Below are 144,179 nucleotides of genomic sequence, written 5' to 3' on the forward strand. Positions count from 1 at the left end.
CATATGAAAGTATTATAGAGCTCACACTCATGTGGTTAGCAGACTCACCTGGAAATCCAGTGCTCTTCACCGAACGTCATGAACAATGGGCTAACCAGTGGTATATGGTAGTGGGAGCCCTGAAGTGCAATATTATGGTTTTGCATGGCTCACCTGATTGTGAAAATGTCATCATGGCTTTGGAGCTTGATGTTATGGTGGTGAAAATGTCGACTAGATGTTCTCTGCTGTTGTCGTGAAGCTACTGCATCCTTTAAGTTATCATTCATTAGGAGTGGCAATCATAAAATTATAGAAAGGTTACAGCATGGAAGGAGACCATTCGGCCCATCGAATCCATGCCGGCTCTTTGCAAGAGCAATCTAGTTAGTCCCATTCCCCCACCCTATCTCCGTAGCCCTGCAAATTTTTTACTTTCAAGTACTTATCCAGTTCCCTTTTGAAGGCCATGGTTGAATCTGCCTCCACCAACCCCTCAGGCAGTGCATTCCAGATCCTAACCACTCATTGTGTAAAAAGGTTTTCCCTCATGTCACCTTTGGTTCTTTTGCCAATCACCTTAAATCTATGCGGTCTGGTTCTTGATCCTTCCACCAATGGGAACAGTTTCTCTCCACCTACTCTGTCTAGATCCTTCATGATTTTGAATACCTCTATCAAATCTCCTCACAACCATCTCTATTCCAAGAAGAACAACCCCAGCTTCTCCAGTCTATTCACTTAACTGAAGTCTCTCATCCCTGGAATCATTCTAGTAAATCTCTTCTGCACCCTCTCTAAGGCCTTCACACCTTTCCTAAAGTGCAGTGCCCAGATCTGGACACAATACTTCAATTGTGGCTGAACCATTTTTTTATAAAGATTCATCATAACTTCCTTTAGTTTTCTTTCGGATAAGGTCTTGCCCAGTAGGAGGGGGGCCACTGAGGACTGAGGTGAACTGCCAGCACGTTTCTGCAGGTAGCATCATCGCCCCTTTTGGTTGCTGACTTTCTCTGATGAACCCACTTTCACTGAGACTGAATGACTTTCCTTAGTTTAAAAATGTACCCTTTGTTGATGAACATCTTGCTTGAAAATAAGCACAGTTCTCAATGGCTCAGTGAATAGTGCATCATGTGGCCTGGTCATTACTGAGCACAATAGATTCAGATTCAATCCTTGGTCTGTCCTGAGTTTGCTGATCTCAGCTGCAATAGTGGAGACACTAGAAATGGTCTCACTATCTGTCGGCTAGGAAAGGCAGGGTTCCTGCTCCTGATTGCTGTTCATTGATTTCTGTTGGGAATTGGACTTGTGTGGGTATGATGCCAGTCACACACCCCGCCCCCCCAAGATCGAATGACTTGGCAACTCTCTGGGTTCACACACTGAAGAAGTCACTTGGACGAGAAGCGAGATGCCGGCACTCGTTGAACTATAACCCTGCATGTGTCAGCAGCTTCAGGAGAGAGGGAGGGAGATGCGGGGCGGGGACTCTCTATCTTTGCATGGCAATGTATCTTTAACCTGCAAATTGCTGAGCTTAATGTCTCTCTGATGTTAGTAGCTCTGCTGGAAGGATTTGCCTTCTTTGGAGGAGGCTGGAAATCTCTTTAATTTCCAGACTTGCAGTTTGGTGTCAAAGAACGCAAATCCCAGAATTCAGTGTGGCTGCCGCCGCATGCGCAGTGGCCCGCCTGGCTCTCCGCCGTGACAGCCGCAGACGGAAGGTGTGAGTGAGGACTCGCGGGTGGTTGGAGAGAAAGGAGAAGAGGCGCCACGGGAGCGAGCGAGCGCCGTCCGCCGCCGTGTGTGTCCTGCCGTCCTCGGTGAGTCTCCCCATTGATGTGGTGGAGAGGGACTGGGAGGCTGTTGGAGGTTTAATTTTTGTCCCCCCCCCGCCCTCCGTGTTGCCGTGACTGAGTTTGCCTGAGGCTGTGGCCTAGCCCCTGTAGTAACAGCGAGGCGGCGGTTAGCCAGCGCAGGCCAGCGCCTCTGAGGCGCTCGGATCAGGTCTCGCCCAGTCGGAGGGGGAAGCCACTGAGGTGAACTGCCGGCCCGTTCCCGCAGGTAGCATTATCGCCCCTTTGGGTTGCCGACTTTCTCCGACGAGCCCACGTTCACTGAGACTGAATAAATGGACCCCGAGACCGCCACTTGAACCCAAATTCGGTCAGTGGAAGGTGCGCGGGCGCCCGCGCAGTGAACCTGTTTAATATTCCCACTGTAACCTGGAGGAGAATTGCTGTCTCTCATTTTAATACTGTACTGTGAAAGCGTTTGAATGTTTATAGGGGTTGATTTCCGTGATTGACGCCTCACATTGGCAGACTGATGCACATCCTCTGTGTTCATACAATCTGATTAACATGACATAGTTTTCTGGATTATGTTTCTTGAATTAGGGAAGACAATATCAAATACTTGTGTGTTTTTACCGCAGTAGGATAACGTATCACAAGTAATCTCGAACATTACTTTGAAATCGTTTTGCCTAGTTTTCCGTTAAACTAATGTTACCAACACGATCCATAACATTTTAACCATATATAATTTAACAAATGGTTTTAATTTACAGGGACAGTATTTTATGTGTTAGAATTACGACCCATAGCCTAGAAGTTATTTTTGATATTAGTGGAGAAATGCTTAATTTGTTGGAGTGATCGTTTTTGTTCACTTTTAATGCAGGCATCATTTTGTGTATTTTAAATGGGTTAATGCTTTTGCTAAAATAGAGAATAGGGAATAATATGTCTTCGAGATTTGCCTGCCAATATCGCCAACAGTAGTATCCATTTTAAAAATAATGATGGAATTCTGTCATCTGCTTTCCGTCCTTAAAAGTAATTTTAGTTATAATAGTGTACAAAAGGTGGAATGCATTTTTAAAAAAAGTTGAATAAAGGCTCTGGTTACTGATTTGTGAAAGAGATAAATGAGGTATTTTGTGTACACAGTGCTTGAATTTGTTTGTGTTGTGATTTCATAATCTGTGGATTTCACTGTACTGAGTATTGCACTGTCAACCAGTATAATAGTTTTGAAGTTGCTTCAAAAAGAATTAGCATAAGTGGTTGTCATGCCTTGTGTCCATCATGTGCTTGTACATGCCCATTTCTGTTTTTATCTTTTTCCCCCGCCCCCATCTCCCATCTCTTTCTCTCCACCTCTCCTCGCCGCCCGCCCCCCCCCCACCCCCCCGGCCAATGGTTGCTGAAACCACCACTCATCTCCAGATCATTTTTCCAATATTCCTTCCCAGCTTATCCAGAATTCTGCCATCTGCATCCTATTCTACCCAAAGTCTCTCTTTTTCTCATCTCCGTTGGTTCCTTGTTTCTCAGTGTATCAACTTCAGAATCCTTGTCCTTAATTATATGTCCTTCCATGAGCTTCACTGTATCTTATCTATACAATCACTTCAAGATCTATGAACATATAAAAAGGTCAAGAAAAGAACAACATATCCATTAAGTCCACCCAATCTAGTCAGTAGTGCAACCTTGTAGACTGTACCCCTACTCTCCAGCATACTATGTCTAGGGACAGACTAAACAGAAGGAAAAAAACCTGCAACGAATTCAGGCAAATTCTGACTCCCTTCGGCAATCGAGTAAGCTGCAGGAGACTACAGTTGGCCATGAGTCATCACAATAACGAACTCGTATGACTGGAGATGCCATCTTCTGTCAGGATCTTGTTGCCTATTAAAGGAGTACATCCTGCTTACATCCTTCACTCTTCAACCTATGGAGTATTGTGCGCTTCCCTCTTCCGTCTGCTTTATCATTGTTGACGGAGGCTTTCAACTATCTGGAACACTTCCTTGAAACCCATCTGCCTTGCTATCTCTCCCCACGTTCAAATGGCTCCTTCAAATTTGCTTCATCAGTTAGCCTTTGGCCACTTTCCCTAATTTTACTTTTACTCCTGCTTTGGTCTGACACCCAACTGTCAAGTATCAATGTTAAAAGCACTATATAATTGTAAGTTGTTTTGAGACTGGCCCTAAATTGTGTGTGCTTGATTTTCCCAGTACATGCAGATGTTAGATAAGTAGTGGGGGGGTTTCACATGTGCATGTGCTAAACCTGAATATAAATGGGCCAGTTTGATTTATTGTAAAATCCAGTTTATAGGTTGACCTTCATACCTAGGATATGATTTGTGCTCCAGGATGATTGTGATTCTGTATGGTGATGGTGAGACACTTGAACTATATTTTATGGTAGTAAAGGATACACAAGTGCTGAAAACATACCTTAACATTTATGAAAGTTAAGAAATAATACTGAATGTATAGCATCTGAGTACTGTGTGGAATATGCACTATTCTGTTGCCCTTTTTTTGTTGTATCATCACTTTTTTTAGTACATTTTTATAATCTGATGTTACTCCATACTCAGTTCTTGCATATTTCCACTCTTTAAAAAAAACTTTGTTCCTTGCCAATTTTTTCCATCAGTTTTTCTCCTTGCTTCTGAAAATATTAGCTCCTTATTAGTATATTGTTCCACAGTCACAGTGCAGGGTCTTGACTCACCACAGGCTTGGATTTCACCTGATGAAGGAGATAATCTCCGAAAGCTTGTGATTTTAAAATAAATTTGTTGGACTATAACCTGGTGTTGTAAGATTCCTTACATTTGTCCACCCCAGTCCATCACTGGCATCTTCACATCTTGGATTTTCCTGATCTACACGGCTCAGCTACTCATTAAATAAATGTGTTCAGCCATTAAGGGAGCCCACTGTCACTTTTTGCATGTCTTTTACTTCTCACAGTGACCAATATTCATGTGTGAGACTTGTTGGTATCACTGGGCTACTGAAATGTGAGGCATCATTTCTGAACCTGATTCTGTCTTTACCTAACATTGATGCAGGTGCACTTCTAGAAGGGGGTCACTGAATACTGGTTAAGAGCAGCAACCTTGGCTGATCTTGTGACATCCTCCCCCCCCCCCCCCCCTGCCCCCCCACATGACTGAGGTTGTTTGCCCCTCTGATTCTGCCACCATCGCATTTTTGCCTTGCGTGTGCATTTCACTGGCATTGCATGGTTTCACGCAGTCAAAAGAACCCATCAAAGTGAGCAGGCGAACAGCCACACAACTGTAGCAGTGCAGAGCAACTATTTTGGTGGTCTTGCATTTTACCTGTGGCCTGTTAAATATGATCCAGTTCCGTGTGTTTTCAATGCTTGTGTCATGAGCATGCTGATGCACAGGACTGACTTAGCATCAATATCAATGGTAGCTTTTTTCTTTAGCTAGGTAGAGAAAGCAATCAAATTGCTCAATTTCTTTCCAAAGCTACTAACTGCCACAAAAAGAACGAACCAATTCAGTCAAACAATTTACCATTTTGTTTGAGTGGCCATGTTGTTTCCACAGCCAACCAACTATATGCATGTAAAATAAAATTTATTTATAAATATACATGCATAAAAACTTAAATAATTTGCATAAAAATATAATTGTGTGTGTAAAGTTGCCCATATCTTGTTGGCAATGCATGCATATTAGTTTTGCCCTCAAAGCCTTAGACTGTCTGAGGACCCAACCAAGCCACATGTGCTTCTTAGCTCAGCCTGGCCCAGTTGTGTACTGGTGAACCTGCCAACTACTTGGCCCTGCTCGATTAATCCCTCCTGTCTGGCATCCTCGTCTCTCCATTTTTGCAAGCCTACCTCGTATTGTGGTATCTTAGCTCACAAATATTGCCTGAATGTCATTGGAAGATCCCCAATATTTCCAAAAAAAAACTTTGGGATAAATGTTTACTAAATTTTGTGGCCAAGTATCTGAATTGTGGAAGAAGAATTTTGACCATCTCTTAATGGCTTTCAGTTGTATTCAGCCAGTCGATAACAGTTGATAACAACTGTCACTGATAGCAAATAGGAGTGGTTGATAAAAGATTGAATTTAAGCTTTCATTATATTTAGATTTGTCAAGGATGGTCAGTTTGTCAATTAGAGGATATTGTGTTGGTGCATTACTGGGTTACTTCATGAATGCGAAAAAGGCATAATTCAGTGCATTGCCGTCATCATTGAATTATGAAGACTTTCATGACTGAAATTGTTTATCTGTCTACTCAAAGTGGTGAGAATGTGGAACTCAGTGGTTGAGGTGAATAGTATAGATGTATTTAAGGGGAAGCTAAATAAGTGCACAAGGGAGAAAATAATAGAAGGATATCTTGATGGGGTGGGAGAAGGCTCCTGTGGAGCATAAACACCAGTATGCATCAGTTGGGCTGAATAGCCTGTTTGTGTGCTGTAAATTCTATGTAAAATTTTATTTATTCAAATGTGGAAAGGCATATTTAAATGGTGATGGAAACTTCAGAGGTCACACGGATATTTGTAATGTTTCAGTTGACAATTGCGAGCATTAAACGGTAGTATATGCGTTAGGAAATATTTAAGGGAGATAATGGGTGAATATCTACCTGGGCATGAGATCTAATATAAGGGTAAGTGCACAATGATGATTAAATATTCCTGAGTTCCTGAGCTGCTGGGACAATGAAACTAAATCAAGGAAAGCAAACAGTTTATGATTGGAAAGAAAGAAGGAACTTTCATTCAGACAGCACCTTTCACATGCTCAGGGCGTCTCAAAGTGCTTCACAGCTGATGCAATACTTTTGATGTTTAGTAACTTTTGTTACGTAGGTAAATGCGGCAGCGAATGTGTGCACAGCAAGGTCCCACACAGAGGAATGACCAGTTTATCAGTTTTGGTGTCGTTGGTTAAGGAATGACTGTCAGCAGGAGAACTTCCTTATCTTTGAATAGGATGGGATCTTGTACGTTCACCTGAACAGGTAGATGGGGCCTCAGTTTAATGACGCTTCCAAAAAAACAGATAATATAGGATGTAAGGTGAGATGGATATTCTGTAGTTTTGCTTGATGTTTACATCTTCGGATAGGGCAAAACTTTGCAAAACCTTTGCTCAGGAGGTTAGTGGATAGGGTAAAATCCATGATAGAGCAGATTGTACATGGTCTGTAGATGAAACCAGCTTGATGGGTGAATAGACTTCCATTTTTTGTTCTTGTGATGGATATTTTCACTTCCGCACCTTCCTTGTTTTTATTTCTCTTCCCTTTAGTTGGCCTGCAATATGAACAGTCCGTGATTAACCCCAGGGCCTCTGCCAATCTGTTCTGAAACAAACAGCCAGGAAGTGCGTGAGAGTGAGCAGCACAGGTGATCATCCCTCTCCCGCCCACTGATCATGGTAGGAAGCATGCGTTGTGCTTCCCCATTTCTGTAATATTTTTATTTTGCTGCTAGTGTTGGTGTATTTTCATTGTATCTAGATGTTATGAAGTAATTTGCCAACAGCATTTGCATCATTTGGGTTGGTGAGATACCTTCACACTGAAAATTTGATAAATTGATGCAGTGTTTGATTTACCACCCTTAAATGCCAGAGCATCCACTAAATGTAATAATTGCTTTGTGTGTACTTATTATAAGTTGTTAAGTAGATTTTTCTGTTGATGTTCCAATGCCTAGTACAGTGGTAGGCTGCAGTGTTATCTCAATTTCCAGCCACATGGTTTGTTATCTATTTGTCAAGCCATTGGATGATACAAAGCAGATGCTGTTTGCTTTCTTACAGGTAGGATAATAGGAGGGTGAAGCACTTGGTCATTTTCAAGCACTTCCAACAGCTAATTCAAATGACACTGACAGAGGTCTAATCAGAGCTTATTAGCCCACTGCCCTGGCTAGGGTTTGGAGTGGGTTGTGGTGCTTTCAAACAATGTTTTTTAAAAAAGTATATATTTTTAAAAAGTTAATTTTGCAGTGAGTTTTTAAATTGACAACTTTTGTACCTCAGAAGTTGTGTTAACATACTGGTTGGCCAGAGTGCTGGGTTAGAGATCGTACCAGGATTTCTGATGTCAGCCAAGCCTGTGAGGAGAGGTTGATGTTTGTGGTCTTGTTTTCTGCATCTGTACTAGTACTATATCCCATTTTTATTTATTTAAGTAAGAATTGCTAAATGGATTGTTGATCTAATTAACTTAAATAAGAAACAAAGAGCTTGCATTTATGTAGCGCCTTTCACGATCTTAGGACGATCCAAAACGATTCACAGCCAATGTTATAATGCAGGAAAATGTGGCAGCCATTTTACACACAGCAAGGTCTGACAAACAGCAATGCGATAAATGATCAATTAAAATTTTTTTTAAAGTTATGTTGGTTGAGTGCTAAATGTTGGCCAGGACACGGAGAGAACTCCCCTGCTCCTCGAATAGTGCCACGAGATCTTTTACAACCACCTGAGGGGGCAGACGGGGCCTTAGTTTAATGTCTCATCCAAAAGATAGCATCCCTGACAGTACAGCACTCCCTTAGTACTGCACTGAAATGTCAGCCCAGATTATGTTCTCAAGTCTCTGGAGGGGGGGCTTGAACTTGCAATCTTCTGAGTCAGAGGCGGGAGTGTGATTCAAATAGAATGAAAGGAGATAAAACTTAGGCTAGCAAATATTCATGAACTATCAATGAAGTCCTATCAGGGACATTTATAATGCACTCTCATCAGTAAATTGATTATAAAAAATAGATTTCTGTTCTAACATATGTTTGTCAAAAGGAAGGGAAAAATTGGAGGCTGAGTTAACTCATGCTGTTGCTGGGCAGCTTGTGGCAGCTGGTTATAATACACAGTTAACATCGCTTCAGAACATGTCTTTTTGGCTTCTTGGTTGGAGAAAAGTGCATGCTGGGGAGAAAAAGGCACAACCATTGGGTTGCAAGAGGAATGGTTTTAAAACCCTACACACAGTTTTAGAAGAACACTGCAAAAAGTACCTTTTTCGGCAGAGTGTAGCTAACAGCTGCCTTGATAACTTTTTCTGTTTTGACTTGTGGAGTAGACTGAAGGTCAGTAGTTTACAAAAGAAAGACTCAATACAAAACCGTGTTATCTTTATTGTAAGCTATCTAATTATAAAAGCAACTTACTAAAATGCATGTATGATGTGTGATAGTAATTTACAAAAAAAACTATAGTTGACCATCAGTGGTATTTGACACTGCGGATGCACTACACTCATGAATTGAAGTTGTTTGTTACTTCCTTATTTCTGGGTATAGGTGAACTAGGAGAGGAAGCATTCATTTCTTGGGTTAGAAAATAAAAGAACCTCTGTACATCTGAGGAAACTTGTATTGGTATGTGATCCTGAGATTTTATGCAAAAGAAAAATCCACATACAGAGGCTGCTTTGTCCTTTGCATGCCCACGGCTGAGAGGAATGAAGGAAAAAATATTCTGTCGTTTATTTTGTGCTGACTGAATTGCAGTTGTTCATTCAGTAGGTTTTGGCAAAAATAATGCAAGTGAAGCACAAAATATAACAGTGTCATAGTTTTTAACATACAGCAAATATTTTTTGAATCCTTTGAGGAATGTTTGAAGCAATTTTGTTGCAGAAAATATTGCAGGCAATGTTTTCATTTTTAATCTATTCCATTTCTATTGTACTCTAGCATTTTAATTTCACACCTTGGTTTGATCAATTTTGCATGTTGGAAAGCCTACATCCGACAAGAAAGTGGATCCTCTAATAGGAATTAGTTGAACTATTTTTTTTCTAATTTAAGTATTCCTGTCATCCCAGTCTCATTCACAATCAGTTTAAGCTGGAAGTGTAACCCAATCAGGTGATGGACCTGACCCAAGTCAGTTGCTCGGTTCCAAGTTGCAATCTCAGCATTTCTTGTATGTGCCACACAAGCCAACAATGTTTTTTTTAAATGTAGATCATTCGTTAAAACAACTTGCTGCTACAGATGTTTAAATGTCTGCAATAACAGCTTGTTTTTGGATGCATCTGGAAGCTTTATATTTGATATTTATATTGGTAACACAAATGTTATCGTGCAGTGCTACCTGCAAAAGCTGGAGGCGTTGCTGGCACTTATAACATTTAGCATACTTTAAGCTCCCAACACTATTGTAATGAATTGAATTTCTTGTGAAGTCATGTACCTCTTAAACAAAAAAAAAATCTCCCTTTGGTCTTCAGGGCATTGGGCAAATGGGCAACCCGCTCCCAAGCCTTTGCCAAGAGGTGCGCAGGGGTAGCATAATGATGACTCACTGCTTGATTTATTTCTCTTCCAAATAATTTAAGTTCATATTTCTTTAATGCTGTTTCAGATGAATTTCAAAGTGAAATGTATGGTTTCTTCAGTTGCTGAATGTCCTTTTTAACTTTTAATTAAATGTTCAATATCTTGAAATTTTTCTCAGCCCACCATTCTGTTATTGCTGTGTATTGTTTCTGTAAAGGCAGGGTCATAGCTGGTGGGGACTGCAAGTTCTGAGTGGCAAAGATATGCAGAGTACTTGTCGACAGTTACTAATTTTAGGTTAGCTGGAGTGGAGGGGAAATAGGTGCCATTGATGTGTTTTCTCCTGGTTGTTGGTTTGTATCATTGACTATTGGGGGAAAAAAATTGCAGTGGCACCTGATAATCAGTGAAATCAGTTAAATCATAAATTCTGTATTCTGAATGTTCTAAGCCAGTGGATCTAACAGTATATAAAAGATATGCTGCATTTTAAGGATAGTAGCATTACATCATGCAATGCATTATGTATTATTCTGCTGTTAAATTGCAGGTGGGCGTAATCTGGTGTGTTCTTTTAAGGGACAAGATCGAATTGCAGTAAGTTCTTGTGTCGCTTCGTGGTCAAAAGAAACCTGCAGGACATAACTACTTTTCTTGTCTTGTACTTTGTGGCACAGAAATTTGCATTGTGATGCACCTGATGTGTATATCATTTACTAGTTAAGCTCCTGTTGCATTGCACATAAGGAATCAAGACCAAGTGAAGCGGGATTGAAGGGTATGGGATAACAGGATCAGGGTGCGCAGATGTAATTCAGTCCCTATCTTAAAGTCATGAATTCTATCCTTTTTTAAAAAAAAATGTATTTCCATCATAAATTCCTCCGTCTTCATTTAAAATGGAAGCTCCCTTTGTAAACTTGTCACGCTGTAATTCTGTCGTCTTGCCGGTGTAGTGCTTCATGACACATTCATATCAATTTATATTATAAATGTGGACATACAAATTTATAATGGAAATATGAATTTAAAAATATGTGACTTTGAAATGGGAACTCAATTACATTTATATCCCCCGCCCAATTATCCTTCTGCTCTCTAATCTCGCTTCACCTCAACTGCACTTGATCTTAACTCCCTGTGTGCAACATCAGAGAAGATTGACTCGTACACCAAGAAATGGATTATTCAATAATGGCAAGTTTTATTTTGTTTGGTTGATCCACTCTTTCATAAGTTGGGACGGGTGCCCTGAGTCTGTTTTCACTGGGTTGCACCAAGCACGTATTTGAAAACTGTTGCTGTAGATTATACTCTGTTAACCAGAAACTGAGTCCCTTACATCCTATAAAGCAGTGTTGTCCAAAAAGGCTAATGGAATGTTGGCCTTTATCTCAAGGGGGGATAGAATACAAAGGAGTGGAAGTTATGTTACAGTTATATAAAGCTCTGGTTAGATCCCATTTAGAGTACTGTGTTCAGTGTTGGGCACCACACCTCGGGAAGGATATATTGACCTTGGAGGGGGTACAGCGAAAATTCACCAGAATGATACCTGGGCTCAAGTGTGAAATTATGAGGACAAGTTGCATAGACTAGGTTTGTATTCCTTTTGAATATAGAAGATTAAGGGGTGATCTAAGTTAAGTGTGCAAGATTATTAAAAAAGTTGACAGGGTGGATAGTGAGAAACTATTCCTGTTGGTGGAGTCCAAAACAAGGGGGCATAACCTTAAAATTAGAGCTAGGCTGTTCAGGGGTGAGGTCAGGAAGCACTTCTTCACACAATGGGTAGTGGAAATCTGGAACTCGCTCCCCTAAAAAGCTGTTAAGGCTAAATCAATTGAAAATTTCTAAATTGAGATTGATAGATTTTTGTTAGGCAAGGGTGTTAAGTGTTACGGAACCAAGGCGGGTAGATGGAGTTAGGATACAAATTAGCCACGATCTAATTGAATGGCATAACAGGTGCAAGGGGCTGAATGGCCGACTCCTGTTCCTATGTTCCAATAGAAATTGCTGACGAGCGACAGACATGGCTGCGGTGACACGGTTGTAGCCCCATGCACTAATTTTAGTCGAAAACTCCTTATATCCAGATAAATGTACTTAACGTGTATATTTAACAAATATCAATCATCATTCAGTATGAAACTTTGCAGTCTTTCTCTTCACCAAAGTTTGGGATTCTGGCATGAATTTATCAGACATGGTACATCTTAGTGCAGATTCTAGATTTTTGTCCAGTACTTTGAGTTCATCAGAGTGATTGTGTGAGTCAACATTCTCAGCAATGAGACCTGCCAGAGCCGCCCCTGCTCTCCATCCAGAACATGGTTGAATGCTGCTTCCCTTTTGCCATGATGTGCCCTGTTGGACATGTTTATTATTAGTTGGACTTGCTGCCTTCTGGCCTGGAGCATTTTTTCTGATTGGTGAAGCTGACCACAATGACAGTTCCTTTCTTCATACAGTATTGCTGGTGTTTCCATGGTGCTGAAGTCTGGCGTTTTCACCCGTGTTACACACCATTCCAGCAGATAACCAACAAGCTGTAACTCAGGAAATGAAGCACGCACAACAATCAAAAAACACTCGCACATTCTGCTTTTCGTCTTACCATTTTATCAACAAGCGCACAAAAAGGTTAAATTACACATGCATACGCCATGCGAATATGACTTGAGGTCACATGCCCATTGACCGTGTCAGTTACTCATTTTTTATTTACTGATCAAAAGTGCAATTAGGCACATGGCAAGTGGCTAACGTATTGGACAACACTGTTATAAAACAAACTATTCCCATTTCGGCGAGGGAATTTGGTGCTAGCAGTATACCTTGGAAATTTGTTCTGTTTTGTAGGGTAATTATAAAAGTAAAACAAATGTAAAGAAATTTTCAGAAACATCCTTACAGCTCTACAGGATAGTCCTTAGTGTTGATTTGCCAGGGTTAAGATTGAACGAAAAAGCTAGGTATACGTAGAAAAGTGACAGTGTTAAGGAATAGAATTGAAGTGGTGAGGTGGTCATGGCAGACTCTGACTCACTTTTACTTTCTCTTTCTTTCTCACCCACTGGGCTGGATTTTGTTGTAAAAATAACGGTGAGGCTAACAGCAAATTGGACAGTAACTTCCAGCGACCGCGCATGTGCAGTTAAACGTGGAAATCTGGAAGTTGCTGAACCAGATGCCCCCCTCTCCCAAAAGCTGTGTGAAAATGGCATCTCGCCGGCTGGCTCCCCATTCAAATGTATTGAATGGCGTGAATTTCCTGTCCTTACGAGATAGATGCAAACTAAACTCGCTAAAAAAATTCAAGTCCAGTCATTTCAAGGCTAAGTACCCTTTTTAACGGCCTGCTATGTCTTAATTACTCCAAACAACCTCTGTGGCACTGAAAATTAACTTTTACAAGTGTTGAGTTTCATTCCTTACGCTTTTAATTATTGTTGGACGTTTTTTTTTAACAATATTTTTTTACTTTTCCTTTCTGCCTGCTTTAACTGACTCTTAATCCAATATTTCTCACTAGTTTGCTTACTATACCTGATTCGACATTGAATTCACTGTTCTAATTTACACTTCCTGGTTCAGTCTGTGCCGGTTATTAAAACAATGCTTCAGTCAGATTGGTTTAGGAGGTACGCAGCTACTTGCCCTGTTCACACACGTACCAGATGCCCTGTAGAGGGCGCTGCGCTTTTTGGATTTCTAATCAAGAGGAACTTGCCATGCAAAAGCTCATAGTCCATGGGCAAGTGCAAATCTTTCTAACGTACGGCGCACAGCAACATCCGGCCCACTGTCTTATGCTCTCGTTTCCTCTTTCTCTTTCCCTCTCCCTCTCTCTCCTTGTATCTGCATATGTTACTATAACTTAGTACTGAAAAATTGGGCTTTTATATAACTGTACAATCGTGTTTTGAGTGTTCAAAATGCCCTCAAGGATATTTTCTCTGTGATGCTTGTGCCTATCTGAGAAGCTTGAGTCTTGAGTTCATTGGGGTTCCCAGTGCCAACACGTGGCTGAAAAGACTGAGCAAGGCAGCACGCTACAGCTCCCAGCGTACATTTCTGCTTGCAACTCTCAGAATTTTTCGACAATCGACAGCAAGACTGGCCATTCAGCATGCTAGAATTTGCTGATTTCAAACCCTGCATCTTGCTGTCCATCAGTTGAGCAGGGAAACCGTTACTGACACATAATCTAGGTTCACACTTCAGTGAAGAACTGCACTGTCTTTTGGATGAGACGTTAAACTGTGGCCCCATCTGCCCTTTTCAGGTAGACGTAAAAGATTCCGTAGCACGATTCAAAGAAGAGCAGGGAAGTTCTTCCCAGTGCCCTGGTGAATAATGATCCAATAACCAACGTCATTAAAAACAGATGATCTGGTCATTTGTTTCATTGTTGTTTATGGGAAATTGTGTGCAAATTGGCTGCAGCGTTTCCTAGATTACAAAACTTCAAAAGTATTTCTTCGGCTGTAAAGTGCTTTGGAACATCCTGAGGTTGTGAAAGGTGCTATATAAATGCAAGTCATTGAGTAGAAACAGTTAAGGTAATTTTAATTGGCTCATCAAAATGTAAAGCAAGAACTTTGGAATTTTAACTGGAATAACTTAGATAAAAGGTCCATGTAAGTAACAATATCGAAGTAGCCTTTTTAAAGCAAATACAGCTTAATGTGTGCAGTGAAATTTTGTACTTAGAAGTTATATTGCAATATATTTTATTGTTTGAAAGAACTCAAAACAACAGCAGAAAAAGTTGTAACTTTTTGAAAGATTGTCCCATTATTCAGACACTGAATAAATTGTTTATTGAAGAGCCTTTAGTAACATGAAGTACTGTGGCAAAATATTTTGGTTAAGAATCTTGTCTTTCATTTTATATTTGTTGGTTCTCACTATTAAAAACATGCATCGTAAACATATGGGACAGTCAACTGATTTGATACTGAAGATAAAGTCTGTTTCTTGGAAGAAATTATTTTTGCTCAAAATATTTTATTCAAATCTAGTCATGAAGGAAGCATAATGGAAACTACAAGGCAAAGTATTAACATTTATAGCTGCGTTTAAAAACAATTGGCTATAACAGGAAGCTGACATATGTGCTTTAGATTAATATATTGTAAACAATTTTACAACACAAAGTTATAGTCCAACGATTTATTTGAAATTTACAAGCTTTCGGAGGCTTCCTCCTTTCTCAGGTAAATGTTAGGAACTCCTCGAAGCCTACGCATTCATAAATCACAGAACAATACATGGTGATTACAGATAGCCTTTGCAACTGCCCGTTGCCAAGGCAATCAGTGTTCAGACAGAGACGTGAGACGTGATACCTACAGAGCCCCCGAATATACAGTCAACAAAAAAAAACAAACAGAAAAAAAAAGAGAGAGAGAGAGAGAGGCAGAAACATCCGGAAGGCAGAGAAAGCCAGCAAATGACCCGTTATATTAAAAACAGATAGCTTTTGTTCGCTGGTGGGGTTACGTGCAGCGTGACATGAGCCCAAGATCCCGGTTGAGGCCGTCCTCATGGGTGCGGAACTTGGCTATCAATTTCTGCTCGATGATTTTGCGTTGTCGTGTGTCTCGAAGGCCGCCTTGGAGTACGCTTACCCGAAGGTCGGTGGCTGAATGTCCCTGACTGCTGAAGTGTTCCCCGACTGGGAGGGAACCTTCCTGTCTGGCGATTGTTGCGCGGTGTCCGTTCATCCGTTGTCGCAGCGTCTGCATGGTCTCGCCAACGTACCATGCTCTGGGGCATCCTTTCCTGCAACGTATGAGGTAGACAACGTTGGCCGAGTCACAGGAGTATGAACCATGCACCTGGTGGGTCGTGTCCTCTCGTGTGATGGTGGTATCTGTGTCGATGATCTGGCATGTCTTGCAGAGGTTACCGTGGCAGGGTTGTGTGGTGTCGTGGACGCTGTTCTCCTGAAAGCTGGGTAATTTGCTGCGAATGATGGTCTGTTTGAGGTTGGGTGGCTGTTTAAAGGCGAGTAGTGGAGGCGTGGGGATGGCCATAGCGAGGTGTTCGTCGTCATTGATGACATGTTGAAGGCTGCGGAGAACATGGCGTAGTTTCTCCGCTCCGGGGAAGTACTGGAAGACAAAGGGTACTCTGTTGGTTGCGTCCGGAACAGCAGACAGAGGGATCTGTGGTACAGCAACCGAAGAGGAAAGAGTCAAACTGGACTCCTCCGGAGGGTCGCTGCCCTCAGCTTGACATGTATGCCCAAGCTGTCAGGAAATGCGTCAATGCCAGATTCATCAGGCGCACTCAGAAGACAGTCCAGAATGTCACCCGAGCACAACGCAACGCCATCAACGCTCTCAAGACCAACCGCAACATCGTCATCAAACCAGCGGACAAAGGAGGAGCCATCGTCATACAGAACAGAACGGACTATTGCAAAGAAGCATACCGACAACTGGACAACCAGGAACACTACAGAAGGTTACCCGCAGATCCGACCAAAGAACACACCCACCAGCTCAACAAACTGATCAAGACCTTCATTCCAGACCTTCAAAGCATCATACGCACTCTCATCCCACGTACTCCCCGCGTGGGAGACTTCTACTGCCTCCCAAAGATACACAAAGCCAACACACCCGGACGTCCTATCGTATCAGGCAACGGAACCCTGTGTGAGAACCTCTCTGGATACATCGAGGGCATCCTGAAACCCATCGAACAGGGAACCCCCAGCTTCTGTCTCGACACTACAGACTTCCTACAAAAACTCAGTACCCACGGACCAGTTGAACCAGGAACACTTCTCACCACGATGGACGTCTCGGCACTCTACACCAGTATCCCCCACGATGATGGCATCGCTGCAACAGCATCAATACTCAACACCAACAACGGCCAATCTCCAGATGCCATCCTACAACTCATCCGCTTCATCCTGGATCACAATGTCTTCACCTTCGATAACCTGTTCTTTACCCAAACACACGGAACAGCCATGGGGACCAAATTTGCACCCCAATACGCCAACATTTTCATGCACAAGTTCGAGCAGGACTTCTTCACTGCACAGGACCTCCAACCAACGCTATACACCAGATACATCGACGACATTTTCTTTCCATGGACCCACGGCGAAGAATCACTAAAGAGACTACACGATAACATCAACAAGTTCCATCCCACCATCAAGCTCACCATGGACTACTCCTCAGAATCGGTTTCTTTCTTGGACACACGAATCTCCATCAAAGACGGGCACCTCAGCACCTCACTCTACCACAAGCCCACGGACAACCTCACGATGCTCCACTTTTCCAGCTTCCACCCTAACCACGTCAAAGAGGCCATCCCCTATGGACAGGCCCTGCGAATACACAGGGTCTGCTCAGACGAGGAGGAACGCGATGGACACCTACAGACGCTGAAAGACACCTTAGTAAGAACGGGATATGACGCTCGACTCATCGATCGACAGTTCCGACGGGCCACAGCGAAAAATTGCATAGACCTCCTCAGAAGACTAACACGGGATGCAACCCGCAACCAACAGAGTACCCTTCGTCGTCCAGTACTTCCCCGGAGCGGAGAAACTACGCCATGTTCTCCGCAGCCTTCAACATGTCATCAATGACGACGAACACCTCGCTATGGCCATCCCCACACCTCCACTACTCGCCTTTAAACAGCCACCCAACCTCAAACAGACCATCGTTCGCAGCAAATTACCCAGCTTTCAGGAGAACAGCGTCCACGACACCACACAACCCTGCCACGGTAACCTCTGCAAGACATGCCAGATCATCGACACAGATACCACCATCACACGAGAGGACACGACCCACCAGGTGCATGGTTCATACTCCTGTGACTCGGCCAACGTTGTCTACCTCATACGTTGCAGGAAAGGATGCCCCAGAGCATGGTACGTTGGCGAGACCATGCAGACGCTGCGACAACGGATGAACGGACACCGCGCAACAATCGCCAGACAGGAGGGTTCCCTCCCAGTCGGGGAACACTTCAGCAGTCAGGGACATTCAGCCACCGACCTTCGGGTAAGCGTACTCCAAGGCGGCCTTCGAGACACACGACAACGCAAAATCGTCGAGCAGAAATTGATTGCCAAGTTCCGCACCCATGAGGACGGCCTCAACCGGGATCTTGGGTTCATGTCACGCTGCACGTAACCCAACCAGCGAACAAAAGCTATCTGTTTTTAATATAACGGGTCATTTGCTGGCTTTCTCTGCCTTCCGGATGTTTCTGCCTCTCTCTTTTTCTGTTTTTTTTGTTGACTGTATATTCGGGGGCTCTGTCGGTATCACGTCTCTGTCTGAACACTGTGATTGCCTTGGCAACGGGCAGTTGCAAAGCCTATCTGTAATCACCATGTATTGTTCTGTGATTTATAAATGCGTAGGCTTCGAGGAATTCCTGACATTTACCTGAGGAAGGAGGAAGCCTCCGAAAGCTAGTGGAATTTCAAATAAATTTGTTGGACTATAACTTGGTGTTGTAAAATTGTTTACAATTGTCAACCCCAGTCCATCACCGGCATCTCCACATCATTAGATTAATATAGGTCAGATAAATATACATTTTCATTTTGTCCATGACTTTTTGCCAATTTGATAGTGTATCTGGCAATGATGGACTGGCCTGGATGAAACTATCTCTGTGGCCTAAATAAAGTAATTGTTTTCAGCACTTCTGTGCTTAATTATGTGAGAGAAAGATGGATGTGCTTGCAACAGTGTAACCTCTGATTTCCTGTGAACAATGTCATAGGAAATCTGCTAGTGTTTAACTGATTACAGACTATTTAACAAGTTTTTTTTTTACACAAGGAAATACCTTTCTCGATAGTTAACATTCGCGCATGTATTTATGAAGCCATTGTATATTTTCATTACATAATGTTTGTGGAAAGAGTACATTGATATAATCAAATATCTTGGTATGTTCACATACATTATGGGTTTAAAAGTTGAAGTAATTTGTTTGTTCTTGATCATTTGGTTCTGGAAATAACGGGTTCCTGTCTGCTGGCAGACATGTTGATTGGGGCCACTGTTCTTCCTTTTCGATTGGTGGATCACTTTATAGGGGAGTTTGGGTCTTGCCTAGTTCTGAATAAAAACACTCTTGAAGGCCATATAATTCGTCATGTCATGAGATTGCATATTACTTTTCTCATTGAGAAGATATAAGCAAAGCACTTAGTCAGACACATATTACAAGGCAATGACGGTTTGAGTGGTAAGATTGTATTAAATTAAATTTCAAAAGGGTGTTCAAACTATAAGTGTACCGTGACAAGCCTGTAATATCTAATTATTTTACTGTCTGATAAAGGGGAAGAAACTCTCTCTTTACATTGTACTAAATTAACTCATTTGTGGCTGAACATAATTTTTTCAGAAATAGTTTAATTTTGTGCAAAAAAAATGTCATAAACATGTGAAAATTGTGTTACCATAAACTGGTAAGCAAGGCTGGAGGACATGAATTTAAAGCTGGACAAAGCGTGACTGAAACTGGGGAGCAACTTTTTATCCCTGGAGTGGTATTCATACAGAATAGAATCTCATCAAAAATAAGCAATGTTGTGTTCAACAACTTAACCAAATATTTAGCCAGCTTCATTTAATTAAGAATGGAATCTAAGATTATGGGGAATAAGGACATTGAGGGACAACCTCTATGAAACATTGTGGTTTCAGTCCCATTGTGAGTGGAATGCAATTGATTAGACTTGAATAAATTGCTAAGTTTGATATCCTAAAGTTTCTGTATCATTATCTTTTTTGGGCTGGAGGAGAAACTTATGAGTATCTTCGAAGTTTTGTCATTGGTTGTTCACCGCCATTAGATGATTGTAGGGTCCATGATGGTGTAAACTTGACATCTTGAGAAGAGGGGACTTGTTAGGCCAAATGTTCTGATAGTGCATAATATTATACAGTACACTAATAGGGCACTTCCTCAAAAAAAATACTTTCAAGTTGGTCATTTTAGTTGTGCTTTAATAAGCTTCTGGCTTATGATTTTTCTGTCCATTTTATTGTGCTGATTAACCGTTTATGATGGTGATAAAAACAATAAAGGAACTTATTTATGTAGTGCCTTTTACTACCTCAGGATATCTCCAAGCACTCACAGCCAATTAAGTACTTTTGAAGTGTAGTCATTTGTCATGTAGGGAAACACTGCAGCCAGTTTGTGCACAGCAAGGTCCTGCAGACAACAGAGAGATAAATGACCAGATAATCTGTTTTAGCGATGTTGGTTAAGGGACAAATATTGGCCAGGACACCAGGAGGATTCCTCTGCTCTTCCATGTATAGTGCCATTGGATTTTTTACGTCCACCTAAGAAAGCAGATGGGGCCCAGATTTAATGTCTTATCTGAAAGATGGCACCTCTGACAGTGCTGCACTCCCCCAGTAACACACTTTAGTTTCAGCCTAGAATTTGTGCTCAAGTCTCTAGAATGGGACTTGAACCCACAACTGACTCACTCAGTGGCTAGAATTCTGCCACTGAACCAAGGCTGACATCTAGTAGCAGTCTAAGAGTTAACAGTATGATTATTGTGAGTTTCATATATTCTTTCTTTGGACAGAGAGTCATTTTGATGCAATAGAAAGTAGTATTATTGCACATTATATACTAATTGGATTATCCTTGTCAGCTTTTGGGATAAGCTGTTGATCCAAGACTAACCTTTACAAACTATTCATTATTGTTCACTGTATAACTGTAAACTGGGGGGCAATCAGTTGCTTGTAGTGTAAAAGCTACAATCTCTGTTTTGTTATATTTACCTGAGGAAGGAGAAAATCTCCGAAAGCTTGTGAATTTAAAATAAAATTGCTGGACTATAACTTGGTGTTGTAAAATTGTTTACAATTGTCAACCCCAGTCCATCACCGGCATCTCCACATCATGTTTTGTTATAGACATGGATTAATTTATTCTTTTAAAAAAAAAGCACTAATTTTTGACCTGCCGATTAGTTTATGCTTTGTGACATTGTACTCACAGTGCAATAATATTGTACACAACAGTTTGATAGCTGTTAAAATTGTCTAGCTCCTGTAAGCAAATGTGCAAATTGAGGTTATAAAAACCTTTTTAGAATGTACAGAGCAGCGAATAGGTGTGCAGTGCTTTATGGAAATAACATCATAATGCTCAGTTCCAATCTCCTGGAGGATGAATATTGACATAAATGAAATAGCAAGTGTGTCTGATGTGTAACATTTCATCCTGAAGAAAACTCAGGGCATATAGGTAAAAGGTAGATTGCCGTAATGTACATGTCCACTTAAAGTCATATTGACTTCCTGGCTAATGCATTAATTGTTTTGTCATGTTTGTTTACACTTGTTATTGCTCCCTCTTTTAGTAAATTAGTAAATTATGCTACTTCTGAGTGGTTGTAGATGTAGAAATAGTTATTCAGAGCATTTTCCCAGACAGAAGAAACAACCTACTTTGCTCAAGAGATTGCATTATTTTTGATTACAGATCAAATTGCAAAGATCCCAGTATTCAGAGGTTGGATCAGATTTGTTCGCTATAAACCTCTGCACAAAACTAACTGTGGAAGGTTGCTAACAAGTGAGTTTTTTAAAACAGTACTATTTTTAGTGTTTTAGGGACAACTTAAAAGTGGGGAGTAATCTTATTTATTTAACTTCCTCTCATGAAAGCACCAGCTTATGCTTGGATACAGTTTGGGTGATGAATAACCTCCTGTAGGTGGTCATGTGTGAGCCTTGGAGGTGATTATAGTCATGTTACTTGATCATTCGGGGCATCACAACTGGCGTTTATCCTCACTCGTCATACACAAGTGCAGAAATCAGCGAATAAAAATCATTTATTTTCTCTCTCCAAGCCTGGGGTGTTGAGTCCAATGTAATGTCCCTACTCCCACTCTGCTGAGACCTGCATGGTTCAGGGTTCAAAATTGGGACCTCATTGGTTTGTGAAAGTGGAGGTTTTATTGATTGTTTCCTCTACCATTTTCTCCCTGTTGCCTGAACATTAGTTACCCATCCCTAGACTGCAGCCAGTGCCCTATTAGATGCCAGAGATCATTCTGGTATGATTCTTTCCTCCTTGCTGGGAAATGCTGCAACCTCAACTCAGCAATCTCGTGCTTGATATGGCTCAAGTTGGAAATTCAATTGAAGAGGAGTTAAACTTGTGCTTGTCTGCTCTGTAGCATCATACTGCTTAGCAAAAGAATTTAATCACAAAAATGCAAGTTTAATCCCTATGTGCTTCGTTAGCTGACAACGGATATAGGGGTGTTGGAGTTGCCCTTAGTGTCGGTAGCAAGAGAGATGAAACATTAGCTCATGTTCCCATTCCTGGTCGTATCCATTGATGACGAGAAAGTTCATGGTTGTAGTTGTCAGGTGAACGGTCAGGCTGTAATGAAATCCCATGCATTTTTTTGGCTGTTGGTAAGAATGCCCACTTGAGCAAATGACGAAACAAAATTGCACCTCAGCATGAAGCATCTTCAGGTGAAAATTGACGGAGGAATCTAACTTCAAATTTGCTTTCACATAGTGGCACTTAACTACTCAGCGAATGTATAGCAGCTTTTATCCTTCTGTTTAAAATAGAAAGGGGAAATGTGAATACAGCCATATTTCTTACTGAATGTTGCCCGCTGACAGGTAAAATGTAAGCAGCTTTCTTCTCTTGCCAGCTTACATTTTGAATATTTGAGATTACAATGAGCTGCATAAAATCCAGCTTGATTTCCATGAAAACTATATTGTACACAGTTCAACTTTGAGGATTGGATATGAGTTATTTTGTGACTAAGATCAAAAGGACTGAGTAAAATTGATTTTGATTTGAGGTTTGTCCCATAGTCACGACCCTACTTCCTGTTGTGTCATAGTACTCTTCAGTTGCATAGACTTTCTACAGGACATGTTCTGCTTATATAGCAAAACTAGGAAATAGTCAGCATTCTGTTCTGCTAATGAGTTTCATATCATCCTGAAAGCTTATTGGTGGTGAAAGAAGACATGGAATTGCTCGCTATTCAGTGATGTGTGGGAACTGATGCAGAAGCAAAATATTCTCTGAACAACTCTGAGCCTGCAAGGAGGGATAACCTAATTGAAAACTCAAAGTCAATCAATATTCTTGAGTTATTAACATTGAACAAGTTCATATTTTGGTTTTATTAATTCTGTGGGAATTGTTTTGCTGTTACCAAGGTGAGAGACATTAATGCCAGGAATGAATTGCATTAGGATTTTGGGCATGCATTGTTGACATCAAGTACTCCCGGGCCAGATATAATATGCCTTGATGCAGAGTTAATCTTCAGCTACTCTTCTCTAATAATATATATAAATCTCAACCTCAGAAGAGCACTCCTATTATGCAGCAATGTAACATTTCCATATCCCACTCACAGTAGAGATTCATTACTTCAGTGCCAATTGTGTCCAGTGATAAGTCGTTTTATCCTGTAGGCCAGTGCTGATGAGCATCTGGGTAGAGGCTGCCTGAATTTGCTTGACTTGCATCCTTCAAGCAGAGGGAGGAAGGAAGGAAGGAAGAAAGAATGTTTCTACCCATGGTTTGGGTTGGATTCAGACAGATCCCAAAAATGGTAGGACTGTACTCTAATCCACTGTACCATCCAGTCTCCTTGAATATTTTATGTCCAGTTTATTTTTGTATAAATGGCTGCTCCCCCACTTTCCTGGTTTCTGAGAATTTGATGCAACTGCATTATATGACAGTTTAACTCAAGTCTCCCTTGGTTATACCCTTTTGAAAATAGGTACACTTGGAATTATCTGTTTTCTGTTAAGTCTTTAAAACTGACACCACTGCAATAACATCCTTTCTAAAAGGAATTGGATAAATATTTGAAGGGGAAAAAATTGCACGGCTATGGGGGAATGGAAGTAACTGGATTGCTCTTACAAAGAGCTGGCATGGGCCGAATGGCTGCCTCCTGTGCTTGTAACCATTCTACGATTCGAAGAACAAAATGTGGGTTTGTACCGAACTTAACAAGTGACTTCCTCTCTTAATCTTCTGGTTCTTTTCAAAAATAGGCCGTCAGGGACCAGTCAGTGTATTCAGCCGTGTGTCTGTAAACAGTTTCTGAACATGAATTAATTTGTGGTTGACATCAAAAGGTTGGTTTTGTATGTGCAGGATTTTTTTCATGAGTGACCATATTTTGCTAATGGCTATCTGCACTAGGTGGACTTTAATCTGATCATGATCTGTAATTGCGATTTACATTTGCAATTGTGGAACTGAGATAAAAATAGAACGATTATTCTGCATCTAATTTTGGACAAGATTATTTGGTTGTAATTACTGTTTCTGCAGTGCTGTAACTTTCAGTGTTATTTAAAAATACAAATGGGGAAGGGGGAGAGGACTCCACTCCTTTACTTAGTAGTGCTGATGACATGCTGCTGACAAAGAACCTAGTCAAAATCTAGTTCTACTTTGTTTACATTTATATAGCCTTTTGTACATCTCTGGACTTGGTATATCAAATTATTATTTTTCAGACTCTTGTCAGATTTTTTTTGTGCCCAAAGCCTGCTGTCAAAAGCAAACCCTTGCTTGCGATAACTGTGAGTGACCTTCTGCCCATTGTTTCCGTTAGTGTTGTGTGCTTGGGGTGAAAAATAAATCCTTTATACTGCTGATAAGTTAACTGCAAATAATATCAAAAGCGTGGTACTCTCTTGCTTTGTCCACCTGATGAACAAATAATGTTATGGAAGACTAAATATCTTCCGCTACAAAGGACAAATCAAGTTTATTAAGAAATGAAAATAGCAGCAGCAAATTGCAAACAGCAGCAGAAATATAAAGCACAATGCTTTAATTAACTTACAAAATCTGTTCCTCATAACTTGCACAATTGTGAGAAGAAACCTATACATCAAATCAAACATTCACACTGTTTCCACTTACTCCAAGTTGTCAACTGTCTGGCAAAGCAGCTATTCACTCAAGAAGCCTTGATATGGGATTCCAGTCATACCTCCTCATTGCTTTGAAGACTGAAATGGGATAAACAAAGCGACCAATCAAAGTCGAGCTCAAAAGCAAGGGTCAGCCTGACAAGATTTCATGGTATAAGTTTTATATCTGTGAGACAGAGCAACTCTTGGACTGAGGTTAGATTTTCCCCCTCCCCAGTGGTGTGGCAGTACCAAATGATTAAGTCCATCTCCTCATCGCCAGGTCTTCAATATTATCTATATCTGTCATCCATGTGGATTTGGCTGTTATTGTTCTTTACGCAGTCCAACTGGACTGGGGTAAATCATTTCATTCTCTATTATCTTTCTTCCCCCCCCCCCCCCCCCCCAGATTGACAGTAACACATGAGACAAATAGTTTGCTTCAGGGGCATCCACAGATGGCCTGTTACTAGCAAGCAATAAACAAATTGAAACAAAAGCCAAAGACTGCGGATGCTGGCAATCTGAAATAAAAACAGAAAATGTTGGAAACACTCAGCAGGTCAGGCAGCATCTGTGAAGAGAGAAACAGAGTTAACTTAACCCCTGATTGGTGTATTAAATTTGAAGATTGCTAAAATGTGCTAATGCTTACTGCCAATGCAAAATGAAAATCTAAAACTGCTATTTGGTGGTTTAACAATTAAATACATTTCCTTCTAAGGAAATGTTAGTTTCTGGCACTGATACTGCTGATAAACCAAAGTTGGAGAAGTTGTTCACCAGTGTAACTTTAATTGCCATTACCTTAATCTATGCATGTTGCAGTATACTAAGTAAGGAAACTAAGTGTGACCCTTATAAGCAGCACTCGGAACTCAGTCAGTGGAGCCAAATTTTTATAAAGTCAGTTTGATGACTAGTTAGAAGTACGTGGGTCTACCCAGATGAAGCGTACAGATGAAGTTAGCCTCTCTGTGTTCTGTAATTTCATGTTAGTTTGTTTTCACTAATATCAGAGCTTTTCTTTGAGCATTATTTGAACCCAAGATACTACATGTAATACTATTGGCACATTTACAAAGACAATACATTAATGGTTGGTTGTGCGAAGTCCAGATAGACTGCACATATAGTTTGCTGACATTATTGTTAAAAACCTTAAAAAGTGGATTATTTTCAAGTCGAAAATTTGTGCGAGGAATTGATTGCCTCGTGTTATTTTTAAATGTTAAAAGATGCCTGAAATCTTTGATTTTAATATTTTTCTTTGAGACAAAGTTTGGGCACTGTTGATGTTGAATATCACAATGTTTTAATTGACTTTGTATCTTTAATTATTAGCCTAGATTTTCTGATTGGAGTTCTTTTAAACTGGTGTTTACCCTGTTATTTTAAACTGGTTAATGCCAATCGCAATTGATTCTCAAAGCCTTTGGCAACAGAAAAAAACTTGAAGTTTGAGATCTACTTTTTCTTTTGGTTTTCTTTCTTACATGTTTTCCCTTCACACTTCATCAGTTTATTTCACATTACGAAAGTGCATTCCAAAATCTTTGTATTCATTAGCCAATGCAAATGCAATTTATAAGCCTGAGTAGGATTTTTGTACTTCACAATGAGGAAACACTGTCAGATTTTCTGGAATAAACAAAATTTTATTCATAAGTAAGAGCTGCTGAAAGAATAAATGACTTCAGAAATACCAAGTGGGATGAATGTAAGCACAGTGTGAGTCTTATGTCCCTTAGTGTTCACTGCTACTGTAACAAGATTTTCCAGTTTAAATCACCGCAGAATAGTTTCCTTTTATGCTCATTATCTTTAAATGTATTAAAATTCACAACCAAGTAAATTGTTGATTTATGTGTTAGGGGCTTGTTTTTTGTGGTGTTTTCCTTCATGAACATTCTGCTAGAAAGTTCTACCTGTATTGATGATGCACAGTGATAGCTGAAAAAATGCCACTCCTGAAAAGATTATCAGTGAAGGACAGCAAGTCCAGTGGTTTAATCGTTGTCCTGTGCTGTGTGATTCTGGTAAACAACTGGTACATAACTAGCAATGATCTACGATGCGTGTCTCAGACTCTTCTCAGGCATTAGGGAACTCTCCACAAAAATGACTGGTGGAGTTTGCATTTTATTATCTATGGATGAATTATTTATGGAATGGATGAAGGAAGTTGGAGGGGAATATCTTAAAATGTTAGTTTTGTTTTTGATGGGGGAGGCAAAGGAAGAAGGGATTTATGCAGTTGCTGAGTTTTGTACTCTGTGTGCTCAAAGCTTTTACCAAATTTTACACTAATTTGGAGTTATGAGTACTTTTTTAAAAAAAGTTGTGTGTATAGAAATAATCCTTCTGGCAGCAAAACATGAACCACCTTTTAGGCCAATTCAAGATGGAAATTTTTTTTTGTAAGTCGTCAGACACAAGGGTTGTAAAGTTGTTTTCCTGATATTGATGTACATTTGTAGTTGTGGATTTAATAAAATTCTGTTTAATGTCCCATTTACAATGAGTATGCTGTTCATCTTGAGGGCTTCATGTTAACATTATTATCATCTGTTCAACCAGGGGTTGGGTGCATTGCTTTCACAGTAATGTAAATTGAAATCCTAAAACCCTGACATCCTTTCTTTCCATTGGTACTACATTAGTTTCTTGAGCTGAGTGTTGTGCTCTGCCCAGCCCAGTCCCACTGCAATCCAACTCATCCTTGGTTCGTGTTCAGATGAGCACAATCGTCTAGAAACAACTCTTCACCCAATGCACTGTCAGTCATGTAAACAAAAGAAACAAGTGAATCAAGGTTGGTGGCTCCAGTGAACTGTTATAAATGGGGCTTCAAAAAGTACCTTTTTATAGTTGAGAGTAATAAAAGAGGAATTGGAATAATTAGCTGCTTTTTTCTTAACTTGCTTGTTAATTCAAGTTGGAACCACAGATTCCTATTTCATCAGAGAATTTTGTTCGCTATATCATAAAAGCTTTGCCTGGATTTGCATACGGAAGATAGTGAAAAGAATAATTATACCAGCAACAGTAAAACTTTTGAATTTTTGGTAATGGCAGCACTATATTAATTGAGTTGCTGTTGGACCTTTTTTTCAAGTTTTAGTTTTGAGTAGGGGTAATATAAAAGGATTTTTTTTTTTAAAGAGAAAACTGAGGCCCCAAATGACCTGAATAATCATGACTTTTCTTCAATCTTTGGCTTTTTCTTTCTCTGCAGTTCATCCATTCTTGCTCCAAACTTAGTTAAATCAGTTCAATTTTGGAGCTTAAATTGATTTCAGTGTTTATAAATAGACATGGCCAGTCTGGTTGTTGAGAGCAGATGGAATTGGAGGCACCCTATTGACTTGGATAGGGAATTGGTAGGAAACAGAGTAGGGATGATGGGTATGTACTCAAATTGGCAGGATGTGACTCTTGGTGTTCCCCAGGGATCTGTACTGGGGCTGCAGCTTTTCACTATGTTTATAAATGACTTTGATGAAGGAATAGAGAGCCCGATATCTAAGTTTGCTGATGACACGAAGTTAGGCGGCACAGTGAATAGCGTAGATGGGAGCAGAAAAATGCAAAGGGACATTGATAGATTAAGTGAGTGGGCAAAACTGTGGCAGATGAAGTTCAATGTGGGAAAGTGTGATGCCATCCACTTTGAACCTAAGAAAGATAGATCAGTGTATTTTTCAAATGGTGCGCAGCCAGGAACTGTGGATAAGCAGATAGATTTAGGGGTCCAAGTACAGAAATCACTAATACATTGTGGACAGGCAAAAAAATTATTGAAAAGGCTAATGGAATGTTGGCCTTTATCTCAAGAGGCTAGAATACAAAGGGGTGGAAGTTATGTTACAGCTGTACAGAGCTCTGGTTAGACCCCATCTGGAGTACTGTATTCAGTTCTGGGCACCACACCTCAGTAAGGATATATTGGCCTTGGAGGGGGTGCAGCGCAAATTCACCAGAATGATACCTGGGCTAAAAGGATTAAATTACGAGGACAGGTTGCACAGACTAGGTTTGTATTCCTTGAGTAGAGAAGATTAACGGGTGATCTAAATGAGGTGTTTAAGAAGATTCAAGAAGTTGGTAAGGTAGATAGATAGAAACTATTTCCTCTGGTGGGGGAGTCAACAAGGGGGCAATAATGTTAAAATTAGAGCTGGGTTGTTCAGGGGTGATGCAGAAAGCACTTCTTCACGCAAAAGATAGTGGAAATCTGGAACTCCCCTAAAAAGCTGTTATGGCTAGGTCAATTGAAAATTTCTAAATTGAGCTTGATAGATTTTTGTTAGGCAAGGGGATTAAGGGTTACGGAACCAAGGCAGGTAGACAGAGCTAAGATTCAGATCCGCTGTGATCTAGTTGAATGGCAGAACAGGCTCGAGGGGCTGAATGGCCTACTCCTGCTCATATGTTCCAGATGATATACTGTGATGTCATAGTTCCACAATTGATGTGATACCCTCATATATTGTCACGTCTGTGTGAAAGCCAGTCTTGCAGACCTGCTGTAAATTTTTGTTCAGTGTTTCTTGAAGTTGTGTATTGTATTGTTTCATATTAGTTTGAAAACAATCCCCATTAGTTGGCAATAGGCATATAAGGCTGGCTGTCATCCCAAGGTGTGATTTGATCATGAAGATGTCATCCCTTTGGCCTTTGAGTTATGATATTATTCTGTTGCATCATCTTTGGTGAGCAGCCTTATGACTCTTAACCCTGAACCATGATTCAATTCATTTTTGACATGAATCTGACATTTTAAAATTTTTATGCTGTGGTCCTTTTTTAAATGTCTAATGTACTGTGTTTTTATATTTTCCCTTCTTGCTCAGTGTCTTCAGTACTGTGTAGAAATTCTTCCAGAACAATCAGATTCAGTTCATTGAATTTTCAGCTTTGAACAAGATGTTTTTTATTCATTCATGGGATGTGGATGTTACTGGCAAGGCCAGCATTTATTGCCCATCCCTGATTGCCCTTGAGGTGGTGGTGAGCCGCTTTCTTGAAGCACTGCAGTCAGTGTGGTGAAGGTTCTCCCACAGTGCTGTTGGGTAGGGAGTTCCAGGATTTTGACCCAGCGACGATGATGGAATGGTGATATATTTCCAAGTCAGGATGGTGTATGACTTGAAGGGGAATGTGCAGGTGGTTGTGTTCCCATGCGCATGCTGCCCTTGTCCTTCTAGGTGGTACATGTTGCAGGTTTGGGAGGAGCCTTGGCGAGTTGCTGCAGTGCATCTTGTAGATGGTACATAATGCAGCCACGGTGCGCTGGTGGTGGAGGGAGTGAATGTTTAGGGTGGTGGATGGGGTGCCAATCAAGCGGGCTGCTTTGTCCTGGATGGTGTCTAGCTTCTTGAGTGTTGTTGGAGCTGCACTCATTCAGGCAAGTGGAGAGTATTCCATCACACTACTAACTTGTTCCTTGTAGACGGTGGAAAGGCTTTGGGGAGTCAGGAGGTGAGTCACTCGCCGCAGAATACCCAGCCTCTGACCTGCTTTTGAAGCCACAGTATTTATCCAGCTAAGTTTCTGGTCCATGGTGACCCCCAGGATGTTGATGGGGGATTCGATGATGGTAATGCCGTTGAATGTCATGGGGAGGTGGTTAGACTCTCTCTTGTTGGAGATGGTCATTGCCTGGCACTTGTCTGGCGCGAATGTTACTTGCCATTTATCAGCCCAAGCCTGTATGTTGTTCAGGTCTTGCTGCATGTGGGCACGGACTGCTTCATTATTTGAGGGGTTGCGAATGGAACTGAATAATGTGCAATCTGCAGCGAACATCCCCACTTCTGACCTTATGATGGAGGGACGGTCATCGATGAAGCGGCTGAAGATGGTTGGGCCGAGGACTTTGCCCTGAGGAACTCCTGCAGCAGTGTCCTGGGGCTGAGATGATTGGCAACAACCACTACCATCTTTCTTTGAGCGAGGTATGACTCCGGCCACTGGAGTTTTCCTCCTGATTCCCATTGACTTCAATTTTACTTGGACTCCTTGATGCCACACTAGATCAAATGCTGCCTTGATGTCAGAGGCAGTCACTCTCACCTCACCTCTGGACTTAAGCTCTTTTGTCCATGTTTGGACCAAGGCTGTAATGAGGTCTGGAGCCAAATGGTGCTGGCAGAACCCAAACTGAGCATCGGTGAGTAAGTGCCGCTTGATAGCACTGTCGACGACACCTTCCATCACTTTGCTGATGATTGAGAGTAGACCGATGGGATGGTAATTGGCCGGATTGGATTTGTCCTGCTTTTTGTGGACATGACATACCTGGGCAGTTTTCCACTTTGTTGGATAGATGCCAGTGTTGTATCTGTACTGGAACAGCTTGGCTAGAGGCGTGGCTAGTTCTGGAGCACAAGTCTTCAGCACTACAGCTGGGATGTTTTTGGGGCCCATTGCCGTTGCTGTGTGCAGTGCACTCAGCCGTTTCTTGATATCACGTGGAGTGAATCAAATTGGCTGAAGACTGTCTTCTGTGATAGTGGGGATCTTGGGATCTTGAGATGGATCACCCACTCTGCACCTCTGGCTGAAGATGGTTGCAAACCAGGTTCAGCTGCATGATTAATTTTGTTTAATTCTGTTTCTTCCCACTGAGCTTGATGTTGTACAAGATCTCAAAGAAGGAACTTCAAGGACCTGGCAGCAGTAATTGCATTGAAAGTTCTAAGATAAAGAAGGGTAACATTGTAATAGGTATCATAATAAGTAGAAGTACAGGGGCAAGGTTGTATGAGAAATTATTATTCTGTAAGAAGTTTAGCCCTTTCATTATGTTGTGTGCAAACTGAAATGGTTAATGCTTGGATAGGTACAAATTCCACTTTTATTTTTGCATTCTGAGAATGCGACCGGGGCCCATTCCACTTTCAATTTGTAATGAAGTATGTCAGGTTATATTATCAAATTAATTCAACTTCTGTATTTGCAGAAAGCTCTAGAACAATAGGTAATTGTATCTAGATGACTCATCTTCCGACATCACTTACCCTATTTTTATGACTATAGGCTGCAGCGTTTGAAGTTTTTGTCTTTCAGAGCAGCTGATATGAGTTTCTTTTTCTGCTTTTGGAAACCTTCAAGATGATTTGGAGATCCTCCATAACATTTTGTTTGGAACATTTGAAAGTTGATATGCATTTTTGACGTCAATGTGCCATTGCTGATTAGTTCGAGGCACGCCTATTTTTTTGGCACTTATCAGTGCAGGCCCTGTGCATGCAAACATCAGAGGTACAATGCTGAGGGTTGCTGTGCTTTGCTGTGACTGGGTAGTTTGGCTTCCATCCTAAAAAGTTCATATTGCCTTTTCTTTCTCGTTTGAGTCAGCGACACCTTAATCCTTAATGGGCAAGTTATGTGCACTTTAATACTTTAGGTTGAACTCCAGGAACTATTTTGAATAAAGAGCTGGGAATAATCTATCTGGGAATTTTGTGTTGGATGCACCATCCTACCATTACATGCCACAAGGCAGTAGAAGTGCAGCATATTGTGCTGGTAAACAATTGTATGCTTAAGAAATAATGTGGAAAATATGTTGCTTGCAATGAAAAATCCATGTATTCCTGGATAATTTTAAGATATTTCAAAACATAACTTGTTGATTTAAGAATCTCGCTGTGGTATAAAAATATTTTTTTACCAAAATTTTGTGTGAAGAAGCAAATCATTACAAATAAAGAATTATAAATTGAAACAGGAAAATGGCCAAACATGTGGCAGTTAACGGTGAAGGTATAAACAATTTATAACATGTATTACAGTAGTTTTAACTGTCTTTGCAGTTTTTGGTGGTTCTCCATTATGATTTATTGAATTTTATTAATAGCAGATGAGGATTTTTAACATTCGAATCATGTGTATGGTTTTCACTGTAGCATTTCATAACAAATATTTCATAACTGTAAAGCAAGTTAGAGTGACAATTCTGTATTTGTTTAATGCTATCCTGTGTCATCATGCTTATTAATTAGGAAGGAACATTTTATTAGTTAGCTTTTTAATTTTTTTTGATCAAGTTCACTATGTCCCAGAGTTGTCAGATGTGAGTTTATGCCCATGATAGTTCCTATAGTAAGGTTCCGATCTTAAGTTTGTTACCATACACAGATGCTTTCCTAAAGGGAGGGGAAAGTCTGAAGACAATCAGCCTGGGATGCTCTTATGCATCTGTGACCCCCTAGTTATGGAGTGACATTGGCATAAGTGTGAGAGCAAGTCTGTACCTTGTGCTCTTGGCCTTGGAAGTTATATTTTATGGGGAGGCTCAGGTGGACAATTCCAAATTGCTAAAAAAAAATTCTTGGGTTATAAAAATAATTTTGGAGCAGTCAGGAGCATTAATTGAATGCATATTATGGAGTTGTAAAATGTTTATGGCAAGTTATAGCTGCTTGGTTTGTACCCATCCAGCTGGGACTTAATCTTACTTCCTTTGTTTCTTCAGTAGGAAAACTCTCCTGTGCCATTTGAAGATGGTGAAGCCTGATCTTCACACGTTGGCCCATCACCTCAAGCAAGAACGTCTTTATGTGAACTCTGAAAAGCAGTTGCTTCAGAGGCTAAATGCAGATGTGCTGAAAACTGCTGAAAAACTGTGTTGCTCAGCATGGATTGCAAAACAGCAGCGAATTAACTTGGACCGTCTTATACTAACAAGGTAAGCTCAATGCATGGTTTGTGGATTTAAAACTATAGATAAACGCAAGACTGCGTAATAAAAATACAAGGCCAAATCTTAGTTCAGCAAATTACCTGAGTGCTGTTTGGTGCTGGGCTATGGGTAACCAGAATATTTTTTTGTTAAATGACTGCAGCACCAATAGAGAAGTATTTGACATGGCTTGTGGGTTCTTGCGTCTGTCTTGTGCTGTGAATTTCATGCTGCTTCCCTGTTTCATGATTAGTTCTGTCATTGCATTTATCTGTTCAATGCCAGTTACTTGATGCATGTCGATATTTGCTTATGAGCAATCATATTGTTTTGGGTTGTGTTTGTACGATCCACAATCCACAATGTTTGCATTTAAAAATGCTTTTATAAGTTCCCCAGTGACAATATCGAAGGAAGCCTTCCCCCCCCCCCCCCAACTATGTGGAAAAAATGGGCGCAAGGTTCCCTAAGGAGATAGTGGAAACAGATAGAATCGATTCATTCAAATGCAAATTAGATTTCTTTCAGAAAATAATATTTTGGGATACAGTATGAGTAATTTGAGACGACATATGGTAAGTGTAGCATGCTTGGGAGAAATGAGAGACTTTGGACCTGTGGTTCCCAGAGCTTTCCACTTACTGGGGTTTTCATCTCTTCCTGCCTGGGTCTGTTGTCGACTAATTGAGAGAGATTGATTGCTATGATTCGTCAACAACACCAGTATCATTGTATCATGTGACTTTCAGAATGGTAGACGGTGAACTAGATGGACCATGGTCTTCTTATGCCTAGCAATTCCAGTGTTCCTGTTAAACCGCTTCCCAGTTCAGAAGTAGATTCCTTAGCAACTCTATTGAACAGGAATAATTATGATATGAATAATTGCTTCTTCCAGCTGGTAATTAACTTTTGACCACAACAACTAGTGCCAGGCCAATTAAAGAAGAAAACTTAGAGTTTGACAAAAAGTGGTGCCATGGAAACACATAAGGGACCAAATGCATGAACACGCATTAATGCATGTTGGCATTAATAAACCTTTTAAGTGGTGATAATTCTTGCAAATCTTGTTGATCTGAGTTCAGCCAAAATTTGGATTTTTGTCCCTCATATTGAATTTTTGTCCAGGTCCAGATGAACTCGAATCCATTTTTACTTTACAGCTTTTTCTTTAATATTCACTCTTGGGACGGTAGGCGTCGCTGGCAAGGCAAGTATTTATTGCCCATCCTTAGTTGCCCTGCAGTTCGTGTGTTGAAGGTGCTTCCACGTTGCTGTAGGAAGTTCCAGGATTATGACCCAGTGACAATGAAGCAACAGTGATGCATGTTCAAATTTTGTGCAGCCAGTAGATATGTGAACATTTCTCATGCTTCCAGTTAGAATATTTTGGTGCTGGCCTATGGGTAACCAGAATGTTTTCTTGTTAAATGACTGCAGCACCAATAGAGAAGTATTTGACATGGCTTATGTGTTCTTGTGTCCGTCTTGTGCTGCGAATTACATGCTGCTACCCTGTTTCACGATTAGTTTTGTCATTGCTTTTATTTACACCACACAAAATTGTAGGAGGGAGGGGACAGTGGCAAGATTGTGGACAGAATGTAATTGGCACTTGCACTCGACTCTGCAACTTCAAAATGGCCCGATATTGTCATTTACATGTGCAGCACAGAATATCCATCGATGTCCAAATGGTAATGTTGCCACATATCTTTTCTGGGTATTGATAGCATTAATACATGGAAGTAGAGGCTGTTCTAAGCAGGCAGTGAGATTGATGCTGAATTCATGAGGTGGATTGGCCTGCATGCATAAGCAGACTGTGATGGGGCTAAGAGATTGCAATGAACAGGGCATGTGTACTATATGGCTGAAAATAATGCAGTGTGGTAGAATGGAACTCTGTTGGGGGAAAATATTCTGGAAGGCCAAAACTGAGGTTTTAGAAATATGTACTGAAATACCCAAGTGGAAGCATGACAATGATCAGACAGATGAAGAAGCTGACAGAGGAGAGAGCATAGAATCGTAGAAAAGTTACAGCAGGGAAGGAGGACATTCAGCCCATCGAGTGCATATGGGCTCTATGCAAGTGCAATCCAGCTAGTCCTGGCTTATTCAATTTTTTTCCTTTCAAGTTGTTATCCAGTTCCCTTTTGAAAACCATGATTGAATCTGCCTCAACTACCCCCCTGGCAGTGCATTCCAGATCCTAACCACTCGCTGCATAAAAACATTTTTCCTCATGTCTCCTTTGGTTCTTTTGTCAATCACCTTCAATCTATGTCCTCTGATTCTTGACCCTTATGTCAATGGGAACAGTTTCTCTCTATCTACTCTGTCTAGACCCTTCATGATTTTGAATACCGCTATCAAATCTGCTCTCAACCTTCTCTGTTCCAAGGACAACAATCCCAGCTTTTCCAGTCTATCCATGTAACTGAAGTGCTTCATCCCTGGAATCGTTCTAGTAAATCTCTTCTGCACCCTCTCCAAGGCCTTCGCATCTTTCCTAAAGTGTGGTCCCCAGAACTGGACACAATGCTCCACTTGTGGCCGAACCAGTGATTTTATAAAGGTTCATCATGACTTCCTTGCTTTTGTACTCTTATGCCTCTGTTTATAAAACCCAGGATCCCGTATGCTCTTTTCAACCGCTTTCTCAACCTGCCCTGCCACAGTCAGTGATTTGTGTACGTATACCTCCATATTACTGTTCCTGTACCCCTTTAACAATTGTGCCCGTCAGTTTATATTGCCTCTCCTCATTCTTCCTACCGAAATGTATCACCTCGCATTTTTCTGCGTTAAATTTCATCTGCCACGTGTCTACCCATGCCACCAGCCTGTTTATATTCTCTTGAAGTCTATCATTATCCTCCTCACTGTTCATTACACTTGCAAGTTTTGTGTCATCTGCAAATTTAGAAATTGTGCCCTGCACACCGAAGTCCAAGTCATTAATACATATCAAGAAAAGCAGTGGTCCCAGTACCAACCCCTGGGGAACACCCCTCCAGTCTGAAAAACAACCGTTGACCACAACACTCTGTTGTTACTTAGCCAATTCTGTATCCATGCTGCTACTGCCACTTTTATTCCATGGGCTTCAATCTTGATGACAAGCCTATTATGTGGCACTTTATCAAATGCCTTTTGAAAGTCCATATACACCACATCAACTGTATTGTCCTCATCTACCCTCTTTACATGCCAATAGAAGACTTTTGGATTCCCTTTTATGTTGGCTGCCAGTGTATTCTTATATTCTCTCTCTGTCCTTCTTATTTCCTTTTCCACTTCCCCAATGAACTTTCTACAGTCAACCTTGTTGTGCCCCCTTTTCCTGCTTCATCTTACTCTCTATCTCTTTTGTCATCCGTGGAGCTCTGGCTTTTGTTGGCCTACCTTTCTCCCTCGTGGGAATGTAGCTGGACTGTACCCGAACCATCTCCTCCTTAAAGGCCGTCCATTGTTCAATTACAGTTCTGCTTGCCAATCTTTGATTCCAATTTACCTGGGCCAGATCCGTTTTCATCCCACTCAAATTGGCCCTCCTCCAATTGGAAATGTGGTCCACTACCGTGATGTACTAATATACTGTGTTACGTTATGAAATGGTTCACACATGGAATTCCACAGAGTGGACTATGATCCATTTCTTTCGTGCTCACTTGCTCCCTTGCCCCCTCTCCCTCCTGCTCCCTACCCGCCTCCTACTCCCTCGCTCCCTCCTCCTGGCCTCGGTCCCAGCCCTCATCCCATTTATATTGGGAACTTTTAGATGACAAATAAGGGCATAGGTGGACAGTATAGTTGTAAATTATCATTGGTAAAATAATGCAACAAAATGCACCAAGTCATGATATAGTTTACAGTTGGTAACAAAGACATTGGGCTCGATTTTCGCACCCCCGAGTGGGTGCATTCGTGGTCGGGGGGCTCCGAAAATTGGGGATTCCCGGGGCGGGTCTGGAGCCCGGCTCCAACCCGCCCACTTCCGGGTTCCCCAGTGACACGCTTAGATGCGTGTGCAGCCCCCGCAATTAAAGCCGGAGAGATGCCACTTCAAGTAATTAACTAGGTACTTCAGGTCGTTTACCGACCTGATTGACCTGATATTTTAGGAGGGGTGGGATTTTCAAGTCAACTGGGACTGTTTCCCCTACTGGGGGTAACAGTCCCAGTTGAAATGGACGTGTTGTAGCCATCAGCCTGTGGCAGCTGCAAAGGTCCATTTGACAGGTGGTGGGGGGAGACCCTCACTCATTGCAGGAGGCCACTCTGTCACTTTGGACAAAGTTTGGCCTCCACCACTCTCCTCCTAACAATAAAATTCACCAACTTCACACGTGCCCCGGTCTCCAGACACATTTACCTACCTTGCAGACCCCCTCAAATGTACATCTTCCAGATGGCGTCCGCCGTAGCTGCAGTCATGACCTCCTCGGAGGACGAACAGCATCGCCGTCCACCTCTAACATGTGGAACTCCACAACACAGTGCTGTGACACGTTCACCTGCACAATGTACTCACTTCGGCTGACCTACTTAGGTCATTGAAGCGCCTCCTGCACTGTATGCAGGTGTGGGATATGTTGGTGTTGGTGGTGCTGGTGACCTCCTCTGCCACCTCGAGCCACGCCTTCTTGGTGGCAGAGGCAGACCACTTCCTCCCGTCCGCCAGGGAGAAGATGTCTGTCCTCCCCCTCCTCCTCACCCCATCCAATAAGACCTGAAGTGAGGCATCATTAAACCTGGGGGCAGCCTTCCCCTGGGCTGCTCCATGCTGTAATTTTGCCTATTTTCTGCCGCATCAGTCAGTGGAGGACTGCCACTTTAAATAGGGCTCCTCCAGCTGACAGCCTATGCTGCGCATGCGCAGTCCGCCTGCTGTGCAGCTTTCCAGCACGAAACCCGGAAGCAAAGGTAAGTACCTTCAATAAAGTTGCGATCGTGTGTGGAGCACCCCGATTTCACTGGCCGTGTCACCCCGCGTCCAGTCGACCCGCCCCGGTGCCGACCCGCCGCTCTCCTAATATCGGGCCCATTGTAGCTCATTGTTGGGGATGGATCTGTTCTAAAACGATACTGTTTAACTTTTTTTGCATATGAAATAACGGTCAGACTCTTGCTTCAGTCCCCACTCCCCATCCCTTCGGGTATTTGTTTTGAAGCGGTGGTCATCCTTTTTTTTTTAAAGACGTACTTAAGTCAGAAACTAGAAACTTAAATAAAGCCAATTACGTAGGTCTGAGGTGCGAGTTGGCTATGGTAGATTGGGAAATTAGATTGAAGGGTTTGATTGTTGATAAACAATGGCAAACATTTACAGAAATATTTCAATATTCTCAACAGACACGCATTCCATTGAGAAATAAAAACTCCATGGGAAAAGTGATCCATCTGTGGCTAACTAAAGAAGTTATGGATAGTGTTAGATTAAAAGAAGAGGCCTACAATGTTGCCAAGAAGAGTTGTAAGCCTGAAGAATTGGAGAGTTTTCGAAACCAGCAAAGGACAACCAAAAAATTGATGATAAGGGAGAAAATAGAATATGAAAGTAAACCAGCAAGAAATATAAAAATGGATTCTAAGGGAATTTTGGAGGGTAGCAAATGTAACCCGCTATACAAGAAAGGAGGGAAATTGCTGGAAACCATTATTAACAGGGCATTATGTGGTAACAGGACACTAATGACATCATAATATGATTAGGCAGAGTCAACATGGTTTTATGAAAGGGAAATAGTGTTTGACAAATTGATTCGTTTTTTGAGGATGTAACTAGCAGTGTAGATAAAGGGGAACCAGTGGATGTAGTATATTTGGATTTTCAAAAGGCATTTGATAAGATGCCACATAAAAGGTTGTTACACAAGACAGTGCTCATGGACTTGGGGGTAACATATTAGCATGGATAGTAGTTTGGTTAACAGACAGAAAACAGAGAGTAGGGATAAACATGTCATTTTCAGGTTGGCAGGCTGTAACTAGTGGGGTGCCGCAAGGATCGGTGCTTGGGCCTTGGATATTTACAATCTATATTAATGACTTAGATACAGGGACCGAGTGTAATGTATCCAAGTTTTCTAACAATACAAAGCTTGTTGGGAAAGTAAGCTGAGGAGGACACAGAGTCTGCAAAGGGATATAGATAGGTTAAGTCAGTGGGCAAGAAGGTGGCAGATGGAGTATTGTGTGGGGAAATGTGAGGTTATTCACTTTGGTAGGAAGAATAGAAAAACAGAATATTTTTTAGAAGGTGAGAAACTATTAAATGTTGGTGTTCAGAGAGACTTGGGTGTCCTCATACAAGAAACACAAAAAGTTAGCATCCAGGTACAGCAAGCAATTAGGAAGGCAAATGGCATGTTGGCCTTTATTGCAAGGGGTTTGGAATACAAGAGTAAGGAAGTCTTCCTACAATTGTACAGGGCTTTGGTGAGATCTTACCTAGAGTACTGCATCCAGTTTTGGTCTCCTTATCTAAGGAAGGATATACTTGTCTTGGAGGCTGCGCAACGAAGGTTCACTATATTAATTCCTGGGATGAGAGGGTTGTCCTAATGAGAGGCTGAGTAGAATGGACCGATACTCTCTGGAGTTTAGAATAATGAGAGATGATCTCATTGAAACGTATAAGATTCTGAGGGGGCCTGACAAGGTGGATGCAGAGAGATTGTTTCCCCTGGCTGGAGAGTCTAGAACTAGGGGGCACAGTCAGGATAAGAGGTTGGCCATTTAAGACTGAGGTGAGGAGGAATTTCTTCTTTGAGGGTTGTGAATCTTTGGAATTCTCTACCCCAGGGGGTTGTGGATGCTGAGTCGTTGGGTATATTCAAGGTTGAGAGAGAGAGATTTTTGGACTCTAGGGGAATCAAGGGATATGGGGATCGGGCAAGAAAATGGAGTTGAGGTCAATGATTAGCCATGGCAGAGCAGGCTCGAGGGGCCGTATGACCTCCTCCTCCTGCTCCTATTTCTTCTGTTCACATTTTAGATCCTCCTGCGTTATTACTGATTTCTGCGCTGTTCGCTAAATGCATTTTTTTTGGTTTCCCTCTTTTGAAGGCATTCACTTCTCCGTGAGGTACATTTCCATTGGTGACCTTCCTTACCTACCCAAATTGGCCGTTATTCATGTGTGAATCTTTGTGGTTCCCAAAAGACTATTTGGTGTAAGGACATCACACTGAAGCCTGATGCTGACCTCATCTGGTGCCCAAATAAGCATGCACTTCCTATGTGGGTCACTAGAGAGCAATTAGGAGCGGGAACCTTGGCTGTGTTTTCCTGTTTCCTTTGCTCGAGGCCTGTCATTTGGAGCATTTCTATTGGTATATTATATTGAAAGAAATAGGTGAGGTAATTGCAGATACATGAGTCATAATTTTCCAAAGTTTTCTAGTTTCTGCCTTCAGATTGGAAAATTGCAAATGCCACTCCATTATTTAAGGAGGGAGGGAGAAACCGGGTCACTGCAGACCTGTCAGTTTAACATCAGTTATGGGGAAGTTACTGGAATCTGTCATCAGAATCAGAGTGACTGAGTGAGTAAACCCCCAGTGGTGGAAAGCTTTGGGAACCATAGGTTCAAAGTCATCAAATCCTCCCAATCATGCTACACTTACCATATGTCATGCCTCAAATTACTCACATACTGTATCTCAAAATATTGAACCTGGATCATCCCTTTATGGGGGCCGAGCTATGCATTACCTGAACCCGTTGACTTATCAGAGGAGCAAAGATAATGCTACAATTTTTTTTAACAGTTAACTGGAATGTACTGAAACAAGAAGAGCTGATTTATTTTGTGTTTTTCACCTGTCTATTCTTGTAACCTCTGCTGTTGTCTACTTTTCATGGCACAGACTGAGAACTTGAGTGACAGCAAACAACCCTGTTTCTTACTAATCTAATCTGCCAAATTGTTATGCACCAAGTTAGGTCTCTACAGAATCTGTCTGCATTTCAGGGTAACTGGCTTCTGTTGTTCTGAAATGAAGAAATAGATTTGACCAAGTTCCAAGACATTTTTAATTTTCTTTCAGTTATATGAATTGCTTATCCATCTGTTAACAGCACAATTGTAGCAAAAGAAGCCACTGTTTGGGATAGTTGGTTAATTTTGACATTTTGTTGTTAGTTGGATGCTGGTTATCAGAGTTGGAAATCTAGAAGTTTTGAGTGCAATTCTGCAGGGATTTAACACTGTTCGAGTGTTAAAGTATAAGAAACTTTGTTCAAAGAGCAATGGGATCCACATGGAAATGGCAGTTGTCCACTTTGTGCTCTCCAAATCAGGTGACCAAGAAGAGAAGTGCTACTGAGAGATTGATTACCAAGCGTAATATCCCATTTGCCTTGAGGAAAGTTATTTGCGATGTGTAATGGCAAAGTACGGCATTATGCAAAAAGTACCTTTTAGACACTCCCCTGGCTTTGTGGATAAATGTGTTGCTTGATGGGGTACAGAAGCATACAGACCAGATTTGTTGCATGGTCTGCACTGCATTAGCTGATCTCAGCTGTGGTGGTGGAGTGGCCACTACAGTTGTCGGCACCCTGGGACGAGGGAGGGGAGAATTCAGCCCTCAGAATGCTTAATTAGGAAAGCTACCAGAAAACTGCTGGAACAATATCCCAAGATGAATTGCAACTTTCATGAGTGGAGAGAAGATAGTTGGAAGGGAACATACCTTTTGATATTTGTGACCTACTTGGAGAAAAATCAGATACCATCAAATATTTTGGTTGAAACTGCTATTACCCATGTTCCGAAACAATAATTTTTTCCCCTCTTTTTGTGTTTCAGTGTTGAAGCATCTCCAGCAGAATGTTGCAAACATGCCAAGATCTTGGAGAACACACAGTTTGTGGATGGATACAAGCAGCTGGGATTCCAAGAGACATTGTATGGTGAATTTTTAAATCGGCTCAGAGAAAACCCCAGACTCGTTGCTTCATGTTTGGTTGCTGGGGAAAAGCTTAATCATGATAACACCCACAGTGTCATCCTTACAGTATTTACTGCCCTCTATGGTAACTGCATTATGCAGGAAGATGAGAGCTATCTTCTGCAGGTGTTGCGTTACCTCATTGAGTTTGAACTGAAAGAGAGCGATAACCCTAGGCGGCTGCTTCGAAAAGGTGCGTGTACTTTCAGCATTTTGTTCAAACTTTTTTCAGAGGGGCTGTACTCTGCAAAGCTCTTTCTGACAGCAACTTTACACGAACCGATTATGTTGCTGCTTGTTGAAGATGAGGATCACTTGGAAACTGACCCAAACAAGCTTATTGAAAGATTTACACCGGCACAGCAGGAAAAACTTTTTGGGGAGAAGGGCACAGAGCAGTTCAGACGGAAGGTGCAGGAGATGGTAGAGAGCAATGAAGCAAAGCTAGTGGCTTTGGTGAACAAATTTATTGGATATCTGAAACAGAATACTTACTGCTTTCCACATAGCTTACGTTGGATTGTATCACAAATGTATAAAACCTTGTCTTGCGTGGAAGTGTTGGATATTGGGGAAGTGAAGGCCATGTGCACAGATCTGTTGCTTGCCTACTTTATTTGCCCAGCAATTGTGAATCCAGAGCAGTACGGGATAATTTCTGATGCTCCAATCAATGAAGTGGCAAGATTTAACTTGATGCAGGTAAGATTACTTTCTGCTTTATAAATTAATTGCTGAGGTTTCTTCAGTTGCTCTTTAATGTTCATCTTTCACGTTCTTAGTGATTAAATTGGGATTCACTAATTATCTAAAATTTGATACTGACATTACCAATACAGCATCAGGGAAGTGCATTCTGGATAAATCATTACCTGAGATCCTGGTGGAAAAATTCAGCTTTTTGTTACAAATTCCAAGGGATGTTGGCTGGTGTTTTCCCCAAGAATTTCTCACTAGTTTAATTAAAATATGGTGTTACATTAAATGTCACCAAGCCATAAAGGGATAGCACATGCACTTGGAGTCAATTCATCTATTTATATATCTCTCCTTTTCCCCCAGCTCTGTGAGCAGGTGTGTATTAAATTGGTTGCTCGCCTGATGCAGTACTTTCTTGAGGGAAACTTAATGCATTCCAGAAAAAAATCCTGTGTACTTGGTTGCACCATGTATAATTCTTAAAAATCGTGCGTACGTGCGTACTTTCGGTCACGATTTTTTGTCAAGCATTCATGTCAATATTTAACATTGTAATTGCTTATGTAAACATTTAGAAAGGAAATCTTTTGTGTGAGGTTACCCTAATGATCTAGTTGTGAGCTTTTGGCCAGCAGGTGGTGCTGTGGAGTGAATTCTGAAGTCTCCCAATTCCGTTGCAATTTTGTATATCAAAAAACTTTTATATTTATTTGGCTGGGCAATCCTATGGACAATTTGTAACTATTGAATTAAATTTAGAAAAGAAAACAGGGATATTAACATTGGTTAATACAGGTTTAATATTGAGCGCAGTGCTACACTTTTGAAAGCTGTAAATCCCAAACTGCAGCGTGCAGTTCAGCAGCTTTTTAATTTAACAGATAAACAAAAAAAATGTTTTGAAGCAGATTGCCATAGCTTCCAGTGGCAAGTTTTAACTTCTGAATGAGTTCTGATCGGTGCTTTCAATCTGGTGTTCTGGCTGCTTTGGTATAAAATTTATACATCAATGATAGGATCAGACATAAGTTGCATCCCTGCGGTTTATAGATTATTAGTAGATTGTATGAGGATGCATTCTATTCCATTTGTTTTACAACAGTTACTCTAATGATTGCTAAACTTGTAATCACATCTCTGTAGATAGACAGATGGGTAGTTATTTAGATTCCTAACGGGGACCAACACAGGTTTCCCCATTACCTGTACCTGGCTATTCCCACAAAACATAACTAAAATACACCCCGGCGGTAGAGATTGGCTTGATTTCATTCAAGAGTGTAACACTGGTGTTTCTGTCACTCTGTCTTTTTGCATGATGGGTATTCTCTTACCTGTTCCCATGGATGAGTGGGTTTATTCAGGTTACCTCTATTCTTGGTTTAAGTAATGAAGAAACTGAAAATAGATTGGATCATACCTACTGATGTGAATCAAAAGCATGCTAACTGGCTATATCCCTTATCCAGCTCGCCTGAGCTTCTGCCAGTGCCACTTCTGGCTTAGCCTAAATCTTGTGTTGCTCAAAGCACTCTGTTTTATATGGTTTAGACAAGCTGTAAGAATTATTCTTAAGGCATCCTCTTGGCTTCACTTACCACCCCCCCACCCCCTACTCCCCATCTTGCTTGCTCAGTAGATAAATGTACCATGTGAGCTAAACAACTGAAAAACATCCCCATTTCATTTTGGGCTAAAATAGCTGATCACAGTGGGGTGCTACGATTGGCCATGGCACCTGCAAACTGAGGAAGGGGAAAATCATTGGTTCCGCACGTGGTTTCTTACCCCAGCACCATATAAAACCCCAGCACCTGTGCCACTATGGCAATTTGTTTTGCCCAGCTAAAAATTCTTTTTGTGTTCCTTGTGTTGGGCTTCTCACTGCCAGAAATTTTGGAATTAAATTTTCAGTTTCCAGAATAAGTTACATTAGGTGGACATTAGAATCTTAAATATTCTGTCAATGAATCAGTTCCATCTGCGCTTGTTGGTTTTCTTTTCCAGGCTTTCAACAGGATAAGGTGCTGACACCTGATGGTGCCTGGCAACAAACCTTCAGAAAATATCATGTAACACTGTCCCCTCCAGATCAAGCATATAAATGAAAGGAAAGCTAAAATCTTCAGTTCAGTCACCCATTCTTCGCTCCCTATAACAAGCATATAGAAAGTATAAACAAAAACAACCAATCATCAGCATCTGTGACACGAAAGCACAAATGGGAAGTTTACAGTCAATGCTAACTGACTCAGAAAGGAACAGTGTCTTCATTTAAAAGAAAAACTGCAAATGCTGGGAATCTGAAACAAAATCAAAAAATGCTGGTCAGTTAGTCCTTGTCGAGGAAAGACAAGTTAATGTTTTAGGGAGAACCCTTCTTGAGAACTGAGAAATGAAAAATAAATGAGCATTTCGCAGAATATATGGGGAAGGTGGGAACAGAAACCCCATTACAGAGAGGAAGTTGATAGGTTGAATGACCAGCAAATAGATTAAAAGGAAATTCTTCGATATAAAAGATCATCTCAGTGAGCCAATGACTTTTCAAAAAAAAATCCGAGAAGAATATGCAAATAGCTAAGACATGAGGCCCACCCAAGGAAAAAGTGATAAATTGGAAGGAAAAACACTAAGCCAGCAAGTCCAGTCTAAAATGAAATCTGAAATATTGGAGAAACACAATGGATACATCAATCCTGCAAGGAGCAAAAAAAACAAGTCAGCACCCATGTCCCAGATGCTCCCTCCCTTCCCAACCCCGGCTAAAGCTGACCAGATTTACACCCAGAATGTCAACACTCTCCCCTCCCCCGGATACCGATAAGCGCATCCCCAATTACCAGCACCACTTGCTGTAAAGAAAATAGGGGATGAAACACCATCACAGTTGCCCTTCATTGTTGGCTAAACAAATCTGCCAAAGGCTTTCAACACCGTAAAGGCTTTCATGCAAAGCACCGTAGCCCAGTCTCGCACCTGACGCTCCGAATAATGGCGCAAATACTTGTCACCTAAACAAGATACGTGGGCGTCCCAAATTTTCGTCGTTCACAAAGGAGTTCTTAAGGAGTGGCTGCATCATGTTTTTCATCTTATTTAAGCTTTAAGCCGAACAAATCCAAGCACGGCGAATCGGCAGCCCATTTTACACTCCACTCGATTTTCTTTTCCATTGAAGTCAACAGGATTGTAAATTGGGCTGCCGGTTCGCTATTGTCCTTTGACGTTACCGCCCAAGGTGGATTTTCTGCCCAATGACCATCAGGCTCTGACTATAATCCAGGAATCAGGTTAATCAAAAATTAATCTATGAAAGAAGAACATAGTAAATTTCACCGAGATTACAAAATTCACTCAAGCTTTAGTTTTGAGGATTCAAGTATGACGAAAGAACAGATTTCTTCTAAAACTTTTGAAAGTATTAAGCTTGTGTTTAAAGCATCCCTGCAAGTATGTGGTTGAACAATGGCTTTATTTTTCTGTCAAGTATAGTTCAGAATACTCATTGTTGCTCCAAAGAGCTGTATCATTATCAGCTAAACTGATGGCACTAACATGCTTAAATAACTGAAGCCTGATGTACAACAAACTAATCAGTCTCTGCTTAGTTTCCACTGTACTCTTAATTGTATTCAAATTTAAATGTTGCCACTTAGAGTATTGGCACTTATAGGCCATTGGAAAATTAAGTCAATAAATTTGTCATGTGATTTCGGACTCCTCAAGTTGACTTGCTCCGATTACAGTCACAACCAGTGACTGATTTGCAAACATTTGTAGTTCAAACCAGTGCTTAATTTCTAAAATGCTCTTTCCACTTACAAAGACACATCTATAATTGAATTATTTTCATTTTGCAGTTCAAATGGACATAATATAAAAATTTGACATACCCATCGGTATGTTTTACGGAAATTCTAGTGATGTGTTGGTATAATGCATTCATTTTTATGGTTGATTATAGATGTTGCGGAATTTCTTAAATTTTCTTGAACTCTTCCTTTACGAAAAACAGTGGTACGTGGGTTTCAGATTGAGATCGCAAAAAAACGTTCTCTTTGTTTGCATCTTCATAACCTGGTGGACAGCAAGGATTTAAAATTATGCATGTCTAGGTTCTGTAGCAACAGCTTTTGGATCTTGATTGGCTAATAAATTTTGGCATATTCAGGTTGTACACAATTCTGTCCATTGATGATGCTATAATTTATTTTCAACCTCCTATTTGTTTCTTTGTACCATGCTCCTTCCCCAGCTCGCCTAAACTTGTCCCAGTGCCACTTCTGATAAGCTGATGAAGTTGATGAGAATGACTTGAGAAAAAATCGTGTTGAGTTCTTGCCACAAGCCCATGCATGGCACAGTGTGTTTAAACACTGTTGCACTGTGCCATCATAGAACTAATCAAACTTCCCTTAGCTATGTTGTACAGTTCCAATCACTGGGACAACCAAGAATTGTAATTAATACTCTGTTGCTGTACAATACCATCCAGTGGGTTGAACGTAACATGACAATTGATGGGCTTCAAAGTAGAATTTTCTGCTGGTGAAAAGGAGTTTAAAAAGTTGAAAACGGCAAATGAAAAGTACAAATGAATAAGAGAGAAGTCATCACCATTTCCAGTAGTCACAAAGGACCCAACATTTTTCTCCATTCATACACATTTAAGATTGGAGTATGCTGTGCAATTTTCCAGCACTGTCCTGCAGGAAGGATGTTGAGGCACTGGAGAGGACAGAGTACAGATTCTCTAGGATGCTGCCTGATCGACTTGACAATTTAGAATTGTTTTGTTGAATCAGGGGAGATTATGGGGTGATTTGACAGAGGTGTTTTAAAATTGTGAAGGGATGGGGCAAGAGATAAGAACAGCCTTTTTCTAGTGATTGAAGGATCTGGAATAAGGCGACATTGATGTAAGATAAATGTAAGTGATTGAGGATGCAGAGCAGGAGAAACTTTTTTATACAGAGGGTTGTGAGGTTGTGCAATACATTACCGGAGTTGGTGATTGAAGCAGAGACCATGAAATATTCAAGAATAGGTTAGATAGGTGGTTGAGGAATGACAGATAGAGATACAGGAACAGGGTGAGCACAAGGGATTAGGACAACTGTTAATGCGGTGAATAAACACTTGCAAAGACAGGCTGGGCCGAATAGCCTGTTTCAATGTTGTAATTTCTATGTAATTCTTTGTTGTGAAATTGTGATGTTTGTTTAACATTGAATATAGATATAATGTAGTTAGGTAAAGACAGTTTTCTGTGTTTGAAAGGTACAAATGTTCTAACGTTTTGAAATTTGTTTTTTAGGTTGGCCAACTCTTGCAGCAGTTGGCAATGACGGGCAGTGAGGATGCAGATCCACGACTGAAGAATAGTCTCTGCAAATTTGACAAAGTACGGCAATCAGTACTCTAGAGATTCAATAGTTAAAAGTTGCAAGAATGACAAGGGAGTTTAACCTATATTGTGAAGACATTGTACTCTGACTTTCTTTAGTGTGCTGATCAGGGACGTTGAGCTTAGTGGTATGTTTAGGTTTCTAAAATTATTGCTTTGTGTGTATTTTCAGCATTTTCTATAAGGTATGTACATTGAGTTAATCTGATTGAAGGAAAGAAAAGGAATCCTTGTAAATTCTGATTTTACAAGATTGGGTTTTGTGTAATTGAATCCTGTTAACTGAGTTAGTTGATGTTCATGAGAGGAGTTGCTAAAAATGTGTGTCTTTGAGCTAGGAAGGGCAAGAATCATTTCAGGTTCGTATCCTTGGTGATAATTCCCCCACCTGAAAAATATACATGTGGATTTTGAGTGAGGACAGCTGTGATGCCCTTCTTGGTTAAATAGACTCCAATACTCGTTGTCCAGGTAGATATGATAGTTGATCATTTTGGCACCTGTTGGAACCACATGCCAGCCTACCTCATCATCATACTTAAGGTGTTTGAGAAATGAACCATGAGCTGGAAAAATAATATTGGGGGGGGCCAAGAAATGAAAAAGTAGATCTTAGCAGCTATTAGGGAGTGGGGTGGTGTGTGGAAACAAAGCAGTAATACTTCAAAACAATGATGCACTTAAGAAAAGTGATGAAGCTAAGGCAGAAATGGCGTACAAGAGTGACGAAGAAAGAAGGGGTTTGCAATTGAAGAATTTTAACAGCAGACTGAGGGAGAGAGAAAATTGCCTCACCATTTCAAGCCTCTGCTCGGCCACCATATTTGGTTGTCACTATAACCTTAAATTGACTTTTCTGACTGTGCTTATCAAATCTTTTGGTTGTCAGTCAGATATATTGTGTTTGTTGTAGGAGGGTTACTGCTTCTATTTCTAACTAACAACCCAGATCAATAAGAAATACCTTTTATCGGGTTTTCATATTCAAAATCTTAAAATGGGTACAAGAATCACATTGAGGCCCTCATTTCCTCAGTTAGAATTTGTTGAGTGCACTTGGGCATCTACAGCTATTCCTGTGCAGCTCTTTTCCAGGTCACAGGGATTGTGTGTAATCATTGAGTTCCACACTCCACTTCACTTGTCATAAGCTTTTACCAGCAAAGCAAAGAAAGGGTTGATCCTACACTACACTGTAACAATTAGCGGGGTATTGTCACATCCAGTTCCTTGTTCTGTTCCCAAGGCAAACTCTTTCTGCTGCTGATCTCTTCCACCAATAAAATTAAGATAAAAATGTCAACAATTAACTTATGTGAAGTCTGACTTTGAGACTTATTTGAGCCTCAACCCTTAAATGTTATTAACCTGAAAAACCCATTATGGAAACATGTTGCCTGAACTTGAATGTTTTTTACTTATCCATTTGCAAGTTAATAGTATGTTGTGCATTAGAACACTGTAGTTTAGACCTTGCTATTTTACCTCTCTGGCCTGGGTTCAAATCCAGCCAAGACTGATAGGATAGTAGTCTCTTCTGTCTGTTGGCTGTCTGGGTGCTATGTGAAATGACTTGGCTCAGATTAAATCTAGTTCTTAGTGGGTGTGAACTTGCAGCACAAAACTGCCCGTAGTTAATTACTAATTGGCAGCCATCCTGTTAAGGAGGCAGGGGAAATTGGAGGGAACAAGCTTTCTGGAGCAGCATAGGTCGAATCCTGGAAATAAGTTGCATGGGAGACTATATCCAGGATGTTGTAGACATATTGAATGAGGTGCATTGAAAAACTATACACAAAGTAACGGGGGGTAAACTTCCCTTCCTATCACAAAATAAGTACTGTCCCCACCACTTCAAACATCCACTTTTAAAACTGGCAACCTCCTATATCGGCCAAAAAGCGATAACCAACATCCATTTGCATTAATGTCAATTTCAAATTTGCTGTTTATACTGCCTTAAGTGCTCCATTTATTTCAGGCAGAAACATCTATGCATACTCAAGTTTGCACCTCATTAAGGTGCACTGAATGCAAGAACAAAGATAAGTAAATAACAAATCAAAAGCAAAATACTGCGGATGCTGGAGATCTGAAATAAACACAGAAAATGCTGGAGAAGCTCAGCAAGTCAGGTAGCACCTGTGGAGAAAGAAACAGAGTTAATGTTTCAGGTCAAAGGACTTCAGATAAATAAATAACGCCTTGTTGAGGTGCACTGAATGTAACAAGAGCCTTATTGAGGCAGACTTAATTTTAATATTTTATATTTTCAGATGAGAATTCTTCACCAAAACTTAACGGGATGTGCAAGAGATTTCCCCCATTAAGAACTGACCAAAGCAATGAGAGAATTATTTTACTTTTCCAGTGAATTTGTACATACAGTCCATCAGCTGTAATAAATGGCCCAGATCTGAAAGCTATCCAGTAACATCACTTATTGAGCCACTTCTCACTTTCAAATCCGGCATTTAAGTGAAGTAACAGGTCCTACAGGAGTCCAGTCCGAAACACAGGAACAGCCTACAATTTGAGACATTTAACAGGACTGAACCCCATGTAAGACTCATTTAAACTGAACCCTGCATTGCAGCAAACACTTAGGAAGGCAAGCAATAGAAAGCTTAAAAGGCAACAATCTACAAACCAACCCAGCCCTCTGGCAATCTTTAAAGCCGGAAAACTACAAATTCTGCTCAGCAGCCACTCTACTATTCATTTTACCACGTTATACAGCCCATCAAGTATAGTGGGCAAATTGCGTTCACAGGAACGTGCCCGCTATAAGCGGTGGGGACTGGACTTAAGTGGAGAATGTGATTTGATTTCAGATAGACTTCTTCCTTTTGATCGACAAGAATGCAATATATTCTGTCTAATTAATTTTTGCAGAGTTGTGTTGCAGCTTTCTTGGATGTTATTATTGGAGGTCGTACTGTGGAAACTCCTCCCATGTCATCTGTGAACTTGCTGGAAGGGCTCAACAGGACTGTGGTCTACATGACCCACAACCAGCTTTTAAACTTGGTGAGCACATGTGTTTTGTTCAGTATTAATTTTTTGGCTAACATTTTTGCAGGTGAGTAGTATCTCATTTATTTAAGAATGTAACAATAAGCAAGATTTCATGATAAAAAATCTGGTGGTATATAGACTCGTATTCCTTTACAAGCACATAGATTTTGTTGCATTGATTGGGAAACTCACTTTTTGATTCCATGGTTATGCTCAGTTCAACTTGTGAATTGATTCCTTGGATGGCCTACTGAGTATGTAACTTAAAGGCATCCTATTGAATTAATATTTTGAGATTTTTTACCCATCACAGATCTGTCTCAAATTTGGCAATCTTGAATTATATCTTACTATTTTGATGTCGTCCATATCGCTCAAGAAATGCACCTTCGTGGGACTCTTGTTCAAGTTACGTTAGAAGTAGTTGATTTTGTTCATGCTTTTCCCTTCCACAGAAAAGGAGGTATTGTTCTGTGTACATTTTCCCCCTTTTCTGTGATCTCTGTGCTTTTCCCCCTCCCTTTCATTCCCGGCCTGATTTGCCTCTTAGTCAAGAGCGCAGCTGAATACCCTGTTTCTTGATTTCCAGCAGTCCCCCTTGTAACTGATCACTAGGAGGTGCTGGTGATTTACCCTTGCACGTCTCTCCCCATTGATTTTCACCTCCTGCTGAAGAGACATTGTCGCCCGTGTTGAGAGGCTCCTCGCTGGACCAAGCTCAGGTCCAATTCTGAGCAGAAGGGCACACACCTGCATCCATTTCTGCGCTCTACCTGAGGAGTTTACTTTGGCCACTGTGCTCACTATTCTCCAGCACCGCCCCCCCCCCCCCCCCCATTTCACGCATAATTGAAAAAAGGTTGCTCAAGCACTGATGTAAATTTTCACTGCATCGCAGAACCATACTTCAAAGCCTCATTTTCAATAGAAAAAGCTTCAGCACAATGCTGCACCAAATGGGTTTGTTTACACCCCTGCATTTTATTCTCCTGCACCTGTTTCTCCTATCTGCAAGAAATTGAATGCAGAACCACGCCTTGTATAAACGGGCAGATGAAAACTTAATCTGGCTATCCTGGCTATAACGAACAATCTCCACAGGTGACACACTACATTAAGCCGTTTGATAGCCGATGAAATTCAAAGAGTGATAACAGCAGGTGACCCTGCCTACTGACACCACATTGGAGATGGCACCACACATGAAGTTCCATCACCAGCCTCTGACTGCTGACAAATATTTTTAAATTTAGAACTTTAAAGGAGATACAGCAAGCCATCTGAATTATTTTGAATATTTACAATTCAAAAAAATGAGTTGCTGTCATTGTATTGAGTACACATTAGCTGTGGTATGCTAGCAGGGCAAGGGCACACATGCAGATGTCTGTGAAATTGGGAGTATTTATTGCACATTTTGTATTGCTGCAAAGCAAATTACTGCAGCACTGTTGTCGGGTATACAGTACAACTGGAACATTAAGTTTTGTGAAAAGTATATATATTTTTCATCAGTTTAGATCACATCCTGGCATCTCTCAAATGCTCACATTTCTTTTTGGGAAGATAGACTGCATGAATTTTATAATGAAGCATTTACACAGTCCAAATGGGATTTGATTTAGATTTGAAATTTAATAATGGCATTAAAACATGTAAATGTCATGCAGTGAATTGTCCAGTCATAAATATTATCAAGAGGATGCTTGAATACTTATTGATCTGTCCAAGTTGTCCTTGCCAGCAATATTTTGAAGTGTAAAAAGGGGCAGTTGAGTTACCAGTAACTGTACAGATATCATCCTTTTTAAAACAATTTTAGAATTATGGAGCAATTCTGGTGTATATAATTCACCATGAGCACAGGTTATTATCTGGAGCCGTTTGGAGTAGTGCCAAGTAACAGCCAGGCACTCTCCTGAAGGCGGGTATAACAAGGGTGTGACAACTGATGTTGCTTGTACATTTATCCTGTTGCCTTATTACAGATTGGCAGGAGCTGGGAACAGGTTACTGTCTTTCATCCTTGATCCCAGTCTGAAGCGAATGTGTGGCACAAGGAACCTTAAACAAAAAGAAAGTTGGCCACGGGGTCGAAAGGAAAGAAAAAAAAATCTTGCCCGCAAACTTGTAATCTTTTCTTTGTCATCAACCAATATTGAAGCTTGCTTCATTTTGGAGAAACTGAACAGGTTTGCAGTTGATGTAATAGAAATTTTTTATTGACTAAAATTAAACTTTACACATTTAATTTGTGTGTAGGTTACTTTCACACGACATGTAATGCCAGGGGAGCTGCTAAGAGAAGAGGACAGGATGGCTCTGGAGAACCTTATCATTAATGTTCCCCATCAAAGAACAGGGAAGAGCAATAGCCTTGAGCTGACTCCCTCCAGCACACCCCAGCTGTCTCCTGCAACTACTCCAGCCAACAAAAAAAATCGACTGCAAATAGGTAGGAGACACAGCTGTTTTACTTAACCCTATGAGGTGTGCAGCAGTAATTCTGCAAAACCAGAATTTTAAAAATTGCTTTGATATGAATTAAGAAATGCTCTGATTATTTATTGAAATTTGCTGTGCTCTGCATTATTGTTTCCCTGTTGGGATTTTACAGAATATTTATTTTCTGCAGATATGATCAGAAGTGTTCATTATGAAAGTACAAAGAACATTAGGTTTTTCATGTGTTCAAGAGACTAAAGCTTCCATGCTCGATATTTTTTTAAATTCTGTGACTAGGACGTAAATAAAACATTTCAACTGCATGTTGATGTGATTTTTGTGTCAATCTCTAGAAACACAGGTCTTGTATGGTTTTTGTATTTGGTACTCTGCTTCTGGTTCTTGACCTGTCAATGCCACATGTACTTGAAACTCCCACTTCTGGTTATGTCTTTGCAATTGAAAGGGAACTGTATGATTCCCTTGGTACAGCGCTGGTGTATACTACAGTCAATTTTTGCTTGCTAGATCCTTCTTGTGGATAACACATACACAAGTGTACGTTCTCACTCATGCTCCTTAAGGTTGGTGATTTATCTGTAAGGCTGGAGAACCGTTTCACCTGGGCTAAGAAGTGTGCGTCGTATTTCCACCATTGAAAAATACATCGCCGTTGCTTCTTGATGTATATGAATCAGATCTGTATTTGACTACCCTAAGGAACTTGGGGCAGGCAAATTAATGCACTTTCACTGGAACATAGCTTTCATTTTATAATGCAGGTTTTTGCAGGCTCCCAGCCATATTAACAGTGATTTATTATACTGAAAGCATTTTTAATATACCCTCCCCCCACCTTCAAGGGGGCTCAGGTAAGTTTCTTTGCCTATCCTGCCCACAGGGACATTTCTAATTATGGAGCCCCATGCCTTTTGGTGTACATATTTATAAGCCATGTTTCTTTGTCATTTGTGTTTTTTAACAACTGCCTTTTGTTGACAAGTTTCTGCCCTCCTTTTGACAGCTCTCACTGGTGCTGGGGTATGGTTCCAGGAGCGCTGTCCAGTACCTCACCCAAGTGACTATCATGTGTCAGTCTAGGTAGTGAGTGTTGGCAGGCTATTCCTTTGTGGGGGCATCACTGCTGAGCCTGATATAAAAAATAATTCATTCTCTGGATGTGGGCATTGCTGGCTAGGCCGGCATTCATTGCCCTGATTGTAGCCACTTCAGAGGGCAGTCAAGAGTCAACCACATTTGAGTGGGACTGGTGTCACGTACAAGCCAGTCTGGGTAAGGACAGCAGGTTTACTTTCCTAAAGGACATTTCTAATTTGGGTTTTTATGACAATCCATCCGATAACTTCATGGTCACTTTTTTACTGATTTTCATTAGAGTCGTAGAATGCTACAGCACAGGAGGAGGCCATTTGACCTATCGTGCCAATGCCAGCTCTTGGGTAGAGCTGTCCTATTAACCCCACTCCCGTGCTCTTTCCCCATAGCCCTGTAATTTTTTTCCTTCAAGTATTTATCCAGTTCCCTTTTGTAAGTTACTATTGAATCTGCTTCCACTACTTTTGCTTTCTGTCCCTTAGCCAATTTTGTAACTACACTGCCATTGCCTCTTTAATCCCATGGGCTTTAATTTTGCTAACGAATTTTAATGAATTCAAATTCTCAAACAGAATGATGTTTCTTTGACTTGGCAAACAGCCTGAATGAATAATTTGATCTTGTGTTTTTGGGAATATTAGTCCAGGCCTTTGGATTGCTGGTCCAGTAACATCGCTACCATCCAAGTACTTTCCAGCAAGAGTCATTGGATACTTATCAGGAGTAGCAACTCAATCTGATTTTCTCCTTCCACCTCATCTAGGGATATGAAGGTCAATTATAGCGTCCTACTGCTGATCTCGGCTAATTCAGCACAAATCAGAAATAAGGCCTATTTTTGCTTGCTTGATGAATATGAATGATTGGAAGTCGAAAATCTTTATATAAAAAAAAATAAAAAACGTTCTATCTATATTAAGGCTTAGCAATTAAGTTAGCTGAAACTAAATATTTTTGTTGAGCGAATACTTGTCTGTCTGGGCTCACAATCCATTTTACCTTGTTCACAGTCCAAGCTCCACAATGTCCCATTTGTGCAACGTAATTCCGGGCTTATGTTCCTGCATCAAATTAAAACGAGGCACCCACTCTTAAATTACCTTTTCTGTGTGCACATGAAAATACAAATATAAATTTCTGATCAGTTGAAAGTTAATGGTTTGATTTATATAGCTCCTTTACTGCTCATGGTGCACAGGAAACTGAATTCAATATTAAGAAAAAATGGTTTTCTATTGTATGCTTCATTCAAATGTTCAAAATATCCACTCCAAGGCATAAGTACAAGCAAAATGTTTCTTATCAATCTTGACTGTAATTCTGCTGAGTGTGTTCAGGCAAAATATTACCACGTTAGAAGTAAAACGTGTCCAATCCTCCATTTTATTTTTCTGGAGACAGTCTTATTATGCATTCTGAGTTGTTGGCTGATTCCATCATTCACAAATGGCAGCTGGTTTTCCAATATTTCCTGCATGATCAGTGCATGTTTATAACTAGTGTGCACTCTGCTATGTTTGGCAACTGCAACCATACCATTTTTAATATGAAGAAAAAAAACTTGGATTTGTCTTTGATTTGGCAAACAGCCTTGGCACTAATTATCTACTCTTTTGACTTGGGAGCCCCCACAGTCTTAGTAATCTCACAGATCGATGGAAGTTCAATGTGATGTTGCAGCTGAGCCTTCAAAGGCTGAAAAAATATTCTGATAGGAAACGTTCAGAGTTTTATGTATGTTGCAAAAATGACCGTAGTATTAATATTTGTAGTTTTTGGATTCTGTTTGGATGAAAAACTAAAGCTTATGCATAATTTGATAATGGGAAGACATTTTTGTTGTGAGTTTTGGTTGAGGTGATTAACATGCATTTGGTTTCCCTTCATTTAATGCTGCCAACACCCAGGACAACAATTCGCAGCCATTACCGCCTGGGATACCTCCGCTACAAATCTGACTGCTCACATTCCCCTTGTAACTCCATTTGGTGGGTAACACTTTTTTTGTGCCAGAAAGGTTCCAGAAATGCTAGATTTATGCCAAGGTACCTGGGGCAATTTAATACCATGTTGGAATTGTTAAAATGCATGTTCAGTTTCTTTATTCTGGTTTCTTTTCAAATGTGATTGCTGCTGCATAGAAAACACACCTGCTGTTTTCTGAATGCAACAGAAAAAAATGGAACACAGTTTACATTTTTTGGCAAACTGTGTTGGCCTGTTTCATCAATCATAATCCAGTTAGATGATGAAATATATTTAAATTGTCAGATCAAGATGTTAATTCTTGACATTTATTTGGTTAACTTTTCAAATTCTGCTAAGCAGCTTTTGAAGAAACTTCATCATGCTTGACTCAGCCTGTGAAATGACATTCAATATTTCACATGCTGCACTTAAATTGTAAAAAAATAACATTACTGGAACGAGGGTTATTTAAGCATAGTGCAGTAAAACATAGTTCTTGGATCACTGAGATAAGGATTCAAATTGTCTCAGACTTTGGATGATTCCCTTCTCACATTAGTTAAAAGGAGCTCTAAGAAAATCCACTTCAGCAGCCTCAAGTCCTCAACTGCGATTCAGCAGCAGAAACTTGCCCCCAGATCTAGCAGCTCAAAACTGGGCATGCATGACCTGCTGTGGGCAATCAGCAGCAGAATTTGTAACTTCATAGTCTGGTATATCCCTCACTTCTCCATTACCATCAAGCCAGATGACTAACCCTGGTTCAATGATGAGTGCAGATAGCAGCACTCGGTGTATCTGAAAGTGAGATGCCAATCTGGTGAAGTTACAAAACAGGACTACACGCATGCAAAACAGTAAGAACAGCATGCTACCGATCAAGCGAAGCAGAGGAGGGAGGCTCCATGAACATCTTATACTCAATGATGGCAGAGACTAACACAGGGCGCAAAAGGCGAGGCTGAAGCATTTACAATCATCTTCAGCCAGAAATGTTGAGTGGATGATCCTTGGCCTCCTGAGGTCCCCACCATCACAGATGCCAGTCTAAGCCAGTTTGATTCACTCACCATATGACATCAAGAATCAGCCGAGTGCACTGGGCACAGCTAAAGCTACGGCTCCCAACAACATCCCGGCTGTAGTGCTGAAGACCTATGCTCCAGAACTAGCTGTGCCTCTAGCCAAGCTGTTCCAGTATAGCTCCGATACTGGCATCTACCCGACAATGTGGAGAATTGCTCAGATATGCCCTGACGACAAAAAGCAGGACAAATCCAACCCTGCCTATTACTGCCCCTTCAGCCTACTCCCAGTCAGCAAAGTGGTTGACGGGATTGATGAGTGATATAAAGCAGCACTTACCAATAACCTGCTCACCAATGCTCAGTTTTGGTTCCGCAAGGACCACTCGGCTCCGGACCACATTATAACCTTGGTCCAAACATACGCACAAGCTGAATTCCAGCGTTTGAGTGAAAGTTACTGCACTTGACGTCAAGGCAGCATTCGACTGAGTATGACACCAAGGAGCCCTAGTAAAACTGAAATCCATGGGCATCAGGGAGAAAACTCTAGTGGCTGGTCATAGGGCACAAAGGAAAATGTTTGTGGTTGTTGGAAGCCAATCATCTCAAGCCATGACGTTGCTGCAGGAGTTCCTCAGGGCAGCATCTTCGACACAACTATCTTCAGCTGCTTCATCGATGATCTTCCCTGCATTGTAAGGTTAGAAATGGAGCTGTTTGATTGCACAGCATTCAGCTCCATTTGTAATTCCTCAGATATTGGAGCAGTCCATGCCCGCATACAGCAAGAACTGGACCATATCCAGGCTTGGACTGATGAGTGGCAAGTAACATTGGTGCCACACATGAGAGGCAATGACCATCTCCAGCGAGAGAACCTAACCACAGCATTACCATTGCTGAATCCCCCACCATCAATATCCTGGAAGATATTCTGGATTGACCAGAAACTCAACTGGTCCACCAGCGGCCATGGCCGTGGCTATTGGAGCAGGTCCAGAGGCTGAATATTCTGTGGCGAATGGCTCACCTCCTGACTCCCCAAAGCCTTTCCATCACCGACAAGGAATGTGATGAAATATTAACAACTTGCCTGGACAGGTGCAGCTACAACACCAACATCATCCAGGACAAAGCAGTCGGTTTGATTGGCACTTCACCGACTAGCCTAAACATTCACCCCCTGCATCACCAGCATATTGTGGTGGCAGTGTGTACTATCTACAGGTTGCACTGCAGCAACTCGCCAAGGATTCTTTGGCAGCACCTCCCAAACCTATGACCTCTACCACCCAGAAGGACAAGATCAGCAGGTGCATGACAACAACACCATTCCAAGGTCCCCCTCATTCTGACTTGGGTATATATGGTCATTCTTTCATAGTCGCTGGGTCAAAATCCTGGAACTCCCCACCTAACAGCATTGTGGGAGCATCTTCCCCACACTGGCTGTGGTTCAAGAAGGCAACCCACCCTCACCTTCTCGAGGGCAACGAGGGATGGCCAGGAAATGCTGTCCTTGCCAGCGATGCCCATATCCCAAGAATGAATAATAGCACATGCAGATGACACAAAATTTCTAAGTGTGGTGAACAGTGAAGAGGATAGTGATAGACTTCAAGAGGATATGGACAGGCTGGTGGCATGGGCGGACATGTAACAGATGAAATTTAATACAGAAAAATGTGAGGTGATACATTTCGGTAGGATGAATGAGGAGAGGCAAATAAACTAAAGGGGTACAGAAAGAGAAATCTAGGGGTATATGAACACAAATCGTCGAAGGTGGCAGGGCAGGTTGAGAAAGAGGTTAAAAAAGCATGTGGGATCCTGGGCTTTATAAATAGAGGCATAGAGTACAAAAGCAAGGAAGTCATGATGAACCTTTTATAAAACTGGTTCGAGCACAACTGGAGTGTTGTGTCCAGTTCTGAGCACTGCACTTTAGGAAAGATGTGAAGGCCTTAGAGAAGGTGCAGAAGAGATTTACTAGAATGATTCCAGGGATGAGGGACTTCAGTTACGTGGATAGACTGGAGAAGCTGAGGTTGTTCTCCTTGGAACAGAGAAGGTTGAGAGGAGATTTGATAGAGGTATTCAAAATCATGAAGGGTCTAGACAGAGTAGATAGAGAGAAACTGTTCCCATTGGCAGAAGGTTCGAGAACCATAGGACATAGATTTAAGGTGATTGGCAAAAGAACCAAAGGTGATATGAGCAAGTGGTTAGGATCTGGAATGCACTGCCAGAGTGGGTGATGGAGGCAGATTCAATTGTGGCTTTCAAAAGGGAACTGGATAAGTGTTTGAAAGGAAAAAAAATTTGCAGGGCTACGGGGATAGGGCGGGGGAGTGGGACTAGCTGTATTGCTCTTCTTTCGAGCCGGCACGGACTTGATGGGCCGAATGGTCTCCTTCCGTGCTGTAACATTTTGATGATGCTAAGTAAAGTGTACCATTTTTGTGAAGAAGTGTTTGGCAAGTTTTATTTGAGGGAGAAGAGTTGTGTAAATTTTGTCATATTAATTGCATGTGACAACATGATGTATTTGAACGCAGTTTATATCATTCCATTGTATACCAGACAGTGCGCCTTTATATATATCTGGTCAGATTTTACTCTGAGCGGCGAACAAATTGCACCCGCTGCTCATTAGACTTGGACTTGCCCATAGACTTTTCATGGGCTTTTGCGCTACAGGTTCCGCTTATCGGGCCCTCAATCCAGCGCAGCGCCCTCTGCCGGGCATCTGTGAGCTGTGTGAACGGGGCAAGGTGCTGTCTATCCCTTTAACCAATCAGATTGAAGCATGTTAATAAGCAACACAGACACTGAAACAGCAAGTGTAAGTTAGAATAGTAAATTCAATGTAAAATTTGTTGTAGAAAGCAAAATAAAGAGAGGGTAAGAAGTATTGAATTAAAAGACAGCGATAAGAGACAAAGAAAAAGTAAAAATAGTCAATTTTTTTAAATGTCCAACAACAATTAAAATGTGAAGGAATGAGACTCCACATTTGTGAAAATACATTTTCAGTGCCAGAGGGGTTGTTCGGCAGTCATTATGACTTACCACACCGTTAAAATTTTAGACTAAAATAACTGGACGTACCTTTTTCTGGCGCGATTAATTCGTTTCCAGCCGGTCAGGAGAGGATCTTAGTGTCGTTGCAGTCATTTCGAAGGGGAGCCAACCGGCGACATCACCTTCCCGCGAAGCTTCTGGACAAGCAGGGCATCTGGTTGAGGATCGTCTCGATTTCTCTGTTTAACTGCGCATGTGCGGTCATCAGAAGTTCCTCTACCGTTCACACTCATATAATGGTGAGCGTTGTTAGGCTCACTGTTATTTTTAGAACAAATTCTGGGCCAATAAATCTTGTTTCTGCATTTAACCTCTGTCCATATAAACCAAGAGATTGGTTTGACCGAAATGTGTTCGGGAGCAAAGACCAAAAATCATCACATTGACTTCATTTTCACAGTTAATAAATAAGAGAATAAAGAAATAATAAAGAAGTATTGTAGCTGAGGCAAACGGGTGGTGATCAAAAGGAAGATGGCATTACCAGAACTTGTAGATTTAGCTAAATTTATTAGATATGGCTTGCCAATGACTGGACTGTAATCTGTCTTGTTTTTGTGTTGTAATTTCTTCATAACTTAATCCAGCGACAGGTGTGCTTGACAAACATTTCTCATGCACAAGACCTCAATTGTTGCTGTTCAATTTTGTGTGGAAATGTTTTGAATTTAGTGTTAAGCTATTTCATCAACTTAGTAGTGTGGTTCAAATGTTTTCATTGTGCTTCGCTGCCTGTAAGCCGACTCATAAGTCAAGACAAAACATGTGGGAATATTTACTAAAAGATCAAAATAAATGTTGGAAATAATCTAATAGGCTTGTTTTTAATCCTTTGCCCTACTTTGTATACCAAAAATCTATTCACTTCAGTAGATCTTTCTCCTCAAGTAAGAACAAAATAATTTGGGCAAATTGTATGTGTATGCTAAGTTCAGTTTTGGAAATAAGTTTCTGTAAAATGTAGGCCAAGATTGAAAATATTAAGTATGCAGAGTATTTCCCAGGGGTTTCATTTTATTTCTTTTTCCAGAATTTAATTTTTTCAAAGGATGCTTATTCCGAATGGAAAATGTCTTCATTTGTAAACAAATGCACAAAATAAATATTATTGGTATGTATTTTCACGTTACTTATGATTGTGATGAAAAAGACGCAGGTTTCTTGGTTTGCCTCCTTCCTAATACAATTTTTGTTGTTTTGGTCTCATCCTTTCTCACAAAGATGATGCCTCTTTTAAATTGAATAGATTTTTTTTTTTAAGTAGTTCTTCTGATGTGGCTGATGCCTAGTTTATTGCCCATCCCTAGTTGTTCTGAGAGGTGGTGGTGGGCCTTCTCCTTGAACCACTACAGTCCTTGTCCTGATAGCACTCCATCCACTACTTTTGTGGTATTATAATATGTATAGACACCTTATCTGTCTGTGATGTGTCCAGTTGGGTGATAGTTATTGATTTGTGTGCATATACAGGTTGTGTGTAATGTTGAGACATTTCATTGGAGTTTAGTTCAATTAAATTAGTCCGCATTGTAGGAAGTCGAGACACAAACTGATTTCTTTCTAATGTAATATTTTTCAGCTGGAAGGAACAGAAGCCGGACAAATGAAGTAAAGGATCAACACTTGGAACATGAAAGTGCAACACAGGAGCCCTTGCAGGAGGTCCAACCTGAAGAAGTATTGGTCATTTCACTGGGCATTCCTTCACAGATGACACCAGGCATGATGTCAGAAAATGAGGTACAATCCTAAATGATGCATATCTATTTATATAGCTTTGTGTTCCAAGAACCCCAAGTATTATTGGGGTTAGGGCATGAAATTGATGGAGCTTGACCAGTTACTCTGAAATAAACCAGGAACTGTCTTTCATACTTCAAAAGCATTAACAATTGTGGAAATGCTCCACCTGCCCAGCTAATCATTTGAATAGAAATAGGTGATTTGATTGATTTATAAGCATTAATGAGGGAAGACTCATTTAACGACGAACTAGTTACTTCTCAAAATCCCTCCAAAAGGATGAGTTCTGATTCTTGGAGTATATTTAGAACCTATTCTCTGTCTTGTCCTCCTGTCTTCAATTCCCTTGCTAAACCCCCCATGTTGTTAATTCTCTTCCTGCCTTCAAAAACGTCCTCAAAACCTTTGTTTTCTACCGTGTTTTTAGTTTAATGTTTTACCACCGCTGCTTTCTGTTTCTCCTCTGTCAAGTGTCTTGGGATGTCTTCTATGTTGAAGGCACTATCCAGATGCAAGTTGCTGGAGAGAATGTTTCTATAGCAAGCAATGTGGATCATCTCATCCCTTTCACACAAATGCTCTTTGACAGAATTGCAGTGCTAAAAATTATGAAAGTGGTGACTGAAGTGTCCTTCATGAATAAATTTTAATTGAACTTGATTATATTTTTAATTTGCCTCTGATTACTTAATGTTTGAAAGGGAAACTTTATCCTTGTGTTTATCATATGGATTAGCATCCTGATATCTTGGAAAGTTGGATGCAAAATTGTGGTGGTGGAAAGTTCTGAGAAATACTTCAAAGGCTTCTGAAGTTTAAAGAAATAGACTTTTAATGAATTCTTCATTCTGAGGTGGCTTGGCTACAGATACTTTATTTGGCACAGAAATTGTTGCAAGAATCATTATTGATAAAAGCAGGAAAATAATCATGTTTTGTAATATTTTGAGTATTAATTGATTTCTGATCTCTAATTGACATTTTGATGCAAGTCAGCTTGTTGAATTGCTGTGTGTGGGGGTAACTTACCTGCCAACCTTTTGAGGACTCAAAAAGTGATGTTGAATTTTGAATGTACCTCCTGAGACTGTAGTTACTAAATGAAGAATGTGGTGGGGTGTAGCTGAAATATGGATAGATCACATGGGTGCAGAAGGGTAATTCACATGTTAGTAACTTGTGAGCGGCACAAACCTCGCATGTGCTGTACCGGACTGGATAAATGACATCTATGGTACCTTGAAATAAAAACAGAAAATGCTGGATAAGTTCAGCAAGTCAGGCAGCATCTGTAGAGAAAGAAACAGAGTTAACGTTTCAGGTGGAAGACCTTTCATCAGAACTGGAAGATGTTAAGAGAGTTAAAGTTTTTGAGTAAGTACAGAGCTAGGGAAAGCGGGGTGGGGAGGAAAGTACAAAAGGGAAGGTCTGTGATAGGGTAGAGGGCACGAGTGATTACATGACAAAGGAATGATGGTGCAAGGCAAGGAGGGTGGTAATGGGACAGGTTAAGAAACAAAAGATTGATCAGGAGTAGCTGGAAATGGCAGCAGCAGAACCATTACCAGCACTAGCTGACCGCTTTTGATTTTGTGTTTAATTCACTGCCAATTCTCTTCCAGGAATGCCCACCTTGAAGTTCTGCTCTTCTCTCTGACGGGATTTCAATTTGTCTCTATTACCTTGTTCACCTTCATTGCTTTCTGTTCCCCTTCTCGTGTTTGATCAGGTTTCTTCTTCTCCACCGTTTTCTGTTTTCCAGCATCCGCAGTATTTTGCTTTTGATTCTATAATATCATGGTTCAAGCTTCAAGAAATATGCAAATGATAGAACTTGGATCCTTCCTTGTTCGAGATTATTTGTTTTCTTTTCTGATGGGTTGTCACTGTCTGCTTTTAGAAGAGAAAATTGCAGAATAACTCCAGGATTGCTGCTCATATGTGCTAACAGCTCGCTGATTGGGGAAATAGTGGATGACTGGTGGGTGGCTAGTTGCTTGTCTACCTTATCAGCTAATATTGGGAACTTGGAGAGCAGGGAACTGGAAGAAAAAAGGAATTTGTACCCTCAAAGTAGACTACTACCAATATAGATTCGTACCACCAAGGTTTTTAGTTTTTAAAATATCTAGTTATACTCAGAGTTTATGTATGATTTGTATTACACAGCCAAAATTATTTTGAAAGATATTCACAAAATTATAAAGTTTTAAGAATGTGAAAGTAACTGTTTTGTTAACAAAAAATCCCAGTGAATTCACAGAACATGATTAAAAACAAATCATACATTTGTGATCAAGACGAGACAGAACTGCTTCATTTAATCCTAAAGTTACAGATGTGTAATACTCTGTTCTGCACCCATTATCCCTTTGCTTAAGGCACAAAAACATTTTTGTTCTACTGGGCGAGGGGGTGGAGGGTTGTCTGGTATTCTGTTGCATCAAAGTACAACCTGTTACAACAGTCAGAATTTTTGCTCAATTTTCTCAACATATTTAATTTTTAAAAGTTATACTGTGATGCTGTACGTTAATTTGCAATAAAATTGAACTTCTAATTTGTGTTGCGTGCGTGTCCCAAGAGATCCAGAGGACAGTGACTTTCTGTTAACCACAGTTAGTTGTATAATGTCTTTTACCCACAACTGTAGCGCTGTGTTCTCAGCCCCAACAAACGCTGTCATTGTAGTTCCACATTCAGCGTTTCCCTTCTGTCTTTCACTATAGAATCGAAGCATGTTTCTTGGTTTTATCCACCAAAAAAGGAAACCACAGTGGCAAATGTGCATTAATTTGTGCCAGAGAAAATTGCTAAATGTTTATCTCCTCGTGGAGGGAGCGCAAAAAAGATGTTTACACCACCTAGTGGCCATTTTATTAACATCCTTTTGAAGTGTTGTTGAATTTGCTGGATTTTCAACGAAGAAGGTACCCAGAAGATTCATGGAGGGAGAAGAGAAAATATTTTGGGCTGAAAAATTCTCCCAGGCTATCTAATTTTGTGTTTTGAATTATTTCAGTAGCATACCTGCGATTTCATGAAATGTTAATTTTCATTTTCTGATCTTATGGATAAAGTGACTTGTATTGCATAGGTAACAGCAGCAAAAAGATTCATTTAGTAAAATAGTAAATCTGTTGTGACCAGGTTTAGCATTTCATTCAATTATTTTTCTTGAATTGACTTTCAGTTCACATTGGTAGAATTTTACCAATGAAGATAGAACTTGTATTTATATAGAGTCTTTCACATCCTCTGGACGTTACAAAGCGTTTCACAGCCAATGAAGTACTTTTGAAGTGTAGGCATTGTTGTAACGTAGGCAAACGTGGTAGCTAATTTGCACTCAGGTCCCACAAAGAGCAATGAGATAAATGACCAGATAATCATTTTAGTGATGTTGGTCAGGGCACTGAAAGAACTCCTCTGTTCCTCTTCAGAAAGTGCCATGGGACCTTTTACATGCATTGGAGAGTGCAGATGGGCCTCATTTTAACATCTCAGCTGAAAGGAGGTACCTCTGACAGGCTCCCTCTCTCCTGCACTGAGGTGTCAGCCTTGATTATGTGCTGACTGGAGTGGGGCTTGAACCCACGACCTTCTGACTCGAGCGAGCGTGCTACCACAGAGCCACGGCAGTTTGTGATCTTTGGAGTGAATGAAGTACAATGTGGTTCTGAGGTGGTTGAGGAATTTTAATGAGGGTTAATTGCACATCAGATACAACCTTATCCTTATGACACTGAAAGCACACTGTTGGCAAAATTGTGTATGTTAAGGAATGTCATTGTTGGAAAGGGGAAGACTTTCCTTTTTGGGTATGCAGTGGTTGGCATCATCGTTCCAGATGTAGAATTAAGTTTCCTCTGAGTTGCCTCAGCAATGTACCTTAACCCCCAGCCTGACAGCATCTACTAATGGACTATTATAACTTTATTGTATCTGAGTTGGAATGGTTGATTAATGCAGAAGTTTGAGCAGTTTTGTGGTATGAACCCACACTCCCTGTGAAATAGGTGGAGAGTGACCCAACTCAATTCATGTAGGGTCCTAACAATAGGCATCAAGAGATTTGCATCCCAATGGTTGCCTCTATGTTTTGTCTTGGAGATGAAAATACCAGTGAGCAGACCTCAATGCTCATTGGAAGGATCTGTTTTACCTGGCCAAAGAGCAATGTGGAACTAGCTGTATAACTCCGGTCATCCAACTCTGTTGCTCTAATTGGATGGGATTCCCAAACCAGTAGTATAGTTTTACCCGACAACTGTACTGAAGTGATTTAGGTTAATATAATTATGTGAACAGTGCCATTGATGTTAAATTCATGGTTGACAGTCTACTGAAAATTTGAAGTTACGCTTTGTGCTTTAAAAGAATTAAATTATGCAGTAAACAACATTGAATTAAGAGTGTATTGCCAAATAGATTGGTACCATCAAGTAACAGGTTATTTAAATGTATCTTGACTACTTTCTTTACTTTGATCAGGTGTTGAGCATGCAGCTTGCTGAGAGTGGGCAGGGAGAAGTGCCTGTAGAGGATGGAAAACTGCACGGCAAACCAGATAAAACTCTGCGTTTTTCCCTCTGCAGTGATAATCTGGAGGGAATATCAGAAGGTGAGGCTTTTCTTCTGATGGGCGAGCACTAAGTACCAATCGTCCATTACCCCACACCTCACTGACCTACATTGGTTCCCAGTGTCCTAATGCTTCACATTTAAAATCCTTGTCCTCATCTTTTAAACCCTCCATTGTCTCACCCCAACTTATCTCTACAACCTCCTCCAGTCCTATGTTCTTAGGTCCACCAAACTTTTTGTTCCTCTGAATGCGGCCTCTTTTGTTTGTCCGCTCCCTTTGCTCCACCATTGGTGGCACAGCTTACTGTCATCTGGTTCTTAGTTTCTGGAATTTCCTCCTAAAACCCTTTCACCTTTCCACCCCTCCCCTACTTTAAATAATCTCCTCAAAACTCATCTCTTCGACCAAGCTTTTGGTCACCCCTCCAAATCTCCCCTTTGCTGGCTTAGTGTGTATTTTGTGTATGCCTATCTGTGGAGTGCCTTGGGATTTTTTTTATATTAAAGGCACTAGATAAATGGATGATGTTATGTAACCAAAACAGTTTGATAGCTCTGTGGCTGAATTATGTTAAAATGGTTTTGAGTAATGTTTCATAGTGCACCAAAATTAACATTTAGAAGAAACTGAAAATAGTTTGAGAATAGAGACCAATATCATAAAATGTTAAACCTGGAACCATATTGTGGATTTACTGTGAGCATTTAGCGGCAAAAAAATCTTTGGTACTTTGAACCCTTGCGCTTTAATACTGATGCCAACCCTTTATAGCTCGACCACATTATCTAAAAAATAAACCAAGAACTAGGAATATAGGAACAGGAGTTGGCCATTCAGCCCCTCGAGCCTGCTCTGCCATTTGATAAGATCATGTCTGATCTGTGATCTAGCTCCATATACCTGCTTTGGTCCATACTTTTCCCTTGATTCCATGGGCTTCTAACTTAGCTAACAGTCTCTTATGTGGGACCTTATCAAATGCCTTCTGAAAGTCCATATAAATAACATCCATTGACATTCCCCTGTCCACTACTTTAGTCACCTCTTCAAAAAATTCAGTCAGGTTTGTCAGGCACGACCGACCTTTCACGCATCCATGCTGGCTCTCTCTGATTAACTGAAAATTCTCGAGGTGTTCAGTCACCCTATCCTTAATTATAGACTCCAGCATTTTCCCCACAAATGTTAGGCTAACTGGTCTATAATTCCCTGGTTTCCCTCTCTCTCCTTTCTTAAAAAGCAGAGTGACATGTGCAATTTTCCAATCTAGAGGGACAGTTCCTGAATCTAGAGAACTTTGAAAGATTATAGTTAGGGCATCCGCAATGTGCTCACCTATTTCCTTTAAAACCCTGGGATGGAAACCATCTGGTCCTCGGGATTTGTCACTGTTTCGTTCTATTATTTTCTTCATTACTGTTGTTTTACTTATGTTAATTTTATTGAGTCCCTGTCCCCGATTCAGTATAAGTTTTCTTGGGATTTCCGGCATGCTGTCCTCTTTTTGTACTGTAAATACTGACGCAAAGTAATTATTCAACATGTCCGCCATTTCCCCATTATCAATGACAATATCCCCACTTTCAGTTTTTAAGGGGCCAACTCTGCTCCTGACCACTCTCTTTTTCCTAATATAACTATAAAAGTTCTTCGTATTGGTTTTGATATCCCTTGCAAGTTTCTTTTCATACTCTCTTTTTGTAGCTCTTACTATCTGTTTTGTGACCCTTTGTTGATCTTTGTATCTTTCCCATTCGCCAGGATCTGTGCCATTTTTTGCCTTTTTGTATGCCCGTTCCTTATATCTTATACTGTCCCTTACCTCTTCACTTGTCCATGGCTGTTTTTTTTTGGCAAGTAGAGTTCTTGCCCCTCTGGTATAAACCGATTCTGTATCATGTTAAATGTTTCTTTAAACATTTCCCACTGATCATCAGTCGTTTTACCCATTAACAGATTTGCCCAGTTTGCTGTGGACAGTCTCTGTCTCATCCCATTGAAGTCGGCCTTACCCAAGTCTAGAATCTTAGCAGCTGATTCATTTTTTTCCCTTTCAAACACTACCTTGAACTTGATCATGTTATGATCGCTATTGGATAGATGTTCACGCACAGTCAAGCTGTTAACTAAATCTGGTTCATTACTCATCACTAAATCTAGTATGGCTTGCCCCCTTGTTGCCTCTAGGACATATTGCTGTAGAAAACTATCCCGGACACACTCAAGAAATGAACTACCTTTCTGACCGATTGGGAAAAGCAGACTAGCAACTATGTGAAGGTTCAAGTCCCCCATTAAGACCACTATGCCTTTGTTACACACTTGTCTCATCTCTGCCTTTATATAATCTAGCACTTCAGAGCTGCTGCCAGGGGTCCTGTACGCAACTCCCACTATAGTCTTAGATCCTTTCCTATTTCTCAATTCAACCCATTAGGTCTCTGTTGGCTGCTTACCCCTCGTTATATCCTCCTTTATCACTGAAGTGATTTCATCTCTAATCATTAAGGCTACTCCTCCCCCTCTTCCATTTTCCCTGTCTCTCCTGTGGACCTTATAACCTGGTATATTTAGTTCCCAATCCTGACCATCCTGCAGCCATGTCTCCGTAATAGCTATCATGTCATACCCTCCAGTTTGAATTTGAACCTGTAGTTCATTTAATTTATTCCTTACACTCCGTGCATTTGTATATAGAACTCTTAGTTTGGCTACACACCCTAGCCTCACCTTCAGCTTCGATGCTGGGTTAATCGCTTTACACATCTAGTTTTCACTTTATCTGTAGTGCCTAAAGTACACTTTCTTTCTTCTGCTCTACGCTTTTCTTTTTCACTTATTCTTGAACAACTATTTGTACTATTTGTATTGTAAATTTCCCCTGGGTCCTCCCCTCTCTTGCTACTCTCAACGTTACTCCCTTCTGACTCCCTGCTCAGGTTCCCATCCCCCTGCCAATCCAGTTTAAACCCTCCCCAACAGCAGTAGCAAACCTCCCTGCGAGGATTTTAGTCCCGGATCTGTTGAGCTGCAACCCGTCCGGCTTGTACAGGTCCCACCTTCCTCAGAATCTGTCCCAATTCCTCAGGAATCTAAATCCCTCCCTCCTGCACCAACCCTCCAACCATGCATTCATCTGATCTATTCTCCTATTCCTATACTCACGAGCATGTGGCACTGGGAGTAATCCTGAGATTACTATCCTTGAGGTCCTGCTTTTCAACTTATTTCCTAACTCCTTATATTCTGCTTGCAGGACCTCATCCTTCTTTTTATCTATGTCGTTGGTACCGATATGTACCACGACCTCTGGCTGTTCACCCTCTCCCTTCAGAATGTCCTGCAGCTGCCCAGTGACATCCATGACCCTGGCACCAGGGAGGCAACATACCATCCTGGAATCACGTTTGCGGCTGCAGAAACACCTGTCTGCTCCCCGAACTATAGAATCCCCTATCACGATTGCTCTCTCGACCTTTCTCCTCCCCCCACCCGCCCCTCCCGTACAGCTGAGCCACCCATGGTGCTTTGGACTTGGCTCTGGCTGTACTCCCGAGAGGAGCCCTCTCCCTCACCAGCACCCAAAACTTGAATACTGGTTGGAGAGTGAGATGCCCTCAGGGGACTCCTGCACTACCTGCCTGGTTGTCCTTGTCTGGCTGGCGGTCACCCAGTCCCTCTCTGCCTGCACTCTCTTAATTTGCGGGGTGACCACATCCTGAGAAGCCTTTTAACCTGACCTTAAAAGAGTGCTTAAGGATACTGCGTATTGAGCTATTGGTGACCTTTTGGGTGCTAACTCCAAAAACTCCACTTCATTACTGCGAGCTGTATATTGTTGGGGTTGAACAAGTTTGCTGCAGTAGCCACTGTTCAATCTGTTCAATAACTCCATTGAGGAATGGAGTAGTTCTGTTATTTAACTGTTGAATTAATCTAGTTGCTGAATTGTGATTCTTTGGTGAAAGGGATTTTTTTTTTAAAATCAACAAACTGTACAAATGTGAATAGCAAAATGGGTTTCATGGGGTACCAGGACTTAAAATCAGCCCATTTAAGATTTTTCTGCCTGTTTGTTTGTTTAAATTCTATTTACTATTTGAATTAAATGAACTGGCAATTTATACTTCAAAAAGGACCTTCAAACCGCTCAAACTCTGTATCCTCACTGGACCTGGAAGGGGAGTCAGTCTCTGAACTAGGAGCAGGACCTTCTGGGAGTAATGGTGTTGAAGCTTTACAGCTGTTGGAACATGAACAAGGTAAGCAAAACAGAATGGCAGTAATGTTGTTTGAAGGCTCAATAAGTAGAACAGTTTTTTAAGGGCCTTTATAGACCAAGCCATTGACTGAATGAATTCACTGCATTTAGATTCCCCTTGTACCTTGCACTGTATTCTAGTAAGAATAGTTGGAAGCAACCCTGGTGATCAACCTCTGCTAATGCTTTCTTTCAACCCCACCCTCTCGCTTTATTTTTTAAGTTGTACAAGAATTCACACTTTCTTGGGTCATAGTGAAATATAGACTAACAGAGTACATGCTGATTTGTAGGCCACACAGTACTTTTAATTGAGCTTGATGGGTTTTGTGGGGGTGTGCTCGATTTTTTTCAGAAAGACTGCATCTCTATGCTCTTGAGGAAGGTTGGAATTTCTTTCACTCCTATTTGGGTGGTGAGCACCTTGATGTTCAGAAATATTCTGGTTTCAGTGACATTGGAAGAAAAATTAGGTGGTTGTGTTTGGAACAGTAAAGGGGGGGGGTGCGTGGTAGGGAGGGAGGAGAGTCGCCTTGGGGAGGTCTGTTGTTCTGCAGCTTGGTACCTAGGGCAGATCATAAATATGTGGCAGGAATGGAGCCCTTGGCTGAGGTGGCTGGAATTGAATGGTGTAATTCCTGAACTGCCCTGCCACCTTCAGTCTATTAGGCTGTTTTTTCAGTGGTAAGTAAATATTTATACTTAAGATAGTGTGAGTGAGTTATTTCCTCCCCAACCTCCTCTGGTCCATGCCCACAGGGTGGGGATAAATCCCTTTCTGTTTGCCAGCTACAGATCTGGGGCTACATTTGTATTAGCTTCCTCTGTTATACCAATGGTTTTTGGCTAGAAGACCAAGGCATACGTGGTCTGTAAGGTTGCTGTGGGATGAAGGTCCACCAGCTGTCACCCTCTCGTGGATTGTTAGCTTCAGTTGTCAAACACCAGTTGCAGCTAACTTATACTGTATTATTACCTGGGCATGGTGAAATGCAAGGGGCAATGATGTGTTTCAAAACAACGTTAAGGTAATTGAAAAGGTGATGGACTAAGGACATTTGTAAAGCGGAATTATAGTTCTTTTGTCATGTGCAGCAGAGGTTCCCAATGGTCTGTCCTGATGGCTGTCAGCTTGGATGTTCAGGAACCTGGTTAGGGTGATGTGGTTGTTTGAAGCTCAGTCTTGTTGTTTTCTTGAGGTATTGTTGGCTGAGGTTGTGTTGCTGTGTTAGTGATGCTGTGATGTTTTTGATGAGTTTGCTCAGAAGTGGGTTATTGGCCTTGGATGAGAAACTGAGCTTGACTGGGTCTTCTCGAAGGTTGATGTTGCAATGTCATTGAGATTGGAGGTTATCTTCTTGGTGTTGTGGTGCTGCTGTCCTTATCCTGGTGGAAAGACCTGGCAGCTTTGGAGGTATTACAGGTTAGTGAGTGTTCCTCACCAGGATGTTTAGCTTGACAGGGAACTGTATCCTAAAATTGCTACCCTAGCTCTGGAAAATTGTTTTCATGTTGTCGACGGCCTTACACCTTCATAGTAGTTCTGGGAAAAAAATGTGCGACTGAGTCGTTGCAGTTCCTCCTTGGCTTTGGCACGGTACGGTCCATGATGGTTCTTTTGTATTGGAAAGTATGATTGTGCTACTGGGGCATTTTGGTCAAGTAGAAACAAGGATGAGTGTCCTTTGTTCTCAATCCGTCCTGCTGTCAAGATCCAGGGAGCTTGTGTCAGGTGTTCTCGATAAAAGGGATGTTTTATTTTCCAGGCGTTTGGGGTGTCAAAGTGAGCATATTATTGTGATGTCCTCAGTTGTCGAGGCCATCTGCATTTTATGCCACTCCTGGTCTCTGGGCTGGAGGTAGGATGCTTGGCTTCTTCGTTCCACTAAGCTTCTGTCATCTGCAGTGAGACAAGCCTCTTGTTCATCCAAGGAATATTCAATTAAGTGTTTGCAGTGTGAAGTTCGCAGAGCTCCGTATGTATTGTGCCGATGACACTCGTGGTATTGCAGAGTTTGTTAATCTCAACTTTTAGATACACATGGTCCGCCAAGTCCTGCTTAGGTTCTGTTCTAAGTCTGGTTGTTTAGTTGTGGTTTATGGTAGGGTTGGAACGTGCTGTTCTTGACACTGGGAATTTGTCAACATATGCGTTGAAGGGCGTGGGGTTCTGTACCTGGCGATACAGAGCAAGACTAAGTGGCGCAAGGCTCCATTGCAGGTGGTGCAGTGGAGGAGGGTGAGTTTTGGGTCCAAATTGCTGTTTTGGGGCAGAGGTCCCTGCTTTCTTGCATTACTATTTAAGGCCATGACACAGACTTAATGTACCTGGGTAGTAGATGGCTGGTTCAAACAAGAACTTTGAATTTAAACGGGAACCTCACAGAGCTCATTGCTCACACTGTTGCCTTGGTCATGCTGCAATTCAGGTGATTACTTAGCAATGCCTTGATTTCTTTCTATTTAGAAGTATTAAGCATCCACACTGCATCTGCCTTGATGTGGGCAGAATTGTGAAGGTCATATTGGGAATCACAGGTGTGATTCTTCAGCAAACAATTCCATATTAGCAGGTTGGTGTACCGACATATTGTTCCACTGCAAAAAAAAAACAGCATACAACAGCTGGGTGGCTGCAATGCTATATGATTGATCTTTTTGCAAGGAGATCTTTATGCCTACTGGTCTATTAACTAGGGAAGGTGTAATCCATTTTACTGTGGTTTAGTCCAGAGTGCAGAGGCAGGGGACAGGCTTGAGAGGGTCTTCATAATTGTGGTAAGGGTAATGTCGATGAACTCTGCTTTAGAGTTCTGATAGTCTTACAGGATGTTAAGTGAGAAATAGTCCATTCCTGGACATCGTCCTTCATTACTTCTGTATATTGCTAAGTATCACATTGTTTTATTAAATGGTTTTCTTGTGTCTGTAAAACATAATTAAAACCTAGTGGGTTCTTTCCTACCAGCACCCCCAAGTAAATTAGATATGTGCTGAGTGGAAAACTTTTTGTTGCTAAGTCCTTTCTGGGCTGTCAAACAGCAACGGTATGCAGTAACAAGAAAATCTGATTTGGTGGAATTCAGACCCGCTCCCCTGTGTAGTTTCTTACTTTCCCAGTGTGCATTGAACTCATCACGACTAACCGCAAGCCCATGTGACATTCGGATGAAAGGTTTAGTTTCTTCTTTTGTCGAGATGTAATTCAGTGAGAGACTGATCTTACCTGACCGCCTACATCTGTGCCCCACTAACTCTTAGACGAAAAGTTGGAACTGAATTTTCTGTTTTTTAAAGTCACACTATTCAGGACTGCACGTGCAGTTTTTTGGGCCCAGTTCACCTGCTACAGTTGTAACCTCCTGCCCTCATCCTCTGTTCCTGCATCAATGGATCATGATTGTGCTGTTGCAGCCATTAAAGCATCTTGATAACTACCAGCATCCAACAATGTAGAATACTAGTCTTTCACAGACTAAGATAAGCCGGAAAATAGTTGATTGAAAAATACTGTATTTTCATCCATGAAACTAAAATTTAGTCTTAATTTCTTGTTATCACTGCAACTTAAAAAAAAAACTAAAATGCAGGACTAAAGTAACAGATATGTGTAGAAACTAGGGGAAGTCCTGCTATCAACTTTTAATTTCCAAATTGCAGTATCCTCAGTGGATGGAGATTTGCTGCTTAAATTTAATTTGTTTTTAGGGAAAATGATTTCTGTAATTAAAACTGACATCCACAAGGTGGGAAACACTTAATGCTGGTATTCTTAAAGCACTTGGTCAAGCACAGAAACAGTGCATCAATAGAAATGTGGGCTGGAGGAATGAAAGTGGCTTTTATCGACTGAGAATGCTGCCACTTGTTGCAGAATGTTTGGATATTGTCAAGAAGATATTTTTGTGGAAAAGACTTTTTTCAAAATTAGCAAATGTGCGATAATGAGCATGCCATATCTTGCATTGTATAAAGCAACATAATTACACTAATATTCTCATGGCCTTTATAAGCTTACCTCCAACCCAAATGTCTGTTGGTACTCTGTTCCTACACTTGGCAAAATGTTCTGAGAATACCACAGTTACAGGTTTTCTATCGTGTAAACAACAGTATTAATGACAGAAATCATTTTTCTAAAAAAATTAAGATATATTTTTAACTGAACGTCATGTAATTATGGAGGATTCATGCCACTACTTCTTATTCCATTTTAGCCACAACGCAAGACAATCTGGATGACAAACTACGTAAATTTGAAATTAGAGACATGATGGGGCTGACGGATGACAGGGACATTTCAGAAACTGTGAGTGAGACCTGGAGCACTGATGTCTTAGGAAGTGATTTTGATCCAAACATTGATGAAGACAGACTACAAGATATTGCAGGTAAATAATTAGCAGTTGATGGTGAACTTGTTAGTATTTCAGCATTTCTAGTAACATTTTGTGATGGGATTCTATTCTATGACCTAATTGGTCATAATGACATCGCTAAGGTAGGTACATGCAAAACCTTGTGAACACAAAATATTTTAACATGTTAATTGATGTGTTTTCAATTTGCTATCGAAAAACACAACACTGAATTACATTAATTAACTCTGTTAACTTAATAAAGAGGCGTGGTAAATTTTCCAGTCTAATGTATGATAAATATTAAGTGATTAACAGAAACAATTGTTCTGCCCGCCAAAATGTGTGCCTATGGTGCAAGCAATCATATTAAATAGGGGTGGCCTTGGAAAGATTCTTTTGGTTTGTTCATTTCTGATTGATTTTCAAATTGCTCAAATATCAGAATTGTCACATTTTGCCAGTTGTGCATTTGATAGAGTTTTGTTAAATGACTTATCACATCGAAAGGTTGTGATGTGGCAAAACAAATCTGGTAATCAACTGGACTGTGGTCGACTTGAAGTACCCAACTTGTAATTAAAAACACAGTATGTCCTGACATAGCCAAAATAAAATTATTTACACCACCTTTCAAGTAATTGTTGAATTTGTTGAAGTTGGTGTATTCTATCATCACAAGAGTCAGATGGCTCTCATTTGTGTAAAATTGGAAGGGGAGTGTAGAGAGATATCAGTTAGATGAAACTCATGTACTTGCATAGGAAACTTATAAGCTGTGATATCCTTGGTTCAATGGTAGCACTCTCTCTTCTAAGTCAGAAGGTTGTGGGTTCAAGTCCCACGCCAGAGAGTTGAGCATATAATCTAGACTGACAGTGCAGCACTGAGGGAGGTGCTGTCTTTCGGATGAGACATTAAACCATCTGCCCTCTCAGGAGGACATAAAAGATCCCATGGCAATATTTGTAGAAGAGCAGGGGAGTTCTCCCTGGTGTCCTGGCCAATATCATTAAAAGAAACAGATTATCTCGTCATTATCTCATTGCTGTTTATGGGATCTTGCTGTGAGTAAATTGGCTACTGCATTTCCCTACATTACACTTCAAAAGTACTTCATTGGCTGTAAAGTACTTTGGGCATTATATATATTTATGCAAGTTCTTTCTTTATGCTCTAATTCCCCTCTACCCCCACGCACCAAATTGAAGTCCCCCTTTTGACCCAACTACCAGCAGATTGCAGGAAAGTAGCCTTGGGTGATGCATCAGTTGACTTTGGTTTATTTTTCTCCATCTGGCAAAATGCATGCCGACCTGCCACCCGGCAACACTCCATGTGGAGAATCATCGGTGCAAGCACTTGTCTTCCCACTTGTGGCACACTGTATTGAAGAACTGATGTGCTATGCAACTGTGCCATTACAGTACTTCAAAATGAAGGAAAGCTATGCGTAACGCATTCTAAATCGTAAACTTCAGTATTATTTCTAATACAGTCTTCATTGAAAACTTTTCATTGCTGCTCATGAGCAGTGTAACTTTTTTAAAAACGTCATATTAAAATACAACTGTCATTTGCTGAATCCCAACAGTGTGATTGACCTTGGTTCTTTCTCATTTGCATCCAGCATTTTTCATGCTTTTAGGTTGTGTTTTGGGATGCTTATATCATTAACTGAATTTGCAGCAATTTCCTTATGTGTTTCTCTAAGGGATAGCATTATGAGATGCACATTAAATCTCCATTAATACCTCATTATCCCAGTGATAAGATTACCATGATAATGAGGCATAAATTCTAATTGTTTCAGATCTTGTTGTGCCTCTCATTTAATCATATACCTGTATTTGTCTTCAGTAAGCTTTAAATTGGGAGTGATTCTGGTGAACTGAAAATAATGCTCAAGATGCTGAAAGCAGATCTTTTATTGAAAATCTATGAGTAAATAGTGTTGCAAAAACAGGCAACTGCTTCTTTCTGGGATTCAGGACCATGGATACAAGTATGGAATCTGCACCAGATCAGATTTAGCATATTGAAATACTTATTTTATCTTCAAAATAGAATAGTCTTAAATTACAATGTCTCTGATTTGTCACACTGTTTGTCCAACATCCAGTACTGGATGAGCAGAAATTTCCTCCAACTAAATATTGGTAAAACCAAAGCCATTGTCTTTGGTCCCCGCCACAAACTCCATCCCTCTCCCTGGCCACTGTCTGATGCAGAACCTGACCTTTCACAAACTTGGCATCCTATTTGACCCTGAGATGAGCTTCCGACCACACGACAGCCCTATCACCAAGTCCGCCAACTTCATCTCTGCAATGTCGCTCGTCCCTGCCACTGCCTCAGCGCATCTGCTGCTGAAACCCTCCTCCATGCCTTCGGTTACCTCTAGTCTTGACTATTCCAATGCTCTCCTGGCCGACCTCACATCTTCCACCTTCCATAAACTTGAGCTCTTCCAAAATTCTGCTGCCTGTATCCTAACTCGCACGAAGTCCCGTTCACCCATCACCCGTGTGCTCGCTGAGCCACATTGGCTCCTGGTCCAGGAACGCCTCGATTTTAAAATTGTCATCCTTGTTTTCAAATCCCTCAATGGCTTCACCCCTCCCTATCTCTGACCTCCTCCAGCTCGACTACACTCCAAGATCTCTGTGCTCCTTCAATTCTGGCCCCATGTGCATCCCCTTTTTTAACTGCTCCACCATTGGCGGCCATGTCTTCAGCTGCCTGGGCCCTAAGCTCTGGAATTCCTTCCCTAAACCTCTCTGCCTCTCTCCTTTTTAAGATCCTCCTTAAAACCTACCTCTGAACAAGCTTTTGGTCACCTGTCCTAATAGCTCCTTATGCGGCTTGGTGTCAAATTTTGTTCCTGTGAAGCATCTTGGGATGTTTTATTATGTTAAAGGTGCTATATAAATGCAGGTTGTTGTCGAAGAACCCAAGAATTTAAGCAAGAGACAGGGCTAAATCAGCGAGCATCCTCTGTAGATTGGGTCATGTTGCAGATCCAACCAGACAACCGAATGTCCCTCCTGCATCCCTTTATTTCCAGCTCATATAAAAACCGGTTTATTTTCTTTTTGAATATTTCAGTTCCGTATTCAGAACACTCATTTCATAATTTGACAACTGTTGTATTTATATGATCCTCTGGAAATCGAAGTGCTTTGTGTTTCTAACAGTCAATTTTCAAAGGATAATATATTTTCCAGTATGGAAAAACTGTTTATATTATTAAACTCACTGAACTTAATTATATTTTAAAATAAGTTACAACTGCATTTTGTAATTGTCTCAGTGCAGTCCACAATCAAAGGGGTTTTGTACCAGTACAGAAATTGTTGCCAATAGTAAAATAGCATGCATACAAATTGTGACCATGTTTTACTTGTGTACAAAGTGGTTTTGCCCAGTTATGTTTCTGTAACTTCAGTTTTTTTCCCAGTGTTTATTTGTCTTGGTATGCACATATACAGGGTATCACATACAAGAGCAGGTATGCTGTTCACTATCAGTGAGGATTGAGAGAATTTTGGGTGGAATGAGAACAGAATTAAAATTGTCCTGGATCACTTGTACTCAGGTAGCCTAATTGTGGCAGTCATGTCGAGGGAATTATTTAAGTCATCTTTAACCTGTGGTTTCCTTTTTCTTTTTAAAAAAAAATACTGTCCTTGTTCTGTGTTTTAAGAAGAATATCAGCCATCTTATCTGTTCCCTCCATGTTTTAAAATATTTCTTATGTCTTTGTTAATATTTTTTTCAAACTTTAAGCTTCCCAGATTTGTCCTACCTCAGTGGTGGACAACAAATGGCTACCCTCCTCTTCTTCAATGAGCCTTTGCTGTAAAACTAAAATGATCCCAGATTGCAGGACATCCCATTTAACTCAATTGTAATATATTGGGTATGATGCAGCAGTTATCCTTTGTACAAAATCCAGTGTTTTTAACTTAATATTGATAAAGGTACTTTAGATGCTTATTCCAGGTTACACTACCGATGTCTGATGGTCCAAATGGATTAAAAATACAGTAGTATGCACAGAACAGGACAAAATATGACTTGCTTCAGATTTCTGAATTGGGTGTTAGGATTGCAATATATTGATGAACGCTAATGCCGTTGACTTGTAAAATACCTAGAAGTGGCTAATGCAAAAAAAAAAAGTGCTTTATGTATGGATTTCAATGCTGCTATTTTCAGGGGACTTCAGAAATCTTATAAAACTGCTGTTGAAGAAAAGAAATGACAAACCATTTCAATAAGCTTTTCATGTTCGGCAAGATTGTCAAACCCACCCTCAGCACAATATCTGATATGTAAAAATGCTGTTGAGTGGTATGCTAGCTAAGAAAAATGTAAATTTTTCTATGTACTAGGTGCAGCAGCAGAGAATATGCTGGGTAGTTTGCTAGGTTTACCAGGTTCAAGTTCAGTGCTACTTGATCCTTGCACAGGGTCAACAATCTCTGAGACAACGAGCGAGGCCTGGAGTGTGGAAGTTCTGCCAAGTGACTCGGGTGAGTCTGTCTTTATAATTTTTTACATATATTTTTCAAGCATCCCATTATTAGAAGTATGGACAAAACATATGTAAAAAAAAATGTAAATCTTCCTGTGGCTATTAATGCACTCTTAATATATTTCCAATTACAATGAAGACATGAAAATGAATATTAATGGTTTGACATGAGATTTTGACTTTCAGCTTTGGGCGTCTGATTATTTAACTTTATTTATGAATTTTACTGCCCATCTTAGTTGGCTGAAATACTTGAGTATTGTAATCATAATTGTATTTTGTATTGTGGAGATGAACCTTTTTCATCTTACTTGGATTGAGTTTTATGCTGAAACTGCCTGAAATAAAGGTGCACTGCACATGTTGCTGAGAGAATGTGAAAGCAATTTAGCAGTCCAACAGAACTTTGTACTGATTAGTTGTAAAGTTCTAAAACTGGTATGTATATAAGGTGGCTGTATGCTTTAAAGTAAAATTGGCTTTAGTACACTGCAGTGGGAAAGAAACAAAATCAGGCACATTTACAACCACAAATGCTCATGCCCAAAATGTGTCGAATCAGATGTTTGTGCCTCTTTTATCCAGGTGTGTATAGGTTAAAAGGGGAAAACAGTGAATTTACAGAAACATAACAGCAATATGTCAAGTTCAATATTGTGGGTCTGATTACAGTTATGAAAATAAGTATCTGAGCCTAAACAAGCTGCCCATCCTAGTTGGTTGAAATATTTGAGTATTGTAACCAGAATTGTACTTCGTATTTTGAAGAATAACCTTGGCTAGAGAAGAAAATAAATATTTGAGGCACTGCACTGAGTAATGTTGTGGGTGCCACTACAGCATTTGGAGCCAGTTATTTGTAGCTAGACGGTGTCCCCTGACATTTGCTGTAGGTATTGGTACTATTGCACAATAGTTGGGTTAACAGAAGCAAATGAAAAGGAATTTCTATCAGATAACCCAGTAGATCACTGAACTCTAAATCCAAGGTCACAAGTTTTGGTCCCACGATCAATTTGCCTCGTCGGACAAGTTTTATCATTTTGTCCAGGGCTTGGGGGGATGGTGAGGACATGAAGAAAATTAAATTATTATTTCTTCTAAATCACTGACTTGTAGACTATTGAAAAGCATTATGATAAAAGACATCATAGTTAATATAAAAATATTACTTATTATTTTTCAGAAGCCACAGATTTGAAGCAGGAGGAGCGATTGCAGGAGTTGGAGAGTTGCTCTGGACTTGGTAGCACATCTGATGATACAGATGTGAGAGAAGTGAGCTCACGGCCCAGTACACCCGGACTCAGTATTGTATCAGGTACAGGATAGTGGAACATTGTGATTAATTAATATACAAATAAATATTAGGCAGAAGCTTAAAACGGTCCCTCCTAAAAATTGTGGCAGTTTTTAAATGTAAGGTGACATTTTCTTCATGAAGTCCAATCACAATACTTACATTTCAGAATTAATGCCTTTTAGGCTTTTTACACTATTTAACAGGCATCAGTGCAACTTCAGAAGACATACCCAACAAGGTTGAGGATCTACGGTCAGAATGCAGCTCCGATTTTGGGGGTAAAGATTCTGTTACAAGCCCTGATGTGGAGGAAATTGTGCAAGGTAAATAAAGGTGTTTTAAATATGAAGCCAATGCGTAAATATTTGGAACAATAGAAATTAGTGATGTGGGGGATAGATAATAAAGAACTTTCTTCCACAGCTGACAGTTTCTAATGCATTCAGATTTTGAACAGTTAAGCATCTTCAAATGTATTCTTGTTCCTTGTTGAATCTCCTACATACTTATGGGAAATTCTGTTTGGTTAGGGGTGCGAGATTTGTGTCACTTGGAGTTAAGTTATGCATTTACTAATTCTAAGCACAAGAACTGGCATTTCAGGTGTTGTGCAAGCTTCAGTTACGAGCATTTGAATTGTATGCGCACACATGCTGCATCACACTCCAAATGCAAATTTATATATTGCACAATACCAAAACCAGAATGTCCATGGCTTCTTATTTGACTTGCCCACAAACAAAGCCATGGTTACAATCTGCAGCTTGATCTGTAACTGACGTAAGCATTCACTATGCTTCAGAATGTGCAACTCAAGCAGCCCGTGTAAGTTTTATAGTTTGGTGAACCTAACTTATATTACTACTTTTTCTTTCCACTGTTGATTTATAGGCGCACATCAGATGACCTCTCCACCTTCCCAGACAGACTCATTGCTTGCAATGTTTGATCCACTGTCTTCTGAGGGTAGGTTTAAATTTCTTGCAGTGCATCTTGTAGTGGTGCATGTCTAATAGCAGTAACTTCTTTCGATTGAGAAAAAAGGTTTCCCTGCAACTCACTTAACAAGATGCACCTATTTATAAATTACAACTTGTTTTATTGTGATATTTTTCTTCACTTTTTTTCTCTTCATCCTCTCTTCTGCCCCCCCCCCCACCAAAACAAAGAAATATCAAATATTAACCAGCAAAGCCACTAAAGTAAATAGGAAAAGATAGAAAATAAAATACAAAAAAATCTGTGCTTTGGGACAGGGAAGCCGTAATTTATTATGTTGTGCTTCTGTTTTAAGTTTTTCTCCCGTTCTTTAGATTTCCTTGTACCATTTCCCCAATTGATAAGTGGGTAGGCCTTTCCCAATGCTTCTCTTTACTTGACAGCTGAAGGTGCAGTAGAGAAGCCCTGAGTGGATTTTTTTACTCATTTATTTTTCTTCCTCGTGGGAATCTCTTGGCTTCTGCTTGGTGCCTTTCCTAATGACATAGCAGAGATTGAGAACATGTGATGTGGGGAAGCAGAGCTCCCCCGGGTGCTGCTATTCCATGGCACGTCGGTGCAGAGTTTGACTATAAATTATAGAGATAGAAAGTTAACATTTATCATCCAAGTTGAATAATATTACAGTATTATTAGAGTAACAGGCACAGAATAAAGATGGACTTATTTTGTTCTATGCATAGGAATGCGGAGGACTGCAAAAGACTATTCTGATCCTTCTGGCCAGGCCCAAGGAGCGGACAATATCATATGCCATTCTCTCTCTCACTCTTTCTCCAAACTATCTGTCTGGCTCCCTCTTGAATTTACCAAAATAACCTGCCTACATTGCCTCCCTGGGCAGTCCATTCTATACTTTAACTGCCCTCTCTTAAAGTAATTAATTCTAAACCGTCTGTTCACTTATCTTCTGTGCTCCCTTGTAGAGTTTGTGACTGACATAAATTCATTATCATAGTTCATTTTGTCTACACTATCAATTTTGAACATACTCAATTTCTGCAGCCTCCTTGTGGCTGAGGTGCCTAAACTCGGGTATCAAATTAGTCATCCTTTGCCATACCTTCTCCAAAGTCAGAATTTCCCTACTATGGTACGGCAACCAGAAATGTGCACTGTACTTCCCTGGATCTTAGGTTCTACCTCTGTCAAGAGATCCAAAATCTTAATTTGCTTTCTTCACTGCCACCACACAGTATGATGGTTTCAGCGATTTATTTACTGGTACCCCCAGAATTTTCTGTATGGGAAATCCACTGCAAATATCATACTTCTGGGAACCCTAACCTCCAAAAAAAGTGTGTCAGGAAAACAGCATCAATGCAAAGGGAAAACAGCTCTAATATTGCACAAATAACACAACAGCTTGTAAGTCAAGAAGTACAGGAATCTGATAACAGATTCCAGAGGTGAGGTGACAGTGACTGCCCTTGACATCAAGGCAGCATTTGACCGAGTGTGACACCAAGGAGCCCTAGTAAAATTGAAGTCAATGGGAATCGGGGAAAACTCTCCAGTGGCTGGAGTCATACCTAGCACAAAGGAAGATGGTAGTGGTTGTTGGAGGCCAATCATTTCAGCTCCAGGGCATTGCTGCAGGGGTTCCTCAGGGCAGTGTCCTCGGCCCAACCATCTTCAGCTGCTTCATCAATCACCTTCCCTCCATCATAAGGTCAGAAACGGGGATGTTCGCTGATGATTGCACAGTGTTCAGTTCCATTCGCAACCCCTCAAATAATGAAGCAGTCCGAGCCCGCGTGCAGCAAGACCTGGACAACATCCAGGCTTGGGCTGATGAGTGGCAAGTAACATTTGTGCCAGGCAATGACCATCTCCAACAAGAGAGAGAGAGAGAGAGTCTAACCACCTCCCCATGACATTCAACGGCGTTACCATCGCCAAACCCCCCACCATCAACATCCTGGGGGTCACCATTGACCAGAAACTTAACTGGACCAACTGTATAAATACTGTGCCCACAAGAGCAGGTCAGAGACTGGGTATTCTGCGGCGAGTGACTCACCTCCTGACTCCCCAAAGCCTTTCCACCATCTTCAAGGCACAAGTCAGGAGTGTGATGGAATACTCTCCACTTGCCTGGATGAGTGCAGCTCCAACAACACTCAAGAAGCTCGACACCATCCAGGACAAAGCAGCCCGCTTGATTGACACCCCATCCACCACCCTAAACATTCACTCCCTCCACCACCGGCGCACTGTGGCTGCAGTGTGCACCATCCACAGGATGCACTGCAGCAACTCGCCAAGGCTTCTTCGACAGCACCTCCCAAACCCGTGACCTCTACCACCTAGAAGGACAAGTGCAGCAGGCACATGGGAACAACACCACCTGCACGTTCCCCTCCAAGTCACACACCATCCTGACTTGGAAATATATCGTCGTTCCTTCATCGTCGCTGGGTCAAAATCCTGGAACTCCCTTCTTAACAGCACTGTGGGAGAACCTTCACCACACGGACTGCAGCGGTTCAAGAAGGCGGCTCACCACCACCTTCTCAAGGGCAATTAGGGATGGGCAATAAATGCTGGCCTCGCCAGTGACGCCCACATCCCATGAACGAATAAAAAAAAAAAGATGAATACAAGTCGAGAGACTTTGGGGACGCCCTTGGATCTCTGCTTGGCTCCAAAAATCTTAAGGTCAACATAACTGCTCCTTAGCTATACTTCCATGCTTATTTCTTTTTCCAAAGCTCACTGTGCATTAATCCACATAAAATGCCATCTTCTATTTTCCAATCCATCCAAATCAGCCTGTATCATGTCTGCTTGGTTTCTATTTGGAAATCCCTCCTGTTCTGTTTCATATCAACAAACGTAGAAATATTTACTGATCCCACTTCCAAATCAAATGATGTACATTGTAAATGGTGTTTATTTTTATTATCCTCAAATAATAATGAAAAGTTGGCAACTGTATATTTGTTGAACAGGATAAAGAGATGATTGCTATGGTCATGATCGGACAACCAATTAAGTATATGATTCCAGACACTTCACTGAAGAACTGCAGACTATAAAGTTTCATTTCTAATATGCTACCAAGCATAGCTTCAAATAATTGGCTCTAACTTTATAGCTGGTAGTACAATCACTCAAAAAAAAATAGTGGTGAACTCCACTTGTCGTGGATGCGGTTTGTCTGGGCAAAATTTGGTAAACAGAACAAACTACATCTGCCCAAACCAAATATGTTAACAGATGTGTGTTTCTTCTATTTGTTCAGGCAAACTGTACATCCCAGACTCCAAGTTTAGAATTTAAAATGTTTCTCTCTGCTCCCCAGCAAGGGATTTCAACATTTTTTGCGTTATGATTTCATGCATGGTGGACCTGATTTGTCTGATTTTGCTGGCTATCTGGACAAATGAAGTCTGCACGGATAGGTCTAAATGACCAACACATACAGAAATGAAGGTGAATCTCCTATATGCCATGATTCATGTGATTTTTTTTTATTCCCAAAATTCACAGCTTCAACCATACCATCAATAGTCAGGCCTAAAGTGCACTATGCAAGACCATCACACCCACCTCCAGATCCTCCAATATTCGAAGGTGCTTTAGGGGGCACTGATGCCCGATTGCCAGCGTTTGGGTCCCATTTGTGTTGCCAAACTGAAGCTGAGCTGCTCAAACAGAGGCACTCTTTTCCAGAAAGGCTAGTACGCAGCAGAAGCTCTGATATTGTTTCTTCATCTCGCCGACCAATGAGTGACCCTGGATGGAATGTACCAGGCAGCAGGCGGACAGCGAATGAGGAGCTATTTGGAGCTGGAGCAGCGACTGTAGGAACCTGTGGGCCAACTTCATCTCCAAGCAAAGACTCCCTAGTAAGGTCTAGTCTCAATGTACAAGTATTTCCTGGTATTTCAAACAAATCTTTTCCTAATTGGGGATATTTTCAATTGATGTCTTTTTTATATGCGTAGTCTTGAATATTTGGTCTTTACAAGATGGGAAAGAAATTCATTGCATGTGAAGACAGTTTATAAATGGAAGTCTGTCTTAGTGGCCTTATGTTACTCATATGTTCAAGTTTTATTGGAAGAAGCTCATGCAATATAGTAAACGCCCAAAAGTGCTAGTAAAATGTTTTCGGGTGTCAGTGGGTTTATGGAATAAAACTAGCCATCCCACTTAAGAGCAAGACTAATTTCATATTTAAATGCAATTGTTTACGCTTGAAAATAATTGCTTGATCCTAAGAGGAACTAATTGCAATACAGACGAAAATTAAGTGAACTGCGACTTTACTAATGTGCAATATACAATGGGACGGAGAGGCATGTATTACATGAGGCCTTGTGATGTTAAATCCACATATTTGCATTTGGGAACGTACAGGACGAGAAGAGAGAATTGCAGTCTATCTGGCTGGTTCCAAATTTAAACAATCCTTCACAATGCTTTATTTCTCACACCTCAATCATTTTCTCTGCCAAACATCTCTCAAGTTCCCTCTTGCGTCTCTTTTGTCCAGGGGGAGGATAGAAAAGACAGTGATGATGAGAAATCAGATCGCAGCAAATCTTGGTGGAAGAAACGATTTGTGTCTGCTATTCCTAAAGGTCAGTCTTGGGATTGTGATCATTTTGCAACACAGGACATGAAATAACTGATCGAATGGCTTTATTATTTGATAAGTAAAAGATCTCTGATCCAATTGAGAATTCAACAGCACCTTGAAACAATTAGTATCTTTTTTCTAGCTTAACTACATCTATATAACTTTCTTGTGCATTTGCCTGTGGCAGCTCAGTGCATTTTGATTTGATTCACTCTTACCTGTGAAAATGAAAAGGCTGCTTGTTTGCATTCCTTGTTTTACTGCTTGTCAACTACTTTGGCACGTTAGAAATCAACAGCCTGGGAATTTCTCTAGAATGTTGGATGAAACTGATCAGATTTTAGTTTCTGTGACTTTCCTTATTCCTGCCCCAACGTCAGTACTGCCCCATCCCCACTCTATTCCAGCCCCGCCTTGGTTGCTAGGGTCCAGATAACAAAAATCAACACTTAGTACGTTCTGCAGTTTTGTTTCCTTCCAAAAAAATTAGTTATCCTTAGCATTAGTTACAAATCATTTTCATCCAAAACTTAAAATCTTCAGTTTTTAAAAAAAAAATTGCAGACTGACCACTTATGAAAAATGAGAAAGTGTTTACTAAAATAACTGTAGTGTCGTGTATATCCAGTTGATTATCATCAGCTAACTGCAGGCAGAAATGCAGCTTAATATCTTCAGTGTAACTAGTATAATAGTGTGAAAAGATGTTATCGAACACTAAAACCTTCATTGCTGTCAGTTACACTTCACCACAAGGTTTTGGTTAAAGCCATGATTTTCTTCATCCTGCATGTGATGAAGTTACTTTGTTTTTTGTAATACGGTATATTTTCTCTTTAGCTCCCATTTCCTTCAGGAAGAAAGATAAACAAGAAAAAGACAAAGAAGATGGTGCACAGGAAAGGTTTCAGGCCATGCAAGGTTGGCTGATCCTACCTTACATAATGAATGGTGAATGAGGTCTACAAAAATGAATAACACCTGCATGAAACATAAAAATCTTTTTTTTAAAAATTAAATAAATAAATTAATTAACTGCAGACTATCAGATTTTTTATTGTTTTTCTTAAAAAAAAAGTATTTACTTCAAATGCATGGAAATCACACTAACCATGTAGTACAAATATACGGTCTATCTGTGATTCAAAAGTGCCTTGATTTTGCACTGTAGTCGCTGAACCTAATGCTAACATGCACCTTCAGTCTGGAAGGTTAATTCTTGTAGGACCACCACATTGATCACAAATGTGCCATTGCTCATTACCCAGTGTATAGTTTTAATGCCAAGGATCTAATTACAAGACTAGTTGTAGATGTCTAGCCTGTCTCTCTGCTCCTTCAGTGATTTTGAGCGCTTTTGTAGCCTGCCTTTCTGCTGCTCTGCTTTTCTTCTTCTCTCTTCACCTCCCTTCACTATAATCTTAACCTTTCCTAGTTCCCTGCTGCACTGATTATCACTTCATTTCCTTTCAGGTGAGGCTTCATTGGGTGCAATAATCAAATGGTTGCTTTGCATGTTTTTTATTTTATTATAAACACACTTCAGGTCATACAAAAAAAATGAATTAAATTTAACATTTTACTTTTTCTGACAGAAGGTTTTGTTCAAAGTTTAAAGCAGTAATTAAATGAGTAATACCTTTTCTCTCCCGTTGTACCAAAAAAAGAGGGTGAAAAGCCAGTGAGGCCAGCTGAAAATGTGAGAATTGAAAATGATCAGGACAAAGGAAGGGAAAAGTCTGAGGGAGTTATCAGATTCATTATTAATAGGTGTTCTATTGAGGGAAGTTGAAGTCCTCAATGACAAAAAAAAAAAATCACATGTCTATAACGATCCTTTCAGTAGTAGAAGATTTTAACAGTATGAAAGATTGAACTTCATATGGAAATTTTTGCCTGACAATTACAATACAGCATGATAACCCAAACGATTCGAGAAACACTCAGGTTTGGTTAAGTGAATGCTTTGGGTACTGATCATTTAATTTCTTTATTTGTATTAAGTGATATATGATCACTGATGCACAGGAGAATTAAATAATTATACAGGTAGGCATACTGGGATGTCTAGCCATTAACCAGTCGATTCAGATAATTGATGTTTGGATTTCAAATCTGCCACCGTTGAAAAAGTAGTGGCAAGACTCCCTGATGATTCATTTGGTAAGTTGATCACACGGATTAGTACTAAGCCATATAGACCATGAACATGTCATGTCGAATCCCTTATTTACACAAAACTAATCTCAGCTGGATGATTGAGGGAATGCTATAATTTGCCTCAGTGTCCACGAGCTAAGGAAAGAAGGGGAAAAAAATTACCAAGATTTGTGCTCTTGATCATTCTCCAGTGACCCTTACAGGAAATTACATGTGTTTGAGATTGTCAAGTGAGTACAGGAATAACCTTGATTCTGGTGCAATAATCAAATGGTTGTATTGATTGTTTTTAATTTTGTTCAGAAGACCGCCAATATTTAATAGAGGCTCACGTTAAGAGTAGTCACTTGGGTCATGTAATCCATGAACTTCAGAAGACTGCGGAGAAAACATGGGAAAATACATAAATTGGGATGCACTCGTGGTCATGGCGGTAGATACATTGGCCCGGAAATTGTGATGAGCGGCGAACAAACGCCCGCCGCTCATATGTAACTAACTCACCCACAAACTTTTTGCAGGCTTCTGGGTGCCAACTGGCTTCAGTGAAGACCTGCAAGAAGTCTAGCGCTCTTTCCTGGGAGATGTGAGAGTGGGGAAAAGAGCGCTCTCCCTTCAACCAATCAGCTTGAAACATCCTTCTCAAGCCATGCAGACTAAGAACCAGGAAGTGGCAGATAAATTAATAAATTCACTATAAAATCAGTTAGAGAAAGCTAAATAAAAAGAGGGTAGGATTAAAAGACGGAGATAAAAGACAAGGAATAAGTTTTTTTTAAAATGTATAATTAATTTTATTTTAACAATTAATATCGGGAGGAATGAGACTCCATATTTTTTAAAGTTAATTTTCAGTGCGAGAGGTTGTTTGGCAGTTGTTAATAATTACCACGCCGTTAAAAATTGGTTTGAACCTAAAAAACCCAGTGTTTCTTTTTTATGGTGAGATTAGCTTATTTCCACCGGTCCATTCATTCAGCTGGCAAGATCTCTTTAACACGAAGCTTTCAAACGAGTGGGGCAAATGGTAGAGCGATTTCTACGTTTGGCTGTGCATGTGCGCTCTCCGGAACTTGCTCTTCCGTGTACCTTGAAATAACGGTGAGCACTGATAACCTCGCTGTTATTTCATGAGCAATTTACAGGCCAACCTCTATATTTGTTTAGTCTACAGTTTCCATTCTTCCAAACAGAAGCTCATTTACTTTGTCTCTTTAAATGTAATTGGTCACAAGTAGAAGGCAAATATGGGCCCAGAATTTGCTGTCAAAATAATGGCGAGGCTAATGGCGCTCACCGTTATTTATGCTCAAATCGCACAGCAACTTCAGGCGAGAGCAGATGCACGGTTCAGCAAGAAAATCCGAAAGTTGCTGTCCGAGATGCGCCATTTCCCCGTTGGCTCCATGAAAACGGCATCTCGTTGTCTGATTCACCATTCAAATGTATTGAACAGCGTGAAGTTCCTGTACTTGCATGGTAGATACGAACTAAACTCGCCACAGAAGGTATGGGCTTGTTCGTTTTAGTCTAAGTATCCTTTTTAATGGCGTGATAGCTGTGAATGACTGCCAGTCAACCTCTCTGGCACTGAAAATTAACTATTACAAGTGTGAAGTCTCATTCCTTCAGGTTTTAATTGTTGGAGTTTTTTTTAATAAGTTTTAATTACTTTTTTTTAAACTTTGTCTTTTTTTTCTCTCTCAATCCAATCTATCTTCCCCTTATTATTTCTCTTTCTGTATCTGATTTGACATTGAACTCACCATTCTATTTTACAGTTCCTTGTTCAGTCTCTGCACTGTTGATTTAAAAGTCCTTCAATCTGATTGGTTTAGGAGATAAACAGTTGCTTGCCCTGTTCACACAGATCCCAGATGCCCTGTAGAGGGCACTGCTTCATTTCGCACTTCCAGCAACTTGCAGTGTAAACTATCATGGAGATTAACTGGCTACAGCAAATTCTGGGCCATTATAAAATCCACTCAAGTTGACAATCCATTGGCCACACAATTTTATTCATAGTCAGTATTATTGTCTTATCAGAAGTTGTGTTGCATAATTTCTTTTAAGTAGAAGATTTGCCAAAATATTACTGCTATTTTTAATGCGTTCATGTGTAGTAAGTAGTGAGTAATCGACATCATACACAAGGTGACTCATTTGTAATGGTTGATCTGAACACTCAAATGTTCTGTTAATGGAAGTGAATACAATGAGTAATTCAAGAAACAGATTGAGTTTCATTTTTATTCACTCGCAGAGGAATAAAAGTCATGGGGAGAATACGTCTTAAATTCAAAGTACTTCAGCAATAAAGAGAAAAATAATATACTTACCATAATTTGGTTTAATTTTTTTCCCAAAAATATTAATTTTATTAACTGCATGGAGATTGTCAAGTTGGGTCTCGCTTCCTGCTAGGCTTTCTGTGATGTCTGTTATGAGGAACATGCTAGACCAGGTCCATTGGAAACAATGGGGACAGTGAATTCTGACTGTGAATACACATCATCTGGGGTAGCAGGGTCCCAAAAAAACCTCAGTATCTGCATTCCAAGCTACCTGAGTGGCTTCCCAAGGTCCTGAATGGCTCCCGGGCTGGTTGGAAGTTGTCCCCCCTGTAATCACTGGGGCCTCTCTGAAGTGCAGTAAGATACTTCCTCTTGGTGATGTCACAGAGTGGCTCAGCAGAAAGGAAGACCAGACTCTAGGATCTGCATGCATGTAATAAAACTGGTGTGTCTTAAAGCTAAATCAGACCAAATTTTGATATCTGGTAATGTCTCATATTAATTGCAATAGTGATTAAATTGAACACCTGCTGACCAGCTTGTGCAAATTCATTTGCTGAGTAATGTCAACGAGTAACATTTCACTTGTAATTCCTATTCTAGGTCACAAGGCACAAGGGGCTTGACTGGCTGCATTTAGGTGTAATTTTAAAAATGTCAGGTCCTAAGTACAGTTAGCCATATAGTAGTTAAGGACTTCTGCTGAATCTAGGAGAGAAAATCTTAGTAAAAATCAACTGTCTCTTGCACCCTCTGCTAACCAACTTCAATACCAGTATAAGCAGAAGAAAGTGAGTCATTATCTGATGATTGAAGAAGCGAAATTCCATTTTCATTTTATGGATTCTGGAATCTGTGCCAATGGTTTGGGGATTTCATTCTGTAATTTTATAAGTTTATTGTCGGTCCATTGGTTTTTGATAACTAGTCTTTTTCTGGGAATCAATCTAATTTCCTTTTGAAAACTACAAATCAGTGGCCTTGGTCATTCATCACCTTCTGCACACAGATCGGTGTAGAGAACTGGGGTAAGAATAGAAATTGGGGAACTGAGGGATAAGACTGTAAGAGAGTTGAACATCACTTCAGTTTGAAACCTATGTCATTTAATAAAGAATCAGACCATCTGACCTTGTGGCAGAAAATACTTGGAATCAATTTTAATTTTCATTGAAATTAGCACAAATTATGTGGAAGGATCAAGTGTAGCAATACCACTTTATAAGCAGGTTTTGCGTCGGTCATTACAGGATTTTAAATGATAGAGGTATCTTGCTCAATATTAAAGGAGATGAAAAAGAAACCAACTGTGAAAGAAAAAGTGCAGCTAAAAATGAAACTGTAGAGTTGGGATTTCAACTTTGTGAAAGTGATTAGAAACATTGGTCAGATTCATTGTAATCCTTGCAATAACTATCAGTCATGAATTTTCTTTTAGTGGTCGGGGTACATCTTATGTATTTTATGTTTTTTATTTTCTCCTCTCCCATATACTCCTGAAGGTTTGACTCCTTACTGGAGTGCAATTATGTTCGTTCCCTTCTGGCACCGTGTCCATCATTTACATATGAGCCGAGTGTTGCAGTGATGACAGCTCTTGTTCACGTGCATTTTCAATAGGGGCCATTAGACAGCACTTGAGTGGAAACCGTGTTCGTATTTTTCCCCTCTCTAAAACTAGGAGCACTGAAGCTAAAGTCTTACACGCCTCTCCACTGTCATTTGGTTCCCGTGCCAAATTTCATTTTACTTTGTCAAGCTGCATCAAGTTAGTAAAATTAATAATACTTTCCCAATTCAAATATATGGTCTAATTTCAAGAGTGGTACTGCAGACATTTGAAGAAAACTAATCTTTTTTTTAAAAAAGGGTACATTTTACTAGTTCATTGATAAAGCAAATCTGTTGCCTAATGTTCTGAACAGAAACTAAACTAGCATTGCAGTTTTCACCACATGAGCAGTGACATTTTGCCTTGTATTCTTACCTTCTAACTTTTTGAATGGGTGTCCCAATAACAATGACCCATTGGGGCATATTCGAAGTGCTGGAGTTAGACCATATTGCACAACTCAGTACGCCCATGCCGGATCATTTTTAATACAGGCATTTCGTGTTTTCAAAGTATTTCTACAAAATAGTAGCCTTTGGTTAAAATGTGGTATTTACTACTGAAAGTCTGTCTTAGGTTTTAACTAAACCTATAACGATTTGTAACTTCTGTCCGGGCCTTCTGTTTTTTTTTCTTAACTTGAACTAGCCGCTGAGATGATTTACAGAACAGCAGCCAAGAGTTGAAGTTGTTAACTAATCATAGAATGTTTTCTTGTTTCATGAAGTATCAACCAATCTTAGGAGGAAAGGCTTTCCTCTTTTGGCTTCTGTGTAAAGTTCATCGAGCTGATCAGTTGAGACTAAATTGAATGATAGAATTTACAGCACAAGGTCACTATTCGGCCCATTGTGCCGATGTAGCTCTTCATCTGGAAGGTCCAACTAATCCCATTCCCCTTATCACTTTATTTTCTTCCTTTCTCGATTCTTACCCAGTTGCCTTTTTAAATTATGTCTTTGCCTCAATAGCTATTTGTGATAAAGTATTCATGTTATAACTGTGTGAAAACATTTCTTCCAACTGCAACCTCTTCTTGTATTGACAATCATGATTTGATGCTCCCTTGTTATTAATTCACCAACCAGTGTAAACTATCTTTCATGATCCTCCTAAAATAATTTTGAAGACTCCTGATTAAATTCCCTCCCTAACTTTTTATGTTTCAGTGACAAAGCCCCAATTTTTCAAGCCATGATATTTAATAAATTCTCATTCCTAGTATAATTCCAGTGAATCTTTGCTGTACCCATTCCAATATTGTTCCTATAACAGAATACCCAGAAATGCACACTACTCCAACTATGGTCTAATCAATGACTTTCACAAATTTAAGAATAGCTCTTTGCTTTTACATTCAACCCAATGTGGAATATCTAGGAATCCATTTGCCTTTTTATGGCCTTTTCTGTCAGCCCTCCCACTGTTTGAAAATCTACATTTCTGCAACCCTAGATCTCACTGCCCTCCTGTTTGTCAAGTCTTAACATTTAGGGTACATTTCTTTTCACAGTTCTCCCCTGCCCCAGACTGTTGTGCTACAGATTTCTCTACATCTGTCACCTATCTGCCCAGTCCACTCACCTTTCTGATGGCTTCCTGCATTCTCGTGCATCCTTCCTTACAGTTTGCCATGCCCCCTAATTTGGTATCATCAAAAGCTTTAAACTTCTAACGTGGGAAGGTGAAAGCAGAGCAGCCCATCGGCTAAGGATAATTAAGGAAGGTAGATTAAGGATTTGTGAAGGATGTCCTTGGTTACAAGAGATGCAAGGGACATGGTGGTTGAGCTGCAAATAGGCATCTATTGCATCATTGACATCTTTGGTGTAACTGAAACTTGGCTTAAGGAAGTTCAATGGAAAATACAGGGTTTCATGTATTTTAGGAAGGATAGAGAAAATGAGAAGGAATGGGGTGCCAATATTTGTCAGGGAAAGATGTCTGTAATTGAGAAAGAGGGTGTTCAAAATTGTACCGATTCTCTGTTTAAATTTAGACGGCAAAAAAGGAAAAAGGTTAGTGATGGGATTATGCTTTCGGCCACCAAACAATCCAGAGGATGCAGGTGTACTGTAGTGGGAAACCATAAAATAGATGAGTGCTAGGTCTTCAATTGTGATTGAGGGATTTCAGTCTTCCCAGCATTGATGGGGATTGGTGAAAGGGAACAGTCAGTTTGTGAGCAAGAATTTCTTCAACATTGTGTGGGACTGGTCTTTAAAACAGCATGTAAGTGAACCTATAAGGGAGAATGCAATTTTGAATTTAGTATTAACTAATGAGGAGGTGATAGTAAGCCAAATGGCAGCATCTGGGACCTAGCGACTATAATGTTGTTTTCACCCGACAAGTGAGGACTCAACTTAAAAGGAAGCTTGCTCATAAGTTTTTGACTAGCTAATTTTAAGGGAATGCATGAAAATAGGATGAAATATTTAGAGGAAATTATGTGGAAGAAAAATGGGAAAATAAAAGGGATTTTTGTTTTTTTAAGATGCAAAAGCAGTTTATCCCAGTTCCACCAGTGTGGATAACTCAAAGTTGAGGAATGCATTAGGGAAAAGGAGAAGCTTTCAAAAGTTCAAAATGTTGAGGTAAGTGACAGGATAGGGAGATCTATATAGACAGGCTGAGAAATGCAAAGAAATTGATGAGAAAAACTGAGAGAACAGGACCATATATAGCTGCAAATGTGAAGAGGAAACAGAAAAGCCTTCAAATATGTCAGAGGCAAGCAAAGAGTACAGTGAGGTGTTGGGTCACTGAGAAATAACAATGGTAGTGACTAAGGACAGTAGCTAAAATATTAAACCAGTAATTCCCATTAGTGGCCAGGAATGAAATGAGAAATTCTAAAATGGTGAATGGAGACTATAATCCTTTAAAATCACATGGGAGGATGTATTGGGAATAATGCAGAAGCACAAGGTAGATATGGCCTCAGGCTATGATGACTTTCATCCCTGGGGTCTTAAGGAGTTGACCAATATTCACTGGGCTCGAGTCACATCCCAGAGCAAATGTGAGTCCTATTTTTAAAAAGCGGCTGAAGGACTAACAGACAAATTATAGACCTGCAAGCCTTACCTCAATTGTGCAGAAATAAGTTTAATGTGGAATAGGGTTAAGGGTTAGCTTGCGCGACAGATTTTAATTGGTTTAAGAAGTGGTTGGTCATGCTTCACATAATTTATTGATTTCTTTGAGGAATTACACATCTAGTAGATAGGGGTGAGAAATCGGATGTTGCATACCTGGATTTCAGGCAGGTGTTTCAACTGAATCACGTAATCGACTACTGCTTTTTCAGGCTCATGGGATAGACAGCAGTGAGTTGTGGTTCATAGGGAGGTATTTGGCTGGAAAGCAGTTGTTGGTGGGGTGTTGGGACCACTATTCATTATTTTCATAAATGACTTGCACAATGGAATCATGTCCAATGTGTCTGAATTTGCCAATCTGAACAATGGCAAGTCATGATTATCAATGTACACAAATCGAAAAAAATCATGGTGTGAAGTTCTAAGATTCGGCCGAGGAAAAAGTGGTGTGGTTTATATACGACGTGAAATGTGCTTGCAGTATCGCAACAGGAAAAAGATCTTGGAGTGCGGATGGAATTGGTGGACAGATTGTCAGCATAGGTTCTTGGGAAAGGTAACAGAATGTTGGGATGTATAGTTAGTTTATTTTGAGGGAATTCTAAAGTTATATCTCGTCTTGGTGAGATCACACCTGGCATATTGTATGCAGTTTTTGTTCACCTATTTTAAAAATGTATTAAGTTATTGGAGAGAGTGCGGGGGAGGCTACTAGCTTTATCCAGAACCGAGGAGAGGTTGGCCATAAGGTAACTGGTCTTGGAGAAGACTGAGAAGCGATCTGATAGAAGTATTTAAGATCACATGGGATTTAATTTATTAATCATTTAATCTACCTATCTGTCTAAATCTTACCTGCATCCATTTTTGTCTGATTATACTTCTGTGAAGCGCCTTGCAATGTTTTTCTACATTAACGGCTCTGTATAAATGCAAGTTGTTGTTTATTGTTTACACAGTGTACATAATAGTGGTTTCTCACAAGTCTGATGATCAGTTGGTGTGTCTCGAACTTGTCAGAAGTAGGTGTTAATATGAAAGCTAGTTTATTTATATTTTTACGGTATTTTTTGATGCAAAATAAGTTCTATACATTCTAAATTGGTAGTTCGAAGGAAAAGGATTTGTTGGAAATCTGTTAAGTTTAAGTGCCAGGCATCAAGTCGTCTTTTTTCCTGGTTCCTATCTTTTTTCCAATTATTTCCACCTGGGGGTCATTTGTCATCAGGTATCCTCCTGTTACAGCAGCATGAATGATGCACAGGAATAGTGAGACTCAGCACCTCACTCTTCTTGTCTCTCTTTTCTCCTTTTTCTCTGTTCTATGCCCTCCCCTGCCCCCGGCAACTTCCCAACATCAGTGGAATGGCTCAACTTCATGCCTTATCCATTGGCCCAGCTGAGAACTGATAACTTGCTCTACTAAGGTAGATTAGTTTGTATTTCTTTCTGATTAGCACTAAAGTACTTGTAGTGTTTGAATGTTAAAATAATTGAAGAAACTTGATTTATCTGGGCTTTGTGTTTTATGTAATTTAATGCCTCCGTGAACATAAATCTTGAATTGAATATTGACACTCCTGAGGTGCTTATTTCACCCACACATCACAATGACTTGTTTTCCTTCCTGACTCCTATTATTCCCACTTCCCTCAAGCCACTTTATCCATGCATATGTTATTCTGTCTTCCTTGATCATGGTTGGTCCGCATTTAGTGTTTGTTGCATTAATTTGAGATCACCTTTGTCATACATACCTTGGAGTGGGCAAGATAAAATTGGAGGTTGCTGGATCTAGATCTGATGTCCAGTGATGTCTTGGTGACTGGATCTTTTTAATATAATTGTGGAAAGCTATACTGGTTTAAGGAGTGAACAAAGTCGTTTGGCAATAAGATGAAAATTGTAAAGAATGGAGATCACAAAGGAAGGAATATGACTGGAAAATATAAATTCAAATGCCGAAACTTGATTTGGTTGCAGATTTACCTCTTTTCAACTGGATACAAAAACTATACTAATATAGTGGAACCTCAATCCTCCTCTATAAAAGAAGTCCCTGGGTGGATAATGGAAATTAGCAGATCATTGAGATTCTGCAGAAGCACTCTCCTCCCCTCGCTGCTCTTATGTGGGATTTGCTGATTTGTCAGCTCTCAGCTTCTGCATGCATCCATTGGAACTCCAGCTGCTGGACCAGAGAGAGCCAATAACTTTCCCTCAACATCAACTACAGGCTCACAGCTGCAGTGATGCCAAAGCACTCCTGCAGTAATCCTGTTGGCTGCTGCCCCAGGGGTCAGTGCCGTGGAACTGCCCACTTCCAAATCACGACAGAGCCTACAGGTTTAGGTGTGCTGCTGTATTGATAAGTGGAGCACATGTTAAGTACAATGTCAGCTTATTACTATACCAGATGATGTTATCTTAAACATGCGCTTTGCTTACCTGTTTCATGGGGCAACAAAGAGCCAGTAAACAAGCTGTTCTGATGCTCGCTGATCTTGCCATTAAGGGCAGAACAACAGAGCTGAGTCGAGAAATAAACTAGTGTTAGGTAGACTCCTGATCTCTCATTACCCACAAAATCGTTGTGGATGATGGGAGCCTGGATAATTGAGTTGGTGTAAAGGATTCGAGAATTATAAATCTGAAAATAAAAGGTTATAGTTTTTACTTAAATCTAGAAATATGTTATGAAAATTTGAAGAAAATTGTAAATAACCTTGTCTTCCCCCCCCCCCCCCCCCCAACTTTTCAGGGAAAGTAGAAGTTTTGAGTACAAGGCATGAAATAGTTAAACAACCAAGTGCCATTTATTTTATCGCAGTTGAAGCTAGATGCTGGTTGCTGGTAACTTTAGTGCAACCCCCAAGTACATTGATACCATTGGAGTAACCAGGAGTAAAAAGTTGAGATTTTCATGAACTACTGACCGTTACTAAAATACAATTCAAAGTGTTTTTAAAAACAAACATGTAATCTATTTATTGAAAGCTTGTGCAGTTAATGATGAAGGGAATTTGGAAGATTAACAAAAATGGAACTCAGCAGAAAAAAACATACAAATTAAAAGTGCAGATATTTGCTTAAGTTAAAAAGAAAGGTACTAAATGAGTTCAGTTTATTTTTCTCAACCAAGCAATTATAGTTAGATGAAATTGAATGCTGTAGGGCAGAAAATTAGTCCTTGGACTTGAATGTTCTCTTATGTTTTAAAAGTACGGTTGAATGCAGAAGTTAAAGCTGTTAAGGATATCCTAGACAAAATCTGATTGCTATTAAACAACAAGTTATTCATTTAGTGGTATCTGGGTAAGATGCAGCAGTTTTCCTCTCCAGTTACTGTGAAAATGATTATTGCACTTTTAATAAAAACTTGAAGAAGTTAAGATTCAACCATTTAAAATCAGTGTTTCCTTATAATGCACGTTGTATGGTTCCCAGGGGCGCTCTTAACGTGTTCAAGCTAAACAGCCCATGTGAGCATGTTTCCCCACATTCACTTTTTACAAACCAAATCACTTTATGAATCAATACATTGGAAATGACTCAATTGAAGGCTGAATTTCTGTATCAATTCACAGAATTCCAACCAGTCTTTTGATGGTGATTGAGGACACTTGGAATGACGAATGGCTTGTATTCCATTGAGTTTAGAAGGTTGAGGGGTGATCTAATTGAGGTGTTTAAAATGATAACAGGATTCGATAGGGTGGATACAGAGAAACAATTTCCTCTGGTGTGGGAATCCAGAACAATGGGGCACAAACTTAAAATTGAATATGGTAGTGTAATGGTTCTGTTGCTGGATTGGTAATCCAGAGGTCTGGACCAATAATCCAGAGGACACTAGTTCAAATCCCATCATGGCAGTGTAGAAATTTGAATTGACTTTTTTTTTTAAATCTGGAAATTAAAGCCGGCATCTGTAAAGTGACCATGAAGCTGTCTGATTGTCTTTAAAAACCATATTGGTTCATTAATGTCCTTTTTAGGGAAGAAAACCTGCCGTCCTTACCCATTCTGGCCTATATTTGACTCCAGTCCCACATCAACGTGGTTGTCTCTTAACTGCCCTTTTGAAGTGGCCTAGCTAACCAGTCAGTTGTATCAAACTGCTACCAACAGTTCAAGAAGACGACCCACCACGACCGTCTCAGGGCAACTCGGGATGGGCAATAAATGCTGGTCTTGCCAGCAACGCTTACACCCAAGACTGGAAAAAAATCTAGAGCTCGGTCATTCAGAAGTGAAATCAGAAAGCACTTTTTCACACAAAGGGTTGTGGAAATCTGGAACTTTCTCCCTTAGAAGGCTATAGAAGCTGGATCAATTCAAAGTTTCAAGACTGAGATCAATAGATTTTTGTTAGGCAAAGGGTATCAAGGGATCAACGACAGGTAAATGGAGTTCAGGTACAGGTTAGACATGATTTGATTGAATGGTGTAACTAGCCTGAAGGGCTGAATGGCCTTCTCCTGTTCCTAGATTATATTGAATGTTTATGTAAAATTTTGTGTCTGTATAAAAGCTTTGTGTCTGTCATGCTTCCATAGGTCTGAAGGGTGTGAAACATTGTGTGTGGCTCAAATTTTGCATTCACTGAAAAGCAACCAATCACAACCATTTTTTTAAGCCCTATCCTTAAAAACAAATACCAGCTCTTTTAGATTTCCATTCACCTGAGAAGCATCCAAAGAATGAGCACAAAAGTAGCCAATCAAATCCCTGGCAAAAAAAATTCCACATGCTTAGAGTGGTCATATTGATTCCTCATTAACTCCACCAATAACTTTAACAATTCTGAAACAAAACAAATCACAAACCTTACCCATCTCATTTTCCAGTATCTGCAACCACTTTTCATCTTGCACGGGCCTCACCTCTTTCATGGGCTCTTGCTTGCTTTCTGCTCTATTCCTGGAGCTTTGATGCTTGAGCTGCGCTTTGGGTTAGTGTTTTCTGTGTTTCCGAATATGCGTGACCTGGGAACTTAGTGCGCTCTCATTGTGCTTTTGTTGCTCACTGTTGCGCATGTGTGATGGGCATGTTTTCATGGTTTCTGTGCATGCAAAATCATGTTTTCTAGCCTTGGCCTGGATTACCTGTGAGCAAAGCCACAGGTGATCTCCCAGTATGCTGTTTAAATTTGTGTAAGGATGTGAACGATCCCAACAGTTAATCCATAAAATCTAACCAGTCAATAACTAATCTACTAGCATTTTTCATGAATAGCTCTTACCGACAAGTGGCCAGAGTTTTCAGGCTTTGATTAACTGGCCTTTTGGTACAGCCATTACCAATATCTGATCAATGAAGAAATTTAATGATTACTCTGCAGGACCGTTAGACACATATTCTGACCACAATGGAGATATGATTGTTTTGTACTTCGATTGAAATTTGCTCATAATAAAAAGAGCCCAATTCAGGAGTTAAAAAGTAAAAATAATCAATTCAATAGTTTCTTTAATACAAAGTACGTTCAACGTGGAGCCATTAAAAACCTCTAGTACTGATTTTATTTAATAGCACTTCAACATACATTAAGCACTTTTAAGAAGCAATATAATAAATTTTTAGAACTCATAGCAGATTTAAAGAACAAAATGGTAAATTGCTCTTTTTTTTTAAAAAGAATAGCCAGACTTGTTTGTTTCACACTGTTTCTGTGTGTTGCCAGATGAGCCAATTCCCAGGTTGAATGCACAAGCTCAGGCTGCCGAGGATATCCTGGATAAATATAGAAGTGCTATTAAACGAGCAAGCCCCAGTGAAGCTGTTGTCAATGATGAGGTTACAGGTAAGTCATGTTAGTGTTCAGTTTGGTCTAGAAAAGGTAAATTGACCTAATATACCGCTGCTGAAGTGAAAGTTCACATTCTTTGCCTGTATGAGGATGAGAAATGTTGAAGTAGCCTCTGATGCATGGTGTATATATAAAAGTTGAACCATCTGAGCTGTATCAAAGGGTTATAGTAAAAATGAACTGTTTGTAGTGTGACTGGGGAGAGGCCAGGCATTCCCACAGATGTGTCGGAAACCTCAAAGGGACGGCAGGCACTGAACTGCACTTGAGCACCTCCTAGCGGCTAACTTCTGTGTGGTATTGGCAGAGGCCTCAGAACAGGCGACTGCTGCTGTCTTGGAATAGCCTGGAGACGGAAGAAGAATGAGAGAATGGCATCTTCAGGAAAAAAAACAGAAGTTACTGGATTAGCACTACTGTACCTATGCAATCTCTCTCATAGTATAACCACAATTAAACTATGTTTTATTTTGTATTTTATCAAGAATTTAAACGTTTATATAATGTGTTGGAAAGTGGCAGTACTGTTAAGGCAACATGGCTGCACTTTAAAGAATAAAAAATTAAAGTTACCAACTCCCCCTCTGGTTCAGCTGGTTAAGACAGTGAGTAACTGAATCATACTGACCAGTAAGGTCTCAAGTTGTAGCCATGATCTATGCTGTTAGCTGATCTTGGCTGGTGCGACAGTAGAGGTGTACAATTGGTTTTAGTGCCACAGGGTGAGGGAGGAGATAAAAATCGGTCTTAGTTACTGCTGTTGATAGCTATCCCCTGCCAAAAGCGTGCTTGTGTCGACACTGGATGAGTACAGGATTGAGCTCTGTTGTGATGTCCTTACTGTGACCTAACATTCCAGCATTCACATTCACTGTCCAGGCTCTTACATCATGAATAGCTATCAGAGGGTGATTGGCACCTTGGAATATTGCCATAGTGAGTCGTCAGATGCTTTCGGGAGAAGAGGAAGGGAGAAAATTGAATACGGGGGGAGGGGAGAAAACTAGAGATGTTTGAAGTGTGATTTAAGCCACTCCTTTCCCCTTTCATCCTATCACTGTTAAGGTCAATTGTACTTTTGAGAATGATGATGCAAGTTATTAACTCTCTTTGCTGCCTGTAAATGGTCATTAGGAGCACCAATACACAAGCCTAAATGTTTTTGTTAAACCATCGCGTACCATATTGTGAAGAGTTTTATTTGCAGTTCTGTTGTGTCCCCCACCTTCCATCTGTATTTGTTGGGTAAACTTCAAAGCTTAGTCAGTTCTGTTTTACTTTCACAAAAGTGAGTGTTTCCAAGTATAATGCGGGATGTTTGTTTCTGTACAGAGGCTATTGGAGATGATAGTGTGCATGATTCGCCACGTGATGAAGCTCTTCAAAACCTTTCAGCTGATGATCTCCCAGATTCTGCTAGTCAAACTGCCCAGACTCAAGACTCCACATTCTCCTTTAGGTAACATCCTTTTTTGCCTGCAGTTGCTGTTAGTAGCAATAAGGTTGTTTGGATAATGAGTCAGTTTTCAGTTCTGTATGAACTTGCAGACTGCCACCATCCTTTTGCTGCCCCTTCCTGCAGTGAAGGGGTCGAGCCACCCTTTTTCCAGGCCTCTTATCTGACATCTGTCAAAAGGTGCACAACAGGAGCCCAACAACGTTACTTCCTTGGGCTGCTTCTTGGCATTTCACTATAGCAGTACAGTTAGGATCAGGAACTTGATGGAGTAAGCAACTGCAATGTGCTATGTCACTTTTCAGCCTATTTTATCAGATGCATGTCTCCCACTTTTAGATATGAAGATTTAAATTTGGCCACTTTTTATTGTTAGCACCATGCTTACTGGAATAAATAGCCAGATAACATTGGAGGAGTTTCCAGAGTTTTACGATAAGTGTATTGTTTCAATTATCTGTTTTTTCTTTTTCTAGCTTAGCAATACTCTCAAACTTGTATCTTATTCTTCTAATTAGAGATGCAAAGAAGAAATTGCGAATGGCTCTCTGCTCTGCTGATTCAATTGCATTCCCCCTAGTGAGCCATTCTGCAACAAGAAATGGCCCTCCCGGAGGACCAGATCAAGGAGAATCTGAAGGTAAAGACCATTTATAGTTTGAGGTAATTTGTGGCTATTGGCTTTTAAACCTAAATAATCTCTCATTGGCAGCACATATAGACTTGCTGAATTTAATAGTTTCCATTTAAGGATAACTAATCAATAACATGGAGTCGTTTTCTGTTTTATCTTGAGACCACAAAAGTACTTCCAGGCTCAGCTATTATGATACAAATGTTTGCTTGCATAGTTTCTCCTTTCGTTAATTTGGGCAGGGATCCTCAGCCAGAACTTCACACAAGCAATCCTTGTTCCACCAGTATGTCATTGCTGTTCATTCTGTTCTTATCCCTGTGGTCTCTGAATTGCTCAAGATTGACATCTGATTCTCAGGTTGCTCAGCTGTTTTGTGATTTAACAAGGATTCTTCCATGATTGACATGTAGAAACAATCATTCCTACAAGACTAATTCTTGGTTGTCTCCTTATGTTTTTTTAGACAATGAGATTGTCTGCTTTCTCAAAGTTCAGCTGGCCGAAGCCATCAATTTGCAGGATAAGAACCTGATGGCACAGATTCAGGAAACCATGCGCTGTGTTGGCAGGTTTGACAGTAGGATCTGCCACAAGTTACTAGCTGCCATTGCTGAGGACTATAGGTAGAACATTTTCACTGTTGTTTGGATAGTAGGTACTGTAAGCGTTAACATTTGGCATGGATGGGACTTAAACTGAGGTTCTGTCTGTCTGTTCACATGAATTTAAAAGATGCCATCGCACTTTCTTAAAGAGCAAGGAGTTGTCCCAGTATCCTCGACAACATTTATCCCTCAACCAACAACGCTAAAAGAGATCGACTGATCATTACTTCTGTCATGTTAAAGGATTTATTGACCATTTTTCCCTAGAAAGGATTTGGAAAGTTACTTTTAAATGTGTTTTAAAGCATAGTGTGTTCATACACGTTTTATTTTAAAGAGGGCTTTGAAGTTGTTTCCCCATAGACTATAAGCAATGTGATTTATTAGCTTGTCTTGGTAATCAATAAACACCTCACACCCTTTATATTGGGAAGTCTCTGGCCCCAGATCCTTGCAGCTGCAATTATCAGCTTGCTGCAGCTCACATTTGTTGTCTGTTACGGGTTATAGTGCAATTTGTCATTGAATTGATGCTGTTTTTAATTGGCAGAATTTTCATGAGAGTTAAATGTACAGTCATTCTGTTCTCTTTACTTAAGAAAACGAGCTCCATATATTGCTTACTTGACACGGTGTCGCCAGGGACTCCAGACTACACAAGCCCACCTTGAAAGACTCCTGCAAAGAGTGCTGAGAGACAAAGAAGTTGCCAACAGATATTTCACCACTGTCTGCGTGAGACTATTGCTTGAAAGCAGGGAAACACATATTTTGGAATTTATTAAAGGTAATATGAATTCCTTTCAATTGACCACCAACATTAGCCTATTTTTTAAAAATTAACTGTTGTTGATGTATGTGCTTCAAATCTGTTTCTTGAATTAATGTGGTTGCAACTCCATGAAATCCAACCTTCGTACAGATTTTAGTTCCCCTAGTGGCTGTGTGTGTTTATCCAGTAAGTAGCTGAGCCATACAAACCCTAAGGCCCCAGTTACTGTACCGAGTTAGCTGATCTCAAGTCAGGGCAGAGATGGGGTTCTACAATTGACCTCAGTGCCCCTCGGTTGTGCAGGGGAAAATTGGGTAAGGTTCACTTCCTAATGACCTTTGCTGGGCATGAATGGAAATCGGATGAGGGTTTGTATTGGTGGTTAAATAGCCTGCTGACATTGACTCAAGACTCACACGTGAATATTAGCCACTATGGGCGAGTACCGGAGGATGACTGATGCCCATGGCATCATACCCCAGTAAGAAGCCAGGAGAGGTGAGGATAATAAAAATAAGGAAGTGTTTAATCATGATGCTCCAGCCATCAGGGTGCGTGGGGCAGGCTTGATGGAGCAGCTAGTCTTTTCCTGCCCGTCAATTTCATATGTTAGCAATCCACGGAATCTACATTTCAGTATAATTTAGAAATGTTTTATTTGTTTCATTCATTTAGTTCATTTTTGTACTGCACTGAATCACAAACCCACTTAAAGAAGGAATTGATGAACAGTAATATACAAAATATCTTGAGACGTTTTGCTGCTCAAGTAAAAGATTGAGATAATTTATTGCTCCTGCTTTTAAGATACAAATGTGTTCGCCTTCCAATTGAAAGCTGATGTGTGTTAGGATTGGGTTTGGGTTAGTTTGTTTTAAGACATGAAACTGTTCAAGTATGTACTAAAATAGGTCTGCAGTCTAGTCACAAGTTACTGACTGTCTTCGGAGCTGAATGAAGGGGTGCATTTATTCAATTGTGCGACAGTTGAGGGCTCTATAATTGGCCTCTGTGTTCCTGGGCTAGGGAGGAGAAAGCTTAGCCAAGGTTCCTGCTCTTGATTGCTATCCATTGACCACTGCTGGAGAGTTTGTTAGCAGTGGGTGAAAACAGAATCTGGCTAGACTGCGATGCTCTCCATGGAAAATAGCCTGCCAAAACTCACTGTTTTGACTCGCACGTGAGTGAGGCAAGGTGCCTGTGAAATGAAATCCCAGCAAAAATTAGCACCTTCAGAGGAGATGGGATGAAAATTGAGAGAGAAACTAGCTCGGCATGAATTCTTTAATAAAAAGAAAAAAAATTATAAATCGATTTGTACATTGGTTGATTTAGCCTCACTATCCCTGTTTGTGTAGACTTTCAGAATCTCACCGCAGCAGATGACAAAACTGCCTTAGTAGAAGAATTCCTGCAGTCGTTGTATGGAGCTATGGCACAAGATGTTATCTGGCAGAATGCCAGTGAAGAACAGCTCCAGGATGCACAGATGGCAATCGAGCGTAGTGTTATGAACCGCATTTTCAAACTCGCCTTCTATCCCAATCAGGATGGTGACATTTTACGTGACCAGTAAGTAACAATAGATAATTGTGCACAATTTTGAAAGTAAGAGCGCATAAAACAAGTTGTTTAATTGTGGCACCTTTTAAGAAGATGTTACTGAACCCAACCCAAATGTGTCTGGTAATCATGCAGTGCTTCTTGTTTGTTTTTCTTCTGTGGCTCGGACAACAATGAAACTGCTCAACAGAGAAAGAAAATAGCCTTTTTGATTGATGTTAAAAGACTATTCTTTTTAGTGATTCAGAACCAAAGTGTGTGTTTTGTGTGCTGACCTCTGCTCTTTATTCATAACCAGTGTAATTATGAGGCCCTGCAGTTTTGTTGGTATCTAGCTTATTTTTTGACTAAAGCCTGAAAAGATAGTGCTTATCTGTGTGTAGCTGATATCAACTATACTCTTGTTAAAACAAAAAGTAAAATACTGCAGATACTGGGAATTTACTTTTATTAATACGAATGAAATTCAGTGGAGTGATTGTAGTAAAAAGAAGTATTAAGTGTTGCCACTTAAAAAAAAATCTTTCAAACTCTAGTGGAGTCGAGATACCATAGAGTGGAGAGCGACTCAGAGTTCAAAAGCTCTGTGTGTAATGACCTGGTTTGTGCATTGGTTTATGCAATGATTCACTTCACTGGGATCCATGTAGCTTAGGCGTTTCCGAAGAGAGATATGAGGTTGAGTCAAACTACACAGTTGCCAGATCAAAAATTGAAAGAAACCTGAGATAGTTGCATTGCAGACAGAAGAAAATAATGTTACAAATGTCTTTGCTGTATGTTACAAAGACACTAAACAATTTTCACATTATTATTCATCTACATGAATATGACTGCACTTCAAAGCAATTCATTGTATGTGAAGTGCTTTGAGATGTGATGAAGTGCTATATAAATGCAAGTTCCTTCTTTACCTTTGCTGTTTTGTACTTGACAGTTAAGGAGCTGAGCTAATCTGGATTTAGTATACTCTTAATATCTACAGTTTCTATGTTTTTATAACATATTTGAGTTCGGAATGTCTTAAACTAAGTAAGTAACAAACTTTCTCCTGTGATCTTTATAATATATGCTGATTTTGTCTCCTCTGACTTTTACTAACATTAGGAGTGAGAGAAGCTATCATACTGTGACTTAGTATTATTGAAAATAAATGGCAGGCTCCTGTGATTCATTGTATGATAAATGCTGCGATGGCAAATCTAATTTATTTCTGAGATATAGACAATCCTATATATATATATATATATATATCAGTTGGTAATCTGTAATATAGGTTTTGCAGATTAGGGTGAAAGCAAATGACTACATTTTGTGTTTTCCACACACCTACACAGTTCTAGCCCTAAGCTCTGGAATTCCAGCTCCAAACCTCTCCACCTCCCTCACTTCCTTTAGGACCCTCTTTAAAACCCACCTTTTTGACAACTTTTAATAGCCCCTCCTAATATCTCCTCCTTTGCTTCAGTGTTTTTTTTCTCAGATTATGCTTCTGAGAAGTGCCTTGAGATGCTTTTTATGTTGAAGGCACCATATAAATGCACGTTGTTGTTTCAATAACTTAAGTTTCATTTTAGCTGTTCTATCCTAACTTTGTCACGTGTAATTTTTTTTCCAGGCTTTTCCACGAGCACATTCAGCGTCTGTGTAAAGTTGTCAGTGCAAATCACCGGGCACTTCAAATCCCAGAGGTAACAACATAAGTAAATTTAGTATTGTTACTTAACAAAATGTTATGTAAAAAGAAAGTGATAAAGTGCATTAGACAAAGTGTGCAAAAGAGTTTTGAGAATATAACTCTTAAATGTTGATGGGACACTGTGCTTTAATTCCAAGTCTCATTCGCAGATGCCAAGTCAGTTGACACATCTGAATGCATTGTGTAACTAATGATTTCACACTGGTAGAGTCAAAATAGAACCTGAAAATGCAGCCTGGTGGAATGGAGCATTTGTGCTTGACTCAAAATGCACCTCAAAATGATAAAATGTGGTTGCCCACACAATAGTTCCTAATCTGATTTGGTATGGACCAAGGCTATCAGTCCTTGTGTCTCCTGTGCATCTATGAGCAGTTGACATAAGAGCTGCAGAAGTCTGTGCATATTGGAGTAGTGTGTGGAGCAGGAGAATGATGGGGGAATCGACAATTCTAGGAATGACCATGATTCCTCTGGCTGTCCTGTTTATTGGCTAGGTTTGTTAATGGAGCACAAGGGTCAATCCTAATGAACTTTGGCAAAATCAGTGTGACTTTTTTTAATTCAACGGTGAAAGATTTAAAATGGAGTCCAAATAATGATTCTATTTTTAGGTTGTAACTGATTATTGATTCTTTTACTTCGTTTTCAAAAAAAAATTCTCTCTATTTGTGGCCTCTTCCAGCCAAAAGGATGGAATACCTGTGGCCGTGAATGTTTGCCGTCAATCCTTCTCCATGAAAAGCCATTGGAGGCGCATTTGTAGTCAAGTGAGCAGTTAGCTCTTTCCTTCTATGGAGAGGTTTTTCTCTGAGACTGAAACCCTCTCTTTCTTTTCCCCCCCCACCTCCCTTTTTTTCTACTTGTTCAGCTCACTATTTTCAGCTGAGCAGACAGATGCCCTGCTCTCAAATCTCCAACTATTGCATCAGTTTAATTCTGATGCCAGCACTAGAAAGTGAGTGTGTGGTCCAGGATGAGTGTGATTTGAATCTTGGTCCCTGCTTGTTTCTGTTCCCTGTTCCCTTCTCCCTTCCCATGACTGGCACTAAAAATTTAACGTGGAGCACCATGGAGCCACACCGTAGCAGTTTCATTGTACTATGTGATGTTTGAGCCAAGTGGACTCAGTGGATGGGTAGTCCTGGAAGTCCCAACTGGTTGGCAGTTGAGTACTCTGGTACCACCTGGTCTACCATTTTCTTTTCCTTTATGGCCTTTCAGTCATTTTTATCTCACTGATTTTCTCTGCTTTCTTGCTCACCCTAAGGTGTTCAATCTTTGGTGGAGTACAGTTCCACATACAATTTAATAAATATAAGTATCTCTTGAGAATGGACAAATAAAAGCAGGTGACGGTCTAGGACAGAACAGTGTGGATTTTTCTTCCCTCTCCTTCCCTTGGAATCCTCCCCTCAAATAATGTTATCACTGCTGCTGTCCCACCTCAAAGCCAGCAGAATGCGATAGTCATTATGTGCTACTACCTAAATTCAATGAGAAGTGATGTTCTTCTGCAGAGGGGGACTAGTCCTGGCAGACCTTTCTGCATCCAAAATGGAGTGTAGCACTCAGTGCTCCAGTTCACAAAGAACTAGTGAAGATGGTCTGATGTTTTGACATTCTTTTGTGCAAACCTTTGAAGCCCAGCACTCTGGAGCTGCTAATGTGGGGCAGACACTCTTAAATTTTCTCTGCATTACACAAATATGTTTCTGTTACTAGGTCACAGTAGTTTTACTCCTTTTTATTAATATTGCCTGCTTCTCAGATTGTCTATATAACTAGAAATTAATCTTTGTTAATTACTAAAAAGAAAATAGGATTTGTGATGTGAATATGGTATTGTGTATGTGATACTTTTTTGTGTCTTTATTTCAGGTGTATTTGAAAGAAGCTCCATGGCCGTCTGCACAGTCAGAGGTTCGCACAATCAATGCATACAAGACCCCAAGAGATAAGGTTCAGTGTATCCTGCGAATGTGCTCCACCATAATGAATCTGTTAAGCCTGGCCAATGAGGACTCAGTCCCTGGGGCAGATGACTTTGTTCCTGTTCTTGTGTTTGTCCTTATCAAGGTGAGCCATCAGATGAATATCAATTTTGTACAGCAATGCATTTATAATACAGCCAATCCAAAATGCCACTGGTATTTTCATCTCAGAACATAAGCAGAGGGATGCAACCTTCTGTAACTTACTGAAAATTGCTCTAGCCATGAAAACCAAATTGCTTTATAATTTACCATTTTTGTATTTAAAATTATTTTCAGATAGTGGAAGCAGATTTTAGTGTTTTATTTAGATTGTCCTTTGATCTGCTGGTGGTTTATGTTTGTTGTTAACCATAGGCAGCAGTCCTGTTAAATTTTGTCCTGAAAAGTCTAGCCTTGTAATTACTGGAATGGCAAATATGTGAAAACCTTGACCATTTTGACCACCTTTCTTTGTGCAAAACATAGCTGCTCTATCCAATGCAAATTTATATTGGATATGAATATCACCTGCTGTCAGTAAGGTTATTGTTTTAATGTATTTTTGAGAAAGATTCAGTGTCATTAATTCCTGTGGGTTTCTGTAGCACTAATGACAGCTTCTGAAGGCTAATTGGCACTGCTAGACAATGCAACATGCCTGATAGAGATGATGTACCTCAGGTGACATAAAACACCTTTAATTTAATTCACACATTTTGAATGCTTCTCGCATACCAAGATTTTTATATATTTTTTTTTCCCATGAACAATAAATTAAGACATCACTTTTGAAAGAAAAGTAATATATTGTGTGTGACTCTTCTCTTTCTCTCTCCTGATTTTGTATGCTTTTAATTCATCTCTTCTTTTATACCTTTAGGCTAACCCACCCTGCCTGCTGTCCACTGTTCAGTACATCAATAATTTCTATGCCAGCCGGCTCAGTGGAGAGGAATCCTATTGGTGGATGCAGTTCACAGCAGCAGTTGAATTCATTAAAACCATAGATGATCGCAAGTGATGCAGAACACCACCTGCATGACAGACTGTTAGGAAAAGTGAAAAGATTTATGCCAACTGTTTGTGGGAGGGGATCTGAAGACTGAATCTTCTCCTCTTGTATAATAGATGTACATAGAGTGTAGAGGCATTTAAAAAAAAGAACAACTAGATTCAGTGGGTCTTTACTAAAATTAACAATCAAATTTACTAACAGGTCTTTATATTTCTGTCATATAAAGTCAACAGGTTAGCAATGCAAAAAGGGACCACACTTTTTCAGGTATTTCAAAATTTGCCAGTGTACTGTAGGAAAATGATACATCTCCCTTACGTTAACCTGATCTGCATGCATTTTGAGCTGGGGCCTCAAATAAGTGCAGTAATTTTTTTTTTGGAAAAGGATAAGCAGCAGCCCATTGTAGCTAATGTCTTTTTCACATGGAAGTAATTCTTGTTTGACTGTTGAGTGCCCAGGCTGAACCTGGAGGGGAAACCTGTTTACGTACATTTGACCAAACAATCATGCTTTCCCTGAAAGTAACTTACTGACGATGTACTACATGTCAGAGCCCGAGGTAAAGAATCCACAGCTACAGTTCATCATTTTTATCTGAAAAAGTCACCTTCTCGCGTTGCTTCAATAAATTTTTGGCCCTGCTATTAAATTATTATTTCCAAAGTTTGGACTTTTCTTAGGCCAGGGTATTGTACCTGATGTTGCAGCCTTATTGGCGTATGTTTGAATTAAGTGTTAGCATTTAACCTGTTAGTAAAGCGGCATAGGACTGTATTCGTTTTTGTTGCTGGGGTTATCTTTAGAAACTTAATCCATATAATGATGCTTTTCTGGAGGTGCTTTTACTAGGATATCTGTTTCACTTGGATTGAGGAAGAGCAGAGTCTGTGTGGTGTTTCTCAAATTTCCAGTTCTTAAACTGGTTCCCTTATCGTGTAGCAGATTCCTAGACCCATAAAAAAAGTGGATCTGTGACTCTGCCCTCAGAATAAGGGAGCCAGTTTTAGTAGGCAAATGCAGAGAATTGGTGCACGGATACTGCTGTCCCATGATCCAAACTAAACTAGCGCTATGGTAAAAGCAACTTAACTATGAAATGTTGGACTCCCAATCAGACAGCTGCAGTTGAACTTCAACCTCGACTGCCATTCGAACTTCTCTACCCTCATCAAGATTTTTTCCCTGTGCAATCGGATGGGGTGCGAGGACCACTCGTGCCCCACACAAGCAGACCTCTCCAACTCCCGGACCACAGTTACACTGATCTCCGTGAAGAAGTTTGCAAACATGACTGTCTTGCCTAAGAGGAAGTGAGATGTGAGGGAGATGAAAATGGGAGAGGAGGAGCAGGGAAGATTAATCCCGATCACTTCAATACCTTACAATAGCGGAGACTTCCAGTTGACAGCAGTGCCTTTGTCAACAGTGAGAGCTAAAAATTTAACGGCCAACATGAATGGACAGCCATACATGACTCACTTTTACAACACCTTTACGAACCATTTTTAATAAATATAATCAAAAGGCTTTGGGACTTTGCTTTTCAAAGAACAATTTCCAGTTCAAAGTTCAAAACTGCAGTGGGTCAGATGTCAATTGCTAGGATATATAAATGACAGAAGATAAGAGGATTTAAATTATTATATTTTAGGCTACTCTATGTATGGCTCATGAAAAGGTAGGATTAAATAATGGCAGCTCCGATAAGTTAAGTTTCATTATAAGACTGATTTGCTGTTTTTTTTTCTTTATTATAAAAAAAAGGGAGCATTACTCTGGAAAGTTGGAAGAACGGTAATTGTAATATAAATTCCCCTGACTGTTCATATATTTTTTAGAAAATAAACAAAGTAACTTGAGAGAAGATGGTCTCCATTGTGCTGATCCAAAACCAGCTGAATGTAAGACTGCCATCAAATTGGGTCTCTAGGCCCACAGTGACCTCCTTGGATTGCTTATCTGAGTCTGTCTTTCGCCGGCTGTTTTAGACTGTGCATCCTTCCTGATCTTGGATACTGGCCAGATCCTGAGATAGAGTCCCAGTACTTTTCTAATGGTACTGTTGCATTTTGGGCTTGGCACCAAGGATCAGGAATGATGCTAATTTCTGCTGACCAAAGTGGCAGCTCACCAGGTGGACCTGTTGGATACATCATCTGAGTAGCAATTCTCTGGGAGACTTGGGTGAGGCTGCTTTTTAACTGAGAATATCTCCTCCCAAGGAAGGAAGATTTTAAAAAAGTATGTACTTTCCCTCCAACCCCAAAGAGTAACACACTCCCATAACCATTGTTGCAATTCTTATACTGGAAATTTTTGGATTCCACAATGTTTCATCAAGTTAATCATCTGAATTGACAAAAAACTTTGCAAAATGTATAAAAATGTTCTAACTGTATGTATAATTGATGTGGGAATAGTTATTATTTTAGTGTGTCAGCCTGGAGTAAAGGACCTTATTCTGCCATACTGCAAAGCGCCGTCCTGATTATTCAGCATTATAGTCTCGGAGAAATGGATCTCTCTTCATATCAACACAACCAGGATTCATTTAACAAAATCTAAGTTCCTGAAAGCTCTTTAAAACCTATCTGCAATAAAAAGAAATGTCACGTAATGAATCTTAACATGCATCTGCACACTTCAGTATTGCAGTTGACGTGTCTGAAGATTTGATGGAAAATATGGTCTACAGTGATAAAGCCATATACCTAGGTGATAAAAAAAAATAAAACAAAATCTATCTACCTGATCACAGCCATGAGATTTTTTTCAAATTTGTTTCCACTTACAAAAAATAACCTTTATCCAACCCAATAGGTAGGTGATCACTGTTCACAATGAGTTTTATACAATTACCAAAAATAAGTTCAACCTAAACTTTATTTTTGTTTGGTGTAATTAAGTTTGAGTTTTACAGTAGTAATGAAGTGTCTAGCTATTATGTACTAGGTAACACTATTAGAAGGACACATGATCACATTACATATTATCTCTGAATACTGCTAATCTTGGGTTATTCACTTGGGAATCTGAATTCCATATACTGTTGCATTATTCACAGCCTGATGGTGTTAGAAAACTGGAAAAAGTAATATCTTTATACTTTTGGCTGTGGGGTATTAATGCAGTTAGCATTATATATGTAGCTGTGAGGTTATCAGATTTGATAACCTGAACAAAATTGCTGCAGAAGTGCTTTACAGATGAACAAATTGGAGCACTGAGATTCAGAAGGGAAAAATCTTTCAAAACAAGAAGATCCTCTTGGCCTAGTCATTGTTATTTGTAAGGCCTCAGTGTTTCCCCATTGTCATAGACCAGTGCCTTGCAGCTCCAGAACCACTGCATCATTGGGGTACACTGCCGAATAGTACACAGATCGTGAATTGTAGTGCAAGCATCTTTGTGGGGGTGGAGGGAATGTGCAGCTGGAAGTGTGCTTATCTCTGCTAAAGATTAATTGTCTTTCTCTGATTATTTGCTGAACCAACAATCTGTTTGTGTTTTGTAGTTGCACTTTTGAATAATTTTTAGTATAATGAGATTTATTAATGTTTGTATGAGAAATATGGTTTTAAGGTTTCCTTACCAGAAAGAGTAAACTTTGATTTAGAGCAAAAAAAAATTCTAAATATACACTTTGAAGTTTCGGGACTGGGGTTTATTTATTTTACAATTAGTAATCTAGTGAAAATTGAATTGTCAACTATTTATTTTTAATATGCTTTCTCTACAAACATTCATTCAAAGTTGCCTTTTTTGTTTTTAAGTTTTGGGTTTTAGTCTGATATGTTGAAGCCTTCAGTGTTTTTTTTTTCCTTTGCAGCTTGTATTTGAGTCATTGATTGTATTCCTAGAGACTTTGCTTTGCAATGTATGGAAGCTGACACTTACATATAACTTAAATTATTTGAACAAGCAAACAGAACTGTTGCAACCACTTTAATCACAATTTTTTTTTGTATACTGACATGCACATTGACCCAGAAAGCACATTAGTAAGGACCAAACAGCAGCAGCATACACCATCGTATCAGTGATATCCTGAAACAGCAGGGATGAACAACTAATGCTTTAGTGCAGCTAGGAACATGGATGGGACTGTTATACTTGAGAAGTTAACCTAAGCTAACTTAATACTGCGTTCTGTTTGTTAACTGCATCACCTGTATTACTGCCTCTCTTTGAAACTGTTAGAGCCTTTACAAACTTAAGTTAATGAGCTTGCACAATCTTGCACACAGGAAAAATGTATACTGTCTTCAATGAGATTAATGTAATATATCATTCTATAATGCTAATTAAAGGGAGCGGTTTATCCCATTGTGTGTGTCTGCTGGTGAATTTGGTTCTTCTTACCATATTGAAGAATTGATTTTAATGTTAATTCTCTTTGCATGCAATATGGGTGGACTTCAAATTGTACAGCACAATAACATCACAGGTATGTATGTACTGTACAGTGTTTAAATTGATTCAAATTGATATACATTGGCTTTAACTGCAAATGGAACTAGATTTAAGTGAATTATTTAAGATTAAACTTCAGGTTGTGTGCAAACCTGCAAGCTGTGTAAGAACTTCAACAGACATTGTTTCAACTGTATTGTACATTCAAACTTAACAGCAACAGTAGGAGCAGTAATGCAGTGGTGCTCAATCTAAATCAGTGGAACAAATCCAGTTTACCGATAGTGTTGAACAAAAGGAAGAGAATCGAGTAAACAGTCAACTGTACTGACACGGTGTGTCAAAGGATTGCTGTTTTCATGTTTATACCAACATTCCCCACGCACTGAGTTCCTTATTTCAGCCAGACTGAGGAGGTGCTAAATGGAGGCAAGGTATTTCCCTGGAGAAAGGGCAGAAAAAAGCTGAATGAATGACAACTCGATGCTGTTTGTGTGTTCCACTTTGCAGCTGTCTCAAGGTCAGAAAAGATAGAGAACGGCAATTAGATGGTCTGCTTTTCCTTTCGTTCAGTATGTGATATTGGGATACTTTCAGGCAAATTGGTTGGGCTTGTTACTACTTATGTATAGTCATGTGCAATTTTCATCAATTCTGGATTTGCACTCTTTGAGCAAGAAATATATTTAGAGTACAATAGCACTGTACACTAAAATAAATGTCTATCCCATTGCCAACACAACAGTTTTTTGTCTGCTCAACGATTCCTAATCAGCTTTTCCAATGTCTTCAAATACTGCCGCGTTGTTACTCCTTGTTCTGTACCATAACTAAAAGTCACTCTGTGATGCTTCGTGGTTCCAGTGATGCTTAGAGGTTCCAGCGATGCTTAGGACTGGTGATGCCCATGTTCCTAGTTTATCCACCATTGTGTATGAGTCTCTTTATTTCTTCAGGTTCCTCAGAGCATTCCCAAATTGAGGGCAGGCATGTGGCTTTCTCGTTGACACTTCTACCCTCTTCTAAGGGGGTTGGTTCTTTACTAGGGTACAATTCCATGGAAGTGCTCTCGTGCCTTACTCAAGTGACTATTTTCATGTAGAGTGGGGACTGTGGCTCTTTTTCTCCTCTACTGATACACATAGGCCAATTGTAGTAGCTCTAGTGCCCCCCTTGGTACAGCCAGCTTGCTCCAGGGATCAAACCGGAGATCTTCCTGCTCTGTAAGGCTTAACCAGCTGAGCAAATTGGGGAAGCTGGCTATGACCCTTTTGAGGTATGCACTTAGGATTCACTTTAGGTTTTTTTCCTCCCTCCTGATAAAGCAGCTGGTTTTGCCCACTTCCCACTTGCTAATTCAAAGATTGGTAGAGATCAGGAGCTGAACGTATGAGTTTACACAATGCCCCGTCCTATCACTCTTTCACGGAGTCACTTTGAGCACCTATGAGCAACTCTTAAAATAACTCTGGATTCCTAAGCAAAATACACAGCATTTCAGATCATAAATAATCCAACTGGAACCAACAGGACTCCTTGTTGACCCAGAGGTCATAGTTATATTGCACGTCTGTGTAGCAGCTACCTAATGAGGCCATCATTTGGACAAGATATTTCCATCTAGTTTAAATGAAATACTTATTCTAATTGCATTCAAGCAGTCACAAAATTTTCCATTTAAATACTGTTTTTAACTTCTTAAAAAATTTTCTGAAATTTTGCTTTGCTTGACTGTTCGCAACATAGGACTATCACCACAAGGTGGCAGGCTTGGCTTGCTTACAGTCTTTATTCTCTGGTATCACAGTCACTTTGAGTTCACTTTATTAACCAACTCTTGAAATTCCTGGGTTGATATTTTTACGAGAAAAAAATTCTGCACCGAGTTGGTGACATTCCAAGCAGCTTCCTGCTTTGCTGAGTACATTGAGCTTGCTGCAGACCAAGATTAAAAATAATTTTTGCAACCCGCTGTGCATTTTGTTATAAAGGCTGCAAAGAGATTGATGGGCCTCCTGGAGGTTTGGGGATATGTTTGAAGTAATTTTGTGAATGGTACAGGGTTAAACTAACCTCAAATAATGTAAGCATTAAGATGGGTATAGAGGGATATGGGCCAAGTGTAGGCAATTGGGACTAGCTTAGTGGTATAAACTGGGCGACATGGACATGTTGGGCCGAAGGGCCTGTTTCCATGTTGTCAACTTCTATGATTCTAAGCAGTCGTGTGATACACAGAGGTCGGATGCAGGTTTCATTGATTTTTTTTCCCTCACTGATAGCTTTTGATCCCAGCAATGCTGTCTGGTAAGGAAAAACTAGACAAAAGGACCCCTATCTACTCATGCACCTCAACAACTCTCATTTACATAGCACCTTTAATGTTGAAAACATCCTAAGACTCATTAGAGAGAATGAGGGTAACAGATGTTGAGTCATGGAGCGATGGCTGAAAGCTTATTCAAAAGGCTTAGATTTGAGAATTTTTTTAAGATGGAGAGGCATAGTGGTTTGGAGAGGGGTTTCCGGAGAAAAGGAACAAGGGGAGGCATACACAAGGTCAGAGCTGGAGGACCATGGCATGGAAGGAATATGAGTCTGGGGGAGGTTGCCATCGTAGGTTGTGGCCCTGGAGGGATTTGAACATGAAAATGAGGATTTTAAATTTAATGCGCTGGCAAGGGAGGAGAACAGAGGGCCCGTGATGGGGCAGTGGGTGAGCTGGACTTGGTGCAGTACCTGTATCTGAGGTTTGGATAAACTGGAGTTTATGGAAGGTGGTAGACCAGCAAGGAGATATGGAAGAATAGTCCTAAGGATTATAGGGACAGTGCTGGGTGATACTGCAGAGGTTGAAATAAGTGGTCTTGGTGATTGATATGACGTGGGCTTTGCTCTGGGTCAACCAGGCTGTTGCGGTTTTGCAGTGGTCAGGTTCAGCCTGAACAAGTGGCCAGAGAGTCGAGCTTATGATGGGGCCCAAAGCAATAGGTTCAATCTTTCCGACGTTCAATTGGAGGAAGTGTTCACTCATCCATGACCGGATGATCGTTCCACTGTACGTGACTCTCTGTAGTTGGTTCACGTGTGGCATTGATACAGACATAAGAGCTGAGCGGCATTCCTCTGGGGAACGGTTACTGTTGCAATCACGGAGAAGGGGAAAATAGAATTATGTTCATTTTGCACTTATTTTGGTCAAGCGTAAGGTGCTACATATTTTGCACAAACTTAAAAATGCAAATAAAAATCAGTTTATAAGCAATATTAGCAAAAATGAAAATTTTAAGACTTTTTGCAAAAATCAAATATTCCCTTTCAAGCTCCTTGTGGTATCACCAGCTATGCTGCTCAACCTAAAAGTCTATGGGTGTGGTATCAATGTGCATCATTCTTTCCTGTGGGGCTGAAGTTTCTCAGCATTCTTGGGCACGCAATTTCGTGGTACAAGTGAGGGGTGTGGTAGTGAATATTTTGAGAACTGGCAAGCCACCTTCTTCAAATCCTATAGCCAATGTAGGCAGTAAGTCACTGAAAGTAACAATCTCTATTTGAGTTTATTGCTTTCCTTTAGGATTGGCTCAAGTAAAAGCTGAGCATCTATCTTACACTGGTGAAATGATACGGATGCCGGAATAAGTGAGAACTCTTATTGCAAATAATGGAGCACTCATCTCTCGAGCAAAAAGTCAAAGGTTTGCAGCCGAAGGCAGCCTGGCGCTCAGATCTGCCTGCCTCGGGTGGGTGAGTTTAATCAGTTCTCGGCTGGGTCACTACCCAGGAGCCAGGCATTTCACTTCGTGGGGCAGAGAAGAGAAAAAGGATACTTGTTTGGTTTCCTCCATGAACAGCCACTGCAGATCAGAGAATTGTTTAAATTAAGAGTCATATGCTGGCTGAAGAAGAACTTAGCATATAGCCTGCAAGCGAGGACCAGAGAGAAAATAAATGCAAACCAATTAAATACCCAACAGCGAATACAGATTTCTTGAATGCTAGTGGATGGCTAATCAGGTTAACTATTTATTAGTCTTGAGGGGAGATATTAATGTTTATAAACGCATTCGTAAAGCAACAAACTTCTGGAAAGGCCTGCAAGCTGTTGCCTTTAAACCCACAGTGTTTGAAATTTAAAAGCCTGGTCAGTGTTGTATTTTGTGTCTTTAGTCTGTGTGCCCTACAAGTTGGCATCAAACAAACTGGGGTGTTTGTTAAAGCTGCCTTCACTTTTCCAACAGCTATGGTAATCTTTGTACATTAAGCTGAAACATAAATCAAATCTTGTTGCTTTCTATTCCCCAGTGCTTCAGAGTCACAATTTGGTCCTCACTACTCAAACTTTATGGTTTACTAGTGCTAAATAATCAGGCTGTGGTAATAATACAGCAGCTGTCATTACAGTCCTTATAAACTTCTGCAATCCTGATTTAACATCTAGCATATGCACCTACTAATTGAAGCTGCCTTGTTTAAGTTGCTGTCAACGGAGTTCCTGACTAATCTAGATGTGAGAAGGTGTGCAGGAATCTAGGTGTGAAGAAAAAGAAAACCAATCATTTCTGCTGGTTTTACCTGACCTCTCCCCAAGGGCAGCAGACAAGGATTTACAAGCAGTTGCCAATCTACAGAAATTAATTGACCTGAAAATGTGCCTATTTGGACCACTTTCTCTAAAGTTGTACATGAGCAGTCCTCTTAAAACTTAAACACAGATTCACCTTAGCAGCGAAATATTGAAACCTTTTTCCAGGACCCAAGCTACCCGTGAGTGATACCACAGGGCATCAGCTCATATAATGGTATTTAGCGTTCACTGAATGACTTGTGGGGAAGCACATAATCTTTAACAAATTTTACAAGTTTCGCTCCGCAAGGTTTAAATTTTTAAAAAAATCTCCCTCTGCTGGTGAAAACCTCATGCTCTTCTCAGACTCCTTGCTGCTTTATGATCAACTGTCAGAAGGTGTAATTTGAGCAGATGTCATTATGCTCCTCCCCGCTTGATATTGCAGCTTTAACATCTGGGCAAATTTGCCCAACTGAGACAGGTGTGTTAACTGAGTTGCTAGTAGGTCATCTATTTAATTTTAATAGCCCTGTTCATTCCCAAGTTATTATGGCACCTAATTACTGCTGATAACTGTCTACACTAAACACCATTGACATCCAATGGTTTGCTTGAACAATAATACTGATACTTTTGTAAATTAGGGATGGGCAATAAATGCTGGCCTTGCCAGCGACGCCCACATCCCATGAACGAATAAAAAAAACTTGTGTCAGGAACCCAACTTCATGGTGATGTGTATTGCATGTAAGCTACAAGCCATAATAAGATTTTGGTGGTGTATATTTTATAATCCAGCAGATGGAGCTGGAATGGGGGCATCTGCTAGATATGCAGTCTCCAAATTAAAATGTACAGGATACCAAGGTCCTTATTCAATACACTGCAATAATTTTCTTGTGTGGCAATTTAAGTTTGAATTATGCCCCAAGACTGGTTTCAGTGGAGGTCTATGTAAATCTGATTCTTTCATTCATTAAACCAGTCGCACTCTTCTGTATAACACTACACTATCTACCATACAGTATATAATTTTAAATAATGTACTTGGACTGTGGTCAATCCTTGTAATTAACATTTGATTAAATACGAATAGCCCGTTTGTTGCTGTCACAAGACAATATCTTTCCCGAATGTCATAATATATCAAATACTTAGTGTTGGCTGTCAGCTCTCAAGATCAATTAAAAAAAAACAGGGACTTGATGACAAGATTCTAGTTTAACTTAAAGGTTCAGCTAATTGTTATTGCTTACAGTCAGTTTTGGTTGTTTTATGTCAGGAAATTTACGTTCTTCGTAAGGGGGTCAGAATGTCAATCGTCCCTGATAGAATCTTTAATTGTTGCCACAATGCAGAATTAGCTACAGCGCAGGTCACCTAGCCTGCAGGTATACGAGTAAAGAAATCCATGATCCTTCAAAGAGGATTGTTGCACCAGAAACTCATGTCGTCTTTTCCACAGTTGAAATATTGAAGTATTGATTATGCAAATTCTGCTTCCCCACCCCGCCACCCTCCACTTTATCTACCCCTATCAGCATACCCTTCTATTCCTTTCTCCCTCATGTGCTCACCTGGCTTCCCCTTAAATGCATTTATGCTATTTGCCTCAACTACTCCTTGTGGTAGCAAGTTCCACATTCTTACCACTCTTTAGGTAAAGAAATTTCTCCTGAATTCCCCATTGGATTTTTTCGAGACTATTTTACATTTATGACCTCTAGTTTTGAACTCCCCCACTAGTGGAAACATTTCCTCTACGTCTACTCTATCAAACCATTTCATTTTCTTAAAGACCTCGATCAGGTCACCCAGGCCTTCTCTTTTCTACAGAAAAGAGTCCCAACCTGTTCAGCCTTTCCTGATAAGGATATCCTCTCAGTTCTGGTATCATCCTTATGAATCTTTTTTGCACCCTTTCCTTTCTATAATATGGAGACCAGAACTGTGCACAATACTCCAAGTATGGTCTAACCAAAGCTCTGTACAAGTTTAACATAACTTCTTTGCTTTTCAATTCTATCCCTCTAGAAATGAACCCTAGTGCTCGATTTGCCTTTCTTATGGTCTTATTAACCTGCGTTGCTACTTTGTGATTTGTGTATCTCTACCCCTAGATTCCTTTGCTCCTCTAACTTGTTTAAACTCTTATTATCCAAGCAGTATGTGGCCTCCTAATTCTTCCTACCAAAATGCACCACCTCACACTTATCTATATTGAAACTCATTTGCCAAATACGCACCCATTCTGCAAGTTTATTATTGTCCTCTTGCATTTTGATGCACTTTCCTTTGTATTAACTATGCCCCCCAATTTGGTGACATCCACAAATTTTGAAATTGTACTTCCGATTCCTGAATGTAAATTGTGAACAATGGTCCTAGCACCAATCCCTGTGGAACACCACTTCCCACCTTTTGTCAGTCTGAGTAGCTACCCTTAGCTCCTACTCTCGTGTGTTCTGTTTTGTAGCCAACTTGCTATCCATTCTGCTACCTGTCCCCTGACTCCACATGGTCTGACCTTTGTCATAAGTCTACAATGCGGTATGTTACCGAAGGCCTTTTGAAAGTCCAAATATATTACATTTACTGCATTACCCTTGTCTACTCTTTGTTACTTCTTCAAAGAATTCAATAAGATTGGTCAAGCATGACCTTCCCTTCTGAAATCCATGCTCACTATTCTTTATTATATTTTCATTCTCTAGATGACTTTCTATTACATCTTTGAGTAAAGATTCCATTATCTTTCCTACCACCAACTTTAAGCTAACTGGTCTACAGTTCCCTGGACGTGTTCTATCTCCCTTTTTAAATATAGGAATAACATTAGCTGTCCGCCAGTCCTCTGGCACTATTCCCTTTTTTACTGAATTTTTATATATGTGTAATAGTGCCTCTGCAATCTCCTCCCTAACTTTTAATATTCACAGATGCAAATGTACTCAATCTTTCTATCATTTTCTCTGTGACTCTTTTCCATCATCAAGATGTCCAGGAGCCCAGATACCACTGCTGCTGGGGAGCACCATCAGAACCAACCAACAGAGCGTGAAAAGTACCAAACAACCAGCAATGACCCAGCAGAGTAGAGGTTTATAATTGTGATATCATTGCATGTGCCTGATCTGAATTTAAATTTAAATCCCACAAGGCTTAGAAGCTAAAAAAGACTTAAGGAACACTTGCAAAGCCAGATAGTGGTGGCCGCAATGGATTGTGCATCATTGTACTAAAGTCAAGTTCAACATCACATCACAAAAGTCTATTTCATCCAAAAATCCTGTTCACTTTCAAGTTGTGGCAGAAAAATATTCTTAAAAGAGCATTTAACCCCCTGTGGATTAGGTTTATCTTTTCTAAGCATTGTACTTCCAGTATCTTACTTTATCTCATTACTTCTGTGTAATATTCAACCTGTAAACAAATCTGATCGAATATATGCCCATGATTCCCCAATAACATTCTCCTATTCTCAGCCAGACTCTTGTATGATCGATGTTCAAGCACAGGGTCAATATTAGAGTGGGTCAGCCTGGGTCACTTTTGTTTATCACTTGATCATTTACATAAGTGCGATAGATTGAGATCTGGGAATAGGGCAGCTGCCCACCTGTTTGGGCATGGAATGATGTGGAATATAGAGGAACCTGGAGAGGCAGCAATATAATTATGCTTGGAGGAGAGGTTTAAAAAAAAACAAGGCTTTTTAAAAAAACATTTTCAAGCCCCAGAGTGATGGGATGTAGGATTGCAGCTGCAATTCCCTTACATCAAGTTAACAATCTGTTGTAACCTTGTGTGGAGCTGCTAAGATGAAGCCACAGCTTCTCCAAAGAGACAGTCATTGTGAGCTGGTCATTGTACCTCCTAATGATTGTAGAGTTGCATTGATAGAGGCTTGGAGTCAGGCCCACGCTCTCTTTTCAGAATGGTGTAAAATAAAATTGTAAGGGGTTGAATGGAACAAACTTTAAAATAATTAATAAAATGTACCTGACATTTTCTACCATAAGAAGACATGTAAACTTAAGTTAGACCGCATCAATGTAAGATGTTTGTTTATCTCTCTAGGATAGGAAAATGTCGGTGTGTCAAATAATACAGACCTGGCATAAACAGCTACTTGTCCTAGAAAGCTGTGTTCACCTCACCGGGACTGCGATCCAGCAGTAGAGACTGGTTTGATTTGAAGAAGTAAGGAATAACTGACGACTCTGATCAGATAGGGTAGGGAAAGTTGCAGTGTTGAAACTTGCCATCCATCGGTAACAGACATGTCCATAAGAAGCTCACAGCCTGTGATGTTTCCAGAACTGTAGGTGAGTTTAAACGGATGGTATTCTCTCTGCTGCTTCAGGTTGTGAGCTTGACCTGAAACTTTTGGCAGAAAACAATTTGTGAGCAGTAAGCAATATTTCCCATAGCTGAATGGGAATGAATGCTTTTAAAAGAAATTCAATTAGTAGAAAGAAATTAAAAGTATTTTCTACTGGAGAAACCATTTTCTCATTGGTGTGTGAAGTGCATTCAGGTTGCTCATGGGTAATGAAAGATTAGCACTCATAGCCTAATACAGGTAGACTGTAATTTGATTATAGTAGGAGTGTTATTTAATTGAAGTAAGTAAACTGAAACACTGGAGATTTCTCACTATAAGCAGCAATTCACTGCCTAGGTTTGTGTGTGAAGGCTCCCTGGATGGCTCAGGAAGTTTATGCAGTGACTAGTTGAACCATACAGACCAGAAAAGTCCTGGTTTGATCCCTGGTCTGTGCTGAAGTAGCTGATCTAAGCTAGCATCAAAGTAAGGATATAACATTTGGCCTCATTCTTCCTGTTAAGGAGGGAAAAAGTATCAAATTGGCGAGAGTTCCTTCTCCTGCTTATTATCTAGCAATCCTTGCTGGAAGCGCGTATATAGGAACATCGGGTAAGGACAGGATCAGGCTCGGTTACGTTGCACTCGTGAGTGTTATCCTTGTATTTAAATCCCTTTATGGCCTAATCCCCTCTATCTCTATAACCTCCTGTGGTGCTACAACTACCCCCCCTGCCCTGAACTTTTCATTCCTCTGATTCCAACTTATCGTACATCCCCCCCCACCCCCCCCAACCTCTTTGCCCCACCATTAGCGACCATGCTTTCAGCAGTCTAAGCCCTACCTTCTGGAATTCTCTCCACCTCCTTCTCTTTAAGACCCCCTGAAAACCCACCTCTTTGACCAAACTTTTGGCTACCCCTTCTAATATCTCCTTCTTTGGTGCAGGATCCATTTTTTTCCTTATACTTCTGTGAAGCGCCATGGGATGTTTCTCTACATTGCTATATAAGTGCAAGTTGTTCTTGTACAGAATGATGTACCAAATAAGTGGTGTTCTAGTAATGATAGAGTGCCTCGAATGATTATACTCAAATGCACATGTTTAGTCCTGCCCCTTCACCCATTAAATTTCCCATTTTAAAAAAAAGATTGTAGGAAAAACTTCTTCAAAGAGTGATACATGTTTGGATTAATCTGCCAGACAAAGTATTAGAGACAAAATCTTACGGACATTCAAAATGGAGCTGGATGAAGCAGATAGACGTGTGCTTCAGTGGTGTTTTCCTCACCCTTGATCTTTCTAATGTTCTTTGGCACATTGGCCCAGAAATTACTCCCCTCAGGACGCCATATTGCAATGGCGCCCTCTCCGACCGCCGGCGAATCGATTTGTGCAAGTTCGCGAATGTGCACATGCGCAGTAAAACCCCAAAATCGTGAACTTGCTCCCATTGGTTTGCCAGCGGTTTGACAATTCCAAATTAAAGGGATATGGTACGCTAAAATCATAGAAATCATTAAACATTTATAAACTTACCCATCTGCCCAGCTGGAACAAAGATACCTACGCCACCAGAAGGTACGCTGGAAAATATCAGCCCTACACTACCTTTTAAAAGTGCAGTGACTGTTAATGACAGCGAAACAACAAAAAATAAAAATTTTAAAATGTGGAATGTCAAATTATTCTAATATTTTTTGATCATTCAGGACTGTTAATCTTCATCTGCCAAAAAGACATATAAAACTTTTTTTAAATTTTTACTTTTAACTTCTGTAAGTTTCATTAAATTAAATCATTTGCTTGGCTTTTTATAAGATATGTTAAATTTTTATTTAAATAAACATACAGAAGTTTACTTTAAATGAATAATTTGTACTTGCCTGCTTGTGGTCGTGACTTCTCTTCTTGACAGATTCTGTGGGTGTCTCTTCCATTCCCACAGTCTCTATCGATAGGAAGGAATCTGTGCTGAAATCACAGCGCTGAACTGAAAAAAAATTGAAAAGGGAGCAAGTGGATGTTGGAGACCATGAGGTAAGTTTCTTCATAGTCTTTGTCCGCAGGATGTGTGGACAGCCTTGCCATGCCAGTCGGAGCAAATCCCGGCATTGTCTCCTTTAATAGGGCTGGTCTAGCCCATGGATTTTCCACCTGCTATTGTCAATGCAATAGATATGGTTCTACAATCCAGGATTGGCCCTCCTAACCATTTCACCCTTTGAAAATGAAGTGCCTTGTGTTGTTGGAAAATTGTTCCTTCCAGTTGTCCAACTAAGGGATAGGAAAAGTTATCCAATGAGGGGAAACAGAGTTCAAAAGACCATTGAGACTAGGAGTGGAAACGGGTCCAACACTCAACCAGCAGAGTTACTACGGTGTTATAAGAACAGGACTGTTAACCTTCATCTACCAAAAAGTCATATAAGCATGTTCTGCGCTTTTGGAAGAGTAAAGATGACTTATGATAACTGTTTTAATTCTCAATCGTGTGCCAGGTTTTGAACTGATGCAGGTACTTATAGACAATCTGTTTCAAACAGTAGAATCATTGCTTAATAAAAAGACAATAAAACCTATATCTGGATTTATGATCTGTGTGGGCACAATGTGGTTGCTAAGAACAGAGGCACATTTTTAACATATGGTCAGTTTGTGAAATGGGAATGTCCTGGTGTAGAGGGAAACTGTGATTTCCAGTAATGTTTCCCCTTAATTTGTGTGAGATCAAATTCTCTAGTGACCATGTTAAAGCAATCTTCAGCAGGAAGGCTGGTCAATAATATGGACAAAAAAAAAATATTTTACACGGTGTGTTACAATCACATTATTGTCCAGTACATGGGTTTGTGAGGTTACTTGCAGACCAGTACATGTGACTTGACCTTGGTCATAAATCTTTCCTCTACTTATAACCTACACTATTCGATTTTACCGATGCAGCACAAGCTAAAATTCTCTTTTCATGCAGTAGTCAGGATCAAACTTTAAACAGACCACCGCATCCCTCGGAATCTGCCTGTGTGTTTTACTGACCACGTTATGGCTAATTTAACTGTGTCTATTTGGGATGAATGAAGTATAGGCCAAGGCTCAATGCATAAGGGAGTTCATTAAGAGTCGGAATTGCTATGTGATGCAGACATCCAATACTGTCTACTTGAACAACTTGCATTTATTTAGCGCCTTTAACATAGTAAAATGTCCTAAGGCATTTTACAGGAGCGTTATCAAATAAAAATTCACACCGAGCCACATAAGGAGATATTAGGGCAGGAGAGGTCGGTTTTAAGGAGCGTCTTAAAGAAGGGGAGAGAGGCGGAGGGGTTTAGGGAAGGAATTCCAGAGCTTGGGGCTTGAGCAGCTGACGGCAGGGCCGTCAATGGTGGAGCGATTAAAATCAGGGATGCGCAAGAGGCCAGAATTGGAGGAGCGCAGGGGTGTTGGAGGGTTGTAGGGCTGGAAGAGGTTGCAGAGAGAGGGAGAAGCAAGACCATGGATGGATTTGAAAACAAGGATGAGAATTTTATAATCAAGGCGTTATCGGACTGGGAGCCAATGTCGGTCAGCAAGCACAGGGGTGATAGGTGAACGGGACTTGGTGCGAGTTAGGATACGGGCAGCAGAGTTTGGAATGAGCTCAAGTTTATGGAGGACGGAAGATGTAAGGTCGGCCAGGAGAGCATTGGAATAGTCAAGTCTAGAGGTAACAAAGGCATGGATGAGGGTTTCAGCAGCAGATGAACTGAGGCAAGGGCGGAGACGGGCGATGTTACATCATCAGTCTGGATTATGTGCTCAAGTCTCTGAGTGGGGCTGGAACCCCCCCCCCCCAACTTTCTGATTCAGTCTGCTACCACTAAGTGAAGCTGACAACTGTAAAAAGAAGAGACAGCTTAACGTTTCAGGTGGGGACCCTTCATTAGAACTGAGACACATTTAAGCAGACTTTGTACAGCAGACTCTTTCCGTAGCCTGTTGGCCGGGAGCAAGACGAACAGGAGATTCTAGTCAGCTGCACTGTCTAAGCACAGCCCAGCTCATTTCTATGGGTCAACTCTGGACAGCTCCACACGCGTTTTCTGTAATGAGTGGTGGCTTACTGATACACTTACTGTTGAAATTTAGACCAATCATGCTCAATATTTTATGATATTATGGCTTAAATGATTAGCAATTTTTTTTTTAAAGAAAATTGTGCCATTTGCTTTTTCTCAATTTATAAATGATAGACAGCCAACAGAGGGCACTGATGTTGCTGATACTTAAAAAAAATATGATTAAGGTCTGAGTAAATTCCTGGGTTTATTCAAACATCACAATACTGTTTTGCCTCTGTGATAATTGCTTAAAGGTCCCACTGATTGGGTGACGTTCACCCTGTTCATAATAATGAGCCATTCATCAGTGCTCCAGACTGTTGATCTGTGGAATATTAGATCACTATTACGAACAGAAGGAACTTGACACCGGCAGCAAGATCTTTAAGGGATTAACACAGAGGTAAATGGCAATGCGACATTTAAATAAACATCAGAATTTACTCAGCTGCAGCCACAATTATTTATAATTTATAATATCAGGAATGGTCGGGTAAAGTGAAACCAGCTGCTCACACTTGAAAGTCAGTACTTAAAAGGTACAAACTATTCTTCACCCAACAGTACCACCTTTCTTAATAGGGGAGTAAATATTTCTTTCAAAAACCAAATTTGAGCAACCTTGGTGGCTTACTGGATAAGTATCGAGTGTAGTACCAAACTTACAGATCAGGTCGGTCTGAGTTAGTTGTTACTGGACCATGACAGTTTGAGAATTTGAATTCAGTTTAAAAGTTCTGGTAAACATAAGCTGGTATCACTAAAAGTGACCATTAAGCTGTCGGATTGTCGCAAATACCCAACTGGTTCAACCAACCAACTAAAGTCCTTCAGGGAAGGAAATCTGCCGTCCTTACCTGGTCTGGCCTATAAGTGACTCCAGTCCCATACCAAAGTGGTTGACTCCTGACTGCCCTCTGAAGTGGCCTAGCAAGCCACTCAGTTGTATCAAACAACTACACAGAGATTCAAAAAAGAGGCCTACCCTCTGAGGGCAACTAGGAATGCGGAATAAATGCTGGTCTTGCTAACGATGGCCACATCCCAAGAATGAATATTTTTTTTTATATGCCAATGCACTTGAAGGGCACTGCAATTGGCATCAGCACCCTGGGCAGGAAGAATCAGGCAGACAGTCTTGCTCCTGATTGCCGCCCAGTGACCCCTTCAGGAAAGTGCGTGCGTGGATATTCATAGAATCATAGAAGTTACAACATGGAAACAGGCCCTTCGGCCCAACATGTCCATGTCGCCCAGTTTATACCATTAAGCTAGTCCCAATTGCCTGCACTTGGCCCATATCCCTCTATACCCATCTTACCCATGTAACTGTCCAAATGCTTTTTAAAAGACAAAATTGTACCCGCCTCTACTACTGCCTCTGGCAGCTCGTTCCAGACACTCACCACCCTTTGAGTGAAAAAATTGCCCCTCTGGACCCTTTTGTATCTCTCCCCTCTCACCTTAAATCTATGTCCCCTCGTTATAGACTCCCCTACCTTTGGGAAAAGATTTTGACTATCTACCTTATCTATGCCCCTCATTATTTTATAGACTTCTATAAGATCACCCCTTAACCTCCTACTCTCCAGGGAAAAAAGTCCCAGTCTATCTAACCTCTCCCTATAAGTCAAACCATCAAGTAATTCAGTAAGGACAGCATCAGGTTCTGCTGTGTGTAACCCCCCCTCAGAGGTTTGTTCGCACTTTTCTGAATGGAGCAGAGAACAGGGAAGGAAATTGGGGTGGGGGGGGGTGGAAAGAAGAGGAAACTAATAGTCTAATTGGTAGTGAGTTAGTGGGTTGGTTTCTTGCACCACAAGGTGGTGGGAGGCAGCTTCTCATTTGCAAACTTCCCTGTGTTTCAGTTTCTGATCTCAGTCACTGCGCTGTGAAGGCTTCCCACACTCCCACTGGGAGAAATGAATGGACTCGATTTGGGGCCAGCTTGTTCCTTGTTGATTCAGGTTCCTCCAATGACTCAGTGTGAAATGCACTGCCCAGTGTCGTACTGAGCTAAGCCAATCAGAAACAAACCAAATTCAATCGCAAGATAAATATCAAAAGATAAAAAGAAATTGTAGTAAATAACATTTAAACCTTTATCACAGTATCATAGTAGGTACAGCGCAGGAGGAGGCCATACGGCCCATCGTGCCTGTGCCAGCTCTTTGGAAGAGCTATCCAATTAGTCCCACTCCCCCGCTTTGTCCACATAGCCCTGTAAATTTTTTCCCTTCGAGCAGTTATCCAATTCCCTTTTGAAAGTTACTATTGAATCTGCTTCCACCGCCCTTTCAGGCAGTGCATTCCAGATCATTAAAACTCGCTGCGTTTTTAAAAAAAAGTTTCCCCGTGTCGCCTCTGGCTCTTTTGCTGATCACCTTAAATCTTTGTCCTCTGGTTACTGACCTTTCTGCTACTGGAAACAGTTTCTCCTTATTTACTCTATCAAAACCGTTCATGATTTTGAACATCTCTATCAAATCTCCCCTTAACCTTCTCTGTTTTAAGGAGAACAACCCCAGCTTCTTAATCTCTCCACATAACTCAAGTCCCTCACCTCTGGCACCATTCTAGTAAATCTCTTCTGCACCTTCTCTAAGGCCTTGACATCCTTCCTAAAGTGTGGTGCCCAGAATTGAACACAATACTCCAGCTGAGGCCTAACCAGTGTTTTATAAAGGTTTGGCATAACTTCCTTGCTTTTGTACTCTATGCCTCGATTAATAAAGCCCAGGATCCCATATGCTTTTTTAACAGCCTTCTCAACTTGTCCTGCTACCTTCAAAGATTTGTGTATGTGCATCGCTTTAGTGAGCAAATGTTTGCTGGACCCTGGAAAATAAGCTATCCAAATCCAGCAGTATCAAACACCAAGGCTGTTAAAGATACAGGAATATTAATATCATTAATATATATATAAACAGTACAAGTATATATATCTTCATCTTGTTTGCCATTCATATGAGATTTAAATTCATCACAGTAAGAGTGATAGAGAAATGGGACTTCCTCTTCTAGAGGGTAAATTTTTTTTTATTCATTCATGGGATGTGGGCATGGCTGGCGAGGCCAGCATTCATTGCCCATCCCTAATTGCCCTTGAGAAGGTGGTGGTGAGCCGCTTTCTTGAACCGCTGCAGTCCGTGTGATGAAGGTTCTCCCGTAGTGTTGTTAGGTAGGGAGTTCCAGGATTTTGACCCGGCGACGATGAAGGAATAGTGATGTTTTTCCAAGTGTCATCAGAAAAGACCGCAATGCATTTGTGAGTACTGTAATATCACATTCCGAGAGAACTAGGAACTTTCTCCACTCAGTGTCTCTCTGGATAATGATGATGATGAAGAAGATTGTAATCTCAGAAAGGGCAGCGAGCAAGAGCATTGAAACAGGCCGCAGCTTCAGGAAGATGGGCAACAAGGCCAATCCTATATTTTATGTAGGGTTACCAACTCTCCTGGATTGACCGGGAGTCTCAGAGCATGGGGCATAGATCTCCTGGGAGATCTTCATACTTTAAATTTCCCACTGCAGGAGCACCCTCACCAGCTCCGTGACTTCACCGGCTGCCTCCACAGAGAAGCCTTCGGTTTGATGACATCAGCACCCCACCCCCACCCGTCTCCGCAGAGAGCCGGGACTGGCTGGTCTGCTGGGATCAGTTTAGAGTCATGACAGAAGGCGGGTGCTCAGGAGACATGGGGGTGGGGGTCTCGGCAGTCAGTGGGGGGTGGGGGTCTCGGGAGTTGGGGAGAGAGGAAATACTGGGTCGGGGGTTGGTGGCTCAGTGGAGAGAAGGAGACTAGGATGGGGAGTCGGGGTGGGGGGGGAATAGAGGGAGACGGCGGGATTGGGGGTGGGGGGAGTCGGGGGTTTAGGACGACCTGCCCATCAGGTAAAACATCCAACCTCGTTCTGTAGAAGGCCTACTTTGTTAAAATGTCATTGAGGCTCAGTGGTAATACTTTTACCTTTGAGTCAGAAGGTTCTGGGTTCAAGCCTCAGTACAGACATGAACCAAAATTGGTCCTTCAGTGCAATATTGGAGAATTGTTGAAGGTGCTTTCTTTCAGATGCAATGTTAAACCAAGGCCCTATCTACCATTCTTATGTAGATGTAAACAATTACTTGGTACTATTTTAAGAGCAAAAACAGATTAGCTAGTCACTCAATGTTTATGGAACCCTGTGTGAAAATTGGCTACTGTATTGTACGTATAAGAACTGCGATTGCACTTAAAAATAAACAGTTTGGTTGTAAGGCAGCTTGAGATGTCCTGAGGGTATGTTGTAATAAATTGGATAGCCCAGTGGTGAAGGATAGAATACTAGAGCCTGGTCTTCAGTTGCTTCCAAGCCTTTATTCCCAATTGATACGCATCACCTGAATACAATTAATACTAATTGATATAAATCATATGGATATATTGATACAATTAGCATTTGTATTGTACTGGGAAATCCTGTCAGGCCAATTGTTGTCCTTAAACCTTATCTTTGATTAACAGCATTGTCTATTGTGATGGTATCCCTTTTGATCTTTCTTTGTTCTAATCCGACCTTCAAAGCCATGAGTGGGGAAATTAGGGGGTCCGTATTAAGATTTCTTCAGTGAATTTCTCCTATGCTGGACAGTTGACAAACTGGGACTAGCGAGCACATTCTGGGAATAGTTGACTTCACGTATAAACTTTGCATTATGGAAACTAAGTATTATTACAAAAAGCCTAAAGGACTTTGAGATGTTTCTGTTAGTTTATAACAATTTCTGGTTTGTAATCTAGTGAAATCTGCTGTGCTTACTCTTATTTCAGTTTAATATTATTTCTTAATCAATCTGATTAGTAGTTTTATTGCCTGAGAAATATAATCTGTCCAAGAAACCAAGAGAGTATGAGGCATCTCATATTACATTCAGTGGGCTTATCAAGACCACAAGGGGTTTATTGTTCACCCCAGGCATGCTACAGTATCAGATACTTTACACATTTGATCGCGCTTCTAGTCACAGGACGTGAGGGATTACTTGTGGAAAATTACTTTAATGTTGAGTACTTTAATGTGGACAGTGGCAGCAACTTCCAAGACTCGCAATGAGTTGATGGACCCTGGCAAAAGACTGAGAGAAGTAGGGAGAATTCTCATACAAGCAGTATAAGAAGGCTGAAAGGAGTCTTTTAGAGGGCAATGACGTGACAATGAATCAGCAAGTGTCTGTTTTCATTTCAATTACACATCAGTCATTGAAAAGTTAACAGACCAAATATGTTACGAAAAGATTGGTTTATCTGTTTTTTTATTTAAAGCATTAACATTTAAGATAAACAAAACTGCTTTAAAAACACACCCACACACATTCACAGACATCAATGTAAATATATTAGGTGGTTCTAAAACCCATTTTCAATGCACTATTATTAATGAGCACAGCTTGTCCCAACTACGTGCGTTGGATTTCACAGTTTTTTGACAAAAAAATTTGCTGCACTTCTCATTAACTCTCACAAGCCACCTTCAGTGTCATTTCAATGCTCTGCTGGACAGTAATTACTGTTTCTGTTTCCCTGAGGGTACTAGTTTCATGGGTATTGGTTGACCTCTGTCTCACCCAAGTGGCTATTATTCATGTCGGAGCCTTGACAGTGAGCGTTAGCAAGTTATTTTACTATGGGGATATCAGAGCCAAGCCCTGATCCTGTCCTCACCCGATGTCCAGCAGGCATCATTGCATGGTAGTCAGTATTGGAAACTCTCCTTAACCAAACAGTACTTTCGTTAACTGTACAACAACAAGAACAACTTGCATTTATATAGCGCATTTAACGTGGAAAAATATCCCAAGCCACTTTGCAGAGAGGAGGGGGAAAATATAGTAAAAGGAACATACAATGAGCCACGGGGGAGAGATTAGGAGGTGTGACCTAAAGCTTGTTGAAAAGATGTGTTTTGAGAAGGTTTTAAAGGTGGAGAGAGAAGTGGAGGGAATTGTAGTTCAGAGAGTAGGGCCAAGGGAGCTAAAGTCTCTGCTATCAATGGTGAGACAAAAGGAGGGGAGGGATGGACAAAAGGCCAAAGTCATATGAAAGAAGGGTTTGAAACTTACCTCTGGGTTCAGCAGGACACCAAGGTTTTCACAGCCTGGTTTATCCTGAACGAATGGCAGGGGATGGAGATGGAGTCAGTGGCAAGCGAGCAGGATTTATGTCAGAATCTGAAGGTGATGGCTTTGGTCTTCCCAATGTTAAGTTGGAGGACATTTGAACTAATCCATGACTTAACATTGGACAGGCAGTCTGACAGCACAGAGGTGGTTGTAGGGTTGAGAGAATAGGTGCAACGGGAGATTTGGGTATCATCAGCATACAGGTGGAGGCTGACCCCATGCCAGCAAATGATGTCACTAAGGGTCAGTTTGTAAATGAGGCACAGGAAAGGCCAAGCACGTCTTCTGTGGGACTCCAGAGGTGAATGGGCGGGGATGGGAAAACAAGTCATTGCTGGAGATGTGCTGGCTGTGTTTGGACAGATAGGAGTGGAAGCACACTAGGGCAGTCCTGATGAGCTGGATAATGGAGGAGAAGTGATGAAGGAAGACAAGGAGGGATAACTCACCATGGTCAGTAAAAGAAAATGTCATTTATGTCAAGGGTGAAGGCAACCTTGGTCTGTGAGATGGGTAGTAGAAGCCAGACTAAAGAGATTTAAACAGGGAGTTCGGGGAGAAAAGGACAAGGAGCAAGGAGGCAACAACATCCTCAAGGACTTTAGAGAAGAAAGGGAGGTTAGAGCTGGGGCAGTATTGGGGCGGGCATATAGGTTGAAGGTTGTTTTTTTTTAGGAACATGACAGCAGTTTTGAAAGAGAGCAGGACAGAGCTCAAGGAAAGGAAGCCATTAATAATGTCAGCTAGAATAAGGGCTAGATGGGTAGCTGAGTGATCAGGACTTGAGTGGGGAGGGGAATCAAGGGAACAGCAGGGAAGAGATAACATGGAGAGAGCATAGGAGAGAAACCATAGAGTGGTCAGAGATTGGAGCTAGAACAGGTGAGTGACTCGGGTGGGGGGGGGAGGATTTGGGTGCAGGGGGAGAAGTAGGGAAGGAAGCAGCAGAGGCAGCTACACGGATGATCTCAATCTTGGGAATGAAGAAGTCCATAAGTTTTTCCCACTTAGCATTTGAGGTGAGGGCAGAGGGGCAGGGGAAAGGTTTGCAGAGGTGGTTAATCATGGAAAAAGGGAGCCTTGGGTTGTCCTTGTTCTCCAGCACTATCCTGGACTAGGAGGAGGATTTCGCTGAGGAGCGGCAGGCCCTCCTTTGACCCTCTCCCAACTCAGCTCCTGACCACTCAACTATTCCCCTTTAGCCCAATGCTTACCAACATTTTTAGCTGCTGCCTGCCATCAGTCATTGTTCTCCCCACTTTCAAAACTGCCCTAATCACCCTACCAAATAAAAAAAAACTCAAAATGCTCTGTCCCCTCAGCTGCCGCATCTTCAACTGCCCTTTCCTCTAGGATTCTGGAGTTCATCGTTGCCACCCAGCTCTACGACAACCTCTCTCCCCACTTCCTTTTTGAATTTTTTTTTTTTTTTTATTCGTTCACGGGATGTGGGCGTCGCTGGCAAGGCCGGCATTTATTGCCCATCCCTAATTGCCCTCGAGAAGGTGGTGGTGAGCCGCCTTCTTGAACCGCTGCAGTCCGTGTGGTGACGGTTCTCCCACAGTGCTGTTAAGAAGGGAGTTCCAGGACTTTGACCCAGCGACGATGAAGGAACGGCGATATATTTCCAAGTCGGGATGGTGTGTGACTTGGAGGGGAACGTGCAGGTGGTGTTGTTCCCATGCGCCTGCTGCCCTTGTCCTTCTAGGTGGTAGAGGTCGCGGGTTTGGGAGGTGCTGTCGAAGAAGCCTTGGCGAGTTGCTGCAGTGCATCCTGTGGATGGTGCACACTGCAGCCACAGTGCGCCGGTGGTGAAGGGAGTGAATGTTTAGGGTGGTGGATGGGGTGCCAATCAAGCGGGCTGCTTTATCTTGGATGGTGTCGAGCTTCTTGAGTGTTGTTGGAGCTGCACTCATCCAGGCAAGTGGAGAGTATTCCATCACACTCCTGACTTGTGCCTTGTAGATGGTGGAAAGGCTTTGGGGAGTCAGGAGGTGAGTCACTCGCCGCAGAATACCCAGCCTCTGACCTGCTCTCGTAGCCACAGTATTTATATGGCTGGTCCAGTTAAGTTTCTGGTCAATGGTGACCCCCCAGGATGTTGATGGTGGGGGATTCGGCAATGGTAATGCTGTTGAATGTCAAGGGGAGGTGGTTAGACTCTCTCTTGTTGGAGATGGTCATTGCCTGGCACTTATCTGGCGCGAATGTTACTTGCCACTTATAAGCCCAAGCCTGGATGTTGTCCAGGTCTTGCTGCATGCAGGCTCGGACTGCTTCATTATCTGAGGGGTTGCGAATGGAACTGAACACTGTGCAGTCATCAGCGAACATCCCCATTTCTGACCTTATGATGGAGGGAAGGTCATTGATGAAGCAGCTGAAGATGGTTGGGCCAAGGACACTGCCCTGAGGAACTCCTGCAGCAATGCCCTGGGGCTGAGATGATTGGCCTCCAACAACCACTACCATCTTCCTTTGCGCTAGGTATGACTCCAGCCACTGGAGAGTTTTCCCCCTGATTCCCATTGACTTCAATTTTACTAGGGCTCCTTGGTGCCACACTCGGTCAAATGCTGCCTTGATGTCAAGGGCAGTCACTCTCACCTCACCTCTGGAATTCAGCTCTTTTGTCCATGTTTGGACCAAGGCTGTAATGAGGTCTGGAGCCGAGTGGTCCTGGCGGAACCCAAACTGAGCATCGGTGAGCAGGTTATTGGTGAGTAAGTGCCGCTTGATAGCACTGTCGACGACACCTTCCATCACTTTGCTGATGATTGAGAGTAGACTGATGGGGCGGTAATTGGCCGGATTGGATTTGTCCTGCTTTTTGTGGACAGGACATACCTGGGCAATTTTCCACATTGTCGGGTGGATGCCAGTGTTGTAGCTGTACTGGAACAGCTTGGCTAGAGGCGCAGCTAGTTCTGGAGCACAAGACTTCAGCACTACAGCTGGGATGTTGTCGGGGCCCATAGCCTTTGCTGTATCCAGTGCACTCAGCCGTTTCTTGATATCACGTGGAGTGAATCGAATTGGCCGAAGACTGGCTTCCGTGATGGCGGGGATATCGGGAGGAGGCTGAGATGGATTATCCACTCGGCACTTCTGGCTGAAGATGGTTGCAAACACTTCAGCCTTGTCTTTTGCACTCACGTGCTGGACTCCGCCATCATTGAGAATGGGGATGTTTGCAGAGCCTCCTCCTCCCGTTAGTTGTTTAATTGTCCACCACCATTCACGACTGGATGTGGCAGGACTGCAGAGCTTTGATCTGATCCGTTGGTTGTGGAATCGCTTAGCTCTGTCTATAGCATGTTGCTTCCGCTGTTTAGCATGCATGTAGTCCTGAGTTGTAGCTTCACCAAGTTGGCACCTCATTTTTCGGTACGCCTGGTGCTGCTCCTGGCATGCTCTTCTACACTCCTCATTGAACCAGGGTTGATCCCTTCAGTCTGGCCTTTGTCTCACCCACAGCAATGAGACTGCCCTGGTCAAAGTCACCAACAATACTCTGTATGATTGTGATCATGGTGCAATATCCCTCTTCATCCTCTTTGACTCCTCTGTGGCCTTTGACATGATTAGCCATTGCATCCTCCTTCACCAGTTCTCCTACATGGGGCTGCTCTCTCATGGTTCCATTCCCACCTGTCCCAGTGTTGCCAAACCATCTCTTGCAATGGCTTCTTCTCCTGTACCCATGTCATCTCTTCCTGGTTGAACACCATCCCCAATGGCCTCCTGAGTTTCAAACTCCAACTCATCCACAACATTCACCATTTGCATCCTATTCCGCATGAAATCCTGCTCACCTATCACCCCGATCCTTGCCTACCCCTACTGGCTCCCTGTCCTCCAAGGGCCTCAACTTCAAAATTCTTGTTGTTGTATTCAAATCCCTTCATGGCCATGCCCCTCCTTTTCTTTGCTACCTCCCCGAACCCTGCATTTCTGGTTGAACTCTCCACTCTTCCAACTCTGATCTATTTTCCATTTCCTTCTCCCTCCACTCTATCGTCGGAGGCAGAGCCTCCAACTATCTTGCTCCCATACTCTTGAACTCTCTCCCTAAATCATTTTGTATCCCTACATCTATTCCCACCTTCAACAACAGCAACAACAACAACAACTTGCATTGATATAGCACCTTTGACCTCGCTAAAATCTCTCTCTCTAACTCCCAAATATTCTGAAGGTCGTCTGTATGCATCTACAAAATGGGACATGTGTGGATACCCGAGCGTGTGCATCAAGTGTGGTCCCTACACAGGCTTACCTTGGAATTTGGCACAACTACGGCAACATGATGTCAAATTTTGTGCACTTTTAACATTTTTCTCCGCTTGTAAGTAGTGGTCGAGCCCTTCATTTGCATGTAAATTATCCGGCACAGACATGATGGGCCGAATGGCCGCCACCTGTGCTATATGATTCTAGGATTAGTGTTTAGAGCTGTACTACGTCACACGGGGATTTATTAAAGTCAAAGATGAAGGGGGAGGAAATACTATGATCAGGGAAAAATAGCAGCAGAACTGAATTTCAAACAAGAACGCAATGTGCAGAGGAAAACCGTTAAATGAATAATGATTTTGTCCAGTAATTTTATTCATTTGACCGTTCTATTCTTTTATCCATTTTAACTGTAGTATCTTTTGTTAAGAAGCTCACAATGGATAGCAAACTGGATTATAATTACAGTACTGTAAAAAAAGGTCCCACGGTTGTTACAGATAACTGAGTGTATTTATGTCATTTGCTTCACTACAATCTACACATTACAGCGCAACACAACAAATCTTTTTTTTTTAAAAAAGGATGCGATACACCAAACTGTTTAGCAATTTCACTTTGGGAATCTGGGAAATTTCAGTCCATTCAGTATCGCAATTACCTTCACCTTATCAGCAAGAGAAAGAACCTTCTTCTTCAGAGATGGCATTTCCATTATTCACAGAGATAAGAGTTTTTGCCACAGTTTGTTGCCAAAGTGTTTGTGCGCCACTAAACCATGGCTAAGTTATAAGCGTCACAAAGCTTCAGCATTAGCTCCTGATGAGGCAGTTTTTCCACCTAAACAAAAATGCTTGTCACATTGCTTGTCAATGTGGTTGAGTCCTAGCACCTGATGTAAAAGGCTCAAACATCAGTGAATTGGTTGCTGGGTGATGTTCACACCTCGTCAGAAATGGCTGTAAAAAGAACTTAACACCTCGGCAAAAAGGGCTTAAAACAACGGCTTTAGCGAGGTAGCACGGCACTTAATCGAATAAATTCAGACTTTTGCAATTCATTTAAACATTTTATTCATTTAACAGGGACAGCTTTCATTGGAACAGATAGGAAAGGGGTTTGTTCATGGAGATTTTATTCTCTCAAACATTTTATTCTTTTATCAGTTATTCATTTAAGTGGACTTGGCTGTTCTGTGATTGAACCACACATCATACAAGTAACAGCAAAACGACGTTTAGCAACTCTTTAACTAATGATTTTGGACATTGCTCTGTGATCTCTGAATTTTAAAAGGGGAAAGCATTAATATGTATATGCAGAAATATCAATAAGTATACATCATGCAGACTGTGATATTAATATTTCTATGTATCTAATGCCATTAATTAATCCTCATAGCTCTAAGAATCATATTGACAGATAGTTTTATATGTTTGTAGAATAGGCTCAATAGCCCAATATTGAACTAAGACCCTAGCTCAGGTCCATGAATTAAGACTAATGTTTTCTGAATCTGGGGAAAATACAGATAATCCTCAATGTTTTATGCTTGGTTATATATTGTGTAGCACAAATGCATAAAATCTCAAAGTTATAGAACCTAAAATATACATTAAACATGGATTTATAGATACGTTGAAGCACATTTTTTCACTGCCATTGCGGTTTTATTGTCTCATTGCAGTGAAAGCTCAGTTGCAATTCCCTTTGCTGATCAATGTATTTCATGAACACTTGTTGGAGATGGTTGTATTTAATGTGTAGAAGCAAAGGACAAGTGGCAGCAAATGAATTTATTTTATTAAAAATATGAGGTTGCACAAAAAGCAAAAGGAAGCAAAGACTGGACTGGAGAGCTTCAGCGCTGAAAGCTTAGTGAATGTGGCCCCATTAAAGTGTTGGTAGCAATATATATAAACTCTTCCGGGTTATTTGATTCTAAACTAAGTCAAAACACAGATTAACTTAGTGTTTACAGAATATAGTTGTTCAGTGGTTTTGTTCTCTTAATAACATACAGCACAATTTATTTTGCATGTTTGTTTGTTTCACCTCAGACACATCCCTTTTGGATTGTACTGAGTTATTCTAACGTAACTAGTTCAAGTCCGAGTCCATTGCTTATAGTTTAAGAGGTTGGGACCACGCAAGCACACATGTGTTAAAGGTGGTAAAGAGGCACGATTAAGCTGCATTTCAACAGCAGGACATAAAAAACTCTGGATATGGAAAAAAGGAAAAACAGCAAAAGAACAGAAAAAGTAAAAAAGTAATAGAATCTCAATACACTTCAAAAATGCTGGAAAATGCACCAAAAAAAGTGTCAAAAATCAAATTTCCTGGGGAGGCAGGCCTCCAGACAGCTCCCCCCCCCAAACAAATATTGCACCAGGAAGCTCATTTGCCCCTTCAAAAAATATTTTAATCCACCACTGCAAAAATTGTACTTTTGTGAACCTCAATACTTTTTTATGCCAATAATACAACAGCTGGAATATTGGAAGTAGCTGCGGCTTAAGTCATAACCTGTTCATATCCTGCTGAACTCGCATTGTAACTGTTGATTTACATTTGTCTTATGTGAGGCTATTGTGTTTCTGTTTTCACAGAAAAACAAAACTGAATTGCAGAACAGAATCCCAAGACACCAGTAAAAAATGTTGAAATGCAATGTAATAAAAGGGAATTTAAATTATTCATTGTCTTGAAGCTGTAGCTTTGCATTAGACCTTTATTTAGGATTGTTTTTCAGTTCTCTGTTGTATTTTGAATTGTTAGCGTTTTTGGGACTATGTCAACTTTTCAATGTTCTGTTAGTTGGCATGTTTACAAGTACCTTCAGTGCCCCTGGAGTAGGAAAGAAAAATAATCAGCCAAGCTTCCTGGTCCTGATTGCGATCTAATGATCTCTTCTGGAAAGTGAATGTGTATGGACATTCTAGTGAAGACACCAATCTTGACTGTGATACTTTCCATGGTAAGAAAGCCTGAGGATACTCACTGTCTGGGCTCACAGATTAAGAATGGCTACTTGAACAGCTGCCAGCTCACATGGAATCATTCCCACCAAAGAGTCACGTCTTCAGAAGAGGAGAGAAGGAAAGGGAAGATAATTGTAAAGTAGAGAAAAAAATCCTCAGGATGAGTGAAAGGAAATGGCAAAAAACATTTGCCATCAATATAGAATTACACACTAAATTTCTGTAAACCGTTATAATGCTTTTAAGCAGCAACAAGTGAATCCGCAATCCATCAACCATCAAACGGACACCTCAAAATCAAATGCACACCATTTAATCAAACGCACACCTCATGATCAAACGCAAATCTCAAGATCAAATGCAAACCTCAGAATCAAATATGCATCATATAATCAAATGCACACTGTATAATCAAATGCACACCTCATAATCAGACACAAATCACATGATCAAATGCACACCTCATAATCAAACGCACATCTCATCATTTTTTGTATTCATTCATGGGATGTGGGTGTCACCAGCAAGGCCAGCATTTATTGCCCATCCCTAATTACCCTTGAGAAGGTGGCGCTGAGCCTCCTTCTTCAACTGCTGCAGTCTGTGTGGTGAACGTTCTTCCACAGTGCTTTTAGGTAGAGAGTTTCAGGATTTTGACCCAGCGACGATGAAGGAACGGCGATATATTTCCAAGTCAGGATGGTGGGTGATTTGGAGGGGAACGTGCAGGTGGTGTGGTTCCCATGCACCTGCTGCTCTTGTCCTTCTAGG

The 144,179-nt window shown here is 40.6% G+C and overlaps 1 protein-coding gene across 11 annotated transcripts; it reads left to right on the top strand.

The window, feature by feature from the left end:
- The first annotated feature begins 1,690 nt into the window (after positions 1 to 1,690).
- Positions 1,691 to 116,936, top strand: gapvd1 (GTPase activating protein and VPS9 domains 1). 11 transcript variants are annotated; one of them, XM_067969720.1, is made up of 27 exons: positions 1,691 to 1,811; positions 7,114 to 7,242; positions 33,576 to 33,788; positions 42,610 to 43,453; positions 48,771 to 48,857; positions 51,756 to 51,890; positions 54,141 to 54,333; positions 63,099 to 63,259; positions 67,757 to 67,886; positions 71,987 to 72,112; positions 76,329 to 76,502; positions 80,867 to 81,007; positions 82,196 to 82,330; positions 82,495 to 82,635; positions 83,204 to 83,278; positions 86,807 to 87,165; positions 87,816 to 87,903; positions 88,743 to 88,853; positions 102,759 to 102,878; positions 104,217 to 104,343; positions 104,859 to 104,980; positions 105,441 to 105,600; positions 106,182 to 106,369; positions 107,713 to 107,926; positions 109,536 to 109,608; positions 111,498 to 111,695; positions 112,473 to 116,936. In XM_067969720.1, the coding sequence occupies exons 3-27, from the start codon at positions 33,604 to 33,606 to the stop codon at positions 112,611 to 112,613; spliced, it is 4,428 nt and encodes a 1,475-aa protein (XP_067825821.1). In that variant the 5' UTR covers positions 1,691 to 1,811; positions 7,114 to 7,242; positions 33,576 to 33,603; the 3' UTR covers positions 112,614 to 116,936. The 11 variants fall into 11 exon arrangements, with proteins under 11 accessions (XP_067825821.1, XP_067825823.1, XP_067825820.1 ...); XM_067969722.1 differs by having other exon boundaries at positions 7,114 to 7,211; XM_067969719.1 differs by lacking the exon at positions 7,114 to 7,242.
- Positions 116,937 to 144,179: the final 27,243 nt, after the last annotated feature.

Source organism: Heptranchias perlo, chromosome 31 (genome assembly GCF_035084215.1).
Source record: "Heptranchias perlo isolate sHepPer1 chromosome 31, sHepPer1.hap1, whole genome shotgun sequence".
Taxonomy (NCBI): Eukaryota; Metazoa; Chordata; class Chondrichthyes; order Hexanchiformes; family Hexanchidae; genus Heptranchias; species Heptranchias perlo.

Excerpts from the sequence above, each read along its gene's own strand:
- gapvd1 (XM_067969720.1), top strand. The coding sequence starts at position 33,604 with ATGGTGAAGCCTGATCTTCACACGTTGGCCCATCACCTCAAGCAAGAA. Across the intron at positions 76,503-80,866 it reads CAGACTACAAGATATTGCAG|GTGCAGCAGCAGAGAATATG; the intron begins GTAAATAATTAG and ends TCTATGTACTAG. Across the intron at positions 82,636-83,203 it reads TGTGGAGGAAATTGTGCAAG|GCGCACATCAGATGACCTCT; the intron begins GTAAATAAAGGT and ends GTTGATTTATAG.